This window comes from Dermochelys coriacea, chromosome 19, assembly GCF_009764565.3.
Source record: "Dermochelys coriacea isolate rDerCor1 chromosome 19, rDerCor1.pri.v4, whole genome shotgun sequence".
NCBI classification, from domain to species: Eukaryota; Metazoa; Chordata; order Testudines; family Dermochelyidae; genus Dermochelys; species Dermochelys coriacea.
In genome coordinates, this window is record NC_050086.2 from 1458580 (window position 1) to 1580475 (window position 121896).

General features: G+C 49.3%; 2 protein-coding genes and 1 long non-coding RNA gene across 3 annotated transcripts; 2 read left to right on the plus strand and 1 right to left on the minus strand.

Annotated features, from left to right (window-relative positions):
* Nucleotides 1-51362: 51362 nt before the first annotated feature.
* On the plus strand, nt 51363-87787 carry RSPO1 (R-spondin 1). Its single transcript, XM_038377735.2, is given in 8 exon segments — nt 51363-51878; nt 52382-52617; nt 71643-72034; nt 80439-80603; nt 80606-80629; nt 83040-83189; nt 85262-85454; nt 87080-87787. Coding segments are annotated over 6 exon segments (912 nt in total). The 5' UTR covers nt 51363-51878; nt 52382-52617; nt 71643-71940; the 3' UTR covers nt 87366-87787.
* Nucleotides 75635-101189, minus strand: LOC119845453. Its single transcript, XR_006278175.1, has 6 exons — nt 97940-101189; nt 91658-91753; nt 82905-86647; nt 81088-82556; nt 80304-80894; nt 75635-79810 (listed from the first exon to the last, which is right to left on the minus strand). It is a non-coding gene; the product is annotated as an uncharacterized LOC119845453 (long non-coding RNA).
* Nucleotides 101190-101663: 474 nt separating this feature from the next.
* Nucleotides 101664-121072, plus strand: GNL2 (G protein nucleolar 2). The gene is made up of 16 exons (XM_038377731.2): nt 101664-101814; nt 105365-105449; nt 106445-106539; nt 106754-106893; nt 109651-109835; nt 110379-110445; nt 112158-112316; nt 112857-112970; nt 113806-113934; nt 114301-114405; nt 114972-115130; nt 115317-115424; nt 117007-117437; nt 119834-119913; nt 120639-120736; nt 120890-121072. Exons 1-16 carry the CDS (start codon nt 101751-101753, stop codon nt 121037-121039), a joined length of 2169 nt encoding a protein of 722 aa, XP_038233659.1. The 5' UTR covers nt 101664-101750; the 3' UTR covers nt 121040-121072.
* Nucleotides 121073-121896: the final 824 nt, after the last annotated feature.

Here is a 121896-nt window from a genome sequence, read left to right on the forward strand (position 1 = left end):
ATTTTTATTATACTTCAGCTTGGAAAGTTGTTTCAGATGTTTCCAATTCATGAGCCGATTCAGACATCTGTTCCTGGTTGGAGCAAAAAAGCTTAACTTGCAAAAAAATAAAATAAAAATAAAAAAAGTGTTTATTTTGGAGACTTTTATGATGCGCTGTCTGCTCCTAATAAGTTGATAAATGTCACTAATGCCCAGGTAACGTGCAGCCAGGGCCAACTCCTCACAACCAAGTCACTTTTAACCAGGGCTTCCGGCTCCAACTCCTAGCAACCAGGTATATGTGACTTGTTTCCCCAATGGATTGGTACACTGAGCCCCCATGAGTGCAGTATCTGTGCTATGCACCATCCAAGTGTTCAAAATTAATTTTATTTGAAGAGTAAACATGCTGGTCCCAGAGAGTCAGACCCAAGACCAGTATATCTCGAAGGCAGAAGTACGTGGGGTGTAGCTCTGGCCTGTGGTACATGCAATGGAGGCTAGGAGAAAAGCATATATTTCTAAAAGAGGCTGGCATGGTCAGGCCATGAGTGTGAAGCTCTAGGATGGGAGTCCCTTGAAGGCAGAATGGGGAAGCCATGAATTTTTCCCTCATCTAAGCTGAAGACTTGCAAATGGAAGGTCATGTTCCAGCTGCTCCACATCTTAAGCCTCTCACAATGAGCTGGTATTATCTTTCTTTTTCAGTTGCCAGACAGGATCAGACTCACAGCAGGCAGAAGTGGGATAATCTGCCCCATGAAGTTCTTATTCTAACCCCTAATAGGGGTAGGTTTCTACCCGGAAGCAGGAGGTTTCATCTCCCAGGGCTGTGCAGGGGATGGACGTTCCATTTCCCAAACGATATAGAGTTTTTCAAATTTGGCTTCATTCCCAGTTGGAACCAAAGCCAATGATTTCAAAATTCCCTGCAAAGGAAAATTCAGGAAAACACTGTGTCAAGTCGATCTAAATCAAAATATTTAGTTTCAAGTTCAACTTTTTAAAAAAGTTTGTATCATATGATATGACATAATAAAAATTCAAAATCAAAAATCAAAACCTCTCATTTCAAAAATGTCAAATCATCAGATTTCAGCACAGTCAACCCCCACCCCCTCCACCAAGTCTTCTTCCAAACCCAAATCCCAGTGAAATTAACCTGATTTTGCAAAGTATTGTGATTTGGATGGAGCCACACGTTGACAGAGCATGATACCGACCCAGTTTCTCCATCCAGCTCTGACACCTCCCTTCCAGTAGTCTCCTGGTCAGCATTAATGATTATAAGGGTCATTGCAGGGTCTTATTATAGGGCATATTACTTTACACCCCAAAAATTGAGTCACAAAGCTGGGCTTGTGGGAGTACATGGTAAAAAAGTGAAGTTCACATTAGCTCCTTCACGCTTCCGGCATCGTTTATTGGATCTCTTGTCCAAACCACCCCCACATCCTTCTTTCTTTAGCTCAGTGATAAGGGCACCCGACGCTGGTGGCATGGGGGGGGTGCAGTAACTGGGCTGAGCACATCGCATGTCCGGGGGCTTTGCTTGTTGCTTGGATCCCAAATAACATCAGGAGAAGTCCCTCCTTTGCTTTTGCTCTTGCCTTAGGCTTCAGTATTTTTCTGAAAGGCCCCACTTGGTCAGTCCTGTCTGGCTCCCCAGGGCTCAACACTGCAAAGCCTAGCTCTTGGAGAAGAATGGAAGGCAGAGCAGAGTGTAGGGTAGTGGGAATGGAAGAAACTCCATTCAGAGCAAAATAAAGGAGAGAGAAGAATATTTCTGATCCCCAACAGCAAATCCCTGGGTCCTCTGTATTTTGGCTTCAGATTTGGGGTTCTGATGGCATTCTGGCAGACATCTATAAAGATCACTACTTTTTAGAAGCCAGTGGATCCCGCTATATGCACCAGGGACAAGTGGTCTGGATCCCTGCACTGCCTGCAGAGGAATCAGTGTCTCAGCAATGCCACAATGGGCAATTTACAGCCTGCAGGTCAAAGACGATCTGAAGAGAGAGGAACATTCTGTCTCCTGCCTGCTCCTTCCACGGGATGCAGAATGGGGTGGGCATTGTCTGAGGAAGGACGGGCACGCTGGGAATTGCAGAGGCTTCAAAACACGGGGCTGCTGCCTAGGAGAGCTGAGCTGCTGGAATGTAATGGGTTATGAACTAATCCAGAACCCCGCAACCTGCCTGTGGTGTGACCTGCTCAGCAGAACCTGAGCCTGGCCCTAAGGGAGAGTGGGAAAAGTTAATTGATCGATGTTCTTCAAAGTCAAAGTCACAGAGAAACTCCTGCCTTTTGAAACCAACCATGCTCAGACTTTCCTGGAGTCTAATCCCCAGAGAGAGACAGATTGTCTAGCGACTTGATGAATGACAGCAAATCCTGGCTGTGGTGAACCAGCCCTTTGGGGCAACAGAGAGATTCTTGAGTTAAAGCAAAGGTTTCCATGGGGTGGCAAGCTCTCGACAGATGTGAGCTGGGTGACAACAGACAACACACAACCTCACCAGCATCTGCAACTCCGTCCTGTGACTGGCTTTTATTGCATGGGGTCCCTGAGTTCCAATCTGCCTCTCGGATGCTAATCACAATTTTTGTGAGGCGATTCCATTCCTTATTCATTCAGCGTCCAGGGATTCTCTGGAAATGATGGGAGAGGTATGGAGGCTATTAAAAAAAAACAACTAAAAACTAACCTGAGCCTTGGTGACTGTGTCGCCCCTAACAATGATCCAGGGAAGATGCCCAATGAGAGAACTTCCAAATCTCCTCTTCACACCTGTGTGATTGTCCAGAGCACACCCACTCCCCAGCCTCCTCCCACGGCTGGCAGCTCTCCCAGCAAACAGAGCCCATTAAATCCTGCTCTCCTTGCAGATGTGGAGTGTCGTGTTGGCACCTTGTTAGCCCTGTGGGTTCCCTGAGTCCCGATCAGCCTCTTGGATGCTAATCACAGGTTTTGTGAGACGTATGTGCTGCATAGACCTTGTAAGTAGTCCATAGGTGGTGCGATGGCTTCAGTGAGATGCAATGGCAGAAATGACTAATGTGGCACTCTAGGGGTAGCTAGGCCTCCTGCTGGCCCCCTGCACAGGGGAGGGTTTCACCCCATTAGCAATCCCAGGGTGGGGAAATAGGGGAGCGCAGACCTTTCAGCAGGAGCATAAATGGCCAGGGTGCTGGGGGAGCCCATTTGTACTCATTCCAGCGAGCTGAAAGCAGGCATCAGGCCAGGCCGTGGCAGCAAGAGGCTGAGATCCTGCTGTGTGTGAGCGCTGTGTTCCTGGCAGAGGGAATTCTCACTCACAAAGTGCTCCGAAGGTCTTGACGCTGCTAGGGGTGCCGATGATTCAATTTCACACTCTGCAGAGTTATTTCCTCATCCTGCTGCAAAGAGCTGCCTCTTCAGAAGGGCTGAGATTCCTGACCCCAGCCAAGGCTTTTGCATCACAGAGTTGCGCTGCCAATGAAGCATCTGTACCATGTGGTTCCACGGACCCTGGCCTGGCCTCCACCAACAAAGACAATTCAGCCAGGTGGGTCTCACTCCTTTGGAAACAGCAGAGTGCTGATATTGCACACGGAACACAAGACCTTTCTTGTGTCTTTTGCACTAGGATGGGAGACTCCTTTTGGCTCAGCCTGGGGACAAAGGGCTGAGAGCAGGGAGGGGCAGATCCACGAACCATTGGGGTCACCAAAGGCAAAGCCTTGCCTAGAGGAACGCAGGACTGAATAGGAAACACTGCAGCTCAGAGCTTTATTATTTTTTAAACATGTCAGTGCTGCACAGAGACCGGCTCCTGCTCTCATGACCTGTAATGGACGGAGTGTTTCACCAGTGTTCAGTAATTCACATGCCATTCCCCTGAGAAGCATCCACATCAACTGATTATTGAAATTCCCTTAGTTCCTACTTATCCTTCTTTATTGTACAGGATTTAGTGGGGGATTGGTCCTGCTTTGAGCAGGGGGTTGGACTAGATGACCTCCTGAAGTCCCTTCCAACCCTGAGATTCTAGGATTCTAGGAAGGGAAGATCTCTCAGATGAGGGTTTTGTGCCTCTATTTAATGAAGTCATTAATAAAGAAATAGGGAGCTAGCATTTGTCAGGTCTCCTTGTTAGCTGGGAACTGCAGGCTGCACTGCTCTAACCCTGGGTTTTAAAAACGTAATCAACGTATGAGAATTGTTCTTCACATTCACCTTTGCATGTGAGTAGAGGGAAAGGCTGCGCCGTACCGTGACAACCACAGCTGCTATTCTGACTGGATTTGAGATCATTTAGACTGATCTCAAAGTGCTATTTATTGCCGCTGAAAAAGATGTGGTGGTCCTGGTGGATAATCGCCGAACCTGAGCTCCCAATGTGACGCTGTGGCCAAAAGAGCTCATGTGATCCTGGGATGCATAAACAGGGGACTTGCGAGTAAGAGCAGAGCCGTTATTTTACCTCTGTATTTGGCACTGGTGGACTCCTGTGTCCAGTTCTGGTGCCCCCAATTCAAGAAGAATGTCAATGAACTGGAGAGGGTTCAGAGAAGAGCCACAAGAATGATTAAAGGATTAGAAAACCTGCCTTCTAGTGACAGACTCAGAGAGCGCAAATTATTTATTATTTATGAATAATTAATGGCTACTTACAAAAGCACCCTAATTTCATAACTGAGCATATTAAATGTTGCACATCTTTCAAATAGAGGAACACAGGACTAGCCGGACTGGATCAGCATAAGAATCCAGCGGCCAGGACCATCTGCTTCAGAGGAAGGTGCAAATGCCTTGCAGTAGACAGATGTGGAGTAATCTGCCCTCAAGCAAAGTTACTTCCTGACCCCCAATAATGAGAGGTTGGTTTGTGCCCTGAAGCAGGTGGGTTTCAATCCCTTCCCAAGCTCTACGGTGTTCTGGAAAATATCACTGAATTTAACTGGCACACTTCAGGCCTCGGTCCTGTCGTTTGTTGTGTGGAGGATATTGTGAAGGCCAAGACTATAACAGGGTTCAAAAAAGAACTAGATAAATTCATAGAGGACAGGTCCATCAATGGCTATTATCCAGGATGGGCAGGGATGCTGTCCCTAGCCTCTGTTTGCCAGAAGCTGGGAATGGGCGACAGGGGATGGATCACTTGATGATTCCCTGTTCTGTTCACTCCCTCTGAGGCACCTGGCATTGGCCACTGTCGGAAGACAGGACACTGGGCTAGATGGTCCTTTGGTCTGACCCAGTCTGGCAGTTCCTGTGTTCTTATGTGTAGAGCAGGGTGCCCAAGGATGGTACATTTCAGTGCAGATGGAGGCTATGTGTGAATGTATGTAAGGTGAAGCACTAGGCGTAGTTCTAGGCTGAAGGAAGCCTCAGGCCCCCTAGTATGTATGCCTGCGATGTGCACCTTCCTTGTGCAGGATCAAGCCCTTCCAGAAACTATATGGGCCTCATTCTTTGCCAGCCTGCACAGTCCCTTTGCCCGTGCAAAGCTGGTGTACAATGCTATAGACTCAGCACCCACTCGGCACTGGTGTCCGTGACTAACCAAAAGAGATCAGGCCTTACGGAAAACTACTCAGGCACATGTCACAGTTTTAAAGTCAGTATCTCAGGACCTTGCAGTGATCTCAGGTGAAGTGGTGAAAGGTGCCTGATAAATGCCATATATCCGATGTCTCTGCAATTCAGCACACAGGTCGCAGCACCCCTTAAGAGCGATGTCCCCACGTATTGAAGAAGCCAGCTCATAGGAAGGGGAAAACTGAGTCTTTCCACCTATGTTGGACTTTTCTGTAAAATCCTTTGGTGGCCTCACATATCAGAGACAGTGCCTGGAGATGCATTACCCTGGAGCCAGTGGCACCGGAGGACATGCCTGTCGCACTCACACATCTCCATCTAGCAGCACTTGGCAATTTCACCATTGCTGCTTTGGAAGCAAAGGTTCCTGTCCAGTTAACTACACACATTCCAGGCGGTCAATGCAACCAGATCATCCTCCTTTCCCCGTTAATTAATTCTCACATTTCCCTGCAGTTAGTCAGCTTTGTCAGAAAATCAGAACGCTCTTACTTCAATGCTGAATTGTCAGTTGGAGAGGGGACAGCACGAGTGGCACCTGTACCCTTAGCTCAGCTGATGATAACCCAGGAAAGACAAAAGACATGGAAGACCTGCTGTTAGCCTCCTCCCCCACCTACTGGTAACACGCTCCAGCTCACCAGCCTCATGCAGAATGTTTGGTAGTGACAAAATCTTCAAGGCTGCGCCTACAGCCTTTAAAGAGCCATTCGGCACTTGCTTCTGCGGCTGCTTCCAATTAGCCCCCCATCTGGGACAACCACACTTCATCTCCCGCTTGCCAGCCCCCACCTACACTGCCTGCAAGTCATTTCACACAGCAATAATTGAAATCACGAAACCCAAAATGAAGCTAAACCAAAAAGAATGATTCTAATGAGCCTTAACCCCTGGCAGGCTGGACCCTGCCCAGAATAACAGATGTGCAGGTTAGACAGTCTCCATGACACCAGGTGATTGCCAAACGTCCCTGCCTTGAGCTGCAGAAGAGCCCAGCTGCATTGGCTGAGTTAGGTTCTGCAACACAATGGATTATTTATGCTTACATATCTGACACAGATGTACAGTGCAGTGCCCCACAATTAGAATCAGATCCAGCTTCTCCCAGCTAAGCATGGTTAGCCTGACCTCTGCTCTGCTGCAGAGACAAGCATTCCCACAGTGGGATCTGACGGCATTTCCTGCAGAGATTTTCTGCTGGGGAAACAAAGATATTTTCTAACCTAGGACGGGGGAAGTTTGCCCTCCCATCACTCAGGTTTCATGTAGGGAATCTTCTCCCCTGAATCCTTATGGCTAGGTCAGGCACTGCTCCTGCTGTACGGCCATGGAAATCCATGGGCAGGTGAGCAATGCCCTAGATATTTTACATGGAGCTGCTTCCATAGGTCAGCTCCTCTCCCCTGGACAGCTGGACACAATGCACATACCTAGTGTCCCCGATCATCCTCAAAGCGAAGCATGAAACACTGGCGCAAAGTGAGTGGTGCTCGGAGTTGGCACTGCCCAGAGATATTGCTGTGCCACACTGAGGTTCTTGCTCTTGCCATATGATTCACAGCACTTTGCCTCAGGGGCTGCTGGTCATGCCATTGTCACCCAGCCCCTGCAGGGCACCAGGAACATGCTCAGGGCTGCAGTTTGCACCGTGGAGTGTCACTGAAGCAGCTCAGACACATGAGCAACCACCAGCTCCTCCTGGTAATTCCACTCTGCCTGGACCGTCGTGGATCAATGGACCACCCCTTCCAGCCACTCTGCTCCTCTCCTCCCAGCCTGGGTAGCTCACACCACCCCCTGCATATTAGGGCCACCTTTGTAGGAGATGGTTACCTCCGTGAACACTCAGTGCATGTGGCTTTGCGAGAAGCTGTGTGACCGTCCACAATGCCCTGTTAGACCCCAAGCATTTTTATAGGCATTGTGCACTCCAGCTGCTCCTGATGGCCCCCAGAAGCATCAAGGGATGCCAGAATCACAACTCCCTGAGCATGGCCATCCCCGCAGCTCCTGCCTGCTGACCCCATTAGACGGAGCAAGTGCCGTCCTCTCACAACTCCTGTGTACCAACCAGACTGCACATGGGCCATCCTCAGAGCAATGGAGCATGCTCCCTTCCAGGGATGCAGGGACTGAGCAGGACTTTCCCTGCAACAGCTGCCCCGGGCTGCTAGGAGCTTTTGTGGCGTGGCCACCAGAGCCAAGTGCAGGGAGCCTGTCTCTCCTGTGCTCTCAGTGCCCCCGTGTTGGGATTAAGTGTGGGAGGGATGCTGCAGCCTGACCAGGCTGCAGAGGGGTGAGGAGTTGGGCCGGGGGAGAACGCATGATAGGAGGACTGGGATGGAAAGCCTTTTGTGGTGGGGTGCACTGGGAGAAGGAGATGGGGGTAGAATGAGGTGGGGACAAGGGTGGGGATGCATTTCCTCTCTTTTGAATGTTTGACTTTGCAACCTGAATGTTCTTTTCACTTGTTTTGTGTGTGTAATTTCTATACTGGGGGGCAGGCAGGCAGGACTTGAAGAGAAGGGGCTAATCTCCCCCCTCCACCTGGTTGTTGTGAGCCAAACTGTTCTGGAATAAAGAGATACGTAACAGGGCATCCCTGGAAGCCAGGGTATGGAATGGCACCGCATGGTGTGGGGAGATATGTGGCATGTAAAGGGCAAAGCCTAGCAACAAGAGCCTGTGTCATGGACTAAGCCCTCTTGCCTGAGTTGCAGGGCTGGGACTTCTGGACTGGAAGGTCATGGACATCCCCTGGAATTTTATTACCTTCACTCAGATTTCTCAGAGGCACCAAAAACAAAAAAACAACCCAACTGTCAAAGCATCTTTCAACATGGTCCAATTCTGAAGCGTTTCTGTGGGCTGTAGTAAATGGCCCCGAAGCAGGAGATTAATGCTGGTATTTGAGGTTAGCAGTCACCCACAAGCTAGAGGCTTCTCACACTGCAAATGAACCACATGTGTGAGAATTAAAGAATGCAGCATGTGGCAGCAGCAGGATTTCCTTCGTGCTCTGTCATATTCCGTGTTGCTTGAACCTCTCTTCAGAGCGAGCAGCCGCCAGAGGTCAGGACACGTCCACTCCGGAGCCTGGCACAGTCTCCCTGCCACTGGCTGGTGGCTGGAGGCCTGTCCTTCCAACCCAACAGACCAGCTGGCCCCTGCAGCCACCGGCAACTTGCCAGGCCAACAAATTCAGTGTCTGGATTGAAGGATCCCCAGGGCTGAGCTGGTACATAGACCTTTAGGTGGTACAGCCATGGTCTGCTCCATCAATGGTCAAGCAAGTCCCGCCCCGTGTTCCACAGGCTTGCAAGAGCGGAAGGAGGGAGAGTTCTGAGTGTAACTAAGGGAAGAGAGTTTCCTGATGCAAAAGCAAATTAAAAAAAAGAAGTGTTTCAAAGACCAGATTCCCTTGGGACAGCAGAGACCCAGGAACCGGGGTCTGGTTCTGAATGTGGCTGTGCAAAGCCCACATTCTCCAATGGACTGGGTCAGACACTGCTCCGACTTATGTCTGATTTACACCAGAGTAAGTCAATGGAATCTGATAAGGAATCAGGACCCATTTCTTCTGATTTGTTTGAAGAGCCTCATTCTCATCTAGAGCCGTGTATAAATGAAGATAAGTGACTGTAAACACTGAAATTCCAGGATGATGTTTGATAAACACTGCAGCCTTTTAAATAGCTCTATTTCAGAGAAATGTAATTTTCATGTTTGTTCTCATGTATAAGGGTTATTTTTGCAAGGGGTTATGCACTAATCTTACTTTGTAGTTGCAGTAAATATGTTTTTCACTTTTCTTAAAAATAGCATTACGTTTTTGTTGATCCCATGATTTAAAAAAAAAAAAAGCTAACTGGATGATGCAGGGAGTGAGAACATGTGGCTCAGTAAAAACAAATTAAGATCACATATGTTTTAAGTAAACCTCAAGACTCGTCTGCGTTACATATCAGTAATGAGGAGAATATTAAATCAAAACACATAAAATACTATGTTTAGGAATTCAAAGAGAAACAATGTATCTGCATTGGATGCACCTGAATGGAAAATGCCCCACAAATTTACAATCTCTTCTTTCCTAGGTGAGGAAAAACAACTGCCACCTTCCCCAGAATGTTTTGAGACAGGAATGTGTTCGCAAGGCTGTCCAAGGTGGAGGTTCAAAGAGCAAAGATTTCTGTACGTGAGGCTGGAAGATAGAAAGACACTGGCATTGCCGCTCCCCCATGGCAAGCAGTGTAGCTGCAATGCCAGGCTCCCCGAGCCCAAGTCAGCAAACAGCCCTGCCATGCCAGGAGAGCAAGACAGGCCCACTGTGCCTTGGGGAGGGGCACAGGGGCGTGACAGCAGCGAGGGTGAGGAGGCAAAGAGCTTGGACTCAAACGCAGAAGAGCCAAAGGCCATTTAAAGGCCGACTGATACCTTAGGGACTCAGCTAGACATTCAGGGCCAAAGTCTGTCCTCCACCCCCCTACCTGTGCAGCTGCCTGGGTACAACGGGGGGCAGTTTGAGGCTGCGCACACACACCATTGCACTCCAGAGGAGCCAGCACCCTCTGGGATTTCCTTCTCTGTTTGTTCATCAATAAAATAACAAATGATGTTTGCTATCTCTGGGCCAGATTCTCCTCTTCTTTACACCACTATATGGAGTAAGAGACCTTGCTCCATATTCAGCTGCCTCTGAGGAACGGTGCACAGTCTGGTGCAGTGGAGAGTGGTAGGAAATCCCAGGCACACCACGCGCCGCTGCACCAGACTGTGATGGTGCAGACACCTGCTTGTCAGCAGCAGCAACAGAAAGGCCACTCATGGAGCTTCCAGGGAGATCAGCAGCGCTCTAGCTACCTTCGGAGGAGTCTACACCTGAAGCGGGGGTTCGGGGTTGATTCTCTGCCCGAGGAGACTAGCTCTCATGTAGCTGGCATTGCTAACCATGCAGTGTACCTGGGGCGAGCCACACAGACTCCAGGCCTAGGGTCTGCGGTGGGTGCATACTCAGGGCAGCTGCCCTCTCGCAGCCCGCTACGCTCCGAGTTCATTGAGCTAGTGCAGAGATGTTCCCTAAGCCAGCAATCACCCCCAAACCCAGCTCCAAGTGTGAGACTCCCTGAGGACAGCCTGGAGAGGTGCTTGCAGAGTGGCAGATTCTCCCCAGGCTTTCCAGTACACTTCAGCAGAGTTACTCCGGATTTACATCAGCCCCTCAGCCCCCAGCTAAAGAGAGAGCCCCTTTGCCCTGTCCCAGCTGGGGAGCTGGGTTTGCTGCACTTTTGGTGAAGAGCAAGTCCAAAGGCAAGTCGCCCACCCCTGAGATGCTGGAGTAGAGAAAACGCAATGTTTTCAATGAATGTTGTAATTTGTGGGACTTGGGGGTTTGTTTTGTTTTTTATTATCCATCAAAAACTGAATAATCAGTGAAAAACGTAACTGAAAACTCAGAATTCAGCTAATTTCAACCAGCTCCAGACACAAGGTCTCCCTAGATACTCGGGGCCTGATTCACATCTACACAAAGGACACTTTGCATTGCACTGGCCATGAAAACAGGCCTTAAAGTGAGTGCCAGTGAAGTGTATGGTTTCAGAGTAGCAGCCGTGTTAGTCTGTATTCGCAAAAAGAAAAGGAGTACTTGTGGCACCTTAGAGACTAACAAATTTATTAGAGCATAAGCTTTCGTCCGATGAAGTGAGCTGTAGCTCACGAAAGCTTATGCTCTAATAAATTTGTTAGTCTCTAAGGTGCTACAAGTACTCCTTTTCTTTTAGTGAAGTGTATGTTACCAGAGATGTGCAAACAGGCTTTTTGTAAATGAGAGGTAGGTCCCCAGGTTCCTCTATGCTGTTTTTGCTGGAAAAGAAATTTCCCTTCCAGTCCTGCTTCCCTCTTCTTAGAAAGCTAAAACCAATGAGATTTTCAAGCAGCCCTTTCATGGGTTCCAAAGAACGATTTCCCTAAACAACCCCAGAACCCAGAGCAACTACTGAGCCACCGGCATTCCCAGCACTGAGCGGGGATAGCACGGCTGGAGCAGCTTCCTTCAAAGTCCCAAGCTGTATCAAGTAGGACTTGTTTAAAATAGCTGCTTTAACAAACAAACAGTGCTAGCTCCCTTTTCATCAGCGTCTTCCCTGTTGTTTATCTTTATCTAAAACATCAACATTTACATTTTGGGAACATTAAACTGTTTTCAGAGCAACCACAGTGTTCGCCATGCCGCTTGTCAGGACTCTTGCATCCGTCGCTGGCAAATAAAAGAAGAGAGGAAGCCACTAAATGGCTAATTTGCACAAGTGACAAAATTTCTAAACAGCTCAAAATATTTGCAGCCAGTCGGCAGTCTCTGGTGGTTTGGTTTCCATATGCTGGGGCTGAGCGAGCAGCTGGAGGAGGAGTCACCATGGCTACAAGAGAGGAATAAACTGGCGTTTTTTGGTGCATTCCCTGGGCCCCAAAGGAATATTCCTTTCATCAAGCCCAAGAACCAGCCAGTGCATCCCTGGGATAGCCTTTGAAGCTCAGATTGTTTTCATTCAGATGTTACTATTAAAAAAGAGGCACTTGCGTGATTCCTAGTTAAATATTTTGCTAAAATGTTTTGTTCTCTCCCTGAGCTTGAAATAGAAAATCCCCATGAGCAAACACCTCAAAGAAGGAGCAAGAGAGAGAGAAAATGTCCATGTTGTAGGGCACTGCTGGGGAAACCTCAGTCAGCGCCTGTCACTTAGGGGGGGAATGGATTGGGGCTGGGTAAACAGCCTAGGTTTGCCTAATCATTGACTGCACCTGCCAGCCTCATTAGGTAGGAGCTATAAGGCTGTGGGGGGGCTCAAGCTAGGTAGAAGTTTGTTGTTCTATTGCTGATCAGGTCTGTGTTAGGCCAAGCCATTGTAAATAGCCAGTATATAGTAGGAAACTGGTGGTGGGAAATGGACAAATAAAGAGCACAGGTGTTGCACCAGCTGGGAGTGTCCCTGAGTCTGTGAGGAACAGGGCCAAGGGGCTGGATATGCAGGGATGGGCTGTGCACCCCGTTACTGTCCACAAACAGTTCAGCAGGAAATTGGTCAGCCCAGCTACATGCAAAGCTCTGGGGGGTGGGAAGGCACGTCCCAGCTCTGGGGCATGAATCATGGGCGGGAGCTGTCGGCTGAGTGACTGTGGAGCAACCAGTCAATGGGTGGGGGCACAGATCACGCTGTGCTGAGGCTCAGTGTGCAAATGTCATTGTCAAGGTGAGAGGTGGCTGGAATTACACCCCCGGGTCATGGTCCTAATCACCAGCCCAGGTTGATCAGGCTGCTCACAAGGAGCCTGATTTTCAAGGGCTCAGCATCCAGATATGGAAGAGAGCCCAGTGAGCACCTAAATAGAGACTGGGTTTTCCAAAGTGTTCAGCAGCTCCATGTGTGGCACTCAGGACCCCCACCCCCTGAGTGCTTCAGAAAACCAAACCACTTGTTTTGGTGCCTACATGGGTGGCTCTCCTGAGAGTCTGGCCTGGCGTGGCTCATGTGCAATGAGCCGGAGAAGAAAGGATTCAGCCCAGCAGAGGACCAGTGACTGCACCACAGGAGCTGCCCTTGCACCTGCTTCCCTTTTTGCCAAGCTCGGTAGGGACGCCAGCCACTGCCTGGGCCCTGGTGCCTGACCTGCCATCTGCAGCACTAGTGAGAGGTCCGGGCATGCAGGCTTGTCCTGCCGCTGCCTGGGTAGGGTTAGTTCTGTGGACAAGCAGAGAACACCAATCTCCAGGTCTCTTTATCTAAGGTTGTTTCTTAACCAAGGAGGGCCAATGAGAATCCTTTCAGAGTTCAGCCATGCCATGCCCTCCCTGGCTCGGCCACAGAGGCTGCTCCTGCTCTCAGGGCCAGAGGGCTGTGAGCACTTTCATTTGCACACAGCCCTACAACTGGGATGCTGTGCCCAGAGCAAGCCATCTGCCACTTCAGCCCTTCCAGTGACAGGGAGAGGAGCAAAGCTGACTGTGGCACAAAGGGAGTTGAGAGCAGAGGGATTCCTTTTCTGGCTAGACACCTAATTGCTTAAGAAAAAACAAAGTAGGATTTAGTCAAAGTGGTGAGTTTCTGCAACAAATATTTCTGACTCTAGTCCTCTGCAGGCCCAGCTGAGCAGAGAGGCCTTAGCAACCACAGGGAGAAGGAGCTCATGCCCCAGGTTTTTTGGAAGTGTTATTGGGCCAAGTGTTATAAAGAGACTTTAGGCTAGAGCAGCTGGGAGGGATTATAACAGTAACAACATACTATGGGAGAAAACTGACAGCTCCGTGTAGTTCTGCAATATACATTAGGATAAAACAAAACCTTCCATTGATGATAATCACTATCATTAATGGTTCCTGGCAGATTCTTGCAAGAGGGTTAATTTGATGACCTTGCTGAACTGATGCAGGATGAACGGCTCTGTGTGCAGAATCTCTATATTCCAATACCTTCCTGTGAGGTTGGAATCCAGGGACTGGAACAGGCTTAGCTTTGCATGCACTCTGACTTCTTCCCCAGCAGGAGGGCTGCAATTCCCTTACCAGCCATCTGGACCTGTGTGTGGGGTGCAGGCAGGACAGCTGTACACATGGGATACAGCCCCACATGCAATGTGCAACCCCCTCAGGGAACAGGGGGAAGGAAAAGTCAGACCCACCTCTGACACATGCCTGAGGGGTCTCGGTTTTCCTTACCCTTGGCAGCATTTGTACAGCTTGTCCTGCCAGTGAAACCTCCCACAGAACTGAATCGAACTGAAGGATGCACATGGCAGAGCACTGAAGCACAGACGTATTTGCCTTGTTAGTCTTGGGTGTGGCCTGTATTCTAGGGTGCAGAGAACTAGTGAGGAGGAGGGAACAACCTCCCACAGGAGCTATACTAGAAATTTTCTCCCTACATAAGTAGCTGCCTCACCTCGGGAATGTTCCAGTAACCGAGAGCTGCCTCAACACCAGACCTCACTGTGTATCTAACAGCAGATCCAGGTGGCCTTCTGCAGGTTGCCAGCCTGAGTAACCAAATGCTGTCTTGGGTTCCCTTTTACTGCCGCTGTATCACAGGCATCTTCCTGCCCACTTGAAGCTCAGTCTGGCTCCTCTTTAGTTGATGATATTTATAGTCCTTTGAAGACCAAGAAAAATCATCTGTTCCCAGGGGTTATTGGATTAAAGGCAAACTCACAGGAGAGCTTGCTTTAAGCAGCACATTCACAAGGGTCCAATGAATTGCTGTGTTCAGAAGGCCGGCAGGACGGTGCACAAGGTGTCAGGGGAAGGGGAAGACAGCTGGCCCAGGCTGGCTTATCAGCACGTTTTGAGGCCGTGCAGAACAAGGAAGCTGCTAACTGCACTGATCTGGTAGTGTGCTGTGGGGCTGCGAAGCCAGACTAAGTCTTAAGCTTCTATTTGTTCACATTTTCTGCACATCTGGGACAACAACATCTGCAGCCCAGCTACAATGAGGTTTAATGAGATGCATACCATGCAGACAGGTGGAAGAACAAGCAGGTCTTTATAAGACAGGTAGCTCATTCTGTCAAATAAAGGAGATACGATGGTTTGTGTATTGTTTTAGTATTGACTCATTGTTTCCTTGTGCTCCCGCATCTGTCTGTACCCTCCTGTTCTCTCTTGACGTACTTAAATTGGAAGCTCTTTGGGGTAGGAACCATTTTTGTTCTGTTTTTGTACAGCGCCTAGCACAATGTAAGTAATCAGTGGTTTGTGACTGGGGCTCCTACAAAAATCAGTGCAAGTCCACTGGAGGCCCAAAGCAGGAATATTTTGCCCCCTGCAACACATAATAATAATTAATAGGGGGCCCCCTTGAGCTGCTCGGGGCCCTAAGCAATTATTTAGTCTGCTTATGCCTAGTGTTGGCTCTGCAAATAAATAGATAATAATTGTGGCTTCTACAGGTTCCCAACCTGTGAGCATGGCTAGTCACAGAGTGCTGGCTCCTCTTCATTTCCAGTTGCTAAACTGCATTAAAGGACAGTTGAAAAATATTAGCTGGTTTCCTTGTATCACTTTTCCATCCCACCCAATCCTGGAGTTGCCACAGGGATGTTATGGGATTGCACATGGGAGGAGAAGTGGGGGCTTCTGTGATCACAAACAAGTTCACTCTATTAAAATGTGGGCCATGCTATGAAAATCTTGGGGACCCCTAGCCCTAGGCTACTGGCTACTAGCGTCCCTGGAATTTAACGACAGCTACAAACTCAGCGGATATTTAGGTTTGAGGTCAGACGCTCATGTTTTTGGGCAGAGAAAATGGACTAAATAAAATCATTGGCTGTGTGTTACTGATAAACAACTCCCGTTAGGTCTAGTCCTACTTGGTGGCTGAATTTCCAGTCATGCTTTTATATTTTGGTCCTGAAAAAGACCCAAAACCCCTCACCCCAGGAAAGCAGCAGGATGTAACCAGCAACAACGTGAGAGTGCTGAGCCTAGGAACTGGAGGCACAGACAGGCTCAGCCAAGACTCAGGAGGGGCCTGAAAAGCAGAGCAAATGGAAGAGGAAATCAGGGCTGTTCTATTCAATTGTGGGAATGCCAGTTCTCAAACAGCAGCTCGTGACAGGCAGGTACCCTACACACTCCCTGGTGCGTTTGAATGGGCAGCAAGACCAGCAAGTGCTTTGGAGCATGCTTGTAGATGTCTGGGCTGGGAGGAGAGACAAATCGAGACAGGTCCATGCTAACATGACTGGCAGCACACATTCAATCCAGGCCAATCCCAAGTGCTTTTGCAAGGGCAGTTCCATTGGCCTGGGGGAGGAGAAAGGGAGGAACACAGCCATTCTAGATAAGCTGCGCTGGCACTCACCCCTGAGAGAGAGAAAGGCAGTGCCCCAAGGGGTATGTGGTATTTGTCACTAGTTTCCCTGCTCAAGGACACGTCAACTCTTAAGTAGCACCAAAGTCAGCTGAATTTGCCACCAGGGGAATGGGCATTGAATGGAATGTTTCTTTATCCCTGTTCGCCTTTCAGACGTGCCCTCAAAGGGATCTTTGCACAACTCCCAGCCCAGTGGCATCATCAGCCGCCTTCCCTGGGCCTTTATCCCAAACCTGCTGGCCCCGTAACTTTACTGCTGCACTTATGTAAGAAGAAGTTCTGCCCACGCAGAGGACCACCAACAGGATGAGCCGGCACGCTGGCAGCAGCATTTGGAGGAGCGCTCACTTCGATGAGCATGAAAGAGGCTCTCTCCTTAAATACAGAAGGGGCTCAGCTGGTGCTGGCAAGGAGAGACAGGCTCCAATGGAAACCAGCGGACAGCCGGTTGGTAACAGCAGTACACTAGCATGGGGCTGGAATGTGCCTCTCACACTCCTCAAGGCAGGTTTGGGAGGCTTCCTCTTGTACCTGCTGAAGCCTCACTCCACTGATCACTTACAAATCCCTCTCCCCCGAGCCTCTTGCTGCTTGTGGGGAAAACAGACCAAGGCTGAATGCTATGAAGGAGAGAAGCTACAAGCCCCTTTGGTGGTAGAGCTTGAAGGCCCCTGTCAGGACCAGGCCCCATTATGCTGTTTGAACGATGGAAAGATACAGTCGCTGCCCAGCAGCTCCAACCAGGTGCTTTCAGCTTAGCAAAGGGCAAGCGTCCCATGCTCTGGGGGCTGGCTAGGTTTGATGGAACATCTCAAAACCCCGATGCTTGAAGTGAAGCTTCAGCAAAGCAGCTGGGTCTCCTGAAAACAGGGATTTGTTGGTTCCTAAAATGCATCATGGATCAGGGGATAGTAGCAGGAGCAGCAACGGTTCCCCCTGGGAAAACAACAGGCCAGCTCTTCTGCTGGCCAAACAAAAACTGGTAGTAAGTGGGGACAACTCACAGCTGCACCTCCTGCCCCAGGTTGAAGCCAGGGAGTGTGAAGGCAACCAAGTGGAGGAGCAGGGAATTGAGGAGGAAGTGGTTAACTGTCAGCTGTGCCTTTGAAAATCTCCCCCCACCTACATGGTTTATACCCACTAGAAGGCTTAGATATTAGCCAAGTTTTACACAAAGGTTTGGGTTGCTTTGTGTTTGAGCTGAATTGGTTCCATTAGCCCTGGGTCTGTTTATTCTCCCTTAGCCAGGGCTCTGATGTTGCTTTTGATTGTGGCAATCGAAGTATTACCGCGACTGTCCCGTCGCCCACAGGCCAGGCAGGTGGCTGTCAGAGTCATTGTAACTACAGTTCAAGAGGGAGAAGGTAAAACCAGAGAGCTGGAGACCATAATTGCTTTTTCTTTGTTTAGAAACAGAAGGGAGCAGGCCAGAGCTACAGAATCCATCGCTTCACAGCCGCAGAACTTGGCACGGCCTGGGCCAGGGACGGGTTCACTCTCTAGGCTCTGGCACTCGGTGAAGCACCTGAAGTTAATTATACTGCCATTCTGTACTTTATAATGTCTGTCAGCAGATGAGGGGCTCACACGCACGGGAAGGACTCAAGCCACCCCGCTGGTAGGGAGTTACTCCCAGGCAGTTCAGAGGGCCTAGGGCTGGTGGCACAGCGAACAGGAACCCTAACCAGGTCTTCTCTGCTTCTGATGTCCAGACATTTTATCAGCCAAGTGGCCTATGCTCCCAAATGGCACTGACCCATGCAGTGGTCAACCCCTGAGACCCTGTGGTGTCAGCCCGGGGGCCACTGGGAACGTGCTGATCACTGGTATTATCCGTGGCAGGGGAAGGTGCCACAGTGCTGTGTACTGATCACCTCCCCGGGCCTGGCTGGAGTTCGGTCTCCGCGGCTCTATGATCGGTGTTTTCACAGCACCGTATGGGGTCCTCCGACCAGTCGGAACACCGCAGAGCAGGAGAGAACCAGGCCTTTAAAACAATCAGTCTATACGCAGGCCTAGTGACCGAGCGTTTACCATCCCCCTGATGTTGGTCGGGTGGGCCCTCTCCACAGAGCACCTCTCTCGGTCTGCCTGTCCCCTGGACAGTCCCTGACAACTGACCTCCCCCCCCGCCAGGCTTTTTAACCATTTGGTGATCTTGGGCCCCGCCCACAGCCCTGGCAGGCACCAGGAGAGGTGAGCTCTTCCCAATTTATAGCCCAGACATTGTGTCCCCCCCTCACCCCCACATCTTATCTCTACTCATTGTTTCCTGTCCTGCTTGTTTTTCCTGGCAACCCCTTTCGATTTAACTCCATCTAGTAAGGACACGTCCCTGGCAGCAGCAACTGGACAATCCTGCAGCATAGATAACAGTCCTAAATTTAAAAAGAGCATGCCCATGCCCTCTGCAGCTGGTAGGATTAATGCTCAGCTTTGTCCTTCCCTTACCGAGGCGGTGGGCTAGTCACAACTGAACAGCAATGGCTCAGTGGACTGGGAACCCTTGTGAGCGCCATTGGCCAGTACGGCAGCACTGCCGTGGGATTTAAGAACAGCATGAGGTCTCCACCTTGTGAGCCCACCGGACTTCTCCTCCTTGACTAGAACCAACCTCCTCCCACAGGACAGCTGACCCAAGGCACAAGGAGACAGAGAGAGAAGCAGAGGAGGTTCCAGCTGGATATCATGCTCAGTCTCCTCTCTCAGCCAGGGCCAAATCGCAGCCCCTGTACAATCAATGGGTACTTTGCCACTGACGTCAGTATGAACTGTCCATATGTCTGGTGGAGAGGACATACTCCATGCATCAGGATGGTGATCCAAGCTCATGTTCCCTGCTCCATGCGTTAGAGAAAATTCAAAGCACAAAGTTCTGAAGCTAAAGCTGGCGCTCCGCCCAAGCACCTTTCGTAGGAATGCCATTTAGTTCCAACGGTATCACAAAAAGAAAAGGAGTACTTGTGGCACCTTAGAGACTAACAAATTTATTAGAGCATAAGCTTTCGTGAGCTACAGCTCACTTCATCGGATGCATTTGGTGGAAAAAACAGAGGAGAGATTTATATACACACACACAGAGAACATGAAACAATCTCTCTCTCTGTGTGTGTGTATATAAATCTCTCCTCTGTTTTTTCCACCAAATGCATCCGATGAAGTGAGCTGTAGCTCACGAAAGCTTATGCTCTAATAAATTTGTTAGTCTCTAAGGTGCCACAAGTACTCCTTTTCTTTTTGCGAATACAGACTAACACGGCTGCTACTCTGAAACGGTATCACAGTTACTTTTTATTTCCAGCATTAACATACATTGCAATTTGATAGTCCTGCAGCCAAGCCCCGCGAGCCCAAGACAGTTGACCAAGCCCAGCCATGCCATACCACGAGTCTTTCATCGCAGCATAGATGTACCCTGAAGGGAGCAGGGACCAGGGTGTGTAGCACCTTGTTGCTTCACAATGGGCTGCCTTGGTTTTTAAAGGCTATTCACAATGCACGCTCTCCAAGTCCATATTCACAAATGTCGGTCACCTAGATGAAAGGCAGAATCACTGTCCACCCCTGAGCAGATTTAGAAAAGGAGCTAGAAAATAGAGCCGGGACAGGAGTGTGTGGATAAACACAAATTAAAACTGCTTCCCACAGACCTTGTTGAAAATCTGCTTTCCCCATCCCCAGTGTCTCTGCGAGTAGCTCTGACCTTCTCCAGGGGTGAGTCTGCAGCAGCTGTGAGCAGCTGTTCCAAGCCAGGCCTTGAGCTGCTTGGGCGTGGAAGTGTCAGATGCGAATATGCCACAGTTAATTATGTGAAGTCAAGTCACGCTAGGTATCATCAGTAAAACTGGTGCAGGAGCCTAAGGAGCTGCTGACACATACACCAGACCGCCCTTCCCCCCCAGCCCTTTGATACAGGGATGGCACTCCCCTTCTAGTTCACCTCAGTATTTAACACAACATGCACCTGGCTCTGGAACTTTGTTAAACAGAACTTCATTGCGTGTTGCTATGAGATGTGGATGATCAGTTTCTGGAGCAAGATCAGCATTCCTAAATACACATACATCCCAGATGAGTTGAGTCAAGGGTTTCCAAACTAGAATGTGACCCAAGGCTGCAGTGTTGCCCAATAGATATCAAAATGTATAGTCATAGAAATTATTGTACTGAAACCAGGTAGCCATTAAAAATAGTCCATGTATGGATGAAAATTCTAGTAGATGCACACCATTCTCTGATTTCTTTTCCAGTAAGCTGTGTGGTCCCAGCACCAGAGCAAATTCAGTTCTATCATGGCCAATTCTCTCATTCATATCTCCTAAAATTGCAATATGAAGTTGGGATGACATACTAGATACAATGTCAAGGATCTTTTTCAGCATTAGGCCTGGCATTAGATGCAGCATGTGCACTAATAACTACCACACATCCTACCTTTAAACTGAAAGTGATGGCTATTAGGCATGGAGAATAAGCCTGCCAATTCAGTAATGCAGATTGCTCCCTTGGGGACGAAACCAGAGCAACACCAGTGTGCTTGTCAGATGTATCACAGGTATACAACAATCAAAAGATCTGACCACTATGAGTAGGAGCTGTGCTCTGGGTGTTCAATATTCCACCATGCTTCTGCACAGCACATATATAAACATTCAACCTTTCCCATTTTTCAGCCAGGAGAGTTGTTCTTCTGATGGCTCTTAATGACTGAACACCCCACAACCTTATCCTCAGATACTGATGTTGCTGCAGAAGCAGACGTACTGTCTTTATATCAGGCATAGGTGCCGACTCCATGGGTGCTCTGGGGCTGAAGCACCTACAGGGAAAAATTAGCGGGTGCTCCACACCAAGCCAAGCTCCCCCCTCCTCGCCTCCTTCTCCCCAACCCCCGAGCATGCTGCGTCCCCGTTCCTCCCCCTCAATCCCAGTTCTTCCTGCCCCCCCTCCCCACCCACCACCTAACAGCTGTTTGGTGATGCTTAGGACTTTCCGGGAGGGAGGGGGAGGAGTGGGGATGCGGCGCACTCGGGGCAGGAGGCAAAGAAGAGGCGGGGCATGGGCGGGGACTTGGGGGAAGGGGTGGAATGGGGGCAGGGCGAGGGCGGTGCAGGGGTGGGAAAAGGCAGGGAAGAGGTGGGACCAGGGCAGGAGGAGGGGTTGAGCACCCACCGGGCAGAGGGGAAGTCAGCGCTTATGATATCAGGTACTTACCCCATCTCCGATTTATGGAGGTGACATCATCACATGATTCGACATCTCTGCATGTAGGAGAAGATTTAGCTGAATCTTGAAACTTGGTTCTTGAAACTGCCAGAGCAGATGAAGCCAATGAAACTGCCAACATTTTATGTCCTTTTCTTCTGCGTGTTGAAGCTAGAGATGTATTGCCAGACTGTCGCCCAACCCTTATCTGGACTTGGGACTGGCACTAGGAACAAGGAACCCAGTGGTGTGGTTCCATTGGAAAGCTTCACGATCAAGTGATTGCTAATAGTTATGTGGCAGCAACTTCCAACAAATATTCTCTACTGGAGGCCTGTTGTCTACTGCAGAGAAGAGCGGACCGTATGTCAGGATTCCAGCACAGAGATTGCTGGCAAACAGCTGGGACTAAGGAGAATGAGATTACAGATGATACCATGAAATTATGGAAGAGAAGAAAAGCATTGTGCTGCAGAATGGATGCACTGGAAGGCCAGAACTGAGTGAGTAAAGAGAGGATGAAGTGGTCAATAGAAATGTCTTTGATGAACAGTCAAGAGGGCCTGTTGGAATGATCATAATCAATGGTGGAATAGTAAGGTGCCATGCATTGAGGAAGCCTCTGATCAGAACTATGTATTTGAGACTTTGAAAGTTCTAACTGGATGCCCATTCTCAGTTCAGGACAAAAATGAAGAATGCTGTCAGGAGACTGTTGCACAATTTAAGTGTTGGCTTGAGCATTTTTGTGAATTAATGAACAGATCCCCACTGAGATGTAAACTACAACCTAATCAGATGATAAACCCAGCAGAAAACAGGCTGGTGAACTTAGAGGAAGTAATGCTTGTGGTCAAACAGTTATGAAATGATAAAGTACCTGGTCTTGAAAATATTGCATGGGAACTGCTAATGAGCAGGGGCCTGGATTTACTTCACTGACTTCATAGAATTGGCTTAAAAATTTAGGAGATTGGTCACTTTCCAGAAGACTGGTAAAAGGCTGCATAATGACTTTTTCAAAAGAGGAGAGTGATCCCACTTGCTCAAATTATAAGGGAATAACGTTGCTGTTAGTCCCTTCAAGGGTGTTTATGATCATACTAATGAATCAGTTGAAATACTGTCTGAGCCCCAAAATGACAACCAGTGTAGTTTCTGTACGGGTCGATCTACAATCCATGCTATATATGCTCTCCAGAATGTTGCTGAAAAATAACTAGAGGAACAAAAGGAAGTTAACGTTGCATTTATAGACTTGGCCCACACTTTTAACTCAGTGCATCGATCTGCACTGCGGATCCTGTTACACCAGTCGGGGATGCCTGAGCACTTAGTGAGCCTAGTGGAGGAACTGTACCACTGTACGTTTATAGCTGTGTGAGGGTCAACAATTGTATTCCAGACTGGTTTCGTAGAATCAGTACACCAGAGATGTGTTCTCTCACTTACATTATTCTAGGTCCTAATAGACTATTTGACGACAATTGGCACTAAAGTAGGAGCTATAAAATTTAAAGATTCATCTTTAGAGAATCTCAAGTATGTGGATGATATTGCCTTACTTGGAGAGATTACTAATCAACTGTAGCTAATGCTGGAAGAGCTGCAAAAAACTGCTGAATATACAGGCCTTAAGATCAATGGTGATAAAACCAAAGCTATGCATGCTTCCTATAAAATGGAAACCAATGACCTGTTGATGCTGCATGTAGATGTGAATAATTTCATCTATCTGGGTAGTTGGTTAAGAGCAGGAGGTTCTTGGATCTGAAGAAGTCACACCTCAGACTGTGTGGGGGAGGCTTGGCATGGCATGCTTGCGCTGTCCGGCTTGGGGCAGGATTACTGTATTGCATACCATCAGAAACAGGAGCCATGTCACTGGGTGTGGAAAGAAGGGGCTGTTTCCCCTCACTGGCTTCAGGAAAGCGTCTATCAGTTTGCACTTGTCAGGAGAGCCAGGCCCAAACTGGGTCCTTTTGGCATTGTTTCATGGAAAAAAGACTTATCCCAGCCCTGGATTTGATTTCCTGGGGTTGTGCTGATGAGATCGGCTCTTTGAACAGTTTCAGAGTAGCAGCCGTGTTAGTCTGTATTCGCAAAAAGAAAAGGAGTACTTGTGGCACCTTAGAGACTAAGAAATTTATTTGAACATAAGCTTTCATGAGCTACATCGAATGCATCCGATGAAGTGAGCTGTAGCTCATGAAAGCTTATGCTCAAATAAATTTGTTAGTCTCTAAGGTGCCACAAGTCCTCCTTTTCTTTTTGAACAGTGTCTATTTCAGCTTCCTTGTCTCTGTCATTTGGAGCTGTATTGACCTGTCTCTTGTCCTTCAGATCCTCCAGTTACAAGCACGGGTTAGTGATGTCAGTACCATGAGGCTGAAGGATTCTAGGCCTGTTCTCTCATGGATATCTAATGGGGATGGGGACATCCCCAGCCTCACAGGAAGCTGCTGGAGAAAGCAGGCAATTTGCACTGGAGACATGGGCCTTGCCACCTCTTTTGCTCTGGAATGCCAATGCTGCACGGTGGTTATAACGTTTTAACCACGAAAGAAGGCGCGGGATGGGTTAGGAATGGCGAGCGTCTTGCAGAGCACACGGTGACACCAACTTCGATTTTAGTTATTTTTAAAAATGAATAATAGCAACATGTTGCAAAAGTTGTTTGTTGCGCACAAATGCTGCCCTGAGCCTGCTGAGGAAAGAGAGGCTCCTGGCAGCTCCTGCTCTTCAGGGATTGGCAATTATAGAGCAGAACAAGTCTGTGCCAGATGGGTGCTGGAGAAACCTACCCTCTGCGAAGTCTAAGCCTCACACTCTCCAGAGCCAGGGCACTCAAGCCTGCTCCTGCTGGGGGGGTGAGGGGAGTACATCAGCCAGCTCCAAGGGCAGAGCAAAGTGCTGCATGTTCCACAATCTTTAGCAGGACAGGCTGGCAGAGGGTGAAGTCCCAGCATGCCATGCTCCACCTGGATCTGAGCCACCTTGCATTGCATACTGGGACCAGGGCAGCACTTTGGTTTTAAAGAGAGGGGTGGCTGCCTGCAGGATGCATTTTAGCATTGGGTCTGGGAGCTGCACTTTGTGCACCCTGCTTCACGGTCTCTGGCCAGGGCCCGCCTGTCCATTCACCTGCCCCACTGCCCTGTACCCCATGTCTAAAGAGTAGCCCAGGGTTTTTTAAAAGCAGGGGGTGGGGAATGTGGGGAGAGCACAGCCCCCTGTGCCTGCCTTTATCAGGACAAGGGGCACACTGGACATGCAGGACCACCCAACTCCAGAGCTGTAGTGCAGCAGGAGAGAAAGGGGACAGGATACAGGGTCTGTCTAAGCAGCCCTGTACAGGCCGGAGGGGAGGCAGACAGTTCAGGAGGGCGTGCACTTGCCCTGTAATATGAAGTAGTTCCTCAGGCTCGGGGAGGGCTGGGGGGCTGCAGCGACAATCCTGACCAAGAGTGTAAAAGCACCTGATGACTGTAGGTGCCCAGCTTGAGAGACCTCAGAGGGTAGGTGCTCAGTGCTTTCCGACACCCCAGCCCCCTTTCAGGTGCACCCCAAATCACTAACCCCTTGTGACAGCCCTGGGCCCTCTCACATTACGGCCTGTGTAACAAGCAGCAATAAGGAACCACATGCAACAGCTGCTCCAGGCACTGTCAGGCCCGAGCTGCTGGTGGAAGCACGAAGAGGCACGTTAGCATTGGCCAGTCCCGATTTACTGACTCCATTTCAGGTCAGGCCAACTGAGGCTGGTGGAGAGGCTGCGGGTAAAGTGTCTCCTGCTGAGCCATGTACTGAAGGGATCTTGGCCCATCTGGGGGTGTTCTTTCCTAGTGCTTCGGACAGGAAATACTTATGGATTAATTAATCTTTGCGTTTCTAAGCAGAGGCAGATTTATGATCCTGGTAAGAGGCTGGGGCCCTGACATGTCTTTATTCTTCCTCCAGCTGAGCTGAAGGGAACCATAAGGGGAGAGGCTGAGCCACGAAAGCTGGAGTTCAGACTGGTGACGGAGACGCCAATGAGACCTCACCCGTGGGGTGCTGTGGCTCCTTGGCAGGCTAGTGGAGTGCATGCAAGCAGCCTCTGCTCAGCTGCAGGAGACCTAACGATGCCCAGCTCCCACGGGGTGAAGGAGCCGGTGGGAAATGAGGTGGGGTCACAGCGGAGGGGTCTCGGCTCCCCTCCACTCGCACTAAGCAGCCCCCGGGAGGCAGAGTCAGCACAGCAGCCCCTGGATCTGAATGGGCTGCAGCCAATAGGCTCGTCTCTCAGCCCTCCGGGGGGGCGGGAAGGGTGCAGGTCTAGGGCTGTCAGACCAGCCCCTGTTGGGAGCAGCCCATCTCTTGGGAATAGAGCACAGCGCTCTATGGAGAAAAGCCTGCACCCTCACTGCCCCATACACCCTTCCTCCCCTTTCCCCTCCCCTCCCCATGCAGCTGCTGGACACACACACACCCCACCTCTCCCGCACACTCGGTGTCACAAGGGGAAGGTCTGCTCTGGGCTTTCCTGGTGGGTTCAATGACCTCACCCTGCTCTGACTCCCCCACCTCAACACGGACATTGTTTCGTGGCTGTCCAAAGAGGGGCTCCATGGAGAATGGGCTTTGACCAGCTTGCAGTTTTCTGGCGCAGCGTCCCAAACTACAGAGGGCGGGATTTACCCTGTGGAGCCCCGTTGCCTTGGCCTGGCGAATCTGTGGAGTTTGATATTTTTGTATGGGGTGAGATCCTACACTGGGGTCATGCCACGGCAGCAGGGGAATGGAGCAAAGGCAGCTGTTCTGATTCCCACCAGCTGAGGATCTGATGGGGTAGAAGCAAGGCAGAATTATCCAGTTTAGCAAACTCCTCTTCCCCAGCACAACTGCGCTCCTGCTGCACCGCTCTGCTATGTCACAAGCAGCTTGGCAAACGTGCTGCACGGACAAATGGCTGCCTGCTTGGGACATGTACGTCTCCTGCAAGGCGAACAGCTTGGAATTCAATTCTCTTTTGCTTCAGCCCCCTTCCATCAAGCGAGGAGCTTGTGGCGTGCACATTCCCCAGCTCTCTGCAAGTAGCTGGGTTACCTATTTACCTCAGTCGGTGCTTCTACAGCCTTACTGAGCAGCAAGGCCAAGAGCAGCAGAGAAATGTGGCCACCACATGTTGGCGGCAGTTGAGTTCTGGGCACATTTTTTCTCGGCACAGCCTTTACATTGTGGGAACCATTTCAAAGGAAGCCGTTCACCCCATAACATGCTTGGGATCTGAAGATGTCCATTTAGATGGCAGCCCGCATTAATTTAGCAATTCACTACGGAGTTTGGCGTGATGTTTAAAGCACTAAAGTAAACTGTGGTGAAGTCGTTTCCCTCAAACCAGACTGTGTGGTTTACGTTATTTGTCAACCCTAAGTACAACTGGCATGTTTGCATCATTCATGCTATTCCCTGGTGTGCCTCTCTCAAGGGGAGAAAAATCAGCCAACAATCTCAGCTCCAGTTCCTGTCCCCGTGGGCTTATGTGCCCCTGGGACTTGTGCCTCCAGGGCACTCAGCCCAGTGGTCTGGAATATTGCCTGTACTTTCCCGAATGAGGTGGGAGTAAGCAGTGTGTGCCCTATTTTGCTAAAGACTGTGCTAATCGAATGCAGATTGCACTTTCTGCCTGCAGTCCCTAAAATCCACGGGCTGTGAAGAATGGAGACATACATGTACACAGACATGCACACTGGAGAGCGCACATGTGTGTGCTCACACTCACACACACACACAAGGACTGTGGGCACACACAAATGTATGGACACACTGTACAGATACATTCACAGAAACTAGGCGTGCACACACAAACTGTGGGAACATTCTCACACACACACACTGTAGGCCCTTACATGCACATACCCACCCCCATACACTGTGAGTGCTCTCATACACACAGACTGGGCACACTGCAGCACACCCATCGCATGGCAAACTGCATATGCATGTTGTGTGATAATACATGGCCCGGCACTTGGCAGGAACACAACTGTACCCAAACACCTTTCGTCCAGGGAAGCCTTTTTAGGAGCTAGTCAATGCCTTTCCCTTCCGGGGGGGCACGACCCTAGGAATGGAACGGGATATTATTTCCTTTCTACTGTTCCTCCTTAGCCCAAGGAATCAGTCAGCTCAATATGCACCAAGTCCTCCCTGTGGCGGTTTGCCAGGAGGACCCTGCCATGCTCAGGAAGGAGCCATTTCAACATGGGCGTGTGAATGGGAGGTGCAGGTCAGGACAAGATGAGGAGGGTGCAGCCCCTGTCCTGGCTCTGCTGAACTGCTCAAGTGGGGACTCGGTAGCTCCTGTCTCTACAAGAAGGAAAGGAGGACTTGTGGCACCTTAGAGACTAACACATTTATTTGAGCATAAGCTTTCGTGAGCTCACTTCCTCTACAAGGAGGGTCTTCTGTGATGTCCAAGTCACATCTCTTAGGAATGAGCTTTTCCATAAATATAATGGAGTCAGGAGCAGAGCAGGGGAAAGGACTTCTTTTCAGTTCATGGGTAATTCTGAAAAATTAAAAAAAAAAAAGTTTTAAGTTGAACAAAAAGATTTGTTTCAATTTCAAGCACTTTTTAACGTTTAAACATTTTTAAAATTACATTACAGGAAATTTCTGAACGGAAAATCTCTTCAAAGCAAAACATTGAAACACTTAATTTAGAAAACCTCAGAATGAAACATTCCGATTTGTTCTTTCTTTTTTTTTTAAGTGTTTTTTCCCCCCCAACCAAAACAACTTGAGGAAAGTTACAAGAATTCACAAAACATTTAGGCATTGCCAGATCTGCATTGTTCAGCAAAAACAAAGGTTTGGTCAAAACTGCTGCCCAGCTGTACTCAGAACACCTTTTGTTCTGAGCTTTCTCCAGAGGGAACTGTTTCAAGCCCAGCAGTTTGGGGCCAGTTCTGCAATCTCTGATGGTTTGCCATCTGCTCACCTTCTACCTGCCCTCTCCATGTCAGACAGGTGCCCTGAACATGCCTTTCTCCAAGGCTAGAGCTCTCTGGGGCTGCTCTGCTTGAGCTTGCAGGCCCTACAGAGCCACCTTAGCTGCAGGGTGTGTGGGAGGGAAAATCGTAAGGCTGGGGGCAGGGAGTGAACCCAGAGGCTGCACAAGGGCCTTGACACCCAGACACCAAGGGTCAATGGCTGCCCAGAGGGAAGGGGAGGACACCTTGCCATGCAGAGCCTTTTCTGAGGTGAGATATTATCACTTGATCGGTGAGTGACTCACCTGAGCTCCTGGCCATGCCGCGTGTCCACCCAGGCCATTCTGCCCAGGAGTGACCCTGTCTCCCTCGGCTGTGTGGCTGCACTCCTCACACTTGTAGTCAGACCTGGATCATTCCTAGACTTTTCTGTCATCTCCTCCTTTATGTCTCCCAGAGACGCATGTGCTTTAAAAGTGCTCTCCCCTGAATCCTTGTAGCCAGAGATGCCCTGGGATGGACAGAGCTAGACTCTCTGCTCCTCCAGCACAGAATGGGTTGGCAGCTCCCAGCTTTTGTTTGAATTTTTCCACCTCCAAACAATTCACGAAGGCAGGAAGAGCCGCTGCATGTGAGGTGGTGAAGGCTTTTGCATTGGCATATGGCCACTCAAATGTCACCAACAGCAAATGCATCTCCTGGGAACCACCCCCAGAGAATCAGTCTAGGGTGAGAGCGGGGAGCACAAGGGACCCCAGCACTCAGGGAGCAGCCAGTGTGCCATGGCTTTATTCTCACATAACGGGCAGAGCAGAGGCAGAAAACTGATTGGCTACCATTCTGCCTTTTTTGGTCAACCACATGGTGCCCCTTTTCCTGGTTTGCTAAGCAAGGGACTGCAGTGCAGGCAACAGACTGAGAAGCCAACGCCTCTCGGATTCTTCTGCCTCGCTGCACTTAGTCATCCTTTCACTGCATCATGGCAGCGTGTGTTATTCCACTGCACAGCCCTTATACCCTATACACCACGTGTTCTCCTGCCCTGTGCCCTGCTGGCTGTTCTCCTGCTGGGCAGTTCCCGGCACGTTAGCCCACCATGCTCCCTGCTGCATGCTAACCCACAAACCTCTTTGTGTCAGTCCATTCTGGCCTCACCATCGCACAGACAGAACAGAGAGGCTAGTCAACTGCTCTTTAGCTGTGGTTTATCGGGATCATAGCCAACAATAGATCCACTAGAAAGGACATGTAGCCAATGAGAAATGTCCTATACAGAAGAGCCAGTACAAAGGTATACTCCTGCAATGGGCATGCTACTGTTTTCATTGAATGATGGCAGAGACCTCAGCTAATACCTTTATCCTTGTCAGATTCAAGCTGGATAGAGCCATAGCAGCGGCCCAAGAATGCAAACAACTGGCAGCACAAGGTCACAGCCTACAGAATCCCAACATCGTTTCTTGGTTGGCATCATTAACCCAGTTCCAAAGCCCCTTGCACATAGTTAACCAGATAAGCAACACACAGTTAACCCACATAGTGTTTATCCTGGGTCATATTTTCCACAAAATGTTACTCAGCACAAATCCATCTATCACAAAAGCTGCAGGACTGTGACATTAAATAATTGTCACATTTTTCTTCTGTAAAGATTAACATTTTTGCTAAGGTTGCAGAGCCCTTATTGAGCTATTAATGCCATCAGAAATGGCACACAATTGCCAAGGGATTAGCATGTCTGGGCAACAGCCTGGTTTTCCTATTATATTACTCCGATGACGTGCAGAAACCTGTGGAATCAGCTGATAAGTCTCCCACTACTAGAAAGCTGGAGGCAGACAGTCGGAAGTTCTGTAATACAGCTGTGGGAGAGAGTAAAGTTGGGCACCTCTGACTGCTTCGGGGAGCCATTCCTGGAGCTGAACACAGCGGGTGAAGGCCCTGCCCACACCTACACAGTAGGGGTGAGGACTGGAAAACAATCCAGAATGTGCTATTAACAATACTCAGATATAAACAATAATGAATATGCCAGAAGGCCACACTGAGGACCATTATCACCCCGATGGGGAAACTGAGTCACCGAGCAATTCAATTCCACACAGCGAACTGAGGGCAGAGATGGAGGTAGAACCCACGACTCCTGGCTCCCAGTCTCTTACTCACACTATCAGACAATTGTGTCTCTTGTTTGTTTTCTGTCTTGTGTTGCCTCATCCAGGCCGGCTGAATTTGCCTGCAAGGGCCCCTCCTATTGGTTATCACCACAGCGTCACTTCTCCTGCTGGGCTGTGACCAAGACACCAAGCTGTAGCTGATTCCCTGATGTTATTTCTCTAGATTGACCCAGAATCTTAGGCAGCCTGAATGCTGTGAAAATACCAAGCCATGGCGGGGAGACTCTGGCCTGGTGCGTAAGCAATCAGCAGTAGCTATTTCCAGGGGCTGTGCCCCTGCACCTGGCAGGAATGCCAGCACACTCTTCTGGCTGCCCTCTGGGAGCTGCAGTGTGTAATACAGCTGGTAGCTAAGTTACAGGCAGATTAAGGACCTTGGAAACAGGGCCAGCCTTAGGGAAAATGGCACCCTGGGGGCACTTGTATTTTGGCATCTCTGGTACCTGAGGATGTAGCGCCTCCCCCATTGCCCCAGCCCCCATAGGCTCCTCAGGCTCCCCGGGCCCCCCCCCCCACTCCCTAACCCCTGCCCCCTCCTGCGCCCACATGGAGAAACTGGCCTGGATGCACGGAGCAGCTGGCATCGCTGCTCGCTCCCCCCCTCCAACACTGCTCCTCCGCACACCCCGGGGGCTGTGTGTGTGTGAGAGAGCGAGGATCAACACCAGGTGCTCCGTGCACCTGGGTTACTTTCGCGGCCTGGGCTGCGTCGGGGTGGGCAGAGAGCAGCAGCTCCTGATGCCTCACAGCACAGCCCAGGTGAGGAACGTGACCAGGATGCAGGAGCACTTAATGTTGGTCCTCGCTCCCCCCACTGCTCTCTCCACATGCAGGGAGGAATGTTGGGGGCAGGAGCAGTATCTGTGTGTCATTGTTGCCCCCCCAAGGAGAAATCTGGGTGCCTCCCCCCCACAACACAGCTCTCCCCTGCAAGCCGAGAGCAGTCTCTGACTCTACACTGGCAGGGCACACCTCTACGCTGCTTCAGGGCACCCCCTGGACTATTGCACCTCTGAGTGGCCCATGCCTAAGGCTGGCCCTGGGGTGAACTCCAGCTCTAGTACATGTGGCTGGGAGACTAACAGCAAAAGGACAGGTTAGTCCATGATTTTCCCACCACCTTCCCTTCCTCTTTGCAGGCACTAGACCTGCTGCAGGGAAACTGGACATTCTTCTGGGTCTGCAGGTGCATTTAGCATAGTTATCTGCTTTCCAATCTATAGCTAATTCAGGGTGATGACATTTATGCAACAGTCGTCCTGGTTTGCCTTTCTGCAACTCTTTTCATCTGAGCATCTCAAAGCACTTGGTAAGCATTAGCTAAGGCTCACAACACTCCCGGTAAAGTGTTGCTATCCCTGTTTACAGGTGAGTAAACTGAGGCACAGAGAAGTGACTTTCTCAAGATTGCACACAGAGTTTTTGAAAGAGAAGGGAATAGAACTTCAGAGCCCATACAGCCCACTCCCCTCCCCGAGCAAATAATAAAAGACGAGATTTGTGAAATATTTCTGGGAGTGGAAGAGCTTGGAAGGAAGATGGCAGAGACACCAGAGCTCATTGTTCCTCCTGCCCCACAGGTAGGACTCCAGCTTTCCCCAGTCGGTTGGACTCCACCTGTGCAAAGTGTTGCAAATGTGTGAACCTCCCTTCTATCAGTTATCTGAAAGATGGTGACATCATGCTAATGAGGCGGCCAGGTTCCAGCGTGTGCACCGGTTCCAGGGAAGAAGCTGAGAAAGTGAAGGAGGAAGGATTTCTGGAGGAGGAGAGAGCACGTTGCCCCAGAGTTGGAGAGACAAAGGAGGGCCAGGATCAGAGCAGCAGCACCAGTGGGTCCTGGGAAGGGAGGCAGGGTACATGGGCAGTTTTGAAAACCAGGAGGACAAATGGGAACTGATTTTGGAAATGGCTGAGAAACCAGAAATGACAGCAGAACCCACCTGGGGTGCACTGGGACACAGTAGATTTCCAGCTAATGTGCAGTAGGAGGAAAGTTCTGAGTCATTTCAATATGTCTTGAGGGGCCAAGTGTTGAATGCGGGAATTAAATTATTTGGTGGGAGGTAATTGATCATTAGGGCAGTGTGACGGGACAGAGCGGCCCCGCACTGATACTGCAGGGGTTAACCCTTCCTCTCTAGCAGAGGAAGCCCCGCCCCTGGGGCTCTGCTGGGCATGCTCCAACTGGAGAACAGGTATAAAAGCCTGCAGAGCTGCTCAGTCTGGGCTGATCACTGGAGGGGAAGGAGGCTTGTTGCCAGTTCCTGAGGAGGGTGGCCAACCAAGCTGAGATGTGCTCTGGTGGAGTATGTTCCAGAAGGGGAACAGACCAGAGGACCTGCTGAAACGGAGGACCTCCAGGTTATGGTAGAAAGTGTCCCAGTGGAACTTGAGAGGAAAACAGCATTAAAGCTGCACAGAGGCTTGGTGTGTTTTGGGTGGATCCCTGCCAAGCTGGTGGCAAGGGGAACTTTCCCCTACCAGGGAGCTGGGTTGGGACCCAGTGGAGATGGTGGGCCTGGATCCCTCTACCCCGGCATGGGAATTGTATGTACCTTGGCCATTGGGCCACACTGCCCTGATGTTTGGGGTGAGTTACATGGAGTCTGGCTGCTAGGTGGCACTACCCTGCCTGCAAGGTGGGGATATATGGACTCTGGCCATTGGGCCACACTGCTCTAATGCTGGGAGTGATTTATATGGACTCTGGCCCTTAGGGCACACTACCCTGACCAAGGGGTGATTGTGTGGAGGGAGGCCATTAGGCTGCATCAAGCTGCCCCCAGAGAGGCAAGCATGTGAACTTGAGAGTGGTGAGGTTCCAGCACCCCATCCCCCTGCTGTAAAGTGGGGGAGGTACCAGGCCTGCCACAGGCAGGGTCCTGATACATGTCAGTATCTGGCCTGGTACAGAGAGGGTCACCAATCTACATCTACTCTCTTAAGAGGGGATAAAAACCTTTTGGCAAAACATTTAAACACATGGTTATGTCTGTCTCTATTCAGCAGAGCTTTCAAGCACATCCTTTGCTGAATAGGGATGGATTGCTGAGTCAGGACCATTATCTTACAAAAGTGGAGTGTGAGAGGGCGGAGGCAAAGCCTGGGCCCAGCATGCTGCTAGTAGTTTTGCTACATAGCTGCTTGCCGGCAGGACATTTGCCGCATTGGGAAGATGGTATTTTTGTTTTGTTGTCCCTATGGGATTAGAATATCATGGTAACTTGTTTCAGCAGCTCAACACATACTCAATCTCCTTAACAGGGCAACATAAAGAAAAGACTTCAGCTTCCCAGGGAGTGACAAAGCAGCCAAGGGTGCTGATACATCATGCATCTCGCTATAAGTCACTGGCGATGGGGTATTTGGCTGCTCTTCTTTCACCAGAGGAAAATGTTCCATTTTCTTCACTGGGGGCTATAATTGGGATAGAAAATGAAGAGTTTTGGTGCAGGTGGGAGGGAGGCTCACTTCTAAAAGAGGGTTTCCTGAGACCTAAAGTCCAGAAGGACAAACATGAAGGAGGCAGTAGGAACAAACGCTGTCAGTTTATCAAGACACTAAGGCCCATCTCACTGCAAGAGAGCCTGGGCATTCCAATCAAAATCACCTGAAATTAAGGAGATGGGGCAATTCACCCAAAGCCCAAGCGTCATTAGGCCCAAAAACGTGAGCTTTGTCTGGCATTCAAAGGCACAAAACATTTAATTAAATCTGTTCTCTGGCAATTTTGGGTGCCTCTGTTTTTAGGAGCCTGTCTTGACACCCAAGCAGGGGGGCTCAGCACTTCCCTGAAATTTTGGCCCTTTAAGTGCCCCAAAATTTCCAGTTGCTTTTGGAAATGTAAGTGATGGTGGCACCATTCCCTTCCAGATGCAGGAGGTGGGGATACCAGCTTCCTTTGCTAATTGCTGCAAGGAGCAACAACTTAGCTCAGAAAACTAGGCCAGAAACAGACATTCTGCAGTCTCAACAAGACTTTAATGGGGATTGTGTAGCAGATAGGCTGTAAGATGCACAGAGGCGTTTGACAAAATGGTCCAGTGGGTTTCTCTGGCCCTGCTTTCCATGGCTCTGACCGTGGCAGCAGTTCAGCCTAATGAAAACAGACTGCATCCAGTTGTTGGGTGGGTGTCATGCACGTTATAGCCACCAATTCCGTCAGGATTTATTTGAAACAAAGTCAGCAGAAGCTGACAGAGCTGGAAATCACCCTGTACGTGAGACACACTGGGTAGGTGTTTCTTTCCAAGAAAAAGATCTCAAAGCCTCAGGAACTGTCTAGTGTCTGCTAACAGTAAGTGGATCAGATTAATTCAACAGCTATTTATGCCAATCAAAAAATTCCAGTAATATGAACTGTGCCATCCCATGACTCATTTTTCCCTTGTAAAAATGATTAGACACTTTTTATTTGTTTCGCAAATTACAAGACCTCTTGTTTCCAAGTACACTTCACACAAGCCTTGCATGAGCCTGGCTCTAGTACAGATGTATCTAAAAGTGGTGACATTAGAGGGGTAAGAAGAGGAGTAATGAAAGGGATTTAGAGAGGTGAGGACAGCCTCCAGGCGGAACTGGAACTCGGGGACAAGTGGGCACAGCTCTTGAGACACAAGGTTCAGTGATTTCAAAGAAGCCCGGGGCAGGCACCTCACTCGGCACGGAGCCATGGCTTGGGTCAGGGTCTGAGCATGAGCCCAGCAGCAGAAAATGTGCCCTAAAGAGACGTTGGGCTTGTCTACACCATGCAGCTTTTAGTGACAAGGCTGCGTCAACACAGCCTTGTCGCTAAAAGTCCGCGTGTAGAAACGCTCTTTGGTGGCACTTTTGCCAACAAAATACTTCCAGCCCCGCGAGTGGCGTTCGCTTTATCAGCAGGAAAGTGCTCCTGCCGACAAAGCCGCGTTCACGCTGCCACTTGGCGTCAGCAAAACTTTTGTCTGTGGGGGGGGGGGCTTTTTTAAGTACCCGTGAAAGACAAAAGTTTTGTCTACAACTTCGCAGTGTAGACATACCCTAAGAGAGTCAATAGGAGCAAATCAAGGATTGGTGAAATGGGCTTTTAAGGTAAGAAAGAGTAGCAAGCGCTCAGCTGCATTCTGGGATGCTGAAAGGCAATCTCCCCTCCCCCCCATCACTCCCTCCATGAGTGGGCTCCTGATGGGGAGAAATGGAGACCATGCATTTTCTTCTCTCGCTCTATATTTTAAGCTGCCGTTCTCTCCAGTTAACCCCAGGAACCCTCCTTATCCATCTTGGTTTTATCTCCACTTGCAAAGAGCAAATATTTAGGGGCTGTCTGCAAGATTCTGACCTCCAAGAATGTTTTTTCATTTCACCTTTCATAAACAAGATAACGAGCTGGAGCACAGGCCAGCCAGCTGGGGAGGGAAATCTGAACTAGCTGGGTAAAGCTGGCAGCATCACTGAACCAGCTCCCAGAGCGGCTAGGCCCCTCTGTCGGAGGAGGCATCCAAGAGTTGTATGTCTTCAGGCTGCAGAAAAGGCTGATTTCTGAATGTACAGAGCAGTTCGCAGATTCTAAATGCAGGTTATTTTTCAGCAGCAAGATTGTGAATGTTTTTTACTGCTATGTTATTAATAGATGAATAGAATAAATGCAGTGGAAGCGTATTCCAGGGTAGCCTCGTGATTCCAGCACATGGGCTGCAAGCCCGAATACATTGCAATGCTTGCAAGAAACGGCTTCTACAGAATGAAAGTGCAATGTTACAGCCTCAGAGGGGCAGTGGTGAAAGCAACTCAGAAACATGCCAAAGGGGAAAGTTGGGAAAGCCCAGCCTCTCAAGCCAAGCTAGGGAGATGGACACCTTTAGGCCACAAGTCTGCAGATGGACTTGGGGGGGGGGGGGGTGTAAATAATTAGAAAAGGACAGACGCAGGAGATGCTGTGTGTGGAGAGTGGTTCCTAAAAGGATGGCCTCGGTGGTGCTGAGGGGACAGGTGCTCCACACCCCACAGGCTCGGGCCTGGAATTTCTCCCATTTTCTAGGACAATGGCGCTGAATCTGAGCCCAGGTTTACAGAGGAGGAGGACTGGCAAGGTGAGGTCCCAGCCAAGCTAGGAGTCTGAAGCAATGAATAACGCCCACCAAAAACAGTTCTTAGTGTGTGAGTTAAAGAATGCTGAAGAGGGGTAATAGGATATTGGACTATCATGTGCCATTAACCATTTGCTGACAGTCATGCAGGGCAAAGAAGCCACTTGTCTGTTTTAATCTTGGGAAAGCAACGGGGCTTACAATGTTTACCTTTTGAGGTAAAACATCAATCTCCTGGAAATTTTGATTAAAAAACAATATGGGACTAGAGCATCTTGTGTTTTCTCCCTGATTCATTTCACAATATGCCAGACAGCGTGGCTTGAGTTAGGGCTTTGGCAGCGGCTTTTATCATGATGGATATAGTGGAGGATGGAAAAGAAATTTGGTTATCAAAGGATGCCAGGACTCAACTTTCTACACATACACTTAATAATGGAAAATTTCTCCTTTAAAGGGCTCCTTAGACAAAGCCCTAGTCATCACAGAATACACAAGATAAATTAGATTACCTTTTAATAGTGGAACACTCGGTCCCCACCCTAGCGCAACAGTGAAAGCATGTTTTGTTAGACAAAAGCAGCCCCCTTTCCAACCCAAATTCTCAGTGCTGCAATGCAGAAAGGTAAACGAAAACTAAACAATTTGGCATCTCGGAGGACAGAGGCATGGAGAAATGTTTTCATGCTTGTGGTAGCTTTCTAGCTGCTATTATAGTCATGGGAATATTCTCCCTCCCCTCCCCCCTGCCCCATAAACCAAAAGGCAACCCTGAGGAATAAAATATCTGTGTATTCCATGGGAAAAACGTTTGGATTTAGCTTGCTAAACTAAATGAAGTTTGTTCAGCGTAATCGTGTTCTTCCACAGGGAGAAAAGATACAAAGCAACAATCTGCTACACTGAGAAACAACCCCTGTCCCTGCACTCCTCACGCACTTCAGAACTCCAGTAGCACATGCATGGAAATGACATGCAACACACTTGTTAAATTACAGGCAGTGGGGGTGGGTTCAGTGGCACAAAGGGGAGTTAGATACACAACTCCTATTAACTTTGATTGTGAGTCAGCCCCTAACTGTGTTTTGTGTCTTCAAATTCCACTCCTCTCCTCTGGAGTATTATTCCTGTTTGTTACACATGTTGTGTAGCAACATGCAATATAGACAATGCTTGGCACATGGTGTTCACACTCAAGCTCTGCCTTCTGGATTGGAAATTTTGACCAGTTTACCCATTACGGCCCAGATTCTTAGCTGCCATAAGCTGGGACTACTCCCCAGAAGTCAACAGAGCGATTCCAAACTATACCCACTGAGGAACGGGACCCAAATGGTCATTTCTCTCAAGGTGGTAAAAGTCTTCAAGATGGGTGAAACATTATAAATGCCACCCACATAATTTTTCCCTGGGGGTGCTCCAGCCAGGGAGCACTCAGAGAGTCGACGCCTATGTGAAACCTGTTTGTTTCTTGGGGGAGGATCAAGCTGTGACTCTGATCCAACCTCTGAGGGGTTTTGGAAATGGTTCAATACTCTACAAGGGATTTGGGGGCATTTTTCCCTGACAGTGATTTATTCTGTGTCTTCAGAGAAGCCAACACGACTCAGAGAATCGGTGAGGAACCAATGAAAAGAAACGCTTTGAAGGTAACAGCTTGGACATTACAGAGAGGAGAAAGAAGGCAAAACAGTTCTGTTAAAAGGCAGAAAAGAGGAGACAAAACAAGGAGGAAGGTGTTTCAGTCTCTGGAGGGTTAATTTGCAGAGTCTTTGTCTTGCGGGGGGTTAAACGTGGTCTCAAATACAGGCTTCATGGTCTCCCCAGCCTAAAATCTCCAGGCCATTTCGCATGCTTGGTAGACCTCCACACAGGCCAGCAGTAGAAGAGCTGGGGGTAGCAAGGCTGAAGGTCAGGAGTGAGGCGTGTGAGAAGAGTTGTGCATGTGGGAGCCGGTGAGGCTGCTGCAGATGAAAAAAAAGAAAAGGAGTACTTGTGGCACCTTAGAGACTAACAAATTTATTTGAGCATAAGTTTTCGTGAGCTACAGCTCACTTCATTGGATGCATTCGGTGGAAAATACAGTGAGGAGATTTATATACACACACAGAGAACATGAAACAATGGGTTTTATCATACACACTGTCAGGAGAGTGAAACCTTAAACCTGTGGATGGTGCAGGTCAGCACCGAGAAGCTGCAGTGGGAGCACTCTCCCAGCGGCACTGGCTGCAGGAAGCTTTATTGGAGGATCATGTTAATGAGTCAACACCCCTCCCCGAACAGCAATGAAAATAAACTACAAAGCGGGAAATGCGCATGTGAATGTACTGAGACGTCAGGAAACCAAAGCCACACCGAGGCTTGTTGAAGGGCGTTTTAGCTTTGCCTTCCAACCGGCTTGTCTCCCTTCCAACCGGCTCTTTCATGGTGGGGACCCACCGCGGACAATGGATTTGTTATGTTTGTTGATCATGGTCCTAACAATGGAAGGGGGTGGGAGAAAAACGCTTCTCTCAGAGGCAGAAACAGGGACCACAAGCCGTTTTAACAACTCTGTAAATAAGTGCCCCACAAGTACTTATCTGTCCAGCTGCTTATTTGGCCCCCGTCATAGTGATGCCTGACACATATCTGGTGCAGCTCTGGCCCTCCAAAAAGTGTAATGAATGACAAGGACAATCATTTGCTAATAGATCCACAGTGCTCTTTCATTCTGGCCCTGGTGTTTTCCTGTGCCCCACACAGACCTGCTGCTAGGTCACTCGGGTTTCTGTGAATTCTTTATAGGAGGCTCATGGCTGCTACAGAAAATGCTACAGGAACAAACCTCAGCATCCTGGAAAGCTTCTTGTTGCCCCACCCATGGTGGGGCCTTTGTCATATGCTGGGACCTGAGAGCAGGGGTACAGGAGAAGCTGCAAGATGGAGGGAGACACCTCATGATCCCTGTCTCCAGACCTCCCCATCAGGTTGCTATTTATAAATAGGCTGTTTCAGGAATATCCTAGTAATAGAATTAGCTGCAGGAGGGCGCTACACAGGTGTGCAAAGGCAACCTGCAAGGAGCTGGCACTGGTTTCACATGATGTCCCCAGGGCTGGTCTCTGCTTTGTGCGGACACCGAGGTGGAGATGTGAGACGGGGGTGCGGGGGAAGTACTTTCACTTTCAGGGGAAGATCTGAGAAGGTGGACACGGATGGTCACGGGTAGCTTTACAACCCACTGCGGGGCAAGCAGAGAGATGCCAAGTGTGTGCTTATTTCCCAGCAATGGAGCAGGCAGGGGCATATGAAACTTGCATTTGTGCTGGAAGATCCTTTAGGCTGCACCAAAATTCATGGCACTAGCAATGCTGCTCCTTCTGCTTCCCCTGTGCACGGAGCTGGTGCTTGGCTCCTCTCTGGCAAATGCTTTGTCACTCCATTGGCCTGATCACGAGGACTGCTAACACCCTGATTCTTATGCCAGCTTCCCTTGCCTGGCGCTTAGCTGGGATGGAAACATGGCATCAGTCTAGCGTTATGTGCCAATAACCCCCATTAACTCGCTGCCTCTCCTGCAAATGGAGTGGTGATGGTAACAAGACTTAACCCTCCAATTACACCTCTCCTGGAGCACTTTATAAACAACCCACTTCCCACCCCTCTGTGACCAGGGGAATCTATGACCCCACCCTTCACAGATGGCAAAGTAATGTTAGGTGTCTTGCCCAGGGTCACCCCGTGTCAGTGGCACACGTGTCTGAACTGCGCATTGCACAGTAATTAATAACAACGACAACACACACACACCTCTTTGTACCTGAGAGGATATTGGGTTTCCTTTGCCCAGGAAGAACCACAGGCAATGAAGAGACTTAAAATATCCAGCCCCAGGAGCTGATGCATCAGAGGAAGGAAGGGTGAACAGGGAACGTCATTGTCAGCTGTATTGTTCCTCCTCTCTGGTGTCAGGACAGAGAAGCGTTTCGGTTCCAAACCAACTGGCTTGGCAGTCCCCCAGGCTGTCACCATCTGGCCCTCCCTGACAGAGCATGCTCCCTGGGGCGTGGAGCTGGGGGTCCCCAGAGAGCTGCTCTCCCTCCCAGAGCCAAAGCACTGGTTTGCTTCAAGGAATCTGCAATATCCATCCTGCTGCAATTGGAAAAAATATTGGGATTAAATTAGCTTCCCTGAGCTGCAGAGAGGTCAGTGCGGAAGGCCGCAGTTAATCCAGCAGGCCAAAGAGAACAGAACCCTCTTTGCATTGGGAAAAGAAAACAAAGGGTCTGTTTGCAATAGGCAGGGCTAATTCAAACAGTATTCCTCAAACACTGGGAAGACAGGCCTTCCGAGCAAATGAGAAACCAGCGTTTCCAAATGTAACCTCAGCCATACAAGAGTCAGCAAGGCCCAGGGACACATGGAGCACTGAGCCAATGCAGCCATGTGCCTCACAGAGCTGGATGCATCCCAATGTATATGTCCCCGCAAAAGATACTGCATGTCATACCCACTACACTGCATCTGAGGTGTAAAGAGTGACACCAGCTTTCCCAGTGCCCACAGACTTGAGCTGCTCCCAGGAGCACTGATTTGCAGCTCTAAATCAATACATAGAACCTTTCTCAGCAGAAACAAGCCATGATGTTCTACACAAGGAAAGAGGTATCGCCTCCCCAAATCCAGATCAGAGCGCCCCCAGGGAGCAAGGCTATGCACAGACACCTGCGGCTTCCTGAAGAGTGGGGCCATTTTAAAATCAGTGTGTATCATCGATGGAGCTACACCAATTTGCATCAGCTGAGGATCTGGCCCTTTGTTTTGCAAGAAAGACTTTTGTCTAGAGGGCAGTTTTTACTAGTCCAAAACCTCACTGTTACTAACAGCTTAGCCCAAGAGTTTCTGCAAAGAAAAACAGCATATTCCCCTTCACTGATATAGTAGTGCAATGCTCCAAGGCAAAATCCACTTTGAAATTGCAGGCAAGATACATTTCACAGCAAAACCCAATGGGCAACATTCTGCAGCAAAAAAACATATTTGTAGTAACCTGTTTCAGATGCTTAAGGAGCTGGAAAAATAGAAAACTGCCTCTGTGGTTCTGTGGCAGAGATACAAATCTCACGTCTTCTTTTTCACAGATATTCATGTCTAAAACATCAGCCTGTTTGCCCCCCATGCTTGAGCCTCCACCGCAGCTTGTGCAGGTTGTGTTAAGAATCTGATAGTTATTTTTGCAACTGGAGCCGTTGTTTATGTAATAAGTCAGGCATTCAGGATAACTATATTACTGGGGACCGTGGACCGCAGGTGTTCAGATATATTAAAAACAAATGCCCAGCCTGTCAATCATTCGACATGAGATAATCATTTTGAAAAGGAAACCTTTGTGTTATAAGGCGTGCAAGAAATGCCAGAGTCAAGAGTCTAGGTTTCCAACTGAGTCAGCCGTTTTCAAGCGCATCCTTTCGGACCATATTCTTCCTTCCCTTCTGGTCTCCTTTTCTACGGTTATTTTGAGAGATATTATCAAAGGTGGACGTGGAAATGGGGATGGATAATACACCTTTTCTGCTAGTGACAGAGTGCCAGCCAGAGACCTGTAAGCACTAGTGCATGCCCGTACGCAACGGGTTGAAATCAAACTACGATATGCTTTACTGGGTGTAGTGTGTGGATGCTGGTGGCCTGGGATAGACCAGATGATCTGGTGGGCCCTTCCGCCCCTAGCTCTGACTCTAGTGCAATCAGAAGTTTATTGGGTTCAAGGCAGGAAACCGTGGGTGGAATTCTACAGCCTGTGCTACGCAGGAGGTCAGACGAGACAGTCGGAACAGTCCCTTCTGGCCTTGAATTATAGTGAAAGACTTAGGAAGCTCAGTCAAAGAGAAAATGAGGAGGTGACTTGATGACAGCCTATAAGCACCTGCATGGGAGAAGATTTCTGATAGCACAGGGCTATTCAGAACGAGAACTGGTGGCTGGGAGCTGAAGCTAGATAAATGCAAGATAGAAATAAGGTGCAAATTTTTCACAGGGTGGGGAATTAATCCTGGGGCAGCTTACTTGGTGACACGGCATATTCACTATTTGGAGCCTTTAAATCACAATTGGGTGCCTCTTTCTAAACAACATGCCCCAGGTTCAACCAGAAGTTACAAGTTTGATGCAGAAACCAGGAGGTGAGATTCTCTGGCCTGAGATGATCATAAATGGTCCTAGAATCTATAAATATATGCCCAAACAGATAAACTACCTGAGCGGCTCATTAACAGCAAGGCCAGGTTTCTTACTGAGGTGATACTTAGCTCTGGCATTCCTAGGGTAAGTCTCCTTTTGGTGTCACTGGAGTGTATCATCAGGAGGAACTCTGCTGAAGTCAACAGAGTTATTCCAGGGCAGAGCTGATGTAAGGGAGATCAGGATGGCCCTAAACCCTTCAGTTCACCACAAAAAAAGGGGCGAGCTGATGGGAAATAAAGAAAAAAACGTCTGAACATTTTTAAGCTGTTTTCCATTGTCAAAATTTTGTCAAAATTCAAAGAATTGGGAGCAGCTCCATCAATGGTCAGAACCCAAAAGCCTTTTAATGAGCATTTAGCCCGCAGGGGCAGCTGTTGTTAGTCTGTTGTTAGTTTTGTTGGCAGGGGTGGCTGTTAGTCTGGAGCTTTTGTTGGGTTTTTGTTTGTCTTGTCAAAATTAACTTTGTCACAATATCGAATTTTGGAACCTGGTGTCCAGCTCTAAAACTTGCTCTGTGTCTTCTCCACTCACACAGGACATATACAGAGACACCAACACAGGCCTTGGACGTGCAGAAAGGACAGGAAAATAACACTCTGCACGCCCAGACCAACACTGTTTCGTGGGAAACTCCCTTTACCTCGCTGCACCTCCAGAAGAGGGTGGTGGAGCTGAATTCATCCAGGGCTGCTGAGCCTTTGGGAGCCGGAACAAGCTGGGCATGGTTGACGTCACTCGGACCATTACAGAGCGTTTTAGCACAATGCGCATTGCAAACCTTTGCTGGCTGAGCCTCAGGACACCACGTGGGATAGGTGTCGGGATCCCGTGTTACAGACGAGCAAAGGGGAGCGCTGAAGTCACCTGCCAGAGGCCAAGCAGCCTGCCAGGGACAAAGCTGGGATGAGAGAGCCCAGATGTCCTGACTCCCATCTCTTCTTGTTCTAAGCATCTGGACAGACTCTGTGCAGCCAGCCCTCTTCCTGGCTGCGTACCCAACTCCCATCAGCACCTGCCTCGTGACGCAGGGTCTCTAACATATCTGTGCTTGGCACTTGTAGGAATAACAGCACCTGCTTTTGCATAACTCCCTCCACCCAATAGATCTTGATATAATCTGGAGGGACAGTCACTGTCCTGGGGTGGCTGTGGCAGGAGAGGGACCCTGTCCCCAAGGCCCAGCCTACACCTGGCCCTATATGACACAGATGGCTCCCTCCAGCCTGTCGAACCGCCTTGCTGGAAGAGAGGGAGGCTGCTCCTCAGGGGTCAGCGGAGGGACGCAACCGAACTCTGCCTGGATGGTGCCTGCTATTGGCAGCAGAGGGGCCATGTGCTGTGCCGGGCATGCCTCTCCCCTGCCTGAGTGCAGACTAACACTGTACTGAAATGTACAGGGCGTAGGGGCGGACAGGCACCTCTGGGCCTGGCAGCTCGTAGCCCCAGCACCTCTTTCATTACAAATTAAGCACCAGCTGTGTTGCCTTCCCCAGTAGTGAGGCCAGCTGCTCTCCGTCACCCTGGGGCCTTGCACCAGTGGGTGAGCACTGGCCGTGTGGGCAGCTCTCCCTGTGCCCTCTCCATGCATGGTGAGGCAGTGGGGAAGGGAATGCCTGCCCGGACTAAAAACCCGTCGGAGGGACGCCCTGGAAGACGATTCCCGTCAGCCCCCAGGAGAGAGGGATATATCGCTGCCAGCGGCATCCGGCCAGGTACAGTGGCTCCGGCCTCACCTGCTCCATCAGGCCATCCAACACTGCAGGCCAACAACCCTGCTTTTGCTCAATTGCCCCTTAGACGTTTTTACAGCTATATGCAAAATCGTGTGTCGTTTTGTCCAGGAAGGAAACAGCTCATTTAGGATTAATTTAGGATCAGGCTCAACAGTCATTAGTTGAAGGAAAACAAAGCAGTAAATTACTGCCTATTAGCGAGAGGAGAAATGTGGGACTTAATTCTAGATGTATAGCGGCCAGAGCTAAGACAGCATTTAGTGCGAAGTACTGTCATGTGCAAGGATACGTCCCAAAGCAAGGGGTCTAGGGAGCATCTCTCTGCCTTTGGCTGGATCTGTCCCACTGCTCACTAATTCATGGTTCATCCAGTAGCCTTGTCAGAGTTTCCATTATCAAACTCTATCTTCAGGGGTTTATTGCTCAGCCATAAACATTTGCTCCAGGCTGAAACTTGATCTACAGTTGTCAGCTGGAAACTGCAGTGTTTTCAGAAAAAAAAGAAAAGAAAGATTTGGCTGTTCTGTGCAAGTGTAAAAGATTAAACCTTAAAAAAAAAAACCCAAAAAACCCAAGACATTTTCATGCAACGTAGTGAGTAAGACTTTTAAACATTTGCCATCCCATGGATTAAGTGCTTTGGTCCCAGAGGGGGATTTATGGACATTTAAGAATTTCATTTACTAAAATGTTAAATAGGTGAAGAAATAGACAAATAGTTCAACACACAAAACAATAACAATGAGCATGTGGCATCTTTGCAGTTGTCTTCACGTTACCAAGCCCGTCTGTGGGGTAGCTCTTATTACCCTCTTCCTTCGGATAGGGAAAGTAAGGCCTAAAGAGGGTAGGTGATGTACTCAAACTCTGGATGAATTTCACGCCTCTGCAGAGGACCAGCAAAAGGACTTGGGTCGGTACCTTTGTGCAGGGGTGATTTTCACCTACAGCCCGTCTAATGATCAGCCAATCTATTGGATTAGGCTGCCTCTGGAAAAGAGGTTTTGATGTATATCCAAGTGACTATAATGCAAAGGAAAAGTCACACAGAGGTTGACCCTTCCCCCCAAATTCCTCTTGATGTCTAAACCCACAGGAGCATGGTGGAGAGAGATGTTTCAAGACTTTTGTGGGTCTGGATTGACACTTCAATTGGCAGTGTCTGCAAAGGGGATTTGGAGGTTTTGGATTTGAATGGCATGCAGTTCAGCCACTAGGGGAAGAGTTAGGCTGGCAGAAATTCCTCTAATGAAACCTGAAGGCTCCGGACTTGGATCCTCGGGCCAGCTTTGCCACAGTTCATACATTTTTGGCAAACGAAGGCCATGTTTTGTTGGCCAGGCTTTGGGTGACCTTGGAACCAAGTCCCTCAGCACAAAGCTGAGTTTGGGATGAGTTTGAACAGCATTTGAGGTGAGCCTGAGGCCAGTTCAGGGTGTCAGTTGTATGAAAAAGTTGGCCACCTTGAGCGGAGGTTTGCTCTGGATTGGGGCGGCGGTGGATTCACGGGAGTCCACAGGTTCCTAAGTTACTGAGCTTCATGAAGGTCTGGCTAGACGTATAGGCCTAGCCCATCCCAGGGAGCCTCGCTCTTATAGACCATGTCCTGCAAATTCCTGTTGCTCACTGGGGAATAATGCAATGAGGAGAGCAACAAGGGGACCTTGCATACCTGGTTCAGAATTTCCCAGCTTGTCTGAGTTTTATCAAGATGGTTGTGTTGGAAAGACATTCACATTTCACTCCCAGACACTTAGCCCATCGGGCCTAGGCATGGGTCAGCCCTCCCCTGGGCCACATCAGAGGGCCATTCCCCACTTCTCCCCCACCTCCACTGGATGGGGCACCTGTAGGTTCTCACCTTGGAAGCTGTGAGCAGGCCTGTGGGCTGCCCTGCCCATAGATGCACATGGAGATAATGTTGTTTCTTATTTTCCAACCTCTTTCTCTGAGCACTCTGTGGTGAGTCACCCCGTTTGGCTCTGATGATATGCCACCGGCGCCTTCACCATCCCTAGGAGAGTTTGGGAGCTGGAGTTGGAGCATTGCTCATTAAAGAAGAATTATGGCCTCTGCTTAAGTGGATCTTATACCTAAAATAAATACGCAAATGTGTCCAGACAGCTTAAAATGTCAACTTGCTTCCCTGGGAAGAGCAGAGCCATCTGGAGTCAACAGTTATTACAGCTAATGGAATGGGGTCTAATCACCACCCAGCCCCGAAAGGCCTGGGATGCTAACAGTGCATGTGAAAACCTCTCCACCCCACGTGAGAAGCACAGGGGAAAACACTGGCCAGGCTGGAGGGGATGGGCTGGGAAGCCTACCACGAACTGTCTGACTGTCCTCTCGACAAAGGCGACGCTTCTGCTTCAAATGAACCCTGTCCCACAAAAGTGATCTCAGCTCCCTGCCGCTGTCCCTGGGGACCATTTTCCTGAGAACGGGCTGTGCCGGTCCTGAGAGAGTCCTTGCCCCCAGTACATGCTTTGGGACCATGACATTTCACCCTGTGCCTGCTGCATCCTGCAAATGGTCAAATCCTGGAGCCAAGAAGCAGCACGGTTGCTGCTCTGCTCCTCCAACATCTACGGGGTAGCGAAGGGGACTGCATGGGGCAGGGAAGCCCTTGTCCTGCTGCTGAGGTGTGAAAACCCCTGGCGGGGGGTTTCCCCTTCAATGACAAATGTGACTGAATGAATCTAAGCCATGGAGGGACAAACTCCCAAGGAAGGTGGTGGATCCCCCATCTGTTGGTGCCCTCAGATCCAGGCTGGCTGCCTTCTTGGATGATGCTTTAGTCCACTGGTGGGGAACCTTTTTTCTATCAGGGGTCCCTGACCCAACAAAAAAAATCAGTCAAGGGCCACACAGCCTGGTGGGGTGGGGCACAGAGGCTCGGGGCTTCCCCTAGGCTCTGGAGTGGGGCCAGAAATGAGGGGTTCAGGGTGCGGGAGTAGGTGAGGGCTGGGGCTGGGAGTGTGGGCTCTGGTGTGGGGCTGGAGGGGGTTGGGGTGCAGGAGGGGGCTCAGAGCTGGGGCAGGAGGTTGGGTGTGGGGTCTGGGAGGGAGTTAGGGTGCAGGAGGGGGTTCTGACCTAGGGCAGGGGGTTGGGTGGGATGCGGGGTCTGGGAGAGAGTTAGGGTGCAGGAGGGGGTTCTGACCTAGGGCAGGGGGTTGGGTGGGATGCAGGGTCTGGGAGTGTGTTAGGGTGCAGGAGGGGATTCTGACCTAGGGCAGGGGGTTGGGTGGGATGCGGGGTCTGGGAGCGTGTTAGGGTGCAGGAGGGGGTTCTGACCTAGGGCAGGAGGTTCGGGGTGCGGGCTCTGGTGGGCTGTCTGCCTGCCCAGACTCCACACTACTCCCAGAAGTGGCCGCCATGTCCGGCCCCTAGGTGGAGGGGTGAGGGGGCTCTGCGCGGGGTGTGCCGCCCGTGCCCACAGGCGCCACCCCTATAGCTCCCATGGGCTGCGGTTCCTGGCCAATGGGAGCTGTGGAGCCAGCGCTGGGGGCAGGGGCAGTGCATGGAGTTTCCCTGATCGCCCCTCACCTAGGGGCCGGACATGTCGGTCACTGCCAGGAGCTGCACAGAGCCGACTGGTCTTCTGGCAACCTGATGAGCAGGTGCTCATGGCTGCAGCCCCACAGGTGTTCAACGAGGCTCGGGGCTTCCATCCCGTGGCGTGGAGACTTGCTGCAGGATGGATGAAATGAAGCAGTGGGCCGGATACGGCTCTTGAGCCGTAGGTTCCCCTCCCCTGCTTTAGTCAGACACAAGTTATTGGGCTCAGTCCCGGAGGTGCTGGGTGAAATGCTCTGGTCTGGGCTTTACGGGACTCAGAAGGGAGGAACTAAAGATCCCTTCTGGCTTTAAATTCTGACTGTGAATCGGTGGCTCTGATGCTGCTGATGCCCAGGGCTGAGGTGCTACATCCAGGCAGTGCTAGGGAGGAAGTCAGTCACCTGGACAAAGACCTCTGGGAGCTGGCCTCTCCCTGGATACCCCCACAAGGCTCGTTGCAGTCCCGTCGCTGACTCCCCGGAGTGCGGACCGCTCTACGTACACGGCAAAGCAACCTCACCCATTCCAGTGCCAAGGGGAGCGGCAGGGCCCAGACGATGGGTATTTCACACTCCACCCAGGAGTCCTGCAGCATCCGTGGCTGCTGTCTCTGCCATTCATCCTCCCCATGTTTCTCGGCGTTCCACAGATGGTCTCCGCACTCTCCTTCCTGGGCCCTTTCAGCTGCCCCAGCATTTTGAGGCTGTCCCTTCCCTCCCACGTTTCAGTTGGTGGCGTTTCCTATCAGGGAACCAGCAGGTAGGAGGTGCTGTGCAGTCCTGTGCATCCCAGGGTGAACTCCATTCTGCTCCTTCCAAGCTAATAAAGGCCATTGATAGGACCAGCCACAGAACCTGGGATTAGCTTTGGAGAGAACTGACAAGGGAGCAGCAGATAAAAGGAGGATGGTACAGACACCACATTAAGTGCCACTCATGTTTACAGAAGTTTCTAGCCCATTGTGCCTTGCAAGCCCCTGTCTTGGAACAGCGTTGATCACAAACAGCATGCAGGGAATCCCTTCTGCCTGGAAATTCAGCTCAACACCAGTGCCTGGTTCCCAGATAGTTGCCCCACCTCAGGAATTGTCTCCGGTTAGAGATCAAGGTAGAACAAATTCTCTAGCTCCTTGCACTGCTCCAGCCTCTGAACTCAGTCCCTCTACACTGAACCTTGCATAGCAAAAATTAACAGCAACACTGACATGTCTTCCCAAGTCTGAACATTTGCTCCCGTGCAAAGGAAAAGAACTTTGAAGAGCGTGTGTAACAGCACCCTCTGGTGACCCTTCCCTTGCCTTAACATCTCTGTCTCATCTGGCTCCCATCGCCAGAGTGTCCTGTCCTCACAGACCATGGTAACTATTATTTATTGCTATTTGTATTGCGGTCAGGGATTGGGGCCCTGCTGTGCTTGGCACTGCACAGACCCTCCCTGCCCCGAAGAATGGACAGTTTAATGTAAGGTGAGAAATAGGTGGTGGAAACAAGCAGCCGATGAGTGGTGGGGCACGAGGTAGGAGTCGGAACGTTTTGCTCGTGCCGTAAGCAGCGGCTGCAGGACACGCTCGGAGGCTGAAGTGGAACTAAAGCGGTGCCCAGGCCCTAGGCCCTCTGCAATGGGACAAGTTCCCCCAGAAGAGCTTTGCTGTGTCATGAGTCCCTGGAGCGTCATACTGCGGGTGTGGGTCACGCGCTGGAGCCTGAGCTGATTCACTGGATGCTGCCCGCTGCTGGAGCAGACTTAGGGCCTGCTTCCCCTGGGCCCTGCTCCCCGTTCACGCCATTGACTGCAGCAGTGCAACGCAGGTGCAGTGCTCCAGCTCTGCAAAGCGAGGGGGACTGACCTGCCGGGGGGCTCCCCAGCAGCACACAAAGCAGGCAAGGATGTCTGTGGCTGCTCTGGATGACTGTGATGTGGGGGACTCTGTTCTCCGAGAGCAGCGCTCCTTGCAGCACTCAGCTCCTGGAGGTATCGGACTCCTCACTGCAGGGAGAGCTCGGCAGAGCCCCGAATCACTCTCCCTGCCTCCTGCTGCTGGCGGGCTCCATGTGTGTGGGGCAGGGAAGGAGGAATGGACGTGCAGGGAGAGTCACAGCTCCGCTGGCCATTTCCCCTTGCTGGTGCCCGGGAAACGAATGAGCCCTGTTCTCGTTTAGAACTTTGTGTAGTTTAGAAATAACAGCACGGGGTCAGGCTGGGGGTTTTAACCAACTGCCACCAGGGCCAGAGGACCGGGGAGCTGCTGCATGGGCTGCACTCCCCCAACATGAAACAAAGAACCCGTCCAGCCTGTCAGCTCATGTTAATCTGCTGGGGCGGGGGGGGGGGGTAGGGGGTGGGGTGTGTGTGGAAGGGGAGGGCGGGTGCTTTATGGATGCTGGGTTTCTTTTAAAGACTGGGCGGGTCATTTAAGTCATTTGGTATAACACAGAGAGCATCCCCAAATACACGCTGGGACGGGACGTTGACATGTCACCGTGACAGTGTCGCGTCAGGACAGCAGAGATGGCCGCAAGAATATCTCTGATCCCAAAGGGTCCTAAAGTGTTCGACAGACATTTTCTAGATCGATGGATCCCTTCCCCATGGCTGAAACGCAGACGCTGGTCAGGTGGAACCCAGCGCCTGTGTCGCAGGGCAGCACCGCAGTGTCGGAGAGGGACCAGAGAAGAATTCTGTATCGAAGGGAAAGGGCATGGAGACGTTAAGGATGCAGAATGCAGTTGCCCAATTTGAAAGTTGCCCAGAGCCCTGGAGAAAACAGCTAACATGATCATTTTAATGAGCACAAATTACCAGGGCTTCCAGTTTGTGTGTTCTTGGAGAGCCTCCATTCCTGGGCCAGGCAGGCCCAGCCCTGTGGATCTGATGGGCTCACGCAGCCTAGCATGGTGTGGCTGCCAGTCATGCTGTGACACGTCATTGCTGCATGGCACCGCCTTAGGCATGACCCTGCTGCCATCAAAGCCAAGGGGACGTTTACCATGGGCTATGCTGGGAGCAAAGCCAGGGGCCATGCAGAGACAGAGGGTGGGAAAGCTGATTGTCTGTGGTCTTGGGGGTTCCTGTGTTTTCCTAGCATGTTTAAATTAATTCGTGATGCAAAGTAGAGGTTAGCCATTGACCTTCTCTATGTGTCCATGTTAATGAGAGGAAAGGAAGGGGATACAGAGCTGAGCAGGAATGGAGGAAAGGCAGAACTGGTGCAGATTAGGTATCAGAGACGGCAGGTATCAGAGCACAGCTCCCAGCCATAGCAGGGTTGTTTTCCTAAGAAAATCTTTATTTAACTTCCTAAGCATGAATGTTTCCTCCTGCAGCACAGTTACAGTTTCAGTTACAGCCTGAAAAATAACTAGGCTTTAACACTCGTCTACTTAGTCTCTCCTCCCCTCGAGAGGGTAACAAGCTGCTTCTAATATTTGTTGTGTTCATTAACAGATGCAGTAGTGACTGCTGAAGACTTCATATGCCAGTTACCACTGAAATGTAAGTAACAAGTCAGAATTAACAGGCATAAATAAAACAGAAGAACCCTGTATGTTCTGTCCCCCTGCAGGGATTTACTGAGACCCTGTTGGCTCTGGATGTTGCATTGGATGGGGGGGTGTCGAGCAGGGACCGCCGCCCGGTCCTTTGGTGAGCTCCAGTCCGGGTTTTGCAACAGTCATAATATTTTGGCTGGATATTGTCTTAGGAGGTGGTACTAGTCGGGTGGAATTCCCTCATGCTGGAGTTTGCACTGGATGCTTTTACAAAGCTGGATACTCTGGTAATGATAATAATTTAAAAAAAACAACAACCCACAACCATACTCCTAGAATAGGGATGGCGTCTGCGGCCTTGTGGGCAGGCATTATTAATGTGCCAATTGCTCTGATATGATCACATACACAGGGAGCAGTGTGGGCTGATGGAGTATAAACTAGCCTGGACACTCTTTACGAGCTTGAAATCCTGCACATCCCAGAAGGGTTTGTTTCTCTCTGCAGAGTTTGTGAGGCTATTCGAAATCTGCTTCAACCAACCAGCCAAACAACCCCCTGAAGCCCCATTGTACCAGACTTCCCCGTGAGCTCGCAGGGACTTTTTTTTTTTTTTTGACAGAAACTTGCGTGTAACTTTCCCTGGAGGAACAGAGGATTTTTGTGATTGTTCTTGTGGTATTTTAAAACTGAGAAACTAAGTAGAGTCTCTTCAGCAGTCATGAGTGACTGACAGCTCAGAGGTAAGGGTTTCACAATGCATGTTTGTTGAGATTAAGCTTTCGCAATGCAGGCTGTTAGCTAGGAGTGTGAGCCTTGTCAGCTTCTGACTTGTGGGTTTGCCTCCTGCAATATGGCTAATGAATCTGGACAATGGAAAGCTGTGAAGAATTACAGCAAACTCTGCGGGGATTTCCTCAGTGCCCCAAACACCAACCTGGGAGAAGTGTTACGGGGAAGGTGGGGTATTGCTTTTTGTTCTCTGCTTGTATGTTACGTGCCAGATCTTAGTGTAGGACACAAGGGGAGTTATTCAGAAATACGTGTCAGGATATTAAAGTGAGCCGCTGCTCCTGGACCAACTACAAAATCCCACCAGCTGTTGCACAGGAGTCTAGCACTTCGTAACTGGCCGTACCACCACTACCACGGCCACCCTCACTTTCAAAGAGAGTAGCAAGTGTCTTGGTTACCTAAGCAATCAGGAGGGTAGCTAACCGAGTAGGAAACTATTTGCATATTTAAATTGCCATGGATACTTCAGCCTCTTTGCAAAGGAAGGGGCCATCTGTGCATAGCAGGTACCTGCACAGCACCCGGTAAGTGCGTTGACTGGCTGTTTCTCACAGGGGTAGTAGCATGAAAGGATTAGAAGTGATGATGGTAGTAATTAGACATCCGAGTTAACGCCCCTTGCTGATGTGCAGGGGGAGTTCACCCATTGGGAAGTGCTGCTGTCTCCCTGTTTGGGTGTCAAACCGGTGGGGATAACAGGGCACTGGACTTCGCATTCGGGGGTGCTCCCAGAACCAGAGGGGCTGGCAGCTGATGTTTGGTTTTGCTTTGGTTAATGAAAGGTCGGAGTGTGGAAAAAAAAGCCTGCTCTGTGGGGAGCACCTCTGGGTACAAAGGGCTCTCAGTGCCATCTGCCTATAGCTATAAGAGGGCAGAATGCTGGGAGTTTGGGGACTTTCTGCCCCACAGATTCCTGTTGTCTCCTGCAAAGTCAGGGCTACGGGGTCCTTTGCACCTCCTTCATTATGGAGAGCAGTACCCTGGGGAGATGCATCCCTTGGGAGCGGTAGGCATGTGAAGGAGGCAGGCTCTGCAGGCACTGAGCGTTCTCTCTCTGCCCAGCACTGTTCGGCACAGAGCTGAGCAATGCTAGAAACCTTTGTCTCCTGCTTAGGGGTCTGTGCACTCAGTGGGACAACTCCCAGGAGTACGTACCACTCGGGGTGGCCCAACAGGTGCCTGAGGTGGGACTGTTCACAGCTGAGACCCCTGAGAGACAGCCGGCTTGCACTGAGACGTCGAAGGTTCCTGGGTGGTTCCCATTATTTCAGACAGTCTAAGGTATTTTTCTGGGACCTGGCACCGTAGCATCTGAGCACGTCGGAATATTGACCAGGTCTATCCTCAGCACGCCTGGTGAGGCAGGGTAGGGCGATCATCACCACTGTACAGATGGGGAAACTGAGACAGAGAGACAGGGATTTGCCCAAACTCACATCGGACGTCTGCAGCAGAGCAGAGCAGGTAACTGAACCTGCCTTTTCTGCAGCCTAGGCTAGCATCTGAGCATGAGACCATCCTACCTCTGTGTCACGTACCTGTGCATGTAAAAGACTGCACAGATTTGCACTCAGACAGACCTCAGCTCTCCCCCCCGACTACACACACCCCCCGTGGGGTGTAAAAGGAACACCAGATGTGGCAAAGAGAGAGGAAAACCAAACAACAGGGAGCAAAATATGCTCTCGAGAAGGGCAAAGTTCTCCCAGGCCATGTCTGCTCCCAGCTTGACTCCCTGACCTCAAAAAGAAAAGGAGTACTTGTGGCACCTTAGAGACTAACAAATTTATTAGAGCATAAGCTTTCGTGAGCTACAGCTCACTTCATCGGATGCATTTGGTGGAAAAAACAGAGGAGAGATTTATATACACACACACAGAGAACATGAAACAATGGGTTTATCATACACACTGTAAGGAGAGTGATCACTTAAGATAAGCCATCACCAGCAGCAGGGGGGGAAAAGGAGGAAAATCTTTCATGGTGACAAGCAAGGTAGGCTAATGCCAGCAGCTAACAAGAATATCAGAGGAACAGTGGGGGGGGGGGGTGGGAGGGAGAAATACCATGGGGAAATAGAGTACTTGTGGCACCTTAGAGACTAACAAATTTATTAGAGCATAAGCTTTCGTGAGCTACAGCTCACTTCATCCGATGAAGTGAGCTGTAGCTCACGAAAGCTTATGCTCTAATAAATTTGTTAGTCTCTAAGGTGCCACAAGTACTCCTTTTCTTTTTGCGAATACAGACTAACACGGCTGCTACTCTGAAACATGGGGAAATAGTTTTACTTTGTGTAATGACCTCAGTCAGGGATATGGAGACAGCCCTGACCCAGAGAGATGCCCTCTTTTGGGGTATGAACAGACAGTATAATCAGGTTTTGCCCACTATCCCTGGTTCAGACAGCCCCAGCTGACAGCTCCTGGGGATCACACCTTCTGATTCTAGCTTCCCCAAGTTGCTTTTACAGGCCAAACTTGGCCTGTGTTTACTGGAGAAAACTTTGCATTACAGACCAACCTGGGCAGATTGTGTGAGCAGCTGAGCAGTGCCAGGTTTTGGGGGCAGCCCGGTAGCATGCCCCAGGCTTGTGCTGCTGGAGTCCTCCCTGCATCTCTCCTGTCCCTGACCCAGCCCCAGCCCAGTCCCCTGGGTCCCTCTGTTCAAGTGACAGCAGTAGAATTCCACTAAGAAGACAGACTGCAATTAGTTCACAGCTAAACTGCTGGAACTCCTTGATCAGGGAAAGCACAAGACCCCCACCCCCCAACCTCCTTGTCTTGCCCCAAACAAAGCTGGGGTCTCTCTTGATTTTTCCCAGTCTTGTTTTTCCATCTGCTTCTGAGGGGCAGTGCAGGACTCTGGGGCTCTGCAGGGTTCAGATTTTGAAGCCAGTGTGATATTTAGACAGGATGGCAAGAGTGCTGGGAATCCTTTTAGGAATCTTGTGTTTAGCAGATGCTTCCTTTGCATGGGGTTTCATCCTCTGCACAGACAGCGCTGCATGCTGCCCTGGGATTCCAAGCCCCTGTGTTTCATCCCTGTTTTGCATGGAGTGATTAGCACATCAGCTTTTGACTCATGCTGGCTTCTCTCAGGGAAGGTCTATACTGCAAACTTTTGCCAGCCCTGGCAGCTCTGTTGGTCAGAGGTATGAGGAGATGTGACCACAATATCTGTGCTACCAAAAGGCCCTAATGTAGACACAGCTATAGCAGCAAAACTGCGCTTTTTGTTTATTTTGCCCAGGGGGGTGGAATAAGCTCTACCAGCAAAGGGGCCGTTTTGTGGTATAAACTGTGTCCGCACTAGGAGCGCTCTGCCAACATAGCATACTTATGTTGCTCTCCTGGCAAAATGCTCTGAATGGACGCCTGGCCTAAGCCATGGAGGCTTGGTGTGAATTTAAAGCAATTTAATTAAACGGATGCAAATTGCTGTGTGGATGCTCTTAAACCGAAAGAACAGGGGCTTGCAGAGGCTTAACCAAAGAGGTTTGTCTGTCAACCAGCCTGCAGTCTTCGGCAGTTTGCTCAGAACTGTATAGGGCTTTGCACTAATTCTCTGAGGGTCACAGAGGAAGAGTGGGGGGTTCTGTCCCCATGCAGTGTGGGCAGGTGCCTCTTCTCTTGTCTCTCAGTCTTTAACTCTGCTAAGTATTTGTGAGGGGGGCAACACTGGCTTTTGGTGACTGAGGTTAGCAGAAATATTCAGAGGATGCTTCTAAGGGAACAGCCGCACATTTAGCCCCCCCCTTGGTCTGCTCTGAAAATGCAGCTGAAAACACCTCTTCTGAGTCTTCTCTCCCTCAGTCTGGACCTCTGCTTTTCATCTTTAGTTTGCATTCTGTAAGTGCATTACTTAACCCAGGGACAGTTTGTGCAGATGATGCTGAAACTATGCAATGTAAAGTTCTACTGTGCAAAAAAGCACTGGGAGAAATTAAGGAATGTTTGCATTTGACCTGTCTGTGATGCTCTGTACCTCAGGGGAACACCCTACACCCCCATGTTCATCTTTATAAAATGATTGTGTGGTATACAATGCAAAGTTTGTCATGTTGGGTGTCTTCGGAAGGCTCATAATGCACTGAGCATGGTTGTTATAGTGATGTTATAGTAAGGTTATAGGTTATGATTTCATGTATATAGTTATGAGGCTGAAAATGTATCCTCATGGTTTAAAGCAAGCCCATGCAAAAACTCTCTAAGAACAGAGAGGCAGTTCGCACCTCATCAGGGCATGGATGGGACAAACCCAGCCCAGCCTCACAGGAACAATGGACACTGGCTTAGGCAGCAACAAAAGAATCTGTTAGACCCTTGAGGGAGTCATCTCATCCTTCCTGTGGGCAGTTTGGGACTGCAATGAGGTAATGCTCACCTGACTCCAGGGGGTGGAGGGGGGAGAAAAGCCAAGAGGGAAGAAAGGACATGATGAAAGGGAGAGACATTTGCTGTGCTCTCTCTCTTCCACCACATCTACAGACACCAAGCAACTGAAATGCTGATCAAAGGGGAGAGCCTGACTGAGAAGTAACCAGCCAGCCTGTGGTGAGAAGCATCTAAGTTTTTAAGATCCTTGAAAGTGTTAAGATCAGCTTAGAATGCTGATTAGCTTTTATTCTACCTGAAGCAGTGCTTTTGGTTTGCAGTGTGTCAGAGGCTCCCCTTGGGATAACAAGCCTGGTACCTATCAATTTCTTAGTTAAATTGACAAACTTGTATAAGCTTGCAGCGTCCAGCGGGCATAATTGGAACTGCAAGACGGAGGTTCCTAGGGTTGCCTGGGACCGGAGATATTGGCAAGTGTCATTCGCTTCCAAATAGCTGGGAGCAGCTTACATGCCAGAGGCTGTGTGTGAACAGCCCAAGAGTGGGGGTTCTCACAGCAGAGCAGGGTCAGGCTGGCTCCCAGAGTCAAGGATTGGAGTAGCCTAGCAGATCTCCGGTCCTGATAACACCAGATGGGAACGTCCCACAGTCCCAAACAAAATCCCCATGCACGCTCCTAATCTGCTCCCGATCCCATTTAATGTAGCAGTGCCTGACCTGATGCCTCCTGTGCATTTATAGTGATGCCAGAAGGCACATTAAGGTGCAGAAGGAACGCAGGTGCTGTGTCTCTCCCTCACTCACACATGCACCTGACCTTGCCATCACTCCCAGAACTTCAGGGCTCCCTTTTGGATTGCTGGGTTTGCTCTTGGAGGTGGCCTGTTTCACTACAGCGCGTCTGTCTTAGAAGCAAACTGAGAAGATGATGAAGTTTCCTACCTTAGGTGACTGTTTATAATGTGTTGCGCTACAGGCGATCCTGGAGCACTGGTACATGTAGTAATAATTCTAATAACTATTTTACTGTACTAGGGGCTGTATAGACACCTAGTGAGAGACAGTCTCTGCTCTCAAGAGCTTACCATCTAAATAGACCAAGCAGATTAAGGGTGGAAAAATGGAGTATTATCACCCCCTTTTCACAGATAAGAATAAGTGACTTGCCCTAGGTCACATAGTGAGTCTGTGGCAGAATCAAGGACCGAATCCAGGTCTCTTGAGGCCCAGTCTTGCCCGTTTACCGCAAGGGCATTCTTCCTTGTCACTCTAACCAGCACTATGATATCTCCACCCAATGCTGATAGGTGGTGACAGCATGAGCTGCAGGATACAGCTTGGAGAGAGAATCTGGGGCCCAGCTCAGGATGGTGGGTGGATGTGAAAGTGACTTGGTAATATAGCCAAGCAAGGTGGTGGCAAGGGACAGGTGGGACCTCTGGCAGGTAGGAGTCTGTTCTAGACACAGTCCTGTTGGTAGGCTCCCAGCAGCGCTGATGTGAGGGCTTTGCAGAAGCTGGCGGAAGGACTCAGACCTCAACAACTGCGGAGAATTCTGCTGCCAGGTTTTGGGTTTTTTTCAGTGCTTAGCTTGATGGTTTATGGTTTTGGCAGCACTTTGGCTCTGAAATATAATATCAAATAAAGGCCTTCTGGTTAGGACATTTGACTTAACGCCGCTGATTTTTATTGCCTGAGGGATTAAGCAGAACAAAGTGGCTTTGCGTGTGTATGTGGACGGATGCTTGCCGGACAGAGTGATCCAACTATGAACATACGTGGCACTCTTCACTGGACCATCTCAAAGCACTACCCTTGTGCGGGTGTTAGCACCTTGCTTGGTTCTCCAGATGGGGAAGCTGAGGCTCAGAGAGGAAAAGTGACTTGTCCGGGGGAACTAGCAATTCAGTGGCAGCTTCAGAGCTAGAAGCCAGATCACCTGCCTCACCCCACCCTTCCTAGAAAACCTTCTAGCAGCTACCCCTCACTGTCTCCAAGTAACCTCATTGCACATTTTTAATGGGAGGGAAAGGCAAAGCAAAACGGAGCTGGTGTAATATAAACACGGACTGAATCACTGCATGCAAGGCTGGCATTTTACTTTGTTTAACTTGTGAAGATTTATTTTAATCTGTATTTATGAAGTAGGTTTATTTAACGATGCTGAGGACTAGGCACCGTTGTCAGAAAAAGATTCTCCTGTCCACACCAAATCTATCCGATGATTAGTTGACCTTCCCGACGAGATGTGTAAGTGTATAATAGCTGGGCTTTGTTGCTCCTTTGAACTGGCTGGGAGCGTCACACAAGCGGCTCCAAGTAGGGGTGGGAAGGCCGCCCTGGCTGCGAGATGGAGCAGAAGTGGCAGATGCAGGAGGCCTGGCTTCTAGCTCCAGCTCTGCTGCCAAACTGCTGGGTGGCTGTCGGTACGTCTCTGTGTCTCTGTTTCTCCATCCATAAAATGGGGATAATGGAAGCTACCCAGCTTTGCACAGCCCATCAGGACCTAGGAATGCAATGGGCTACATTTGTGCTAGGCATAGAGTTTAAGGCCAGACGGGACCAGATCAGCTACGAGGACCTCCTGTATATGTCAGGCCAGCACCCGCACACTAAACCCAAGTACTGAAACGAGCCCAAAGTATCACAGCCCTCAGGAGACGGGACCATTCTGTGCCATGAGGAGGGACTGAAGTGCACCAGGTCATGAGGCCCCCACAACGGCAGGGAGATGATTACGTGAGAGACATCCAGATAATCCTGGCAAGTGACCCGCACCCCAGCTGCAGAGGAAGGCAACAACAACAACAAAATACATAAAACCACCCCAGGTCACTGCCAAGGTGACCTGGGGGGAAATTCCTTCCCAGCTGCACATGTGGCAATCAGTGAGAACCTGAGCATGTGAGCAAGAACCAGTCAGGCAAGCACCTGAGAGGGAGAACACTCAATGCAACCTCCGAGCCTGGCCCACCTCTTCAGTGTCCCATCTCCAGCCATGGCCACCCCAATGCATCAGAAAAAGGAATTAAAAGAAAAACCCAGACTACACTGGGGGAGGAGAGGGATGGGATATCTCTTTCTGACCCCTGCTGGCTGCCTGAAACCTGGAGCATGAGCTTTTAGGAACACAAGATGTAAACTGTGAGCTCCAGGACTGTTGTGTCCTGGTCCCCCCGTCATACAACCACATGCATACATTAGTCCAATTCTCTCTTAAAACTAATTGTTGTTTGCCCCCATAACTCCTGCTGGGAGGCTGTTCCAGAACCTCACTCCCCTGGTGGTTAGAAACCTTCTAATTTCCAGCCTGAATTTGTTCATGGCCAATTTATCCCCATTTGTTCTGTGCCAGCATTGTCCTGTAGCTTCAATAGCTCTTCGCCCTCCCTGGTATTTACCCCCGATGTATTTATAGCAGTCAGATCCCCTCTCAGCCATCTTTATGTTAGACTAAACAAGCCGAACTCTTCCAGTCTCCTCTCAAAGACAGGCTCTTCATACCCCTGGTCAGCCTTGTAGCCCCTCTCTGCACCAGTTCCAGTCTGAATTCATCTTTCTTGAACCCGGGTGACCAGATTGCACACAGGATTCCAGCTGAGGTCTCACCAGGGCCTTGTCCAATGGCATTAATTTGTCTCTATCTCTACTGGAAATGCCTTGCCTGATACATCCTAGGATCACCTTTGCCTTTCCACAGCCACATCACTCATCCTGTGCTTGACCTACATCCCCAGGTCTCTCTCTTCCTCTGTCGCTTCCAACTGATGAGCTCCCATCTCGTAGCAGAAATTCTTACTATGAGACCCTAAGTGCATGACCTCGCGCTTTGAATTTCATCCCATGATTGAAACATTCGAACAAGCACCAGTAACATCACAGTTCAGACCCTTTCCTCGTGGCCCCATGGACTGCACATGATTTTAGTCTCATCACAGTGGGTCTTTTCAGCGGAGCTGCTGCAGACAGATGTGGAATGGACATTTGATGGCGTAATCCCCGTACAACATATGTACATGTAAACATTTGAATTGCACCTCGCTCCTTTTCTCCTCTCCTGTGTAGTTGGAGCAGCCCTTTAGGATGAGTGGGAAAGGCTCGTGTGACAGAGTTGGAGCAGCCCGTACTACTCTGTGGAGCTCGTGTACTGGTCGGGTTATTTGTCGTGGGCTGTCCTCATAACTAGCGGGAATTCACTCTCAGGGTCTGTTGGGGGATACTCAAGAAAAGCACGTTATCTGGATCTTCCTGCTTGGATGAGCAGCAGTGAAGCAGCCAGCAACATTGACATTTACATGGTCTTTAGGTTTCTGAGCTGAGTTGGGCAGATCCCACCCCTCTGAGCTACGAAAGCAGAGTCTGTGCAGTCTCAAGTGGCCCATCAAGTGGCTCCAATCTGTGCAGTGTCAGCGAGCCATCAGTCTCCCATGCCGCCAGTTACTGGAACCTGACAAACACATGGGTGGGAGCAGAGGAGAATTTCCTAGCAAGCTGAAAGTAGGAGGAGGCACTGTTACACCAATGGAGAATTTGGCCCAGTGTTTCAGGCAGTCTACAGACTCAGGCAGACACCACCACCTCCTTTGACACTTGTTCCATGTTTGGAAAGCGTTCTTCACAACCAGGTGCACGATTCTGTAGCCAAGGGTGGGTGACAGGGATGGCAGAAGGCACGGGGCCTCTGAGACGGACAGGCCCTGAGTGGCAGATGCTGCACATTCAGCAGTTAGTTCTCTGTAACTTACTGCAACTACTTTTGTTTCCAGCTGGATTCATACCATCTGGAGCAGAGGCATAAAAAGTCTGGCCCCAGAACAGATGCTAACAGAGCTGTGAAGTTCCCAGAGACGCAGTGTTCTTGTATCCATTCTGGGTTAATGAGAAGTCACTTCTAATGTCTACAGAAGGTGACGGTGGCTGCATCACAGAGGGTTTGGCAGGTGACATGCAAAGAGGGACAAGCTCCAGACTCTGAGCAGAACTTCCAATGCCTGGCCCATGTGGCTCTGAGGGCCCCTTTCTCCTCTCTTCTACCCTGGCTTTACAGCAGCATTACTCCTGCAGTAATGTAAATAGTTCCCTGACCACAGGGCAGGACTAACTGACTCGAGTTCACTTTGTTGCTTGGCCTCTAGGTGTCTGGAAAATCATGTCGGATAGAACAGGGCTGCTGCGGTAGGCCTGTAGCAGGGGACAGGTGGAGCCAACATTAGATAACAAGCATCATAAAAATAAGAACGACAAACTGCTTTCTCGAGCAGGAATGGCTGTGTAGGCAACGCTGCTCTCCTGGTATCTAACTGCACAGCTGCTAGGACTGCAGAACTCAGTGCAGGCACAGTGCTGCTCTAATCTAGCCACGAGCTGCGGACCCATCTGCTTCCCAAGTGTTTAGATTCCTGATTCTACGATGTGCCAAAAGCTTGTGCAAGACGTGGTGCATTGACGCTGGCTGGCTGTGGGCAGGGACCAGTGGCTGTTCTGTCCCAGGGAGAGCAGCCAGCCTGTCAAAAGGAGGTGATGCTTCATCAGCAAATCCCACGCTACTTCTCGCTTTTTGTGCGGGATTTGCAGAACGGGTCTGCATCACGGGAGGGGGCCACGTGTCCCATAATACCCATGTCTGTCTCAGGGGAAAGTGTGTTGTTCTTTGCATTGCAGGTGTGAGGGATTATCCTTGTGAAGCAATAGCATAGGACCACCTGCCTCATTAATTATTATTGTTCCTCACTGTGTATCTGACAGTAACACGTCCAGGCCCTATTCACAGTTCAGGGAACCACTGTAATAGTGGCTGTAAAAAGAAACAGAAAAGCCAGTGCCTGCCCCAGAGCGCTCACAGGCTGCAGCCTGATGGGCTAATGGCATGGTCTGAGGAATCCAATCTAAATGCTTAACAAGTGGAGACACAGACACTTGTGCTATAGAGGTTGGAGGCAAATTTAGGATGAAAATGATGGGCCAGGCTGTCCCCTGCCTAGCGGCTTGTCATTCACAACTGTGCACAGTGAGCGAGGCACCCCACTGCCAAACCAGGATGACAGCACAGATCCTGCCTGCGCACAAGGCTGGGAGCACAGGCCCCTGGTGGTTTGTCCTCTGGAACACTTGTGAGACATGCTGCAGTCTTTTGCCATGGCACTGAACCCGGGATTTAACCCACAATGATGCAGAAAGCGCCATCATTGTCCGTCTTTTACTTATGCGCCTGGCTGCCCTTTGGAACTCATTCTTCCCTGCAACCCTGATCTGGCAACGGGTGACAGGTCGTCTGAACATGCAGAAGTGAGTTTGGTCTGACCAGCTGTCAGGACCAGGGGGCTAGCAATACAAGCAGGCGTGAGAAGGGTGCAAAGTAAATAGGACTGAGATCGCAAAGTGGAGAGTCCTGTCAGACACATGGCAAAGCAAACACCTCCCAAGGCATTAGCCTGCTACAGCCTAGCCCCAAACAGCAAAGGTCTGAGCTGATTACTTTGGTGCAAGTTTACGTGTAGAGGAGGCCTTAGGAACGTAGGATTCACCATGCAGGGCTCTCTCATCTGGTGCCTGCCTCTAGCCTTCACCAATGCAGTGCCTAGTGCTTCAGAGGAAGGGCAGAAAACCCCATCATGCACCTGGCAAACTGTGGAGTGCTGGGGGGGGGGGGGGAAAGAGAGGAATAGGGATGGCCAAAGCACGTTTGTTTTAAAAACAAAAATAAAATGAATACTTGGAGAGGGGCCGACACTGGGCCTATGCCCCATTCCAAAGCCTGGGGTGCTGTTGAGAGTGCACAAAGAGGCACTCAGCAGGCTGGTGCTCTAGGTGGTGCCGGATTTGTCATGTGTCCGACATGCATCATGCTGGAGCCTCTCTGCATGGGATGAATTTCACACATCTTTCTAGCAAATAGTCATTTAATTTTCCTGGACTGTGTTCCCTGTCTACAAATATCCCAGCCAGCTGGTGAGCTGTACAGGCAAGAATTTTCACCAGAACAGTGATTTTTAAATCAGTGTAGCAAAATATTTGTGGAAAGGAAATTCTGAATACGTCATGGTGAGTATTTACACTGCAGCCCTGACCAGAAGTGTCACAGCAGTGCAGTCAGGAAAGAGCCATACGGTGTTACCTACACATCCACTCACAACTGCTCAGCTTTTGAATACGTGCAGCGAAGCGGCAGTGAAACCATTTGGGAAATAACTTGGAAGAATGAATAAATTCCAGAAATCTGCCCTTTGTGCAAAGAGCTAACACAGTGAAATTCATCAGATAAATTGTGCATTACAAATGACAGATTATTCACCCAGCTCCAAGCCCTGATGCCAGCTTCCCCTCCCTAAACATTCTTATCGTGTCTCCAGCAGGCAGGGTTTATGCTTGTGAGCGGGCAGGACTTCACAGGGGGTTGTACGCTGCTGCCATTGGAATATTATCACCTTTGTCCTGTTTCCAGTCCTCACACAAGCATCTGGTCCTTCTCTACCTGACTCAGTAAACCTTCAGGAGAGCCCGTTTACATTACAGATAGCTGGATATGTTTAGCAAGGGGCAATATATCAGCAATTTGGTTATTATGGATTATTTCTCCAGTCTTCCAGGCAGAATCATGTTGGTCTATCTCACCTCGTGTGGAGGAGGCTAACGGTGAATTATCCAGATGGGTTATATTTTTTGGTTTGAATGGGGCTCCCAAGTACCAATTTATCCTGACAGAATTGCAACAAGAAGGCTTGCTGTCATCCTGGATGCTAGGACAAGTCCCTCCACAAATGAATGGAGAGCAATTCCAGTTACTCTAAATTCTCCCTGCCGATGGGATAATGGCATAAATCTCTTACCACCTTCCTAATATTTAGACTGGGAATAGTTTGCAGCAACCTGAGCTTGACTGATGTCTTCAGTAGCTTGAAGAATCATATTTCATGGCCCGAGATTGGGAGGAAGAGCTGGAAGCAGGTCCTCCTGCCCCATCCATTCACTTTCCCCTTTCTCTGTATGATAGATGGAAGCACCTCAAGAGTCTAGCCTGGAGCCTTTGGGGAACACTGGAATCTGTTGTTCCTGACTTCTCCTGTGTATTTGAGACGTAGTTACACAGGAGGTCAGGGTAGCTCCCTTCTAGCTTTAAATTCTCGGAAGTGTCTGCAGCAAAGCCAAATTTTAGCTAAATATCTTGGCATGCCCCATCTCCAGCCAGGACATAAACTCGCTTGCTCTGCTGGGCCAGCAGCCACCCTGGCTTCTGAGGCTTTGTCTGGGGTAGAACATGGAAAATGAAATGAATTTGCTTGGAGTATGTTGGTACCCTCCGAGGCTGCTTTCCAGGTGAAACTCCAAGGCCTTTGTATGGCAGCAGCCCCAACTGGAGGGTTTAAGTGGGATGTAAGTGTTCCACAGACATGATGCTGGCCCTCTGCGTGCGGGGAGTTTTCTCTGTGAAAGTTCTAGCAGCTGTGTTTACAGCTGGGAATGTTTGCCTAGACAGCAAATTCTGCAGGAGGACTGGAGACGGTTCTCAGAAGCCAGTTTTTGAGTTCATAATCATGACTATTTGAACCAGAAACCTGCTATAATCAACAAAGGAGAAGCTACCTTGTGACCTGTGTGTCCAGTCAAAAGGAATAGTGTTGGAATTTTAAATACTGAACACATGCAATGAACCAGGGCTTTATTTATAATGAAAGAGGTGCCAGGGCTCAAGCAATTTTTTTTACTGTCATAGCTGACATGGCAAGCCCAGAGGTGCCGGGGCTCTGAACTGCCAGGCCTATAAGTGCCGGGGCTCAGCCCTGGCACAAATTAACCACTGCAATGGACGGCTTGTGGGCCGAGAATGGTCTGCAGAAATTGTTTGGCGACTGATTTTTGCACCAGGAATTCCTTTGGGAGACTCAGATCCCATCTGCAGGGGAAGAAGGAGGCAGGACATACCAGATTCATTGTTTGTTGCAAATCCTACACCCTTCTCTAGTCTGAGGGTGAGTTTTGGAAACTCCATTTCACCCTTCTCCTGAATCTCAGAGTCTGTTGGAGCAACAAGGGAAATGCATCCCGGAGTCCAGCCCTCTCCCCTCTCTGCAAATTCCCTGTCTCTGGCCTGCAGATGTTACCATGAACTCCTCAGCAGCGGGGTGCATGTGTGGAGATTGGTGGGCTTCACATTCAGGTCCCAAGCCACACAAGGCTTTCTAGATCAAAAGCAACGCACAGAATTGCAGCGGGAAGCCAGTGCAGATGTCAAGGAATTGGAGCAAAAATGGTGATTGCCATCTAGCTTTAGTCACAAACACAGGGCGGTTGTAACCGTCAGGCAATATTGTGCTGCGCTTGCCCAATGTACAAGTCCATGTTGTCTAGTCTGTAATAAGAGCCCGGCTGCCTGTTGCTCCAGTGCAAACCCTGTCATGTGCGTCCAGAGAAGACTAGTCCCCCACCCCACCTCCCGCCTGCTCCGTAGCCATGCTCCTGGCCTCACTGTGTCGCGGGTGGAGGCTCCCCAGGAGCCGCCTGTGGCAGACGGGATCCTGTCCTAGAGCCCCAGACACTTGTTTAGAGAAGAATTCTATTTTGCTGCCTTTGCTAGCTCTGCCTCCCTCCTACGGCGCCTCAGTGACTCCCTCCGGGGAGAGCAGAACCCAGGGAGGTGGGGCACCAGGTGGGCCCAAATCCAGGCCAAACTCTGTCTCTCCGATGAGTTCTGTGAACCTTGCCTGGTCCCCAGGGAGTAAAATGATAACACTCGGACCAGTCCAAAGCTCTGGGCATGGGAAGTGCCTGGCTGCAGGTGTTAGGAGCTGCCGGCTGCTGCTCACCCTCGGGCAGCTGAGAAGGTGATTGCAGATTAGGATAAGTGTATCCGACGTTCACTTTCCTGCAGAAGGGCCCAAACTCAGCCACAATCCTCCCCTGCAAAATGTTTCTGCTCCAGGGCTGGCTGTCCATGCTGCGACACGTGACCATGCACCCCTCTCTTCGTGTGTGTTTGTGTGTGTGTGTGTGTGTGTGTGTGTGTCAGTCCGGGCCAGGGGGAAGGGGCTAGCGCTGCCCAAGGATCAGGCCTCCCCGCACACATCCCCGCTTTGGTAAACGCTCCTCGGCCTAGCTGAAGCACTTGACAATGTTTATAAAGCAGCTTGCAGCAGACAGCCTTCAAAGCACAGCACAAGTTGATGTTTACCCGAGTGACTAACTATTTATTTGAAAACCCCCTGGATGCTGCTGCAGGACCTTAACGACAAGCACATGGGAAGTGCTGCGCTCCTGCCAGGGCAGCTTTTTGGGGGCCCATAGCAGGGCCGTGGTAAAGTTCAGTCACAGGGCCAGGAGGATGACAATGACCCTTTGCCTGGCGTGTGAGAAATAGTTCACAGGCCTCAGCATTGTTCTGCAACCAAAGCAGCCCTTAGCTTTCCATTTTAGCATGAACACTTCAATCGGAGATGTGCTGTCACAACACATGGGACAATACAGGGGTCGTGTCCTCCTCGAGAGGCTGGTCAATTAGAGGATGATGGTCTATTCCTGCCACCAGCTAACGGGACTTGCTTCTTCAGCTCAAGTGCTAGAGGCCTGTAGTTTGGGGCTGGGTTCAAATCCTGATGCCAACCAGTGCTCGGGGTTGTTACCCTCTCAGAGCAGGGGAGGGGCAGACTTTCCCAAATCTAGCTCCTCTGTGCAGATTTCCTCTAACCTGTTCAGTGGAGGCCCTGCCCTGGCCCTCTGCCAAGGGGGGATCTCCCCCATCCTGGGCAGCGCCAGAGACCTCTTTCCTTACTCCCGTGCTGAGCGCCCGGAGCAGCGAGCCCAGAACTCCTCTTGGCCATGGGGCTTGTGTTCAGCAATGGAGTTGAATATTCCCCAGCGCTGGCCCTGAGGCACATTCTCACCCTCAGCTGCTGCGGAAGCGTGTGTCTGTTCCTTCCAGCTGGCGGCAGGCCAAGCCACAGTGAGTGAGAGGGGAGTAAAGGACTTCAGCGGGCCCAGAACTGTTCTCGAAGGCCCTGAGGCACTTCCACCGACTGCACTGGGCTTTGGCTCAGGTCTCAAGATCGTGTCCCACTAGATGGGACAAAAGACTAGGAAATGCACTGGGCTGGGCCTAGAGGAACTAGCAGGGCTGTCGTTTCTCTGCACGCCAAAGCCAGCCTGGGGTAATGGTAGCGAGATTGCACAAGAAGTGATATTTTAAAGTAGTGGGTTTAACACCCAGAGGAGTGCAGTGGAAATACAATTTCTCTAAGCTCTTGGCTACTGTGGTGATGGGCCGGGGGGCAGTGACGGGAATGACCATCAGAATCCTCTTTGTCAGCCCGTGTGTCTCCAAGCCAGGACAGGTTCCCAGGAGAAGTCCCTGGGGTTGGGAACCAGAGGGGAGACCCCCTCCCATAGGTAATGCCTGCACGGGTTTGAAAGATCCGTCCAGCCCTTTTCTCCAGGCCAGCTGTCGCTGGTTAGTACCTGCATGCTAGTGGGATTAGAGGCTGTGTTTGCAAGTGCTGGTCTGAAGCCGAAGTCTGAGCACTGTAAAAAGCCCGCTGGCTGCTCCCAGCTGACCTGCTGAGGGAGGGAGAAGCTGCCACCCTGAACTGGAGGAGGCACCTGCAGATTGCTGCATAGCTGAGATTAGCAGTATGGTACTCAGCTTGAACTGTTTGCAGACTCATTTTGGAGGCCTAGGGCCAGATCCTCAACTGGTGCAAATGGCCATGGCTCCACCAAGGGAGCTACACCAATTTATGCCAGCTAAACACCTGGGCTCCTAGTGTACAAATTCTGCCAAAGCCCCATTCCCCTCAGCATGTGAGAGATCCTGGTACCATGGGGGGTGGGGTCTCTCTGTGCCAAGCGCCTAACGGTTTAGCATCAGCACAAACCCATTTCCAGCTATGAGTGGGAGCCCCCACTGAGCTCCAGCCCCATCTAGACGGGCCCTGGGAGCATCGGTGATGCAGAGTTATTTTAAAGGGATTAAAATCATTTTCCGTTTCATTTGACCTCACAGTGTGAATGTTGTCCCCTTTATTCCCACACAATGGCAGCAGTTGGTGGGGCTTTGCATTGCCAGCTGCACCCAGAAGAGCTGTGTCAGAGCTTTCTATTTAGCCGGGATGTCTCGCTTCCTCCCAGACACATAATACACAGAAAAATCACCTCCTCGATCATTTCCAAAGCAAAGCAGCGCTTTGTTCCCTTGGCTGCACTGTCTGGGCAGTGTGTATATGTCTGAAGTCCAGGCCAACCCTGCCAGTTCTGCATGGTTGCTAGGTTTGTTAGCAAACTCTGTAGCTGTTGATCACACCTCAAATCCTGAAGCTTCCCCCTTTTATCCGTCATTGCTCAGTCTGGGAAGTGTCATGCTAGAGCTGGAAGGAAACTGCTTTTATCATGAAAACATGTTGCTCTTTTTCAGCATCTTTTGTTCAAGGGTCATCAATATCTTCAGTTAGACCATGGAACTCACTGCTACAGGATGCCACGAGACTAGAAACTTAACAAGATTTGATGCGCAATTAGGCATTTATCTGGAGAACAAGAATGTCCATTCATTATGACAGGTTTCAGAGTGATAGCCGTGTTAGTCTGTATCAGCAAAAAGAACGAGGAGTACTTGTGGCACTTTAGAGACTAACAAATTTATTTGAGCATAAGCTTTCTGGTCTAAAGCCCCCTTCATCAGAGTCATTATGGTTAATCCTGAAAGAAGGGTATCGGAAGAGAGATAAAACTCCAGGCTTCAGGGCTTAAACCAATCCCTAACTATTAGGAGTTAGGATGAGACCTTCATGAGGGCAAATTATCCCATACCTGCTACTGCAGGGTTTCTTACCCCTTCCTCTGAAGCAGTTGGTGTGGGCCCCTGTCAGAGGCAGGACACAGACGTAGTTGGACCCTGAATCTGATCCAGTCTGGCAATTCCCACATTCCTGAGAGTGTTACAAATATGAATGAATTAATCTGCTCTAGGGCACGTCAGTATTCCTGAAGAGGAAAAGTGTCTTGTGGTTAAGGCACTGGTCCAGGACCAAGGACATCAGGCATCATTGTCACAGACCTGTGTGACCTTGGGCAAGTCACTTAATCACTCTGTGCCTCAGCTGCCCAGCTGCAAAATGGGGATAATAATTTTGCCTTGTCTATTTAGGCTGTAAGGTCTTTGGGGTAGGGGCTGTCTCTTACAATGTCTGTGTGCAGCAGTAGTTCAATGGGGGCCTGTACTTGGTTGAGCATTATTGTAATACAACTATTAATATAGTATGTCCATTTTACAGATAAAAGAAATGGGGCACAAAAAAGGTAAGAGACTTGTTCAGAGGTTACACAGCAAATAATTGGTGGAGGCAGATGAGAACTCAGGGGCCCTGACTTCCAATCCCCTATTACAGACATTGCTCCTATAAGGTCATTGTTACACACACACAAAGACATTTTCTCTCATTTCTTTTTACCCTCCTAGAACAATGGCGCAGAACAATTTGCTTTTTGTCGGAGTTGCCCTTGCCCTGATCTGTCCATCACACCGCCATGGTTTTCCTCATAGAGCACATGCCACCATTCCTTCCCGACTGGTACATCACTGTTCATTGCGGTGATGTCAGCGTAGCTGTGAGAATAGTGTTTGTTAATTAACTTGGGCTTCCTTTGCTGGCTGGATCTGCAGTAGCAGCAGAGCGAAGGCAGGAGACAGCCCTAAAATGGCAACTCCTGCGCATGGTTTGGTGAATTTATCAGTTATTTCTGATTTTTAAAAATTGGTTGATCTAGAACGCTCTCCAGGTAATGACATTGTTTTAAGGCTGGGACCCTGTTGGACCTAAGCCTTGTCCCGGGCAGAGCTGACTGACACATGCCAGAAGAGTCATTTTGCTATTTCCAGGGTTTTTTTTTTTAAATTTTGTTGTGCAGGAAATTTTGGCTTGTGGTTCTGACCTGGGATTAATGGAAATTTCAAAATACTGTAATTTCCGGGGGAACAGAACCTCCGAGTTTTGACCTGCCCGAGGGACAATGGTACCTAGTCTGTGTGAGGGAGGATGAGCAGCACTGTCCCTACACACAGCATGAAATCTCAGTAGCTACAATCACATCAATAGCTACTTGCCCACATTAAGTCACTAGACATTCAATGAGGCCCACTTAACTGGAGACATCTGTAATGCTGGCAGCCTACAAGCTGGTAGCTGTCAGATAAGCAGTGATCAGGATTGGCAGCACTTTAAGTAAATTCTAGCCAGAAATAGGCCATTCCTTATTCAATGTCATGTTAACTTTCTCAAAGGAAATAGAAAAGGAGTACTTGTGGCACCTTAGAGACTGCCACAAGTACTCCTTTTCTTTTTGCAGATACAGACTAACACGGCTGCTACTCTGAAACCTGTCAAAGGAAATAGGTTGCTATTAGTTTTTAAGCAAACAGGAACTTCCAGATATGTCTGTGAAGTAATATTACCTATCAATCTCCTCCCTGCAGATCTGCTGCCTGGGCCCCCCTTTCTGCCCTTCCAGGGCTCTGTGATGTTGTTATTCCTCCTGGCCTGCTGTTTCGGCACTTGTATGTTAATTCTCGCAGCGTCCCGCTGAGCAGTTTATGCACAAGACATAAAATAACATTCATTATTCCATAAGGTTAATCTGTTCCTTTTCCCTTCCAGTTTGTGTGGGTGTGTGTTTGGAAGCTACAAGCAGCTAACACTCACGGCGTGGGAGCCCCCAGATGGGACTAGATCCACGCTCCGGTACTCCTTATGGGTTTGAAGGTAGACTCATGTACCTACTACCTAAGTTTTCTGTGGCTGATATTATGGTGTGCGTATATGGTCCCGTACCAGGCATCGTGTACAGACTTTCAGTTCTGATCCAGCCCAAGACACAGTAGCAGGAGCAAACCCAGACACCACGCTGTGGAACGGACTCTCGATCACCCTGCAGTCTAGGCACTGGGAAGTTACTATGCAGCTTGGACTGTTTCTGATGGTGGTTTTTCTAAGCTTGATGGATCTGACAGGCAGCAGCAAGGTGGTGAAGGGCAAGAGGCAAAGACGAAGTATGTATGAAATGCTTTTCTTCTCTGACTCCTCTCGCGATGCAGAATGTCAATATCTGTGCGTAACAGGCCCCTGTTGTTCGCAGGCTCCCAGAGGGCAGGGGCGGGGAGAAGCAGCTGTTTAGGGAGAAGCTGGCTCAGGGTAAGCAATGCAGAAGGGGGTGGTAGGCGTGGGATCATTACCGCGCCCAAAACCTAAGGTAATGGTTTGACATGTCGCTCAGTCCCTGGCTGTGAAAGCTCCTCAGGGCAGGGGCTGGGGCTGTTTGTGTCTTGCCACGTCAGTACCTAACAAATCCCACAAGGAGCCTGGCTGGAAAGATATGTCCCTATCTCTTGCTGTCAGATAGGGAACATCTCTAAGTTTGCTTCCTCTGCACCCAGTTTTTTCTACCGGCTGGACTGATGGTTCCCCAGTCCCTTACTGAGCACAGACCAGGAACTGGTTCCTCTGACTCTGCAGGAACATGAGGATCTTATGTTCCCCCAAAGCCTGCCCCCAGCTTGTAGCTCAAGGGAGACCTGCTGGGCTCCACTCTCCACTCCTGTGCAGAGCGCTGGGTTTGTAACAACCTGCAGGCCTGTTCCAATTTCCATTAAGGAACCTGCAGCTTCTAGGCCAGGGAGCAGGAGAGGCAGGGGTAGCCAGCGAGAGCCTACGGTGGCTACAGAGTGTGTGGAAGAGACCAGAGGCAGGTCCATGGATGCAGGGAGGTAGGAGTAGACTAGCAACAGGGGCTGCCGGTGAATCAGGAAAATTCACTGCGCTGAGGGCTGGCGAGTGCACCTGGGAAACTGAAAAAAGGGAGTTTCCTCTCTAGCCTCAGCTCCAGGAATTATGAATGGGCCAAGCCCCTGCCCCTGGTTAACAAAGCACGCAGACTCTGAGCTTTCTGAGGATGGGCTGGTCTGGTCACTCAAAGCAATAAGAGCATGTCAGCCTAAACTTCCTGCCTGAGATTGGCAGAGCCCAGAGACTGTCGCTCACCCTCTGCCCTTCCTGCAAAAACCCTCTGCTTGTCTCAAGCCCAATGAGCCGGCCTCACCCTCTCTAGAGCCTGGTGAAAGTCAGTTGGGCCCACCGGCCAGCATGACTCAACCGTAAATACCCTGCCCCTCAAGTGGGGGTTAACAGCTAGGCCCAGGTTGGCTCAGCAGCTGAAGCTGCATCTCACAGGGGCTCTGAGGTCTGATCTGCACACAAACTTGCATGGAAACAACAAAGGGGGGTGACTTAAAACCCAATTAGTTATTTTGGTGCAAGTCAGCGTGGCATGAAAGGGGCTGCTGTTTGATTGAGTGGGAGTTGGTTATTTCTTTACAGCCTGCTCTCTGCACAGAGATGCTCCAGTTTAACTAACAGTGCATTTTAAACTGATGTAGTGACATGGGGGCAGCTTTGTGTGTGGATGCTCTCAAGTCACTTCGGCAGCATCAGGAAGTGTGCAGGTGCAAGTCAACAGCTGATATCTCCAGTTTTAAACTGATGTAAGAACATCCACACAGGGGTTTGCATCGGTTTTACTACTTTGGCTTTTTAATTGATTTAAGTTAAATTGGTCCAACTAGGGCGTGTCTGTGAGTCCTAAGGGTTGCCTGCAGCAGTTGCTTGCTCCAGGGAAGATGTGCTCTCATGGTTAATGTTATAAATTATGAGTCCCAAATGGGTCTCAATTACAATCTTAGCTGGGGGCCATCCATCAGCACCACAGCTAGGCAGTATCTGCCATTGTGTCGAGCTAGCGACTCCTGGGGGCCCTGCAGCAGAGTAAACATGCCGTACCTGGCCTTGCAGTGAACCCTCCCTGTGCAGCTGGAACGAGCCGTGCAGTGTCTGCTAGTGGTGCTGGAACTATGGGGAGTAGGGGGGAGGCTGCCACCTCCTCCTGCCCCGCCAAATACATGGTTTCCATGGGTTTCCGTCAGCAGCACTCCCACTATAAACATTGTTACACACACACACACCTGTGCCTGTAAGTAATGCCCGAAGCACGTACAGTTGATGGGGGAAGCCATCTGGCCTGGAGGACTTTACCTCAAATATATTCATCCCTGGTGCGACTTCAGGGGCATCAGTAGAGTTACAGCAAAGAGGAATTTGGCCCAATGCCCCTCTCTTGTCTTCCTCTCTCCTCCCCACCCCCAACAGAGGGGAGCAGGGGGGTGGAACAATTTGTATAGTGCGGGTGCTGAGAGCCACTGAATCAAACTGTAAACCTTGGATATGATGGAAACCACTTCAAGCCAGGGGGTGCGGCAGCCCCTCCCCCCCACTCCTAGTTCCAGCACCTGTGGAGGGGAATACAAATGGGCAGGCTGTATCTGCGAACTGAAGTACAGAGCTGTTCTGAACCAATCCAGGGTGAGGCCTCTGTCCCACAGGGCTCCCCACCTTTTTCCCTGGCTAGCACTCACTGGCCCCTTCTGCCAATCCATAACGCACCTGGAAAGTTGCACGCCAAGCCTTGCCCTCCTGGCCCCTTCCAGTCTGATGAGTGCTGCCAGCCCATCCTGCATCAGGGCCATGTGTGGATCCTGTTCCTGCTGTGTGTGGACGTTATATGGCAAGAGATGGTGCTTAGAGAGGTTGCTGCCTTGGGGAAACTGTGGGACCCGCTGGAGCACTCCTGAGACGTTAAAGCTGCCAGGAGTGGGAAAACCAGGGACCCGTGCTCTCCCCTGCTCCGAGGGCTCACGGCAGCCTTCCCTTTCTGTCTTGTTACATACGAACAGCCAGGCTAGATCAGACCAATGGCCCATCTAGCCCAGTGCCCAGTCTTCCAACAGTGACTGATGCCAGGTGCGTCAGAGAACAGATCAGGTGACCTTATCGAGTGATCCATCCCCTGTCATCCAGTCCCAGCTTCTGGCAGTCAGAGATTTAGGGGCAGCCAGAGCATGGGGGTTGCATCCCTGACCATTGTGGCTAATCACCATTGATGGGCCTATCCTCCATGAACTTATCTAGTTCTTTTTTGAACCCAGTTATACTTTTGGCCTTCACAACATAACCCTGGCAAGGAGTTCCACAGATTGACTGCGTGTTGTATGAAGAAATACTTCCTTTTGTTTGTTTTGAACCAGCTGCCTATTAATTTCAGCGGGTGACCCCAGGTTCTTGTATTACGGGAAGGGTAAACAGCACTTCCTTACTGACTTTCTCCACACCATTCCTGATCTATCACATCCCCTCTCTCCCATAGCCATCTCTTTTCTAGCTGAACAGTGCAGTCTTTTAATCTCTCCTCATAAGAAAGCTGCTCCACACCCTGAATCATTTTTGTTACTCTTCTCTGCACTTTTTCCAATCCCAACATATCCTTTTGGAGATAGGGCAACCATAACTGCAAGCAGTATTCAAGGTGTGGACGTACCATGGATTTATATAGAGGCAATATGATATTTTCTGTCTTATTATCTATCCGTTTCCTATGGTTCCTAACATTCTTTTGGCATTTTCACTGCTGCTGCACATCGAGCAGATGTTTGCAGAGAACTATCCATGGTGACTCCAAGATCTTTCTTGAGTGTAACAGTTAATTTAAACCCCATCATTGTATATGTCTAGTTGGGATTATGTTTTCCAGTGTTGCATTTATCAGCATTGAATTTTATCTGTCATTTTGTTGCTCAGTCACTCAGTTTGTGAGGTCCCTTTGTAAGTCTTGGCCCTCCTCATTTATGTCTAGTTCCCCTTTTTGAAGTTAAATGCTATGTTGTGGGTTTCTGAGTTATTTCCCCCTCACCAGGGTGTTAAATTTAATTAAATTATGGTCACTATTACTGAGCAGTTCAACTATATTCACCTCTTGGACTAGATCCTGTGCATCATTCACTGTTCTGGGCGTGAGGCGAGTTGGTGACACGTACTGATAGTGAGCATGCCTCTGAGACACAAGACTTGGGGAGAAGGAGCTGATAAAAACCTCAGCATCTGGCTCCTGAGAAGTGGGCTGAGAAGTGAGCACTGCGTTCAGGGACCGCAGGGAGAGGAGCTCGTGTATGCCCGAGGCTGGGCTGCAAGCTCTTTGGCCGCCCTCCAGAGCAGGATCAGAACATCAGGCAGAGGGTGGCTCATTGCTAAGAGAGTCAAAATGAAGTGGTTCTCTGCCCAAGTGGGCAGTGCAGCTCTGCTGAGATGCAGGGAAAGAAGAGGGGAGGTGTCACCCTGCTTAAAGGGAACCTCTATCCTAGTCGCACAGTCATCCCTGGACAGATAGGCAGGGCTGCTCGAAATACAGGGAAGGGTTTCACAAAACAGTGCAAAATTCCTGTCCTGCCTGAGCAGGTACAATGACAGAATGAAATCAGCTGCATCTCCTCTCTGCAGGTAGGGGCCAGATTCTGCCTCCATGTGCTCCCCTATGGCTCCCTCTCATGCAGCTCAGTGGGGAGCCCCTGCAACCAATACAAAGGGGAACTTGGCCCTAAAAGGGGAGGGGCCAAGTCTCAGAGTTAGCAAGAATTCAGTCCTGACCAGTATTAGAATTTGTTTGTTGAATCAGGAATCTGCTTCCGATTTCTGTTACATTTTCTGTGCTTAGAACAACGTCTGTATCCCAAACAAATGCCATCAGCAGCTGCATGGTTCTGATAAGGCAGAGCACAGGGGTTACTGAATCGATCTAAGGGGTTTGCAAATTGCTCTGGAAGCAAGCGTGGGTTTTTTCTTTTACTTTGGCGAATCCAAGTCCTTGCCGCTTAGTTACTAGCCTGGAATTTAAAGATTCTGTCGTTCTGTGCTTGCTTTTGAGGTATAATAAATGCAGTATTTAAAATAAAAAAAGATGTAGATGTTCTATAAACACAGACAATGCTTACATAATTAACTAATAAAAATAACCTGCATTCCTAGCCCTGCAAAAAATGTTAGTTTCAAAACAAAGCAGAGTTTTGTATGATAATTAGAAGCAGAAGATGTTCAAACATGAAAGTGGACATTTTCTTGGCCTGATTAGGGCCTCAGAACTGGTCTCAGTTAGGGGGTACTAAAAGCTCCCTGTTGCCTGATGTAATTGACATATATAGGAGGTTTTGGACGTGACCAGCTCCAAGCAGCGTGGAGAGATATTCGGATGGTTTCCATTTTTCTGGACACATCAGGGTTTCCCTTTTTGGAGTCTGGAGTCATGTGAGCCCAGCTTATCTGGGCAGGACCCTGCTCACGAGGATGCTCCTCGCTGAGCTGGCTACCTCCCCGTAAAGTACATGGCTGTAGATGGACGAGGGAGTGTGAATCTGGACTCAGTGAGTTGCTCCAGGAGCCAGGCAGTAAGTCGAGGCAGGCATGTGACCCTCTCCACTTCGGCCTGCCTGCAGGCACATGCTCCCAGCCCACTTCAGGAGCGTGGCCGGGGACCTGCAGAGACGCGTTCCCCTGCAGCTGCTCTAGGAGTGGTAGCCAAAGCCAGGCCAGGTGTTATTTCTGAGTGGGAGATGGAGTCGCTGGGTGGGGCCGATAGAAGTGCTTTGGTGAGGGAGTCGGGCGTGGGGGTTATTCGGGGTTTATTACAGGGTTTGGACGCTGGCCCAATTGCTGCTGTTGTTTCATGATATTTATCTCCAGGCTCAGAGCAACCAAACCAGGTGTGCAATAGTCCCGCTCCCTCCCCACCCAAGTAGATTTGGGCACGTGATTCCATCCACCGTTACATCTGTATGGACCACGACAGAGTGCGAGACACCATCTCTTCTGGGTATTAAGCAGTCGCATTAGTCCCAGATATTGCTGCAGTTACATCTGAAACGAGGCCTGAGAATAGTGGCTGTGCAATGCCGGGCTGCAAGTTCAAATCACTTGCTCCTTGTTCATCTCTTCTAGCCTGCTCAGCCTGGGGAAGGGGTCAGGGAAGGAGAGAGCCCGTCTCTCTGAATATCTAATCCGGGTATTTATCTAGCACTCAGTACCGTGGGGTCTGAGGGCTGGTCCTGGAGCATCATGGGATAGCCTCTGGCGTGAGCTGTGCATGCAGCCCTCCTGGGTTGGAAGGTGGGAGAGGAATAATGAGCAGAACAGGGAATCCTTGAAGTCTCTCTCCCTTGTATTGCAAGTTGGACACAGAGGAGTTTTGCAAACTTACCTTCTCAAGGCCACATATGTTTTTCTCACAGTAGTGCATATGAAGGCCAATGCTGACCAGGGAAGCCGGGATTCCTGAGAATACAGGGCTGCATTAGCTCAAGGAGCTTCCTAAATCTTGCTGAGTGGACAGATGGTTGTGTCCCATTGAGGAAGATGCAGGCCAGGCTTGGAAGAGGCCTCAGGACAGATGTGTCTTGAACCACAAAGGACAACAGCGCTTGTAATGGCCACAGGAGCAATCAATTATTTATCTGGGTTTGACTCATTTTCTCTGGGCAGCGTTTAAGCTGGACCATGAGCTCATTCATTGCATCAAATATTAATGACAGGTCTCCTGAGAGAGGGATTTTTTTCTATGATGCTGCTGATTGGCCAGCAAAGGGTCCATTCTTACCTAAGAGCCAGTGCTAGGGAGCATTTCCACCATAGCAGTAAACCATCTCGAAGCTGCAGGAACATTTGTGCCATCTCCCATGAGATGAGCGTGAGCTATTAGGCCCAAAGCCACAGGGCTGCTTGCTGGTAAGAACTCAGCTCTCTTTATGGGGGCTTTTGGAACTGGAGATTTCAAATGTTCTTCTGGAGCCAGCTTGAGCTGGGTCATGTTTCTCGCAGGAAGGATGTCTTGCGACTCTGAGAACATTCCAACCCAAAACCCGGGCAGAGTCATCCCAATGAAAATGGGAGCCTTTGGGGCAAATTCAAATGAGAAGCTACAACAGGGAGGAGAGCCAAGGCAGACCCTGTCCAAGCGTCCCTGTCCAGCTCTGCTGATGTACCTCCACCCTGAGCTGCAGCATGCTCTGCCATTTCCCATCTCCTCCCCAGCTCTGCTCATCCACCAGCAGCCCGACCTGCAGCAGCTCTTGCTATGCCAAGTCCTGGTTTTCCTCTTCAGCAGAAACGGCCAAATTAGCCAGTAGTTTTGTCCTAAAGACACATGAACATTAAGGAGAGGTGGACCCAGTTTATCTCCTGCTGGGATTTGAATCTGGGTTTTCCAGAGTCATGTACTTAAACCATTATATCTCCGAGCATGTGTCAGTGCTCACACTCCATCCTCTCCACCCCATCCCTGACTTAGCAACAGTAACGTCTGCTTAGAAGGAACATCAGGTTAGAGGGACAATAGGACTCTGCCTGATTCCCTCATCTCAGGGGGCTTATTTTGGCTCCCAGAGTGTCCCATCCTCTGTTAGCCATTGGAAGTTTAGCATTGAATCCTGACCAATTAATGATGGGCTTGCATTTTCAGGTTGACATTCTCACTGGTAGAGGTTGCATTGACCAGGGAGGTGCAGCTCTGGTGAAGGTTGGCTTGGGGTGGTGAAAGGTTGGGGTTTGACAGGCTGATATGAGGCGGGTTTTCACTAAACAGAAGACAGATTGGTTAGCTCAGAACACCGCATAGCGAAGGGTTTTCCTGTAATCTCTTCTTTCTGACAACTCCCATGTTGGGCAGATTTGTGCCTGTTGACACCCACTGGAACAGCCTCCTCTCCCGTCTTAATCATAATTCTTCTACAGTTCGCCTATTGTCCACATGTTGGGAGGCCAAGGCACCATCCATACGCGATGTCACACCTAGTAACTCTGCCATGTGTTTCACACAGAGCCTGGGCAGATCTAAAGCTGGAGCTCGGGAACACTCCTGTCTGAAATGTTCATTCTGGAGCCACATCTGGCCTGCTGTCCTGCAAAGAAAAGGTTGAAGTGAGGGGGGAAATAAGAAACAGAGACAAAGGGGGGCCCGGAAAATGGGGGCTGGGAGGTCAGGTTTGAGCGACCAGCTTATCTCAGGCCTGAGCCATTTCATCCATTTTGATGCCTGATAATTTTTTCTTACAAGAATTCCAAAAGGCTTATCGGCTATTTTGACACTTTCATTATCGACCCCTGGGCCAGACCACCCTGCAGGAATTCCACTCCAGTTGGGCGCCCTGAAAGGCAGCACCCTCTACTTGTCTTTAGAAGGGGCAGTTTCCTACATGTGCTACCCCTTGCCAACTGGAGAGAGGAGTGCTGCCTGGAGGAGGGCTCAGTCTTCTTGCCGATCCAGCCTGGGGACTCTTTGCTGAGACCGCCAAGGGGCCCAGATTGGGTTGGGGGGTGAGGGGTAGGTTGTTCTTGCAGACACTTGGCTACAAGGGCTGAGTCCACTAACACGCGTGAACATGTTTTATAAACCTGAATAGCAGATCAAAGCCAGCGCAAGAGTGAGCCGTGTAGCAAGCTGCTGCTGTTACAGCCAGTTTCCCTGGACAATCTTGCAGCTCTGCGATGTGTTTGTTTAACCTGCGGGTATCTCTCTTGCCTTTTCAGTCAGTACCGAGGTGAGCCAGGGCTGTGCGAAAGGCTGTGACCTGTGCTCTGAGTTTCAACGGGTGCCTGAAATGTTCCCCAAACTCTTCATACTGCTGGAGAGGAACGACATCCGACAGATCGGGATCTGCCTGCCATCCTGTCCGCTGGGGTACTTCGGCGTTCGCATCCCGACATGAACAAATGCATCAGTAAGTGCCAGGACCTGGGAGAAAGAAAGATACAAAACCATGCTCTGCACTTATAGGTCTTCACTCCAGGACTTGCAGTGAGTAACCTTGCCTGCCCCCAGGGTGTGGATAAGTGGTTATATCCCCATTATATGGATGGGGGAACAGGCCAGAGAGGGAAAGTGACTTGCCCAGAGAATACCCATAGAAAGGCATCCCTTTGTGAATTGCTGCTTGCAGCCCTGAATGAGGCGAGAGCAGAAGAGAGATTTATCCTGTTTTGCACCTGAGATGGGAATAAGAAAAGGAGTACTTGTGGCACCTTAGAGACTAACAAATTTATTAGAGCATAAGCTTCCGATGAAGTGAGCTGTAGCTCACGAAAGCTTATGCTCAAATAAATTTGTTAGTCTCTAAGGTGCCACAAGTACTCCTTTTCTTTTTGCAAATACAGACTAACACGGCTGCTACTCTGAAACCTGAGATGGGAATGTAATTCTCTCCCCTGCAGAGGTGGCTGCGTTTCCACCCACGAATGCAATGTCCCATAGGGTTTTTTGAAACAGATTAAGAAGCAACAGCATGAGCCGAGGAGCCTTAAGCTTTCCCAATGCCACCTAATAGCTCCTGCCAAGCCAGGGTCAGTAGAAGTAGCGCAGTGAGTTTCTCTAAAGTGGGAAAGAGCATGCACAGATTGTCCTACAGAGAGAGATACATCAGTAGACATTCACGTAATGATGGCCTAAAAAGCCTATCCGGCATCAGTTAGTCTGGACATCAGCCCCTTCTCTCAGCTTTTGACTTGCATTTTGGCTTCTTTGTCTTTGGTCAGGGTCCCCAGGATCTAAGCTAGGAGCTGACTGCAGTCATTCTTGTTAGAAACAGGAAATTGCAGAAATTAGGTGGGAAGTGCAGAAATGTAGCTTGGAATTACTGCAAGAGTGTAAATTGGTGCAACTCTACTCAAGTCAACGGAGCTACCCCCAGTTACACCAACTAAACGACTGGTCCAACGTATGTTGGGAATAAAATGCGCTTAAACCACGGAGAGCCTCAGCCAGTGACAGACAAAATGTCCTCACGGGCCCATCAGCCAGGGTCAGGGTGCTATCATGGGTCTTTATAAGATGGGCACGGGGCGGGGGGTGGGGAGGCTGAAGCGGTGAACTGTCAAACAGAAAGAATTAGAGACAGTCTCTAATTTGGGCATTTCTTGTTCTGTTGTGTGAATTGTCTGGCTTACCCCCGGGTCGAAGTGATGCTAACCCACTGGTGTCATAGCTGACCTCTTGAGGTGGGCATGCTCTTTCCGGATCTTATGCGGTATCTGGGGAACCACTGACACAGACGCTACCTCTTCCTTCGTCTGCCCATCTATAATGAAATGGGTCTTTGGCCTGGGTCTGTCTTCCATTGCAAGGGGCTGGGCCAACTCAAACACCAGTGAGTGAGTTGGACCTATAAACAATCCTGGGTCATTTCATTAGCAGCTTCATAGAACCTGGCACCAAAGCCAGCTTCTGTAGCCACACTAGAGCTGCGTAAGGAGTGACTGAAACTGGAACTGAAACTGATCAGCTCCTTGTGTTCTTCCATTTTGGCTGATTGTCTGTCAAATTAAACAGGAGCCCAACCCTCTTGCAAGCATATTGCCAAGATATAACCCAGCATAGGCTGATGATGATGATTATGTGATAACTTCAGCAGAGTGGCTCTATCTTGCAAGAAGGGCAATGGCAGACGGAAACCAGTTTCCTTCTTGGTAGCACCACCCAGGCCTGGCAGAGTGCTCAGAGACATACACTGGCTGTTTGCAGATTCCGTGGGCGAGGAGGGCTCTCTAGTGGGGTATCTAGTCCTCCCTTTGCATAGCTCCACTCTTCCTTTCCCCTCTCCAGTAGATGGTGCCCAGTCTCCGCCTTGAAATGTAATTTGACTGCAATACACACTTTCCACTTTCTCAAAAAGAAAAGGAGGACTTGGGCACCTTAGAGACCAACAAATTTATTTGAGCATAAGCTTTCGTGAGCTACAGCTCACTTCATCGGATGCATTCAGTGGAAAATACAGTGGGGAGATTTATATACACAGAGAACATGAAACAATGGGTGTTACCATTGTTTCATGTTCTCTGTGTATATAAATCTCCCCACTGTATTTTCCACTGAATGCATCCGATGAAGTGAGCTGTAGCTCACGAAAGCTTATGCTCAAATAAATTTGTTAGTCTCTAAGGTGCCACAAGTCCTCCTTTTCTTTTTCCGAATACAGACTAAAACGGCTGCTACTCTGAAACCTTTCCACTTTTTGTACATAAAGGCCACAGAAACCTAACGGAGTTGCTTTTCGATCATATCCATGGATCTGCTGATTTTGGCCCTGGGGTAGAATTCAACTATGTGGCTAGTTTTTTTTCCTTTTTCTTCCCCAGAATGCAAAATTGAGAACTGTGAGGCCTGTTTCAGCCGAAACTTTTGCACCAAATGTAAGGAAGGTTTGTACTTGCACAAAGGGAGATGTTATTCCACCTGCCCAGATGGCTACTCTGCTGCCAATGGCACCATGGAGTGCAGCAGTCCTGGTAAGTGGCATTAGAGCTATTAGAGTGATTGATTTTTCTGCCGGGTCCTGTAGCATTCTGAAGGCTCAGATTTGTACTGCCTGTCTGTATGCAATAGCGTATTAATACTTGCCCACTTTCCCTGCTGCTCCTCCATCACCCTGCTGCATTTCAGTGACGTCCCATGAACAGCAGTGACATGCTGGGGTGCCAGAGTGGGTAGCCCAGCAAGTATGTGAATGGAACAATTAACAGCTTGGCAGGTGCATTCTAGAGTAGTGCTACTCAAAGTGGTGGTCTGCGGATCGTGCCGGTCCACGAGCCACCTGCTGCCGGTCCGCACGCACATTGGGAAAAAAAATTGCCGGTCCCCCCCATCAGATAGCTTGAGAAGCACTGGGCTAGATGACCTGGAAGTACCTGAAGGATTCGGCAACAGACAAGAATTTCCAACTGACATTGTTGAAAAGCTTTCTCTTCCCTGTGAGAACATCCCAGTAAATCTGGAGGAGCTATAGTCTTTCCTCCCAGGAAACACAGAGTGTATATGTGACCTTTCCTGCCTGGAGACAGATTTTCCCTGTAAGACATGCACCTGAACCCCCCTCCCCGCATCCCAGCTGTGCTGTGCAAAGCCAGGCAAACAAGAATCTTTCTCTTCATTTGTTCTTCAGTGGTGCCATATTTGCGTCTGCAAAAAACCAAAAACCAACAACAAACAGTCAGGGGCTTAACTCTGCAGGAAACTCTCCGCCCTTGGCAATTTAATATTTAGTTGCAAAATGCGTGATCTGTTTTCTGTGTCGGTTGCTTTAAAGCATAGTTGTGGTTTGGAAGATGTCAATAAACCCTGCAGGGGACAAGGCTAGCTGCAGCAGCATTCTAATGAGTGAAAGTACAGCCAGATAACCCTCTGGAGGTGTAAAACCTTCTGGCATACTACAACACACTGTCTCGATTCATTGTTTTTCGTTACTTCTCCGAAAACACCTGCTGCTGAGACTCATGATCTAAATGATGGACTCAAGGATATAACAGCCTCAGGCAGGGAGAGCACACCTCTGACCTGCTAAAGGTCCAGATGTGGGGGTGCAGTGGGTGACAAAGGCCCCATATGAGCACACACAAAAATTATCCATGCAGGAAACTTAAACTGTGGCAGGCTCCCCTCCTTGTGTGAATGGCTCCTCAGTCTCGCCAGTCTTTGTTTCTAAAGTAAATAATTTTCAGCAGTGAAAATGAGGGAGCACCGTGTTTGTGTGGAATGCGGGGAACTTGGGGGCTAAGCGGGTTGGAGTCCCTCAAAACGAGGGACATTCAGGAGGTGTGCGAGGTGCAGCAGAATGCAGACCATGGCCATGGGGTTATTTGGGTTAGGCAGACATCAAAAAGTGCAGACATGCCCGTTGTTGGCACCCAGCTTCATGTGGGTGAGGTCTGCAGTGACCCACCTCTGGGGTTGCCAAAAGGGAAAGGCCATGTGAGGCTAGGAGACAAGAGCGAGTAGAAAAAGCAGGAAGGGACCGTGGTGACTTGTTCTAGGAGAGGCAGATATGATGCGCTCTGAGGGTCCAGGCTCAGCATGTTCGAAGTGAGGCTTCCCATTCCCCTGCGGGGCCTCCAGGACTCTGCTCTGCAGGTGGAGCAGAGAACTGGCCGGGGGGAACGGTCCCCTCGGGAGTGATGCACTGAACCTTCTGGCTCAGGCCTGGTGCAGTCAGAGCCTTCTCAGGCACACTGACTTGTTACGCAGTCCCTGCCTTGATCACCCCAGCCCTGTGTGGTGCAGCCCGGAACTGGCGTTTGGACTCCAAGTGTCTCACAACAGGCCCAGAAAATTCCCTTCACAATAGATTTTTCCACATTGTTTAAGTCTCTGAATAATGCCGGCGGCTCCACCCTAGAGCTCGGGCTGGGCTGGGGTGCGTGGGAGTATTGCACCTCGCCAGAGGCAGCTCTGGGGGAGACAGACATCTGTCTGGGATGCTGGGAGGAGCAGGCAGCCGGTGGCACTGGGGAGGGGAAGGACTCCAGGGACATGTCGGGGGCATTGGGAAAAGTAGTTTCCTCCTGACTCTCTTGCTGTCTGGCAGCACAATGTGAACTGAGCGAGTGGGGCCCCTGGGGCCCGTGTGCCAAGAAAAGGAAGCTGTGTGGCTTCAAGAAAGGCAACGAAGAGCGATCACGGAAGATTCTGCAGGCTCCCTCTGGAGATGTGTCCGTGTGTCCTGCCACCACAGAGCTCCGGAAATGCACAGTGCAGAAGAACCAGTGCCCTGAAGGTGAGCTGATGGCAGGGCATTTCACCCTCTCCCTTCGGGGACACATTCTGTTTGCTTGGCATTAACATTTAGTTTCTCTGCAGGATGTAACAAACAAGGCCCTGTCAGGAACCTGGCAAGGGCAGTCGAGACCCAGGGTCAAAGCAGGGGAACCTGGGGCTGGAAGTCGTAGACTGTGCTCGTAGTCAGGTTCCAGGCTGGGGTTGATACCAAAGGTCAGAATTCAGTTTCAGGTGCTGAGGCGGAAGGCGAAGTCCAAATCAAGCTGAGGGCAAGGCCAGGCACTCAGGAGCCAGGGGCAGGAATGGTCCTGGCAGCTACTTGAGATCCATGCTGCTTCCTGGACTTCCTGGAATGCTCCTTCGTTTATATAGGGCGGGGAGCCAATCAGGAACCACCAGGCTGCCCCATATCAGACCCCTTGAGGAGGGACTTCCCCTGGTCTGTGTTCTCAGCGGATCATGGGCAGTGGAGCACAGACTGGGTGGCAGCCTGGAGATGCCCCACTGCCTGGCAGCTCTGTAGGTCCAGGGTTGAGACCTGCTGGGCCTTACAGCCCCCAGATAGGCCCTGCTTTGTGCTGCACCTCCACAGGACAGGTACGTCTGTGCTGCCTGATCCTCCTTGCCACAGCCCGAACCGACAGATGTGAGCAGCTGTGATGTGTTTCATGCAATGTCATGAGGCACTGAGCGTCTTGCCTTGCTCTTTACAGTGTGTCCAGTTTACCTTTCATAGGAATGCGGTCCTGCCAAAAGCCTTTCAGGGCCGGTGTGCAACATGACAACTAGAAAGAACCCCTAGCTGTAAAAACAGAATGAGCCACTGAGCGGTTAGTTTCTAATAGGATCAAGTTTAAAAATTGTCCCTGGACACAGCTTGCCATGTCTACTGTATTGGCATTCTTATTCCATTAGCTTCTTCACTGGAGACAGAGAACATGCCAAGGGCTGGAGCTCAGTCAACTTATAATGTGATGGTTGGGGTATTTTTCCTCTCTAGCCCCCTTTGCAGAATGTTGTGTTTTCTTTGAACATGAGGCTATTTCCTTCCCATCAATGAAAAATACGGTTCCTCACAGTCACTGGACTTGTGAACTCATGGAGGCTGGTGGCTTGTTCATTCCCCTCCGGATTGCATTAGGACTGCAGTTGTGCTGGCTGCTCTGGGAAGCCCCGATCTGGATAGTGCCTAACCCTGCAGCCAAAGACAATAAGGAGCAGAGGGGAAAAGGCAGGCATTGAGTTTAGTGGCTCTCAAATGCACAAAGTGAATTTTCCAATCATGCTAAGGAGTCTGGCCTGTAACCTCAGCAAATGCTGGCTTTGAATGCCCTGCCAGAGATGGAAAATTACAAAACCAAATTCGAATTTCAGTCATCTCACCCCTCTGTGAACACAAATAATACTGAGCTCATGGGCGTGCACTTCAACCACCCTAATGCCTCAGAGAGCAGGAGAAACACAGGCCTGCAGCGTGCAAGCTGGTCACAAGGCTATGTCAGCACTCACTAGCCATTGGGCCAGTGTGCCTGCTGGTCACGAGGCAGAGGCAGTGGCAGTGCTCAGCTCTGTGATCAGCCAGCATTCCATTCGATAGTCTCATTTTTGCTCTTTTGCTTGGTTTCAGGAAAAAGGAAGAGAAAGGAGCAAGATAACCGAACGGAAACAGAAACCAGAAAGACACCAAAGATGCCAAATCTGGCACCAAGAAAAGGAAAGGCCAGCAGAGAGGGACTGTGGTCCCCATGACTCCAGCTAGCCCTGCTCAGCTGCCCCTTTACAGTCACATGAAGGCAAGATTTCATTGCTGCTATGTATATGAAAGCTTTATTGAACCAGAGCACTGCTACACAACAGACACAATCAGAAAGATAGACAGACAGACACAGAAACTACACACACACAAAGACTGACAGAGACCACACACATAAGCAACATAGACTGCAAAGAGCAAAACTTCTAAGAAGAGTAAGAAAATATAAGAGATGAAGCTTAAATGCCAAGGACTTTACAATGGGAAGCTGGGGAGAAAGTGTGAACCAGAGTGGAGGGCAGTGATGCAAATATTCCTGATTAAGTGTCTCAGATAGAAGCCAGCCATGTAAACCCCAGCATAACGCAGCTTCAGCCAGAGACTAGAACTGATTTGCTACTATTCCAAATCAAAGGATCTGGAATCATGCAAAGGCAGTGGCCTGTTTCTATTCCTCCTTCCTTTATTTTGTGTTTTAAGCTGTAAGAGAATATATGTTAAACCTTTGTGAGAAGAGGTCAGAGATGTCTGCCCTGAAATGGCTTCAAAAATTTATTTCAAATTAAAAAAAATCCAACAAAATGACAACCAAATTTCCAAGCGTGATTCATGGCTCAGCCCCCGCAGAAGCTGGTGGCAGGGCCTTGCTTGCAGAAGGAAAACTAATAAGAGCTTTAAAAAAATCTCAGAAAATGTTGCCAGTTGCATCCTAGCCACAAATCAGTCGTCATTCACTTGCACAATTCCCATCTGTGTTCAATAAGCCCCGTCGGGAATTTCCCATCATGCTGCAAGTTGAGAAAATTAGAGGTTACAGCAAACAGGCTGTTTGATATTGTGATTCTAATAACAGTCGCAGCTGAAAGGACTCTGTGCTGAACTGAGGAAGGTGCTGGTCCCTTTGTGCAGACTCCTCCCAAACCTAATGGAGAAAAGCCGTGTGGTTCCATCTCTGCAGGGGCAAAATGTGCAGAACCTTTACATCCATTAGAAAACCATTCATCGGCATGTCGCCAGTTGGACTGGCTTAGAATTAGCACCAGCACTCTCTAGGTCTCCCCACTTCTCAGCAAAGATTTAATCTCCTGGGTGAAATTCACCACTGTGCAACACAAGGCCTGTGGCCACAGGGCTTCCAGGAGACTGAAGCAGCGCACACACTTTGTGCAGCCCCTGTGCACAGGGTGGATTTTACCCAAAGCACTGTAGTGAGGCTGCATAGTACTCAGACTTATCCAGTGGTGCAAGGAGGGAGGTCCGGTCCGGTACGCCGTACCAGTGAGCTATTTATAGCCAGTAGGCCGTACCAGTGAGCTATTTCTAGCCGGTCCGACGTACTGGAAAGACATGGGAGGAGCAGAACGGCGGCCCCACAGCCCTTCCATGCAGCTAGTGTCTCCTGTCTGAGGTCTGTAGGCAGCCCCGCTGGAGGATAGGGCTGGGGGCAGTACAGCCACACCAGAGGAGCTGCTGTCGTGGGGCTGCCCGATGTTCTGCTCCTTTCGCCCCTGTGGTTCCAGAGAGGCCTGCGGTTCAGAAGTCTCCGGTGCAGCAGGAGGAGGACAGAGCTCCCCCCAGGTAATGTGGGATGGATCATGGGGAGCGGAAGGGAGAGTGTGGGGCCCCAGGCTAGGGGCGGGGTGGGTTCATGTGAGGAGTCACGTGGGGAGGCCACGCGACCCCCCTCCCCTCCCAGCAGGTGCAGCATTCCGGTAAGAAATGAATTCTACTTGCCCCACTGGTCTTATCTTTCAAAGTGTGCATCCCTTGGTGTAGATATTTGCAGAACCTTCTTCATCCCTTTAAGATCCAGCCCAAATCACTGCTCCCGAGGGATGGGCCCAGGCGAGCTGCCCTGCCCCATAGGGCAGTATCATGGGCAAGCTGCCCACCCTCCTGGGGTGTCAGGGGCAAGCTGTCCTGCCCCCAGGGGGGATCAGGGTGAGTTGACCTGTCCCCCAGCTGATCCCTAGCACTCAGCAGGTTTTGGGTTATTACCATTATTATTACTTTTTGTGCCTGCTCTTCTTCCTGGCTGTCGCAGAGTGCAAAAGCAACCAGTGCTTCTCAGAAGTACATGCACTGGGGGAGAGCTGCCCCCAACACGTAATGTGCCGACACCTTCCGAGGTCACACATGGCCACCTGATGTGACTGGCTGCATCACCTCACACACCCGTCCTGCTGGCTAGCTGGGAAGAGTTCTCATTGTATTTGGGAAACACACGTCCATGAAGTTGCAATTCTAGGAAAAGCTACTGGAATTCTCTTTTTGGCCCACCTGCCCTAGAGCAGTTTTGGCGGGGTTCAGAACGTGGGAGCCGCATAGTTGTCCCAGTTCCAGAGCTGCACGAAGCTCTCCGTGCCTGCCGTGCTGACAGCAAGGCCTTTGGGCCCATCATCCACTTTGTATTTAAGTAAACAAGCAGCCGTTATATCTTTTAGAGGGGATTCCATTTCAGCACAATGATAATGAGCAGCATACCAGGCAGAGAGTGCGAGAGGTTCTGAAAACTCGTCTTTTCGATTGTTTATAGATCATGTTTAGATGAATCCTAGCGGAGACCTCCCCAGTTGAAAGACTGGATCTTGCTTTATTTTCTGTTGTCAGCAAGCTGTGAGATAAGTAGTCTGTATTGTGGCTTTGTACCTAACATGGACCTTTTTCCCTCCAGCTGTTCAGCAGCAGCAACATCCAGAACCCTGTTGGGAGTCTCACTTCGCTAATTTCCAGCACCATCCCCAGGGCCCCAACCCACTCCTCACCAAATATTGAAGATCAGAGAGCGAGGGCATTAACAATTAACGATAATTATATTCCTGACTGCTACCATTCAGGGTTCCCTACAGTACAGAATATCCAATATTAGCCTCCATATTTAAAAACTAAACTGCACATCAAGATAAATCAACCAGGCACATGTGGTGCTGCAGGGTCTTTGATTTGCTGTTGTTGTCATGTTTGTTTGGCAGTTACTTGTTATTTCAGAGGAGAACAAGGCCTACGCAACGCTTCAGTTCCACCCCAGCCCTATTTTGACATCTTAAGTGGTGCATAGCCCTTGTGCTAACCCTGTCCCAGGGAGGATTTTCACTCCAAATTTGTTAACTTGCAGTGGGGCCCCCGGTCATTAGTGAGGGCTGTTGGCAAAGGTTTCCAGTCCTCTCTGCTGGGTTGTTTTGGAATGGCTGCTTTTCCTGTCAGAGCAATTCATTCAGTACAGGTGTCTGACACTCAGAACTTTCTATACAAATGTCACTCGGATCTTTCTGTTTCACAGTTAGTGCAGGGAGGGTTCACCCATTAGTGCTAGGTGTGTCCAGGGAGTGCTACTACCTGGGGTTTGGTTTGGATCCACTTAGAGCTAGTCAAAATTTTTCAATAGCCTTTTTTTTTTTTAAACTGAAAATTTTGCAAAAGAATTTCATTTTGTGAAATTTGGGGTTTTTTTTTTAATTTTTTCCCCTCTCCCTGTTTCAGCAGCAAAATGGAAAAACCAAACAAAAACATTTAGTTTTGAAATTTTTCAGTAAAAAAAAAAAAAAGTGATTTTTTAAAATCCATTCTTTTAGAAAACTTTGACAGGAAATTTTTTTTCTAAAATTTTTGAAAATGTTCATGATTTTTCCCCGTGTGTTTGCATGTTCATTGACACCTCCAGATAGCTGGTTTGTGTTTGTGGATTTAAAAGCATTTTCCCTTTAGCCAATATGTTTCCAAGAAGAGGGGCCTGGGTTCAAACACCTAGGGAATGCTTGGCGGTGCGACTGCTCCCAGTTTTGGAATTTTTTAAGAGGGCTTTATTCATCTCAGTTCAGTTGCACGTTAATGCTTTCTCAGTGGTGCTGGAACCATTTGATAGTGGGGTGCTGAGAGACATTGAACCAAACTGTAAACTCTGCATATAATAGAAACCACTTCAAGCCAGGGGTGCTGCAGCCCCCCCAGCACTCGTAGTTCCACCACCTATGTGCATTCTTTCACTTTACAATACAAAATCTGCTGTGATGTTCTCCTCATGGCATCGCCATAAAACACGCTTCTTACTAGGCTGTGGTGCTGATAATTTTTGTTCATGTATCGTTTACAAAAATCAGGGTGTGTCTCAAACAAGTGGTTCAAAAATATTTACAGAAAGGACAAAACATCTGTTATGAAACAGTTTATTCTCCACAATTCCAGGCAGATTAATGCTTCAGGTATCTGTATGGCTACCTGTAAGGCAACACTATTATCTCTGGAGTCTAAAGCTGTATGAATTCATGTCCCACACCTCCACCCAATCTTTAATGGAATTGGAGGAGTGTTCTGTGCTATTCTGATAGAGGGGGTGGATGGGGATAGATAGAATCATGGACATTGTTGGAAGCTCCTTTGGACAGAGATGTCTTTGTTTAAATTAGTGACACAAAAACATTTTTAAATTAGTGACACAAAAACATTTTTACTCACCTGTCAAGCAATGGCAGATTTCTTTTCAAAATCTGCCTGCATAGCTTCCAGATATTTTGCTTAGCATTTGGGTAATTTTTCCCAGTTCTGATGGAACTAGAGCAAAGGAGAAGGAACAAAATATCACCACCCTACAACCCTCAGTTTTGAAATTGTTTAATTTCTAGCTCATTTGCTGAGATTTAGGCGCCAAGACAGACCCATCTCACCAAACACAGACTGGTTGTAAGTATTATGCTTTCATCCTCCATGTTTAATATAAATCCAGATTTTCACCTGTCATGGTTAGGTTTAAAATGTGCACACACAGAATCCTCAAATAATAATTTACTAACCTTCTACTGCCATAGAAGTGGAGGGAATGTATACATGTTTTACTTCATGTTTACATTAAAATGATTTTTCACTCAGAAGTAGTCCAGGCTTTGATTAAAGGAAGGATATTCGGATGGTGGCCTAGGTGCTCTTTGATGCTATTATTTGGGTTACATTGCTGAAGGATTGCTGAGAGGAGATTCAGCACATATTGACAGATTTTAGTAAATCAATGGACCTCACAGAAAGGGATGGTAAAGCTGAACCGTTTTTTTTTTTTTAAATCTCCATTTAAATGACAGAAATCCCAACTTTATACAACCAGTCATCCCAAATAAATCATTCTGATGGTATTTATATACAGGATAATATAGTGTACCCAACTGAATACCACACTACAGTTCAGGCAGAACAGCCTGCCAGCACCCCCCCCGCCTCGGTATCTGAAGAGCAGCAGAGCCCTGCTGAAAACAAATAGTAGTCTTGGGGTTGGTAGATTTATATAGTATTATTTACAACCAATGCAAAGCAGCTTGGCTAGATTCTTGTGTGTCATCCATCTTGCACATGGATGAATTGTATGCAAAAATCACAGGACATGAACTGCTAGAAGATAAAATGCAGCATATGATATGCACAGGTTTCTGGAGAATAAATCACATTTTATGCCTAATAAATTCAGATCACAAAATCTTCCTGTCTTACTTTATTTTCAGAGAGAATATTTATGTGTAAATGCTTTATATTCCAGATTCCTAATAAATACTTCATACATAAGATAGAGATCATTGGCCTGATTCCAGCCTCGTAGCCAGGTGGAGGGAACAAGGGGAGCGATCCAAAAAAAAGGAGCCACTTGTGCTTCCCCACTCCCACCCCCAGCTACGCCAATGCTGCCATAACTCCATGGCCTTCCACAGAACGACGCAGTGCTCAGTCAGGCCCTACCCTGCTCTCAGAGGACTCAATCCTGCAAGGTATTGAGCACCCACAGGTGCCATTAAAGTCAATCACTGCCCTTGCTCTTCATTCTCCCTGTTTTCTTACCATCACCTCCTTTTTCCCCCTCCTCTTCCTCCTGCTCTCTTTTCTTTGCTGATTTGAATTGCAGCTGTGGGAAAGATAAATCAAAGGCAGTGAGCTCTGGGGTCTTTCTTATTCCTCTATTAAGGAGTCACCAAACCTGGGCCATGTGCCAAGAAAGCCTGTCACCCCGTCTCCCCTTCACAAGCTTCACCCTACAGGATGACAACTTCATAGTCTGAGGGACATCATCAGGAGAGGTTGTGGTGAAGTATCTAAGATCTCTTGTTTCAGAGTAGCAACCCATGTTAGTCTGTATCCGCAAAAGAAAGCTCACGAAAGCTTATGCTCAAATAAATTTGTTAGTCTCTAAGGTGCCACCAAGTACTCCTTTCCTTTTTAAGATCTCTTGTGCCACCTTGGAAGACCTTGAAGACTAATACTGAACATAAATCTGCCATGGTATTCTGTGGATACCAGTGCAGTGAATGGAGTCTCTAGACTGGTGTTGCCCTTATCTTAGCAGCATTAAACTAACTACAAATACAGTAGCTCCACACCACTCTGAAAAAGTTGCTCTGAATAGAGTCAAGTCTCAGAAAGATTTGCTCCTTGATCATTGAAAACTTGAAAGAAAGATGGAGGTGATCTATTGCAGATGATGCTTGCCAAAAAGACAACTCCTCCAATTCCTACAATATGGTAAGAATAACTTAACCAACCCCCTTAGAACATCATAGAATCATAGAACTGTAGGGCTGGAAGGGACCTCAAGAAGTCACCAAGTCAGCTCCCTGTGCTCAGGCAGGTACAAGTAAACTGAGACCATCCCTTATAAACTGTCCAACCTGTACCAAAAAACCACCAATGATAAGGATTCCACAGTCTCCCTTGGAAGCTTATTCCAGTGCATTACTCCTGAGAGTTAGAAAGTTCTTTCTAATAGTGAGCCAAAATCTCCTTGCAACAGATTAAACCATTTCTTCTTGTCCTACTTTCAGTGGACATGAAGAACATTGATCACTGTCCTCTTTATAACAGCCCTCACATACTGAAGACTGTTACCAGTCTTCTTTTCTCAAGAATAAACCTGCCATTTTTAACTTTTCCTCATAGATCAGTTTGTTCTATATCTTTTATCTTTTTTTGTTGTTTCCCTCTGGGCACTCTCCAATTTGCCTACGTTTCCTCAAGTGTGGCCCCCCAAAAACTGGACCAGTACAGCAGCTCAGGCCTCATCAGTGCTTAGTAAAAGCACAACAATTACCTCTTATGTCTTACTATACGACACTCCTGTTATTATACCCTGGAATGATGTTAGCCTTTTTTGCAACTGTATCACATTTTTGACTCATATTCAATTTGTGATCCACCATAACACCCAGAGCTTTTTCTTCCAAAGTGTTTGCAAACCCTTTCCAGCTTGGTGTCATCTGCAAATTTTATAAACCTACTCTCCATTCCATTTTCCAAGTCATTAATGAAATATTGACTAGTAAAAAACCAGAACTGACCACTGTGGAACCCCACTAGCTATGCCTACCCAGGTTACTACTCTTTGAGTACGGTCTTTCAACCAGTTGTGCACCCACCTTATAGTAATTTACTCTAGACCACATTTCTCTAGTTTGAACGGCATGTGGGACTGTGTCAAAAAGCCTTACTAAAATCAAGATAAATCATGTCTATTTCTTCTCTCCATCCACTAGGCCAGTAAAGAAGAAAAAATAGGTTGGTTTGGCATGATTTGTTCTTGGCATATCCAGGCAGGCTATTCCCTACAGTTCTATTGTCTATTTGGTGCTTACAAACTGATGGTTAATAACTTTGTTCCCTTATCTTTCCAGGTATCAAAGTTAGGCTGATTGGTCTAAAACTCCTCAGGTCCTCTTTGTTCCCCCCTTTTAAAACAAGTACTATATTTGCCTTTCTCCAGTCCTCTGAAACCTCATCTGTCCTTCATGAGTTCTCAAAGATCGTTTGCTAATGGTTCCAAAATTGCTTCAGCTACTTCCTTATGTACCCTAGGATGAATTTCATCAGGCCCTGCCAACCTTGAATCCAACTTATCAAAATATTCTTAACATGTTCCTTCCCCCATGTTGTTAATATTAATTGTGTTGAGTATCTGGTCACCACTAATCTTTTCGTGAAGGCCGAAGCAAAATTGGCATTAAACCCTTCAGCTTTCTTGATATCATCGTTATTAGCTCTCCTTCCCCGCTAAGTACAGGACCTACAGTCACCCTTAATCTTCTCTTGCTCCTAATGTAGTAAAAGAACCTCTTCTTACTGTTTCATATGTCCCTTGCTAGGTGCACGTCATTTTGTGCCTCAGCCTCTCTGCTTTTATCTCTACACATGCTTGTGCGATTCTGTTGGACTCCTCCTTAGCATATTTGCTCATGTTTCCCCTTTTTGACTTTCAGATCATTAAACAGCTCCTAATGAGCTATATTGACTTCTTACCATTCTTTTCTATCTTCCCTTCACATCTGGATAGGTTACAGTTCTATTTTTAGGATTGTCTCCTTCAGAAACGGCCAGCTCCCCTGAACTCCTTTTCCCCTTAGATTTTCTCCCACGGCACCTTACTTACCAGTTCTCCGAATTTGTTAAAGTCTGCTTTTTGAAGTCCATTGTCCTTATTCTGCTGTTCTCACTCCTTCCTATCCTTAGAATCATGAAATGGATCATTTCATGATTCGCTTTCTCCCAAATTGCATTCCACCCTCAGCTTCGCTACCAATTTCTCCTTGGTGATCAGAATTAAGTCCAAAATGGTTTTCCCTTAGTTTCTGAAACAAAAACTTATCCCCACATTCCAATAACTTACTGGAAATTCTGCTATTTGTCGTATTACTTTTTCAACAGATGCCTGGTAGTTAAAGTCCCTCACTACTGCCAGGTCCTGCATTTTGGATATTTCTGTTATTTGTTCTAGAAATGCCTCATCCACCTCCTCTTCCTAATTTGGTGGTCTGTAGTAGACCTCCTACCATGACATCACCCATATTTTTTACCTCTTTTATCTTTACCTAGGGACTTTCAACTGGTCTGCCTCTGACCTGCTTCTGGACCTCAGAATAAGTGTATATATTCTTGATGTATAATGCCAACATCCCCTCCTTTTTCATCCTGCCTGTCCTTCCTGAACAAGCAATTCCATCTATACCAATATGCCAGTCATAAGATTTATTCCACCACATCTCTGTGATGCCAATTCAGTCATAATTTAGGCTATGTACTAATACTTCCAGTTCTTCCTGTTTATTCCCCATACTCCTTACATATGTAATTATGGCAATGAGTCATTCTGCTGCCATCACACGGCCACATTCATTGAGGGGGTTTACAGCAATCAAACCATAACAGAAGGTGAGCAAAATTCAAAATGACTAAACATCAACAAAGGTCAGACCAGCCTTGTCAATGATACTAAGGCATTTGACAGATATGACAGCTGGCATGATGCCCTGACCTGCCCCTCCTGGTCTGGGAGCTATGGTGGAAAACACACCACGCAACTTATTTGAGAAACAACAAAGTGAGTTAAAAAAACAAAGTCAGTATGTCAGTATTGAAATGAATAAACTTGTGGGCTGCAGGCAACAAGTGGAAATGGCTGAATCATATATATTAGATACTTTAGCCCAGTAACCTTAGATGCTGGAATTCTTCCTGCCAGACCAAATTTGAGGATGATTCCTTCCATAGCTGCGGAGATACTGCAGGCCAAATAGTGCCTATGTATATTAGTCAACTTAGGGTGGAATGCCCAAATAGTCAGTTCAGCTTGACTGTGCTAAGACTTCTGAAAAATCCTGGAATCCTTACAAATAACTAACATTGCTTTATTTGAAAGAACAGAAAACGGTAGTTTCAGAAAAGCAGTTAATGTCATGGAAAACTAGATAGATGATACCAAGGCCAGCTGGGACAATCATGATCATCCAGTCTGGCCTCCTGCATAACACAGGCCAAAGAACTCCCCCAAAGAATTCCCAGAGCATATTTATAGGAAAATATCCAATCTTAATTTAAAAATTATCAGTGACGGAGAATCCTCCACAATCCTTGGTAAATTATTCCAATGTTTAATTCCTCTGATCATCAAAAATGTACACCTAATTTCCAGTCTGAATGTGTCTACATTTAACTTCCAGCCACTGGATCATGTTATGCCGTTTCTCTGCTAGACTGAAGTGCCCATTATTAAATATTTGTTCCTCTTGTAGATACTTACAGACTGTAATCCAGTCACCCCTTTAACCTTCTATTTGTTTAGATAAATAGATTGAGCTCCACGAGTCTATCGCTGTAAGGCAGGTTTTCTTATCCTTTAATCACTCTCATGGCTCTTCTCTGAAACCTCTCCAATTTATCAACATCCTTCTTTTTCACACAACGCACAGTCAGCCTGTGGAACTCCTTGCCAGAGGATGTTGGGAAGGCCAAAACTATAACAAGGTTAAAAAAAGAACTAAATAAATTCATGGAGGATAGAACCATCAATGGCCAGAAGCTGGGAATGGGTGACAGAGGATGGATCACTTGATGATTATCTGTTCTGTTCATTCCCTCTGGGGCACCTGGCATTGGCCACTGTTGGAAGAGAGGATACTGGGCCAGATGGATCTTTGGTATAACCCAGTATGGCCATTCTTATGTTCTTGAATTATGAATACCAGAATTAAACACAATATTCCTGCAGGAGTTGCACCAGTCCCAAATACAGAGGTAAAATAACTTCTCTGTTCCTACCCGAGATTCCCTTGTTTATGCATCCTAGGATCACACTCGCTCTTTTAGCCACAGCATCACATTGGGAGTTCATGTTCAGCTGGTTATGCACCAAGACCCCCAAAATTTTTTCAATCACTACTTCCTAGGACAGAGTTCCCCATCTTGTAAGCATGGCGGACTGTAATGGGGTTCACTTACCACTCTTGCGCCTCCCGCTGGCTGTCATGGGAATTAGATCTTCAGGTGGGCCCTCGCCGCACTCACTCCTGATCTAGGGCCCACGTCTCTCCAAGGACCACAGCATCCTCTTCAGTGACACAGCCCTCCGGACGTACCAAAGACTGTGCTCTCCCCTTCTGGGGGCCCAGCAGTCCACTGTTCAGCCACTTCCCTTAGTGGCTACTGCAGCAAATTTTCTGGCCACTTCCTCGTGCCCCAGCATCCTCTTGCCTTGCCTCAGGCCTCAGCCTGCAAACCTCAGCAGTGAGCCAGGAGCTGTCTCTAACTCCCCTGGTCCCTGCTAGCAGCACAGCTCTGTCCAGAGTGCTGGCAAGTTCTCTCAACCTTCCAGAGACACAGATCTTCCTCCCTGGACTCCCAGCAGAGAACTCCTCTCTGCTCTGCAGCTCCCTTTTTATATGGGAATGCTTGACCCTGATTAGCTCCTCCCTTCAGCCCTTCTCTGATTGGCTGCCTCCTACGCAGCCTACCTAGGGCTCTATTTAATCCCTTAGAGCCCAGTGTGGGGCAGGCCCCCCATCACACTGACATTCTTGTTCCTAAATGTATGCATTTATATTTAGCTGTATTAAAATGCATACTGTTCGCTTGCACCCAGTTTACCAAGCAATCCAGACCACTCTGAACCAGTGACCTGTCCTCTTCATTATTTACCACTCCCCTAATTTTTGTGTCATCTGCTAATTTATTAGTGATTATTTTATTATTCTTCTAGATCATTGATAAAATATTAAATGAAGTGTAGGGCCAAGAACCATCCCTGCATGAGACCCCACTGGAAATAGACCAGCTTGATGACAATTCTCCATTTATAGTTACATTTTGAGACCTATCAGTTAGCCAGTTTTTAATCCATTTAATGTGTGCCATGTTAATTTACATCTAATTTTTTAATCAAAATGTGTGCGGTATCAAGTCAAGTACCTTACAGAAGTCTTAGTTTATGACATCAACTATTTTGCCTTTATCAACCAAATTTGTAATCTCATTAAAAAAATATACATTGGCTTGACAGGATCTATTTTCCAAAAACCCATGCTGATTTGTATTAATGACATTAACCTCTTTTAATTCTTTATTAATCGAGTCCCATATCAACCGTTCCATTATGTTGCCTGGGATCAATATCAAGTTGAGAGGTCTATAATTAACCAGGTCTCCCATTTACCCTTTTTTAAAAACTAGCACAATATTAGCTTTCTTCCAACCTTCTGGAACCTCCCCAATGCTCCAAGATTGATCGAAAATCAATGTTAATGGTCCAATGTGCTCCTCAGCCAGATTTTTAAAATTCTTGGATGCAAGTTATCTGGACCTGCTGATTTAAAAATGTCTAAAGATGTTTAAAGATGTCGCACTTTGAAGATGAAAGAAGGAATGCACATTAATGTCAATAAACTCCCTGTATTTCACCCTTTGCTGCCCAGTGGAAGAATAAATGTGTGCAGCCCACTCAGTACATCTGGATTTGAATGACAGGACTTCCCATTCTCAAGCCTGGGAGATAAGCATTGTCGCCTGTATGCCAACTCCTTTGAAAGGCAGAAATTCCCCCAACAAACCAATCCAGATGCGCACAGGATCCAGCAGGCATTTATAACAGGAGTTCTCCTTAACATACACTACATTATGAAACTGACTTTTTCTGTACTTTCAAAGAAAGGAACATTAATTTTCTGGAAGGAGTCCAAGATTTTTAGTTAACAATAAAAAGAGTGTTTTCCTAAGGAAAAGGGAGGCAAAAGGGGTGGGGTGGGGTGGGGTGGGGGAGGAAGGCAAGTATTACTCAACTATTTAGTCTAAGAGTTTGAAAATCAAAAGGATCATTTGACAGATAGATATCAACTCTAATAGAAAACACACCAGTCCTGGAAAACTCTTCTGCACAAGCCTTAAGTCTGATAGCTTAAATAATTTAATCTACAATTTGGAATTAATTTTTTTAATTCCCACATCAGTGGTGTGTTTTGTAAATGCTTAAGGCACCGATAATTCTGCTAAGAGAAAACCAGAAATTCTAGGCTTATCCAAAACAGACTGAAATTAGAGGTTATTAACATCATCTTACAAATCATTCCAGAGCACTTCAAAAATTAAAAGTACCTCAGACCACAGGGACTATAAAATATCAAAAAGCAAAATTCTGCAAGTCATAAAAACCAAACATTCTCATTTTAGAGTGTCTTAGCAAAAATAAAAAGAATTCTAAAACCACTAAGTATACTTCCCACTCCAGTGCTAACAAGAAGTATTTGGAAACGAGGAGCCAGAACCTCAGCTAAGTCTTGATCCTGGAAAGGGTATTTCTCTGAGGTTATGCCAATTTACAGTAGGTGAGGCTCTTGTCCAATGTCTATTAAAATCTGGCAGTGAATGAATATATATATTCATGTCACTGCCAGATTTTAATAGACATTGGACAAGAGCCTCACCTACTGTAAATTGGCATATATATGTATATATATGTATATATACACACACACACACACACACAGAGATGTTAGATACACAATTCACCCCAACTTGTTTTCTTGCGTTTGTTTGCAATGTCCATGCAATTCTTAACATGACTGCTTAAAACATGCTTCAATCTTATCAATTCTATTTCTAAAAATCTTTGCCAACAACCCCACACTAACAAGCCCGTGAACCCATGAGCATCACTGCCAGAACAGCAAGGTGGTGCCACCATGACCAACACTACAATACCAAACCAGCGCATCCAGGGGCACCCCTACAGCAACCAACTGGTGCCTCTACGCCCAATGCTACCATAATAAACCAGCATGCAGTCTGCATGGAGACCTTTCAGGATGTGAATCGATTTCACTCTCAAACTAAGGATTCTTATTATTTTTCTGTGGGTAAAACAAAATTTTAACAACAATGAAAATTCTATTGGCAATGTCCTTGGAAGTTCAGCATGCTTGGATGACTGTGGCACCCTCTTTTTAGGCCAGGGAAGGACGGCCCTGCTTAGCCTGTCCAATAGGTCAGTATTGCATCCAGCCCTGCTGTGTGTGTGGGGGGGGGGGGAGAGGGTCACTCCCGAATGGCTTTCTGTGAGGGACACGGTTGCCAACCCTCCCGGATTGGCCGGTAGTCTACCGGAATCGGCATCGATCGCCTGGTGGCTACTGACACCCACCCGGGAGATTTGAATAGGCGGCTAAAAGTCCGGTCAGGGGCGCAGTGGGGCTAAGGCAGGCTCCCTACCTGCTCTGACTCTGCGTGCGCCTGGAAGCAACCGGAATGTTTGGCTAGGCAGGGGGCAGCCAGGGGGGCCTGTGCCCTGCCCCCGGCCCGAGAGCCGGCTCCGCAGCTCTCGCGGGCCGGGAACCAACGGGCGCTGCGGGGGCGGGGCCGCAGCCACGGCCCGCGCGCAGAGCTGCCGACTGCCCGCGAGCCTCGGAGCGGAGCCGCCCGAGATAAGCGCCTCGCGCCCGAGCGCCCGCCGAACCCCTGCTGACGTCACGGCAAGCGTGACCAGGGCAGGGTGACGTCATGACCCCGTGTCATAGGCCCCCCCGTGGTGACGTCAGGCTGTCAGAGCCACCCCGGGGTCAGCGACGGACGCCGCAGCGGGCCGCGTTGCCAAGGGAAGCGGGAGCCGGGGCCGGGCTCGAGCTCGAGCACCGGCGGAAACACGTCCCCTCGCCGCCGGAAGTGCCCGTCGAGCTGCTTCCGGGTCCTGCCGCAGCGCGTGGGGCGCCGGCGAGAGGACGCGAGACCCTCCCGGCCCGAGAGCCGGACAGCGCCCGGCCCCAGCATGGTGAAGCCCCGCTACAAGGGCCGGAGCAGCATCAACCCGTCCCGCGCCAGCACCAACCCCGGTACCGGCCCGGCCCCCGACCCGACCCGGGACCCCCCGGCCGGCCCGGCCACCCCGACCCGACCCCCCCCCGGCCCGGCCACCTTCCCCGCGACCCTCCCCCCCGCCTCCTTCCCTTCCCCGCGACCCGACCCCCCCCCCGGCCCGGCCCGGCCACCCCGCGACCCGACCCCCCCCCGGCCCGGCCACCCCCCGGCCCGGCCACCTTCCCCGTGACCCCCCCCTCCTCCTTCCCGGCCCCCTTCCCCGCGACCCGACCCCCCCCCCCCCCCCCCCAGCCCAGCCACCCCGCGACCCGACCCCCCCCCGGCCCGCCCAGCCACCCCGCGACCCGACCCCCCCCCGGCCCGGCCACCTTCCCCGTGACCCCCCCCTCCTCCTCCCCTGCCCCCTTCCCCGCGACCCGACCCCCCCCCGCCCAGCCACCCCGCGACCCGACCCCCCCCGGCCGGCCCAGCCACCCCGCGACCCGACCCCGCCCCCGGCCCGGCCACCTTCCCCGCGACCCCCCCCCCGCCTCCTCCCTTCCCCGCGACCCGACCCCCCCCCCCCGGCCCAGCCACCCCGCGACCCGACCTCCGCCCCCGGCCCGCCACCCCGCGACCCCGACCCCCCCCCCGGCCCGGCCACCTTCCCCGTGACCCCCCCGCCTCCTTCCCTTCCCCGCGACCCACCCCCCCCCCGCCGGCCCGCACCTTCCCCGTGACCCCCCCGCCTCCTTCCCTTCCCCGCGACCCGACCCCCCCCCCGCCCAGCCACCCGCGACCCGACCCCCGCCCCTTCCCCGCGACCCGACCCCCCCCCCCGGCCCGGCCACCCCGCGACCCGCCCCCCCCCCGGCCCAGCCACCTTCCCCGCGACCCCCCCCCGCCTCCTTCCCTTCCCCGCGACCCGACCTCCGCCCCCTTCCCTGCCCCCTTCCCCGCGACCCGACCCCCCCCCCGGCCCAGCCACCCCGCGACCCTCCCCGCGACCCGACCCCCCCCCGGCCCGGCCACCCCGCGACCCGACCCCCCCCGGTCCGGCCACCTTCCCCGCGACCCTCCCCCCGCCTCCTTCCCTTCCCCGCGACCCGACCCCCCCCCGGCCCAGCCACCCCGCGACCCGAACCTCCGCCCCCTTCCCGACCCTTCCCCGCGCCCGACCCCCCCCCCCGGCCCAGCCACCCCGACCCGACCCCCCCCCCCCCGGCCCCCCCCCAGCCCCAGCCAGCCGACCCTCCCCGCTACCGCCCCCCCCCGGCCCAGCCACCTGCGACCCGACCCCCCCGGTCCGCCACCCCGCGACCCGACCCCCCCGCCGGTCCGGCCACCTTCCCCGCGACCGACCTCCGCCCCTTCCCGCGACCCACCCCCCCCCGCCCGGCCAACCCCCGACCCGACCTCCGCCCCCTTCCCTGGCCCCCATCCCGCGACCCGACCCCCCCCCCCCCGGCCCAGCCACCCGCACCCGACCCTCCCCCGGCCCGGCCACCTTCCCCGCACCCTCCCCCCCGTCTCCTTCCCTTCCCGCGACCGCGACCCCCCCCCCCGGCCCAGCCACCCCGCGACCGACCCCCCCCCCTTCCCTGCCCCCTTCCCCCGACCCCCCCCCCGCCCACCCCCCGCGACCCGACCCCCCGGTCCCGGCCACCTTCCCGCGACCCCCCCCCGCCTCCTTCCCTTCCCCGCGACCCGACCTCCGCCCCCTTCCCTGCCCCCCTTCCCCGCGACCCGACCCCCCGAGCCACCCGCACCCTCCCGCGACCCGACCCCCCCCCGGCCCGGCCACCCCGCGACCCGACCCCCCGGTCCGGCCCCTTCCCCGCGACCCTCCCCCCGCCTCCTTCCCTTCCCCGCGACCCGACCCCCCCCCGGCCCAGCCACCCCGCGACCCGACCTCCGCCCCCTTCCCTGCCCCTTCCCCGCGACCCGACCCCCCCCCCCGGCCCCAGCCACCCGCGACCCGACCCCCCCCCGGCCCAGCCACCCCGCGACCCGACCCCCGCCCCCTTCCCTGCCCCCTTCCCCGCGACCCGACCCCCCCCCGGCCCAGCCACCCCGCGACCCGACCCCCCCGGTCCGGCCCCCTTCCCCGCGACCCGACCTCCGCCCCCTTCCCTGCCCCCTTCCCCGCGACCCGACCCCCCCCCGGCCCAGCCACCCCGCGACCCGACCCCCCCCGGCCCAGCCACCCCGCGACCCGACCTCCGCCCCCTTCCCTGCCCCCTTCCCCGCGACCCGACCCCCCCCCCCGGCCCAGCCACCCCGCGACCCGACCCCCGCCCCCTTCCCTGCCCCCTTCCCCGCGACCCGACCCCCCCCAGCCCAGCCACCCCGCGACCCGAGCCCCGCCCCCTTTCCTGCCCCCTTCCCCGCGACCCGGGACCCCCCGGCTCAGCCACCCCGCGACCCTCCCCGCGACCCGACCTCCGCCCCCTTCCCCGCGACCCGACCCCCTCCCGGCCCAGCCACCCCGCGACCCGACCCCCGCCCCCTTCCCTGCCCCCATCCCCGCGACCCGACCCCCCCCCCCCCCCGGCCCAGCCACCCCGCGACCCGACCCCCGCCCCCTTCCCTGCCCCCTTCCCCGTGACCCGACCCCCCCCGGCCCAGCCACCCCGCGACCCGACCCCCCCGGTCCGGCCACCTTCCCCGTGACCCCCCCCGCCTCCTTCCCTTCCCCGTGACCCGACCCCCCCCCCCGGCCCAGCCACCCCGCGACCCGACCCCCGCCCCCTTCCCTGCCCCCTTCCCCGCGACCCGACCCCCCCCCGGCCCAGCCACCCCGCGACCCGACCCCCGCCCCCTTCCCTGCCCCCTTCCCCGTGACTCGACCCCCCCCCGGCCCAGCCACCCCGCGACCCGACCCCCCCGGTCCGGCCACCTTCCCCGCGACCCCCCCCCGCCTTCTTCCCTTCCCCGTGACCCGGCCCAGCCACCCCGAGACCCGACCCCCGCCCCCTTCCCTGCCCCCTTCCCCGTGACCCGACCCCCCCCGGCCCAGCCACCCCGCGACCCGACCCCGCCCCCTTCCCTGCCCCTTTCCCCGCAACCCGCCCCCTTCCCTGCCCCCTTACCCGCGACCCGACCCCCCCCGGCCCAGCCACCCCGCAACCCGACCCCCCCATCTCCTTCCCTGCCCCCTTCCCCGTGACCCAACCCCCCCCCCGGCCCAGCCACCCTGCGACCCTCCCCGCGACCCGACCCCTGCCCCCTTCCCTGCGACCCTACCCACCCCGGCACCTTCCCCGCGACCCGCCCGGCCCCGCCCCGCCCCCCCAGATCACCTTCTCCCTCCTCCTTCCCCGCGACCCGACCCCCCCGGCCTGGGCCCCCCCTTCTGCCACCTTCCCCGTGACCCGACCCTCCCACCTCCTTCCCTGACCCCCCCCACAACCCTCCACCTGCAACATCCTCCTCTGGGCTGCGACCCTCCCCCCCGCGACCTTCCCTGCCCCCCGCGACATGCTCCGCCATGCCCCCCCCATCTCCCCCACCCGTGCTGCACCACAACCTCCCCCCCCCACAAGTTTTTCTTTACTCCCCCTTGACTCTGCCTTGTTTCCCTAGATCGGGTGCAGGGCGCTGGGGGGCACAATGTGCGGGACCGGGCAACCATCCGGCGGCTGAACATGTACCGGCAGAAGGAGCGCAGGTGAGACTGGCAGCTGTTCAGGGCCTGAGCACGGGCCAGAGTGGCCCCTCCACAGTGGGCTGCCTCTTGGCTCATGGGGGCAGCTGAGCACCTCCCCTGGTTTGTAGCTGTGGGTGAGCCAGGGCAACGGGAATGCCAGCAGCCCCATCCTGCGCATGCACTGGGGTCCAGAATAAATGCTTTCCTGGTGGCAGCCTTGGGTCGCCTGTTAGGTGCACACCTGTGCCATGAAGGGCCACCGCTCTCCTGCACCAGTGGAGCAGGTGTAAGTTTTCTCCAGGTCTTCTAGGTGGTTCCCAACCCACCAACCTACGCACAATGTTATGGGGGTTGGCGGCACTTGTATTATAGCTTGCCATGCCAATAAAGACTCATTGATGATGCATGTTCTTGTCTCCCACCTGGGTGACCTAGATGTCTCCTAATCTGATTATGAACCAATGGGCAGTTGTTGTTTCCAGTTGTTCACCTACAGCGATAGGGGGAGGAAAGGTTCACTGAGGGAGCAAATGTCTGTGTGTGTGCTCGTTCCAATGGCACTGGCACATACTGCCAAACATAAGGGCTCCATCCAAATATGCCTTGTGCCATAAAACTGGCTGCTTAAAGCCTGAGGTCATATCCCTTTTTCAGTAAACTGAGCAGGTTTAGGTCTGGTCAGTACTTGGATGGCAGACTGAGATGCTGGTCACACGGGGCCCTGTGGCATGTTTGCAAGAATAACCCTGGCATCTTGGCCAAATTCCAGTGTGGGTAAGAATATGCTGGCTGACCTAAATTCTCCTGTTGTCTCAGCTATATAAGTTGTTCTGCCCTTCCAAACAGTACAGTTGCTGGTAAAAGTGCCCTTGTGTATACAATGTTTGTTTGCTTAAGGCCTTTCATTCAGACAAACCACAAGGTATTCGTATTGTCTTGGAAAGAGTGAACTGTGATGCTTGCTGAGTGTCTCTGCTGCTCATGTACTTACACAAGCTCTCATTTTTCTCTCTCAGAAACAATCGTGGTAAAGTGATTAGGCCCCTGCAGTACCAGTCCACAGTGGCACCAGGCACAGTGGCAAGAGTGGAACCAAATATTAAATGGTTTGGTGAGTGTTTCTACCTTGTGACTCAGCGAGGTTAAAATAATGGTCACTCAGAGGTTCTAAGGTTTGACTGTGCCTCTATCCAGTGAAACCATCTGTTTTTCTCCCTGGTATTTTCAGCTCCAGACAGAGCACTAGCGCATCAGTCAGTTTGTGTGCCCTGTGCCCAATGTGGGGGACGTGTGAAGGTGCAATGTTTGTTTTTCTTTTATACCAGGAAATACTCGTGTGATCAAGCAGTCGTCTCTGCAGAAATTCCAAGAGGAAATGGAGACTGTTATGAAGGATCCATACAAAGTGGTCATGAAGCAAAGCAAGGTGCCGATGTCCCTTCTCCATGATCGAATTAGACCTCATGTGAGTATCGCTCATTTCCTCACACGAAAGACCTGTTTGGATAGTTCTGGGTTATTTTCTGGAGTCATTTATGAACGGTCATGTTGTATCTGTTCAGTTTGGTGAAGAGCTGTATGGTGTCCTCTAGGGGCAGACTTGATTCCCTCATTTGATGTCACAGTCTCTTCTCTGGCAGAAGAAGGATGGATGCAGCTCTCGTGGGTGCCTGCTAGGGCCACTGTGTCGGCCAGAAAGAATCACGGAGTGATCTGAGGTTTTGTAGCAGCTTACTATCCTTGGCTGTGGTCTTATAAGCTAAGCAGTGTGTCATCCTGTCAGTACTTGGGTGGGAGAGTATAGGGTGCTGCAGAAAGGGTTGGTGCTGACTCCCGATATGTCTACACTTTGAACTGGGAGTCTGGCGCTTCCCAGGGATACCCAGGCCTGTGAGGCACCTCGCTACCACCTGCTCTTAACTTGTCTGTGCTTGCCGGGGGTCAGCTCCCTGACTCCACAGGCAACACAAGCACTTTCCTCTCAGCCTGTGCACGCTTTGCCATCTCTTTGCAGATTAGCGATAAATAGGCTCCCACTCTTGAGTCCTCTGGGCATCCCCCTAGAGTTCCCAGCCCCTGATCTACTGAATGCTCACAGAATTCCCAGATCCTCTGCTCCCAAAGGAACAGTACTCCTTAGCTTACCAGTTACACTCTGGATCACAGCTCTGCTTAACACACAGCACTTAGGTATTTTTATAGAGAAAGCAAAATATAAGTTTATTTAACTGAACAGAGATTCAAATGACAGCAAGCAGAAATATTGGAAACAAAGGGTTAATTATAAAATAAAATAATTACACATGTTCTAGAGCCTAAACTTCACTAACAAGATGCCCTTTTGTCTAATAAGGTATTGGTTACCACAAGTCCTTATCATAGCTTTTTTTCCAGCCAGGATGGCTGAGGCCCTCCTTTCATAAGCTTGTCTCCCCAGATGAAGGATGCCAGGACATCTTTCTGCACCCCTAGATATATTAGACCACTCCTTTGTTCTTCACCTGTAAACAAGGTCTTTGGATGGGAGCAAGTCCTTAACCACCTACTTTAGGATAATCTGTATCTTAATTGGTCTTGGTCTCTAAAGGCTTGGATTTTATTGAGGCTCTACAGAGTTAATTGCTTAACTTGCCATGGACCTGTAAGTAACACATCCTGGGTGAGCACTCCCACCTGTGCACTGAGGCTCCAAAATCTTATTCCTTTAACAAATCTGTTTGTCAGAGCTGGCTGGGCTGTGACATTTCTACTATTCATGAAACAGCGAAATAGCCTGATATTTGGTAAGACACATTTCCCATGCCTTGCAGAGTAGTTACTAGCAGCATTCCTCTTAGTAGAAGACTTTTTTAACCAGACACACAAATCAAACAAGTTCAAAGAACTTTCCTCTTAGTACAGAATAGAAATTAAGGCATAGTTATTGCTTCATGTTCAGTCAGCTACAGAGAGTACATCAATACCCCATATTCTGTTTTTCAGTATCCCTGAAATGATCCTTTTTAAATGTAGCTCTGGAATCCTGCTTATGAGCAGGCAAAGATGGTTGTAATGTTGGGCTTCTTGGTCTGGTGACTGGTGACAGTGGTGGCTCAGTGTTCTGAGTGAGAAGGCCTGACTCTGGGTTTTCATCAGGCTGCTTGTTTGCCCTTGAATATCCTCTGTGGTTCGCAGTTGATGTACTGTGAACTCAGACTGGAGCTAGCAGTACTTCGAGTGGGTTACTGCACTGGAATATTTCCCAGGGGACTGGGAAGATTTATAAAATGAATATGAATGAAATAAAGCAAGTGTATTAGCTACGTGTAACCAGTAACAAGGTCTGTATTATCCATTGGACTTAATCTCTTTTGGCAGGAAATTTGCCTGAAAGCAGTTTGTGTTAAAGTTCCAGGATAGGATTGGCTGTGGCAATTTGCTCGCATGCAATCTCTGGTTCCGGTGCTTGTGATGGCACAAGTGACAGCCTGACAATGAGTTCTTGAGGATGCTGGTCTCACCCTGCTTGCCTCCTGTTATGTGATAGATCCTAACTCAAATTAGTGTGTTTATTCCGAGTCAAAAATTCCTGTGCATATAACCTTCTTTCAGGCACATCAAGTTTTAGTTAGGATCAAGTTTCTCTTATCACATCTAGGCTATTATTTTGGACTCTTGCTAGATGTTTTCATATGAAGACTTTCCATGTGTCTCTAATAAAATTTTTACCTAAATTAAGGGAAATGTTATCTGAAACTAAAATGCACATTAAAAAATGAGTGATTCCTTTTATCCATTAAGTAGATTCATTTCTAAGAAAACTTTGGCATTTGTAGCTGGTCTAAAATAAAAACTACGAATTTGAGTATGATTATTCTTGACAAAATTTGTGAATTTGGCGAGATTTGTGCACTTGTTAGAATAACAAAGGACTGATCAAAGATAACAGTTTAATTTTCATCATTGTTTGTCTTAATTATATTTGACTAAGATTATAATAAAAGAAATGAAACGCAGTTCTTTGGCAAGTGTAACATCATTTGTATTGGCTTTCCTTTTTATTAAACAGCTATTCTTGTATTTCTCAAAGGGAGTTAAAAAAAAAAATTAACTCGTCCAGAAAATGCATAAATCTCTTCTTGTGACAGACTTTTTGGAACTGAACTCAGCCTTTGTATGTTTTGAGCCATGGCAAAGTTAATGCATGTTTTTATTATTTTTTTACCAACCTGTCTTCCCTCAGAATTCCAAAGTCCACATTCTTGACACAGAAACTTTTGAAACGACCTTTGGCCCCAAATCGCAAAGGAAAAGACCAAATCTTTCTGCAAGTGATGTGCAGTCTCTTCTGGAGAATGCTGAGGTCTCCGCAGGGACCTATGACCAGGGCAAGGACCGAGACCTGGTGATGGAAGATACTGGAGTGAGGTAAAAAGCAGGGAGGAGTTAGTTACAGTCAGCGTTTAAATTCCCTAAGAGCAACGCATGTTTTAGTTTTACCCTGGAAAATGTCCCCTGTGCTACTAGTACTGTACACCTTTTGCGGGAGGCCTACAGAATATAAGAGGCTGAGGGGAGCTAGGCTATTTAAGGTGTCCAACATGGTCAGTATTTGACTTGGATTTTTTTTTCTCTTGCCATCTGTGTGCCTGCATAGTTAACCTAGTGGTTGCTTCCATATGCATGTACCCTCAAGTATAATTCATGATGTGTGGCATCTCTGAATATCTACCAAGGGTACCTTGAAAGTAACAGGAGCCCCATAGGTGAACAAATACAGGCATATGAAAAGATGTCTGTTTGGAGCCTCTTTATAAGTATTCTTTCTGCATATTTCTAGGCTGATCAGGACTGTGTAAAAACCCAAGTATTTGTCACTTTGGCCTCGCCTCCTGTGAGACCAGATGGCATCAGAGAATGCATCCTCCCGGTATTTCAGCTGCTGACATGTGTTTGATATCCACATCTTAGGGATGAAGCACGAGAGGAGATCTACAAGAAGGGACAGTCCAAAAGAATCTGGGGTGAGCTTTACAAAGTAAGTGTAATCATGTAGAAATTGAGAGAGATTCATACATTTGAATTCCCACGACTTGCTCATGGGATGTGATTTTAAATTGGTGATCACTCAGCCAAAGGCAACAGCACACAAGCCTGCACAAACTAGTAACGCCACAGAACAATGATTGGGATGGCTCTGTGACGACCCTTTGTCGATGGAGCTGGACTGTAAAACCAAGTGTGGGCGTAGCGGCATTTCCTTCATTTTCTTAGCATATGTACAACATGCTTCACTTGGCACGTGACTAGAATTTATCACCAAACTTGGTCCGCTGGTTGGATCATTAAATTCCCCCGCCCGGGCACTGATGGGGAGCGTGACATGAATGTCGATCCATATCCCCCAGCATTTCCATGGTTAAAGCTCACTGGAACCATAAAATAGGTGATGATTTCCCTGATAAGGAAGGGTGGCAGGTATATCGCTTGCTTGCCTGCCTGCTCTGTCGTCAGCCTGTTCAAGAATCTAATTTGAAACTTGACCCCTCTTAACCCCGAGGTCTGGTACCACTGTGCAACAGCAACTAGAACATGGGAGAAGAAAGGTGTAAACGGATAGAGATTCCCATAGTCTTCACTCAGACTGACCTTGAATCTTGAACTCCTACCTCAAAGGGACAGATATCTCATGTAAGCATACAACCTAGTGGGTGACTGACAGGGTGAAGGCACAAACCTTCCCTGGGTCTTCACTACAGATAAACCATTCAGACGATGTCAAGGTTGTTTAGGCTAAAACATCAAATTCCAGTATTTTGACAGGGTTTCCTCTGGAAGGTTCTGACCTTCAGCTCCCTCTGAGTCACATTGGCTCTTTCCCGTTCCTCAAGCAGTCAAAGCTAGAGCAGTAACAGGAACAGATGTGCATCCTCTTACTGCTAGACTAACGTGATGTTGCTCTGAGTTTCTGAATGCAGCTTATTACCTGTACAGCCACCTCTCCACTTAGAGACTTTGTAAAATCTGAGAATAATAAGGCAACCTGAATGGATTTCAATTAAATGGGTGCCAAAAATGCAAGAAATAGATGTGAAACAAATTCACTTGGTCTGAATCAAGCCATAAAATGACTGCTCCCTGCTGCAGGTGGTTGGCTGACTGACTGCATGTTCCCCTTGTTTCTTGTGTGTTAATATTGATTCAAGAAACATTTTTTGCAGCATGATCACCAATAAAATGGTAGCAGTGATTCTGGAATTTGCCTGCTGGAACTGCATTTGTACTCCATTCAAGGTTTTACTAGTGCCCCTGCTGTGAAACAATTGCTCTTCAACTCCACTGATTGCTGGAAACAGTGTCAGTAGAGGTACACGATCAGCTGGCCTACGCTCCACATTTAGGTGTAGAGTTTTACAAAATCAAAGTGACTCTCTCCTAGTTTATGCAGAGTCATTTTAATTCTGTCTATTAAGGTGATTGATTGGAGCATTTGCAACCAAACTGCCACAGCATCATCCTTGCACACAGGAAGCCAGTGACAGTCTATGGACACAGAGTAACTTCACTGTCCACCACAGCTTCAGTGGGAAAAGTGAACACCTTGGATGTTAATCTGTTTGAAGAGATAGTGCGAGTTGCACATTGAATGGGGGAAAATATAAGTGTTTTTTAGCTTGCCCATTTCCCCTTAAAAGTGCTGCATTAGCTTTCGGCATGAGGGTCCAAACTCCTCTCTCCATGGATTTTCAGGTGATTGATTCGTCTGATGTTATTGTGCAAGTTCTTGATGCTAGAGATCCCGTCGGGACTCGTTCCCCACATGTCGAATCTTACCTCAAAAAGGAGAAACCATGGAAACATCTCATTTTCGTCTTGAACAAATGTGACCTTGTCCCTACTTGGGCCACCGTAAGTACTGTCCTTCCTGCAGTGCTTTGGTTTTTCTTTGGGGGTTTTTGTAGCCTATGCTCTGGTGCAAGTGTCGGTCCTCATGTTACAGGGTACAATGTAACTATAGTCAGTGGGAGCTCCTCTAGGACTTCCTGCCAGCAGAGTAGCAGTTACAATGCAAATGCACCCACGTCTTGCTTTGCTGATCAACAGTCACCAGCCACAAACTCTCTACTTCCTCTGGCTGGTTGTAACAGTTCAGCTTTTTTCTCGCGAGTATGCTAAGTGTTAGTCCTCGTAAGTCCTCTAGCCTGTTTTATATTGTTCAGCTAATTGGGTTTAGCTAGCAATGAAACATTTTTGGAGCATTGTCTTGCATGTATAAAATGGAAGACAAAGCATTTACTGTAGAGTTTGAGAAACAATTCAAAGATCTTTGAATTAGCAGTTTCCTTAGACAATTCCTTAGGCAGTCCTGTGATCAGGCTAAGTTGCTGCACTTGTTTTTCTGGGTCTGTAGCATGACCCTCCTTGCTCAGCACTGTGCTTTCTCTCTAGAAACGGTGGGTTGCAATCCTCTCCCAGGATTATCCAACACTTGCTTTCCACGCCAGTCTCACAAATCCCTTTGGCAAAGGAGCCTTCATACAGCTGTTACGGCAGTTCGGAAAGGTATATAACAGGTTTGGGTTTTTTTTTTTTTTTTCTCTGAGTTGCTGGGCTTCAGGGTGGAAAATGTCTTTCTGCAGCAGCCTAGACACTGGGCTGTCCATCTCAGTGGCTGACTCTATCTGTGAAAAGCCCTTCTTTGGGAAGTGATTGGAACGTGTTCCCTGTTTGTTGGGAGTTATTGAGAAATGTGCAACGCAACTCAGCCAGGCTCAAAACCCAGTCTGACCAGATACATACTAGCCAGTGAGTGTTGTCTCGAGGGCACCCAGTAAACTCCCATTAATACTACTTAGGAACACATGAACATGTAGAGGGGAAGAATGTACTTGTGAGGCTCATTTATGCCCTGCAAATCGGTACTATCCCATGAAGATGCTGCCACTTTGAAGTATTCATCTTCCTGAGAGAGACAAGTCAACAGAATAGTTTCCTTTGTAGAGGACTGATTTCCTCTCAAGTCCCACATCTGTGTCTATCTTGTTGACAGATTCCTATTTATATTTGTTTCTCAACCTAAGTGCTTTTCAACTTAAGACATGAATGAGTAACTTCACAGCAGCTGAAAACACAAGTGACTCATTTCCGACTCTTCAAACAAAAATTATGGAATATTTCCTTCAGCGCTTGAAATCAGCTCTTTGAAGGCCTGTTAGCTGCAATAAATTTCTCTTATTAGAGGGACCCTGTTCCTTGTGATCAGATTTGCGTTCGGACTGAATTTGCTCTCCATTTCTAAGAGGAGAGGAATTGCTGAGAATTCACATTTTGGAATTGTAATAGCAACCATGCATTTCTCTACAAGGCATTCATAAATGTGTGTGTGATTTCTTAACAGTTGCACACAGACAAGAAACAGATCAGTGTGGGCTTCATTGGCTATCCAAACGTTGGCAAGAGCTCAGTGATTAATACGTTACGATCCAAGAAGGTCTGCAACGTGGCCCCCATTGCTGGTGAAACAAAGGTAGGTAGGTAGGCAGGCCAGGAAAGAACCTTGGCCTTTGGGCAGGTAAGAGTTCCTAGACACAGAATATAAACTTAATCCCTGGGCTTGAATTTATGCAAAAATACATAGACATAGTGTTATGTCCTGGTCCAGTCCTGCTGTCTGAATGAACACCATCTTGTAATGGGATCCAACCTCTGAATCCCACAATAATGCTCAGCTACCTGTGGCTGGGCAGTAGCTGATCACTGTCCTTAATTCTGGGTCTCTCAGTCCCTCAGGTTCATAAATTGCAGTGCCTGTTTTAAGAGTAACCTTTAAAATGCAGAATCCAAGGCTGCTTGTGAAGAAGGGTAAAGTAGGACGACTGTTGGTCTCTTGCAGGTCTGGCAGTACATCACCTTGATGCGGCGAATCTTCCTCATTGACTGCCCAGGTGTAGTTTATCCATCGGAGGACTCAGAAACTGACATTGTGCTGAAGGGAGTGGTGAGTATCTGCTGAGAATGCTGGAAAGGCCTGTTTTTCTGCTATTGATGCAGTTGGTTTGAAGAGATTTTAATACTGACTTCCCTCACCCCAGGGAAAACCTGTGATCTGTACGTATGATAAACTTCAGAATGGGGATGAGGCTGAGGGCAGTAATCATGCTCTTTGACCCGACCATAGGATGGGGTAGAGTTCCAGGAGCCGAAGCAGTGTGCACACATATGATATCTTAGTTAACGTACAGAGTAAAGGGAAGTTTTACACGTTTAAAGTGAACCTGGGTGTCTTGATGGGGGGGTAATGTTTGACCCTTCATTCGAATCTCTGCATTGTTTGGGACACTATAGAATTTCTGCAGTATTAGAGCATAACAAAGTGCTGCCTTTCCCTTTAATATCAAGCTAGAAGAGTTTCCATTGTGGGTGGGAGGAAGAAGTTGGAGAGGAATTGCTGAGGCTGAAATCAGTTTGCAGCTGTGCTTGCGCAGAGCACCTGAGCCTTTGAATTCTGTCTGACCCACAGTGATGTTCAGAGGGGCTGGCTCTCTATTTTCCCCTCATTTTTAGGTTCAAGTTGAAAAAATAAAGAGCCCTGAAGACCATATCAGTGCAGTGCTCAAAAGAGCAAAGCCAGAGTACATCAGCAAGACGTACAAAATTGATACCTGGAAAAATGCAGAGGATTTCCTTGAGAAACTAGCTTTCAGGACAGGAAAACTGTTAAAGGTGAGCCAGATTAAAACACTGTCTGCATTTTCACAGCTCTGTGTAACCTCAGGTGAGTGAGGAATGTTTGATTGAAGTCCCACATTATACATGGGGAATTCAAATCACCAAGCTCCGGTGAGGTGAGGTGAAGTGTGTACATTTGTCCTTGTGAGTGCAGACACAAATCATTACGGTCTATTCCAGGGTGGAGAACCTGACATGCAGACTGTGAGCAAAATGGTCCTCAATGACTGGCAGAGGGGCCGTATACCATTCTTCGTTAAACCACCAAATGCAGAGCCAGTCCCTCAGGTGAGAACACTTACTTCCATTCCTGCAGACGTGGTAACCCATTTCCCTTTTGCACACCATTTCTTAGCAGCTTCACTAGCATAGCTGCGGAAGGCTTTCCCTTAGTGTTTCAGGTAATGCTCATTTGAATTCATTAAACAGAGAGAGAACACAGCAGGAATGCAGCAATGTCCTGACTGGTTATTTTAGCTGATTTGTGTTGGCTAACCTGCAGATATTTCAGTAACTTTCAGAGTATTAACTGGTGTTTAATTTGGGTGGCAAATAAATTCTCTTTTCCAAAGAGATGATTGGAAATTTGTTATCATGAAACTTGTGCACCGCATTAGGGTTTGTTTTGTAGTAAGTTTCAGAGTAGCAGCCATGTTAGTCTGTATTCTTTTTGTAGTAAGTGTAACCGTTCAGGATAATGGCCCCTCTCTTCCCTCTCTATGGTCCACCAAGGGCATCCACCCGTAGGCCCTGGCCATCACTTCTCTTAGCTGGAGACCTGCATCTCTCCCTTCTGACCAGGGTATTTCCAGGCTGTACTATTCCCTGCTTATAGTGTCAATTCCCCGTGCCTAAGCAGGCCTGCTCTGCTTTTCTCCTCAGAGGCAATAAACAGCGTAATTGTCCACAGTTAAGTTACCACCCAGCTCTTTCTAAGCAAGCATACTTATTTTTAAGATAAAAAGAGAAGACACATAAACTACAGAGAAAACACACAAACAATAAAAGAACCTACAAGCATGCTAATAAGCTCACCAGAGATCATGCCAACTCCAGTAAGGGCTCTGGCAGGTGATCAGTCCTTCAAACTCCACACAGGGGTTTTTCTGGGACCACACGTTCATAACAGGTGTTGGCTCAGAACAAGCACCCCCATGGGTCTGTGAGTCACAGCTCTATACAGTTTGGGACTTCAATCTGTGAATAAGTAATTCAGACAATGGGCTCCTTTTCAGGGCAAAGCTTCAAATGGCTGATTTCTTGTCTAACCAAAGGGGTTACATGTGCATACACCTCCCCATAGAGGTTTCCTGGGAAACCCACTTAACTTTGAAAGTTCACTTTGTTTCAAATGGTCCTTTGAAGCTCTTATCTGATGTGTAGCACATGAATTACTTATTTGGTAGTTCCTGAATTGCAGTGACTCTTGGATTGTTTCCAGCTTTTGCCACTCAGTAGCAATTGTGGATATTTTACCACTACTTGTTTTTTTAAGGGATTGCATTATGGCCAGTTCCAGCTGATAGCCCTGTGACCCTAGATGGAGTTTCTGGAATTATGTGCACTCTTTCAGGATTACTTGTTTTTTGAGAAATCTAAGTGAGTGTGAATTGCTGAGATACATAAAGGACAGAGGTCCATTCTGTAGGATGTGGTAATTGAAGGCAAATTATTTGAAGATACTAATTGTCTGAGTCAATTTACTGGCCCAACTTCTTCCTACCCTACCTGAGACTATGGCTGTACAACAAGTCTCATGGCAGATTTGGTACAGATTGTTGGTGGTCAAAATGCATCTGAATGTTTAAGATCTGGCCTGTAGGTGAAATACCTGGGGTGCAAGTCTCACCTTTCTTTCTCTTGTTTATAGCCCTCATCTTCTTTAGAAGTAGCTGCAGTGCCAAGCCAAGCTGACAGTGATGAGCAGAGCTCAGAGGCTGTTGCTTCGAACATGGAGTCGATAGAGGAAGGGGAGAACAAAGCAAACGCAGAAATGAAGCAACTCATGTCTCGCGTCCGGCAGAACTTTGGGAAGATTAATGTAGCAACTCAGTTCTTGGAAGAAGATCTGGTTCCTGTAGATATGTCAGATATTAATAAGATGGACAGCGATCCTTCTGGAGGAGAAGAGGAGGAGGAGGAGGAAGAACAGCAGCAAAATTTAGCTGAGGATGACTCCAACTCCCATGGAGAAGGTGTCAGGGAGGGCTCCAAGGCAGTTATTAAGGTTTTGGAGGAAAAGATTGCAAAATACAAAAAATTCCTGGACAAAGCCAAAGCCAAGAGATTCTCAGCAATAAGGTACTGGATTCTATTCAGTTTTGAGAGTAAAGAATTGTACAGGAGAAAAGACTGGGCTGAATTCAGTCCTATTATTGGGTTCACTGGATCACATTTCATTCAACTGATTCCCTGTGTGTTAGGATTTCTATTCTGGGCCAATATACCCACCTTAATTGAATAATCTTCTCTTAAAACCAACTAATCTACTTATCTGAACTTTGAATGAGGCATATTTATCATCTTAAAAACATCTAATGCTCTGACATTTATGGGAAAACAGCTCCTTGTGCTGTCATAAGTGAGTTAGTATTCTGTTTCTGCCAGCCTGGGCTGATGCATCTTCTTTCAAAGCCTTTAGTTTGCTTCATGCTCACTTCTTTAGCTCTCCGGAGGGAGATGAGCCAGTGGAAAAACCATAGTCTTTCTCATTTTGGTGTCCTTAGTCAAAGGCCCTTAGACTCACTGAACTATACCACATAGCGAATCTAGAACCAGTTACACTGAGATCTTGCTTGATCTTTGATGGAGTGAGGCCAGCGGTTGTAGCTTGATGTATCATGTGGACATGCATGCATCCCTGAGATCTGGCTGGCAGATACTGCTGGCCCAGTTTGGGCATAACTGGGTCTGCATGGATAGTTGGAGATCTCCTACCAACTTTGTGCAGGACAAAGGGGATGGGGACCAGACAGGGTTGGCAATTTCCCAGAAAAACTGGTTTAGGACAGAGCTCTAGTAAATACTGGTTTCAACCCAATTAAAACCAGGAAACTGGTAAAAAAAAAAAAAAAAAAAAAAAAAAAAAAAAAAAAAATTATTATTAAAATATACTCATGAAAATTACTGAAAAATATTTAGCAATTTGATAAGTTTTGCAATGCATATAATATTGAAAACTGAAATGAGTTGTGACATTTTCCTTGAGAAAATACTGACCCAAATGGCACAGACATTCCGATGTTTAGTATTATATTACGTATATCCGTATTACACCCACTGCAGTTTTACTCTTTATTTGTAAACCCTAAATTAATCTCTGAATCTGCTGCCTTAAGTAACCACCATTTCAGTGTGTAACTAAAACTAAGTGTAATGCGGTTTGCAGTAAGAAAACAGTTTTTAAACCAGAAAATGCCTTGAACTGGGATTAACTAGTTTTTGTTGGGGCAGCAGAAACCAACTCTGGTCCATACCATGCCCTCCGTGTACTAGGGATGACTTTTTCACTCTGCTTGCATTGCACAAGGTGATCGGCCATGGAGACCAGATTATTTGAGCATCTATTTCCTGAACGTGACTGAAGCTTATGGCTTTGCTGGTATTCTATGGGGGAGTTAACACAGTTCCCAGAGCTGCTAATGGAGTCCCTTCATAGAATCATAGAAATGTAGGACTGGAAGGGACCTCAGTAGGGGGTCATCTAGTCCAGTCTCCTGCACTGAGGCAGGATTAAGTCCTATCTAGACCAGTGGTTCTCAAAGCCGGTCCGCCGCTTGTTCAGGGAAAGCCCCTGGCAGGTCGGGCCAGTTTGCTTAACTGCCGCGTCCGCAGGTTCGGCCGATTGCAGCTCCCACTGGCCACCGTTCGCTGCTCGGGCCAATGGGGGCTGCAGAAAGTGGCACGGGCCAAGGGATGTGCTGGCTGCCCTTCTCGCAGCCCCCATTGGCCTGAAATGCCGCGATCGGCTGACCCTGTGGACGCGGCAGGTAAACAAACCGGCCCAGCCCGCCAGGGGTTTTCCCTGAACAAGCGGCGGACCGGCTTTGAGAACCACTGATCTAGACCATCCTAGACAGGCGTTTGTCCAATGTGTTCTTAAAAACCTGACAGGGATTCCACAACCTCCCTAGGTAATTTGTTCCAGTGCTTAACTACCTAACAGTAAGGTTTTCCTAAAGTCTAACCTAAATTTCCCTTGCTGCTATTTAAGCCTGTTATTTGTTGTCCTGTCCTCAGTGGTTAAGGAGAACAATTTATCACCCTCCTCTTTATAACCACATTTTACGTACTTGAAAACTGTTATGTCCCCCTTAGTCTTCTCTGGACTAAACAAACCTGATGTTTTCTAGACCTTTAATCATTTTTGTTGCTCTCTCATGCTACTGTCTTCACGATTTTCATGCATGCAGATGAATTTGGATAAGTTAGACTATCTGTCAATAATGGACTTTCTAGGTCTTAGCAAGAGGGCTGAGGAGGCTCCCAGCAAAGCCATATGACCTTGTACAAGTTCCAGGTATCTTGCAGACTTCTTTGAATTGTTAATAAGACTGTGGTTTTAGAAGTGGCTTTTTGCTGAGCACCATGGGTACTGTTTGCTTGTATGTAGGAGAGGCCTATAGAAAAGGTGGTATCATGGTGCTATTTAGGGCTAGCACAATCCCATAAAAATGTCTCTGCTTTATCTGTTGCAGAATCCCCAGAGGGCTCAGTGAAAAGATATTCACAACATCTGAGCAGAAGTCTGAAGAAACCAAAGAACCAGAGGCCAGAGGTAACATGAAAAGGTCTAGGTGTGCCCCAGGTCTTAGCACAGAAACCCCAAGCAATGGGGGCATTTACTGCTAGTCTCTGGGGCCAGTTTCTTCTTTCCCTAAAACTATTTAAAACTTGCTGATGAGCTAATCTGACTTGAGGGATCCCTGCAAAGCTGTAGGTTGTTGTTGTTTCAGAGCTCTTACCTGTTTGTCCAGATTGTAAAGTGTTCTGCCCCCTCTAGCTATGCAAATGGGTGGTGTAATAGTTCTGGTGTTTCAGTCGTGGATGGGGGTGATGGACAGCTCACATAGCACTCCCTGTACTTTGCAATAGTCCTGGCCCAGCAGTTTCCCTTCCCAGGGAAACGCGGTGAGGCTTGATCTGACAGCTTCCAAGATCCTGTTTCCCTTGCAGTCACCACTGAGCGGGCTCAATTTGGGGGGTTTGAAATCAGCGGATGGGGATTTGACTCTGACACTATGGGTGTGCAGTGGAGTTGTCCCATTAGATAGAATCTTGCACAGTGCTTTGAAAATCTACCCTTAATAGCAGCTTTTATCATATCAAATGTCAAATAGGTCTCTGACAAAACAGACCACATGTATTACAAATGTGTCTGGTGCAACTCTGGCATTGTTCCATGTGCTGAAAGGCAGGATTGGCATGGAGTCAGCTGCCTTGACCTATGCAAACAGAGATCAGTGCTGGAAGGTGTCTGACTGTTTAAAATACTGCTCTTAGGGTGCACAAAAAAGGGAAAGAAAAGGAAAGCACGAGAGGATGAGGAGGAGGATGCCCTTCAGGGTAAAAAGCCTTGTAAGAAGCTTACATCCAAAGAAGTAAGTGTTGCCACCTCTAATCCCAGTTGCAGGGGGCAGGGAGTGGAAGCTTTGGCTCCTTCCAGATACCTCAGCTTCTTGCATGTAAAAAGTGGTGGGCAATGCTCAGTGCAATGTGTTGGTTTTACAAAGTGTGACTGCATCTCTTTGCAGAGGAGAAGAGCTGAGAGGCAGCAGCACACCAAGAAAGTTGGGGTCCGATACTACGAAACTCACAATGTGAAAAATAAGAACAGGAACAAGAAGAAATGTGACTCAGAGGAACAGAGCTCAAAACACAAGAAATTTAAACATAAGCAATAACTGGGGCTTTTATTAAATTTAACATTAAACCAGTGCCTCTAGATAGAAGTTTTTTCTTCATGTACGACTTGCATTTCTAAATTCAAAGCCCAGCCATGCGTCTTGGTACAGCAACAGATGAACATAAGAACAGCCATACTGGGTCAGACCAAAGGTCCATCTAGCCCAGTATCTTGTCTTCCAGCTGTGGCCAATGCCAGGGGCCCCAGAGGGAATGAACAGAACAGGGAATCATCAAGTGATCCATCCCCTGTCGCCCATTCCCAGCTTCTGGTAAACAGAGGCTAGGGACGCCATCCCCGCCCAGCCTGATTAGTAGCCATTGATGGACCTGTCCTCCATGAACGTATCTAGCTCTTTTTTGAACCCTGTTATAGTTCTGGCCTTCACAACAGCCTCTGGCAAAGAGTTCCACAGACTGAATGTGCATTGTGTGAAGAAATACTTCATTTTGTTTGTTTTAAATCTGTTGCCTACTAATTTCATTTGGTGACCCCTAGCTCATGTTATGTGAGAGCAAACAACACTTTATTTACGTTCTTCACACCAGTCATGATTTTATAGACCTTGATCAGATCCCCCCCCTTAGTCGTCTTTTTCATGCTGAAAAGTCCCAGTCTTATTAATCTGTCCTCATATGGAAGCTGTTCCATGCCCCTCATCATTTTTTGTTGCCCTTTTCTGAACCTTTTCCAATTCCAATAGATTTTTGAGATGTGGTGAACAGATCTGCACGCAGTATTCAACATGTGGTTGTACCATGGATCTGTATAGCAGCAATATGGCATCACATTTGCTTCATGGTCTCTGTGTGCATAAAAAGCATTCAAATGAGTATATAGTATTCCCACAAGGGT

Coding starts and splice junctions, on each gene's coding strand:
- GNL2 (XM_038377731.2), top strand. CDS start 101,751: ATGGTGAAGCCCCGCTACAAGGGCCGGAGCAGCATCAACCCGTCCCGC. Junction 106,894..109,650: donor ATGATCGAATTAGACCTCAT/GTGAGTATCGCT, acceptor GTCTTCCCTCAG/AATTCCAAAGTCCACATTCT. Junction 110,446..112,157: donor TCTGGGGTGAGCTTTACAAA/GTAAGTGTAATC, acceptor ATGGATTTTCAG/GTGATTGATTCGTCTGATGT.